The sequence below is a fragment of the Pongo abelii genome, chromosome 2 (assembly GCF_028885655.2).
Source record: "Pongo abelii isolate AG06213 chromosome 2, NHGRI_mPonAbe1-v2.0_pri, whole genome shotgun sequence".
NCBI classification, from domain to species: Eukaryota; Metazoa; Chordata; class Mammalia; order Primates; family Hominidae; genus Pongo; species Pongo abelii.
This window is the reverse complement of record NC_085928.1, coordinates 3,215,953-3,360,131: the sequence shown is the minus strand read 5'-3', so window position 1 is coordinate 3,360,131 and position 144,179 is coordinate 3,215,953. Positions and strand designations below refer to the sequence as shown.

Below are 144,179 nucleotides of genomic sequence, written 5' to 3'. Positions count from 1 at the left end.
CAAATTGTTTCATTTCTATTACAGTCTGTGCTTGCTGTGTCCTCTTTGATAGTATTTTATTAACTTAAGGTGGGCAAAATATTATCTTAGTTTTTTTCCCAGATAATTTATACTTTCAATTATTATGTTTAGAATTATGATCACGGCTCAACGTAATTTTGTGTAGGATAAGGCATGGATAAAAGCTTATTATTTCTATGTGGTTTTCCAATGTCTCAACATCTTAATAAAAAGTTTTATTTTTCAAAAAGTTTCTCAGGGAATTTGTAGAAATTCAGATAACCATGGACATATGGATACATTTCTAGTTTCTATTCTTGTTCATTAATCTATAAGCCTTAACCAATACAAAAAGGCAAGAAAAGAAAATGAGAGGCACACATATTGGAAAGAAAGAAGTAAAATTATCCTTATTTGAAGAGATTATGATTGCATACCTAAGGATCAACAAAAACTCCATGAGCTAATAAATAAGTTCTCAAGTTTGCAGAATGAAAGATCAGTACAAAAAAGCCAATCATATTTCTGTATACTAGCAACAAACATAGGGCAATTAAAATCTAGAATTCAATACAATTTGCAGTTGATTTTCACAAAGCAAAATAATTATAAGAAAAAAGGACATGTACATGTGAATGGGGTATTTCCAGGGACCTGTGAAGCAGGCCAAATAAAGACAATACTCTAGAGATAGCAATATATGAGGAACTCCCAATAGAATGCTTCCTCCTGAGGCTACAAGGCTACTGGATTTTACAGCTACAGCGTGGTGGCAAAGCTGCTCGTTTTCAAGGCTACCACAAAGCTGTATGCAGAGGGGAGGCGTAAGTCAAATTAACATACCATAAGTCCTGCTGTTCTTACTGAGGCTCAGTCATTTTCTTCTTGAATAAGTAGTTCTCAGATTATTGCAAGCTTTGATTAGTTTCCAGAGTTCTCTAAGAGTTGATTTTGTTTTAACTTTTGCCAGGTTTTTTTTTTTTTAATTGCTATTATAGACAAATGGATTTACAGACATTCTTACTCCCATCCTGGAAGCTCTGCATCTTTATACTATTTTCACAGCTTCCTATGTGTCTATAATTAAGGAAAAATAAAAAGTTACAAGAAAATACAAGATGATCCAAATCACAAAATCACTCTGGGAGCATGGAAGAGCTACTGAGATAAAGCAAGTTAGATAAATGGAAGTAAGGTAGAAAATCAGAGATAAGTGGAACACGGCTTTTGCCTGAGAATATTTCTCAAACTATTAGGAATGATCTACAGTTTTACTAGTTTAACAAAAAGTGAATATAAGCCCAGGGTATGACCAAAGGGAGAATCTAATAAGTGATCCCAAGGGGCTATACTCTCAGTGTAAATGTAAATAAGAATTAAACCCACCACAACTACTCACCACTTTTAAACCACTGCAAGAAAACCTGCCTTGGTACAGCACACAGCAAAAAAAAACAAGTGTGCCTGAGAAGTTAAATGACTAGCCAGCTCTCAACTGAATTCACAGCCTGGAGTAGTTTTAAATATGTCACCAAACTATGTGATATGTTTCCCTTTAAGGAGTGGAGACTAATTTCCTTTTTCTTGATGGTGGACTGAAATTAGTGCCTTGTAATCAATAGAAAACACGAGTGGAAATGATGGTTTGTGACTTTAAATTCTGTGTAATCAAAGATTCTTCCTCTGTCTCTTTCTTAGGTTGCTCGTTCTGGGGGACATTGGATCCTATCTTGAGATCAGGTCTATGCAGAGGTACATTTATCAAAGAAATGCAGTTTCCAGACAACAGTCAAGTGAGTGAGATATCTTGCAAGGCAATTCCCTAGCCCCAGTCAAGTCTTCAGATCATCGTTGCCCAGACAACATCTTGAGAGACTGTAAACTGGTACCACTCAGATAAACTGTCCCTAGATTCTTGACTTTCAAAAACGCTATGACGTGCTACACTTTATCGTTATATGTCACACAACAAAAATGTCTATTTCACAGCCCAAATTCCTGTTACATAAGTGTGGAGAAAACTCATAAATCTAGTATGTCTCTTCCCAATAGACACCTAATTTCCTAGTGGAAATAAGAGAAAGAAATTCTCTCTGGGAAAAAAATCTCATTTTCACAGGATTCTCAAAGAATTTTCATAAGTATTATTTTCAAAAGAAAATAATGAATGTAATACAAAATATTTCTAAGCCACAAGGAAATAATACACTGAATTAAAATGCATATAAAAATTATGCTAATAAAGCTGTAATAATCTTACATACTGGAATTAACAGAAACAGAATATAGAGGTAGGGAAAGAGGTTATTCTTCCTATTTAAAAAAAAAAAAACTTAAAGGGAGGGCAAGAAAAGTTTTATTAGTAAATAGCATGAAACCAAAATTGGATGTGCATAACAGGCAATCTTGCAGACATTACGAAGTCAGAAAGAGGTTTTACTCTTTTATATAGCCAACCAGGTATAACCCATCTCATACAGGCTCTGAAGATAAACAACAAAGAGTCTTTAATTAAGAGGACTTGACAGCACCATTTGTCATACATAGATCACCTTAAACTTGCATAGTAATTGTAGGAGCCACCTGTATTTGTTAATTGTCTTAATTCAAATAAAAAATGAACTACTCACGTCTTTGCAACTTGGAGCCAGGTGCCAGCTGAAGTTAGACTCACAGTCCCATGGAAACTGGGAGATACAGATTTTACCTTTCTTGATGATTACATCTCAAAAGGAAGACTCCCAGTTTCCTTAAGCTGACTTATAAATAGAACATTAAAAGCCACAAGCCAATGGTCACCATTAATATAAAGAAAAGTAAATGTTCACTTAGAATTTTATACCAGTTTTTAAACAAGGGGGTGAGGGTTGAATTGTATCCCCTGGAAAAATATTTGTTGGAGTCCCAACCCCCAGTAAATCAGAATGTGTTCTTATTTGGAGATAGAGTCTTTACAGAGAGAGATAAACAAATTAAAATGAGGTCATTAGGATGGGCCCTAATCCAATTTAAAAAAGGGGAAATTTGAAAACAGAATCAGACACACATAGAAGGAATACAATGTGAAGAGACTGAAAAAGAAGACAGTCATCTACAAACTAAGGAGAGAGGCCTGGAACAGATCCTTCTGTCAGAGCCCTCAGAAGGCAACAACATTGCAGACGCTTTGATTTCAGACTTCTAGCTCCCAGATCTGTGAGACAATGCATTTCTCTTGTTTAAGCTGCCCAGCTTGTGGTACTTTGTTACAGAAGATCTAAAAACCTAACAAAGAGTAAAATAAATATATTAACAGACAAATCTATGGTAGTTTCCTACCAGCAGATTTTCATTAGAGAAAATATGAATGATGTGGAAGGTAATCCAAGAAAGAAGACATGAGATGGAAAAAGGAAAAAGGTCAAAAAAGCAACCAGCAAAAAGCAACATTAGCTTTCTAAACCAATAATATAGACTTACAAAGAAATAATTAAATTAAATATCATATAATAAAATACAAAATGGGCTAAATATAGTTAATGTGCTTAAAATTTGTTATTAGGGAGAAGAAAAACTATAATAATTAACTTTAGACTTTAAAAAATTAAGAATGCAAATTTTAATTTCTAAATTAACCATGAAAAGAATAATAAAAAGTTTTGAGTATACCAAAAAAAGAGGGTTGACTACAACAAATTGATGAAAAGATGGAATGATAAACTTAATTAACAAACACAAAAGAAAACAAGAAAAGAAACAGAAATATTAGAAGTAAACCAAATGAACAGTAATGGATGATAGTTACACATTCAATAGAGATTGAGCTTCCAAAGTTCAAAAATTCAAAATCCAACATGTACTAAAATCTGAAACTTTTATGAGTGTCAACATGACACAGTTCAGATTTTGTATTTTCTTTTCTTTTTTTTTTTTGAGACGGAGTCTTGCTCTGTCACCCAGGCTGGAGTGCAGTGGTGCGATCTCAGCTTACTGCAACCTCTGCCTCCTGGGTTCAAGCAATTCTCCTGTCTCAACCTTCCAAGTAGCTGAAATTACAGGCATGCACCACCACACCTGGCTCATTTTTTTTGTATTTGTAGTAGAGACAGGGTTTCAGATTTAAGATGTGCAGCTGGTAAGTATAATGTAAATATTCTAAATTATAAAGAATCCCGAACCTGAAATACTACTGGTCCCAAGTATTTCAGATAAGGGATACCTAACCAGTATATCACTAATTACAGTAAATATAAATAGATAAAATGATTCAGTCAAAAGACAATTGTTTTATGATTAGATTTTTTTAAATCCAGCAATGTGTTTTGTGCATGAACTATATCTAAAACATGTAGTTACAGAAATGTTGAAAAGAAATTGGAAAAGATGCATTTTTTAGAAAAGATGATTGTCAAAAAGAAACATACATATATTAATACAAGGCTGCTTGGTCTTTTAGCCCAGACATTTTCAGATAAAAAGAAGGCAATTGAACAGTGATTTCAGTTTTCTAGAATGAAGTATTTATTTTATGTGTGTAGGCAGTTAATATAATAAACTCTCAAAATACATAAAAACAAGTTTACACAAAACAATTGAAAATATTGATGACAATGACTTTAGTTGATGAAAATTATTTTTCCTGTGAATATCATGTAATTGGAACATCCTCCATAACTACATTTTATAATTATTGCATACAAACTCTTTTAGTGCATGGGAACTAAATCTTTTATTGACAGTTAAATATATCAGTCTTTAATATATTTGGCTCAAGCACATCATTTTACAAATGAAGTAATTCAGGTTAACAGATATTAAAGGAGAACTGCTTGGATAACATTAGTGAAAGAGCTAGAGATTAGTCTTGACTTCTGATTCAAAGCTCTTGGCATTATTTTACAATGTCTGCAGTTATAGTCATTTTTGCACTGAAAAGAAAGAGGAACGATAAACATTCTATTCTCTCAGTTATAGTTTTATAGCAACTATTTAATTTAGACCCCAACTTTTAATCACTGAAGACCTGGTCTCATGAAACAGTTCACATTGCATTCTCCATACACCCCTGCCTTTGTAAGTGTATGCTTGTGTGTGACCCAGTAAACATGATGAGAAAGGCTCATAATGTGCTAACTGTACCAAAGATAATCCGTGACAAAAGAACAGCACTTTGGGCAACAGAAAATAATTACCACTAGAATCATGTTTGCAATGAAGACCTTACTAATGAATCCTAGATTTAATTAAGGGTGATGATACAAAAAAAAGTTTATTTTGATTCTCAGGATAGACGATAACGCTTCAATTCTAAAAATAGAATTAAAAGCTAAAAATTTAATTCCAGGAATTTTTTTATGTGCTTCTTCTGTTTTTGACACATACAGATCAAATGTTTGAAGATTCGGATTCAGGTTTGGCAATACATCTTTCTTCCAAGAAATAAGAAATGTTTAAAATCCTTCTACCTTCTTGTTCCACTACATATTGACTAAGTTCCATGGCTTAGCAATATCTTATATCTGCCAATTTATCTCACTTTTTATATTTACATATTGTCATCAACTTTTGCCTAGACTATCACAATAGTATTCTGCTTGCATTCCCTGTACCTGTTTTTGCTCCTTCTTAATATTGTCCTTAAAATCAGTTTGAGACTTTCTTTTCCAGACAAATATGTTCATTACTCTTCTTCTCTGCTGTCTGCAATCACTTTCTCTTACGTTTAGAGAAATTTCAAATTGTTCAACCCTACATGATAAACACTTGATTACTTCTATAGCATCATCTACCAGAAGTCCCCATTACCCTTCCTCATTCTTTCCACAGACCAGTCAGCCTGGATTACCTCAGTACTTTAGAGAAAATTTACCACTAGAACCATTTTTGCAATGAAGTCCTTACTAACAGATCCTAGATTTAATTAAGGTTGATAATATTTAAAAAATAAGTATATTTTTCTTCTCAGGGTTGATGTCAGGATAGATATCAATCCTTTCCAGTGTCAGGGTTTTGCCCATGCTATTTCTTCTGCCTGAAAGGTTCTATTACCCAGTCATTAGCTGGTTAACTCCCATTCACCCTTCAGTTATCAAAGTGAGTTATTTCTTGAGAAATGTTTTTCCTAATAAAATGCAATTTAAATTAGTACTTTTTATCAATTAGGCCTCCGTTACAAAGAGTAGGCACTCAGATAGACAACCTGTAATGGCTCCAAGAACAGGCACAAGTGACTGCCAACCGAGAGAGTGTCTGCCTTTGTCATAATCAGGAAGAGGGAGAATCAGGAGGCCATTACTGGAATGGCTAACATCAAGAACTTACAATTATGGCAACACTGGCCTGCACTTCCTAACTGCCATAGCCCCTGAACTTCCACAAAGCAAGTGACTAGGCTGAAATTATAATTAAGAAAAAAGAATCAACCCTACAACCATGTTTAAAAGCAGCAATAAGTTCAAAAAGTCTCACTTCTGCCTTTAATGTCTCATTTTGGATCTTCTAACAATTCAATTTGCATCTAAGTCCCTGACTGCAAGTTTTCTAGCCTCTGTAGAAGAAAAAGTACACCAGAGGAAGGCTGAAATAGATGCCAAATGCCAAATACAATACCCACAATAGCCTCCTTTTACATTATAAGACCATACTTTTCTTACCATGATTTTACTTCCTTGCCTCTATATACAATAGACCTCTTGCTGGTTTATTTTCTTTTGTATTATCTGTCTGCTCCATTAGATTATAAACTTCTGACAATATGAACCAGTTTTGTTTACTATTACTTTAGTGCGTGACCTGCAGAGATCCATAGTGTGTTTTCGTTGAGAAAATTAATCAGATGTATCAGACCTCATTTCTAAATAGGTTCAAATCTCAGCTCATTTACTAATTTGTAAAACAAATGTAAAAACTTCTCAATCTATGTTGCTTCATTGACTTATCTGAAAATCAGGCTAATAACTAGACAGGAATAGCACCCAGCCCTCTGTTTTTCTCCCACATCAGGCAGCTTGTGTTATGTAGAAGTCCTAAAATTCTTGGCATGGGGCAAGCAAGAGCTTCCTGAGTGTATAATGCCCACAACTAGCCTATGATGCCGAGGGCCTCTGTCCAAGATGAGGTTTGGCAAAACACATGTCAATTATGTCTTCTTTGTCACACTCAGATTGTCACTGCTCAGGTACTCCTGATCCTGAGACACCAGAGAGGGCTTATGGCTCCAGCCTCATTTGAAGCGTAACTTTTCCTAGGACACAACTTCCATAGCCCTAAGGATAGATGTGAGTGGGGGAAATTCTGAATCATTGATTTCCCCTGCCATTTCTAAGCCAATGACAAGTCAAATTCAGTATTAGAAGACAATTGCACCATAACCCGCTATCTAAGTTCTTCTGCTTAAGAAACTCCCTCCTCCCTCAAGCCCTGGTCTGTCCCTCAAGCCCTCAAAAGAATTGCCCACAGTGGAGTGTTTGTGTGGAGTGTTTGTGTGGGTAGTGGGCAGTAGGGGAATAGTCAGCAATTGGTAGCAACAGCTAGATGCATCTCCTTCCTTCTGTAGAAATGGGAACCCAATATACCATTAGTTACTTTCTGGGCCAAATGTTCTCAGGCTCAGCTCATACTGCTGTCTTAAGACTCCACTAAGGCAAGATTCCCAACTTCCAGGCTTCTGTCTTCTGCCTAGCATAGATTTCTAGCTTCTTACGTGTCTGCAAATGTTTCTGTAAGAAACAGGAAAAACTTAGTCACTACCAGAAAGGATGTTGAAGGGAAGGGAGGCCTTAGAGCAGTTTCTATGCTCCAAACAAACTGGGGTTTATGAATATGGAAAGCAGGTCTTTCCTCCTCTGTGAAGAAAATACTGAAAGAGCTACTGTCTGCTTATAGGGGAGACAGGACCAAGATTAGCTTAATTCCCCCTCCTCCTAGTAGGAAGCCTGACACTGTTGCCTGTAAAACTCTCTATTTATTTTTTTATTGTTCTCTTCTCCTAATTCAATCCCTGCTCCCTTTCATACCCCAGATGTACTACTACAGTTTCCTCTATTAACTCTATGATACTGGCATGAATGACCACTCTTGGCAACTTTCCTTTAAGATTTGGGCGAAGGACATGAACAGACACTTCTCAAAAGAAGACATTTATGCAGCCAAAAAACACATGAAAAAATGCTCACCATCACTGGCCATCAGAGAAATGCAAATCAAAACCACAATGAGATACCATCTCACACCAGTTAGAATGGCGATCATTAAAAAGTCAGGAAACAACAGGTGCTGGAGAGGATGTGGAGAAATAGGAACACTTTTACACTGTTGGTGGGACTGTAAACTAGTTCAACCCTTGTGGAAGTCAGTGTGGCGATTCCTCAGGGATCTAGAACTAGAAATTCCATTCGACCCAGCCATCCCATTACTGGGTATATACCCAAAGGACTATAAATCATGCTGCTATAAAGACACATGCACATGTATGTTTATTGCCGCATTATTCACAATAGCAAAGACTTGGAACCAACCCAAATGTCCAACAATGATAGACTGGATTAAGAAAATGTGGCACATATACACCATGGAATACTATGCAGCCATAAAAAATGATGAGTTCACGTCCTTTGTAGGGACATGGATGAAACTGGAAATCATCATTCTCAGTAAACTATCACAAGAACAAAAAACCAAACACCGCATATTCTCACTCATAGGTGGGAATTGAACAATGAGAACACATGGACACAGGAAGGGGAACATCACACTTCGGGGACTGTTGTGGGGTGGGGGGAGGGGGGAGGGATAGCATTGGGAGATATACCTAATGCTAGATGACGAATTGGTGGGTGCAGCGCACCAGCATGGCACATGTATACATATGTAACTTACCTGCACATTGCGCACATGTACCATAAAACCTAAAGTATAATAATGATAATAATAATAATAAAAGAAAAAAAAAAAAAAGATTTATCCAGCCAGGGCCAGGAACCGTGGCTCACGCCTGTAATCCCAGCACTTTGGGAAGCCGAGGCGGGTGGATCACAAGGTCAGGAGATCGTGAAACCACGTCTCTACTAAAAATACAAAAAAAATTAGCCGGGTGTGGGGGCAGGCGCCTGTAGTCCCAGTTACTCGGGAGATTGAGGCAGAAGAATGGCGTGAACCCGGGAGGCGGAGCTTGCAGTGAACCCAGATCACACCACTGCACTCCAGCTTGGGTGATAGAGAGAGACTCCATCTCAGGAAAAAAAAAAAAATGTATCCAGCCAGGGTTTGAGAACTTTGAGAAGGAATAGCCTACTCCCTTGTCCAGAAAAGCACTCTTCAGGCCCATTCTTTCAGGCCCCGTATCTTATGTGGGCAGAGGGAAGATGGGGGCAAGATAACTCTTGAGCCTGTGAAATAAATATCTGCCCAAGAAAGATGTCTCTACTGGAAGGCTAACTAGATGCAGCAGGGAGAGAACTATTTTCCCATTAGGGACTATAATCTGTCCCCTCTCATATGGGAGCAACTGTCTCTTCAGAATATCTCGGCTGCCATCTTAGAGCAAATTGTCTTGCACCTTGAAACTTTAAAGAAAAAAGGAAACAAACCAGAGAGTCATGTATGTGCCATTCTTGGGGGTTATTTGCATTTATATTAAACCTAAAGTTGGTTTAGAAAACTTGACATTATCATTTATTATAATTTATTTATTTTCCAATTTGTCTGGCATTATCATATTTACACACATTGTTTAAACAGTGTCTACATTTTGTTCTCAATTATACTCTGGACTATAGAACCCCATAGGTAGACTTGATCTATATTAAATTTACAGTCTAGCTTTATTCTGTCCTTTATCATTTTCTTAGTGGACTCCCCAGATAACCCTCTTAAACCTACTTCTATTTCACTGGATTCCAATTACTATAACTTTCCACCCCTCTACAGCCCACAGACTGCAGAGGAGAACGTCTCTCATTTCTGAGAAGTCCTCTATTATATAAGACACATTTTCGCTCTTTCTAGCTCCATACAATTTTTATTTATACCAATGATCTTATCTTCTTTATAGTCTTATATGAAAACCTTTATTAATGTCTATCTTCTAGAGTTAACTGCTCACTAAAATGAATCCATATGCTTATAGACTTCATCCCTCCCTAAAAGACCTTGCTCTTGTGTTTATGCCTTCCTTTCCAGCATCATTAATCTTAATATTCCTCTAGTCCAGCTCCTCTACTGTCTTATATATTACTGCCCATGTTATGCTTTAAACATCATTTTTATCATGTCACTCCCTTTTCCAAATCCTCCAAAGATGATTTCTTTCAATAGCTTCCACTTTTTAAAGGCATCCACTATTTTAATTCCCCCCTTTTAATTCAATAGTCTATTTAATATTTTCCCCAAACATAATCTTCACTGTATTCATGACAGTATCTACAGTGATTCAAGTCCATCATATTCTTGCTACTTGGCCTATGGTGGGCATTCAGGACATAGTGGAAAATTAGATGTATGCAAGTTCATTCTTAATGTCGTAAATTCAGGTTGTCTCTCCCATCTGAATTCTCATTTTCTTATCTCTTGGGCTATCAGAATCTTAGATGGTTTTAAATCTAACTTTAGCTCCATTTCCTTTATGAAATCTTTCAATATTCAAGTCTTCATTCGTACTCCATTTGTTTGAATATTTAGGAAACATAGCTTATAACAAACAAGTATACATTAGTCATGGTTCATTATAGGTTTTAAAAAACACATCATTTCAAGTAGAAAGAGAAAAAATGATTTAGTAAAGGAAAAGTGCTTACTACATTGAAAGAAGATAAGAAGAACAGACTTTCCATTGATTGGGCTTCTGGAAGTGATATAAAAAAAATACCACTAAATTGTGAGCCTGGAGAAACTGCTAAGTTTGCTACAGTCAAGGGGAATCCGGAAGCCATAGCACTGTTGCTAACCACAGGAATACTTTAGTTGTAAACTGGGCATGATAAAGAACCTACCACATCTATTCACTGCAAATTGTACTGTACCTGTTAGATTCACACAAAACTGAAGCCTGCATCCCAGTACCCACGGATAGATTCAAAGACATTGGCAATGGGACAGAAGAAAAATCAAATACTTCCATAATACTGCTTGCAAAAGTTCAGTATTTTCTTTACTTTCAAATTCCAAAACACAGGAGTTCATTTAGTGGGCTGAGCTTTTACAACATATGAAACAAGAGATGCTAAAGAGTCTGAGGAATTGAATTTCTTTAGTTTATGTAGTATAGCTAAAGGAGGGATGAATATCAGGTATGGACTCAATGTATTCTCAAGTGGATTATTATATTCTATTACTTTGTTTTTGCTTGATGCATAATGATTATGTCTTCCCAAATATATAATTACTTGATAAATAGCTAACTGAGATGCTGTCATATTGTAGAAGGAAAACAAAATACTAAATTACACAAGATTTAATACGTTTATACCCTAGTCCTCCAACAGGCTTTTGTTTGTTTGTTTGTTTAATCATGGAAACAGTCACTTAGTTTCTTTAGGTCACATTTCATTTGAGAAGATTTTACTAGGTAATGTCTTGGTCCCCTCCTGATAGTCTATTATTTCATGATTGATTGAACTATATCCTGTTCAAGTAGACAACTCATCTGCTTGCTGGGAGAAAATTGTGTTTTAGCATTAAATGCTCACTTGCGTGTTTCACTTCAAAAGATACTAGAGGAGAGATTTGGAAGTCACACAACATTGACGTTTTAGTTTTTCTCTGAGGGTGGTTAAATGGACATACTTTTATTCTTTTTAATGATAGGTACTGACTTGAAGTGCCTTGTCTAACTGCTGTTTGAGTGACTTTAACACGTTACATGGAGCACTCACAGTAAGAACTGTATCTCTAAATCCAATTCTACATGACTTAGAGAGAGTCAATATCATTCTGACTTTTCCCCAGTACAAAATCACACTCTCCTGACTTTCATTCTCACAGTATGCTCTCAGTCATTGATCCCCCATTTAGAATGATGGATCTTCCCTATCTTTTGCTATCACTGGCAGTCAGTCCTTAAACAGATGGGACTACAATCACTCCCTGTGGATGGTCTCCCTAAATAACTACCTGTCGGCTGAGTTGTAACTAGATTTGGAGACTGATGCCTATATTACTGCACAATAAGATAGTTTGGCTTGAGCTCCACAGTGATTCTAAGAATAAACTTGGCCTTGCTAAGAATCCACATTTAAAGTGGCAGTCTAGTATACATCATTTCTAATTTCATTTGGAATGGTGTAACTGGGAACGTTTTCCCCTTGTATCAGACCTTGATCAATTTCACTGCCAGATCCTCTAAGGAAGGAAGAGAAAATTCTCTACTAAAGATGATAATTTCTTCCTTAAACCCATAGAAAATAGCAAAACTTGTCAGCAAAAGATGCTTAAAATAAAATTTTCAAATGAAAACTTACAAAACTACCCCCAAATTTGTAGATTCCTGTCAACATTCTCATTATGTATATGCACCAACTTCCTTTTGTGAAACCCTTAATAGGTAAAGATATTTAACAAGTCTCATATAGAGTCCAAATTAGTTCAGTTGTGTTGGTTCATCAAATAATATTATAAGAGAAAGATACATTTATAAATTAGATAACTAAATACAGAAACCTTTGAAGAATCTTTGGGACAGGATTTCACCCAAAGCAGTTAACATTCCAATTTCCAAAGGAGAATATTGAATCTATGATTCATAGGAACCCCTTTGCAAGGTTTTAAGACAAAGGATTAAAAACATATAAATTTATCATGAAAATCAGGGGTCAGCAATAACTTAGTAAAATAAAGCAATGGCAGACTAACATTAATTTATTTTTGGATACTATGTCAGACTGGTATTTCAGATAAATGAATTCAAAAGACGTATTTATTCCAGTAACGTAGTTGGCAGATTTTTTTTTTTTTTTTTTTTTTTTTTTGAGATGGAGTCTTGCTCTGTCGCCCAGGCTGGAGTGCAGATTGCAATCTCGGCTCACTGAGAACTCTGCCTCCTGGGTTCACACCATTCTCCTCCCTCAGCCTCCCGAGTAGCTGGGACTACAGGTGCCCGCCACCACACCTGGCTAATTTTTTCTATTTTTAGTAGAGATGAGGTTTCACCGTGTTAGCCAGGATGGTCTCGGTCTCCTGACCTCGTGATCTGCCTGCCTCGACCTCCCAAAGTGCTGGGATTACAGGCGTGAGCCACTGTGCCCAGACAGTATATGCCAGTTTGTTATTTGGATTTATTTTAGTGTCCATGTGCAATATATTGAAGTCAAAATGTAGTAAGAACACACAATTATCCTTCATAAAAAGAAACTCATCAGTACAATTGGTTCATATTTCTGTTTCTCCATCCTCAGTTTTCATATTTCTAGATACTCATATAGATAAGACCACATTCTGCTAAAGAAGACTGGCATTTCTCTTGTCCATCTCTTTCTTTTTAAGAAAGATGCAGTCTTTCCAGGGTTTGTTATTCTAATTTCATATCTCAAGGCTCATTGATCAGAAATGTGCTAAAATCAAGGTATCTACCAGGCTACATTCGTTTCTGGAGGCACTAGGGATAAATACACTTTCTTGACTTTTGAGTTCCTATGGGATGCCCACATAGCTTGGATTGTGAAGCCTTTGCATCTTCAAAGTCATCAATAGCTGATAAATATTTTTCATATCACGTCACTGTGACTGACTCTTTTTCATCTCTCTTTCATTACAAGGACCCTTCTAATTATATTGGGGATCCCTAGATAATAAAAAAAGTCTCCTATCTCAAGGTAGTTAATTCCATCTGCAACCTCAATCCTCCTTTGCCTAGCATAACATATGCACAGGTTCTGGTAATTAGGATGAGAATGTGTTTGGCAGGCCATTATTCCACCTAACACAGTAAGTCACTAATATTTTATATTGGAGTTTCATAGTATTATGAGAGGCACAATGGTGGTAAATTTGGGGAATACATTTATTGAGCCTCCACTATGTGCCACTTCATGACTTCTGGTTATCTCACTGATTTTTTTTTTCGAATTTACTCATTAACTTATATATGGATATGTATTAGTCCATTTTCATGCTGCTGATAAAGTCATACCCAAGACTGGGCAATTTACAAAAGAAAGAGGTTTAATGGACTTACAGCTCCACATGGCTGGAGAGGCTTTACAATCATAGCGGAAGGCAGGGAAGACCAAGTCACATCTTACATGGATGACAGAAGTCAAAAAGAGAGAGAGCTTTGAAGGGAAATTCCCATTTTAAAAACCATCAGATCTCGTGAGACTTATTCACTATCATGAGAACAGCATGGGAAAGACCCTCCTGCATGATTCAGTTATCCCCCACTGGGTCCCTCCTACAACACATAGGAAATATGGGAGCTACAAGATGAAAATTGGGTGTGGACACAGAGCCAAACCATATCATTCCACCTCTGGCCCCTCCCAAATCCCATGGGATTCACATTTTGAAACCAATCATGCCTTCCCAACCGTTCCCCAAAGTCTTAACTCATTTCAGCATTAACTCAAAAGTCTACAGTCCAAACTCCCATCTAAGACAAGGCAAGTTCCTTCCACCTATGAGCCTGTAAAATCAAAAGCAATTTAGTTACGTCCTAGATACAATGAGGGGTACAGGCATTGGGTAAATTCAACCATTCCAAATGGGAGAAAATGGCCAAAACAAAGGGGCTGCAGGCCCCATGCAAGTCCGAAATCCAGTGAGGCCGTCAAATCTTAAAGCTCCAAAAGAATCTCCTTTAAATCCATGTCTCACATCCAGATCATGCTGATGCAAGAGGTGGGTTCCCATGGTCCTGGGCAGCTCTGCCCCTGTGGCTTTGCAGGGTACAGCCTCCCTCCTGGCTGCCTTCATGGGCTGGCATTCAGTGTCTGTGGCTTCTCCAGATGCACAGGGCAAGCTGTCAGTGGCTCTACCATTCTGAGGTCTGGAGGATGGTGGCTCTCTTCTCACAGTTCGCCAAGGAAGTGCCCCAGTAGGAACTCCGTGTGGGACCTCCGACCCCACATTTCCCTTCCACACTGTCCTGGCAGAGGTTCTCCATGAGGGCCCCGCCCCTGTAGCAAACTTTCACCTGGGTATCCAGGCATTTCCATACATCTTCTGAAATCAAGGCAGAGGTTCCCAAACCTCAATTCTTGACTACTGTGTACCTAAGGGCTCAACACCATGTGGAAGATGCCAAGGCTTTGGGCTTCCACCCTCTGAAGAAACAGACCAAGCAGTACATTGCCCCCTTTTAGTCATGGCTGCAATGGCTGGGACACAGGGCAACAGCAACGAGTCTCCAGATTGCACAGAGCAGAGGCACTCTGGGCTTGGCCCATGAAACCATTTTTTCCTAGGCAACTTGGCCTGTTATGGGAGGGGCTGTCATGAAGACCTCTGACGTGCCCTGGAGATATTTTCCCCATTGTCTTGGGGATTAACTTTCAGTTCTTTGTTATTTGCGCAAATTTCTGCAGCCAGCTTGAATTTCTCTTCAGAAAATGGGATTTTCTTTTCTTTCACATTTTCAGCCTGCAAATTTTCCAAACTTTTATGCTCTGCTTCCCTTATGAAACAGAATGCCTTTAACAGAACCAAGTCATTTTTTGAATCCTTTGCTGCTTGGAAATTTATTCTGTCAGGTACGCTAAATCATCTCTCTCAAGTTCAAACTTCCACAAATTTCCTGGGCAGGGGTAAAATGCCACCAGTCTATTTGCTAATACATAGCAAGAGTAACCTTTGCTCCAGTTCCCAATAAGTTCTTCATCTGCATCTGAGACCACCTCAGCCTTCATTTCATTCTCCATATCATTATCAGCATTTTAGTCAAAGCCATTCAACAAGTCTCCAGGGAATTCCAAACTTTCCCACATTTTTCTCTCTTCTTCTGAGCCCTCCAAACTCTTTCTGTTATCCAGTTCCAATGTCATTCCACATTTTCGGGTATCTACAGCAGCACCCATCTCTCCTGGTACCAATTTACTGTATTAGTCCATTTTCACACACTGATAAAGGCAAACGTGAGACTGGGCAATTGAGACTTGAAACATGGCCAGAAAAAAATGTCTTAATGTACTTATGGTTCCACATGGCTGCAGAGACCTCAAAATCATGGTGGAAACTAAGGAGGAGCAAGTCACATCTTACATGGATGACGGCAGGCAAAGAGAGAGTGCTTGTGCAGGGAAACTCCCATTTTAAAACCATCAGATCTTGTGAGACTTATTCACTAGAATGAGAACAGCATGAGAAAGACCCACCCCCATGAATCAATTATCTCCCACCAGGTTCCTTCCCCAACATGTCGGGATTCTAGGAGCTACAAGATGAAATATGGGTGGGGACACAATGCCAAACCATATCATTATATATTTACATAAGTTTGTATATATGTATGCTTGTTTGTTTGTATGCCTGCATACATTTAATTTGCACTCCAGTTACATTTTGGGGAGTTGCTTACGTAATCTTTGATTGGATTTGATTACAATCCTACTTCATTAATACAATCTGCAGAATTAGGCTGTGTCCCTAAAACCCCATTAATTCCCTACCTCATATGCTAGTCCTTCTCAAACATGGTTGTCTACCCAATAATTCACTTGTTGTCCTCAATTTTAAAATTTATTGATCTTGTCTTCCCTTCCAAGATGGCCGAATAGGAACAGCTCTGGTCTGCAGCTCCCAGTGTGATCAATGCAGAAGATGGGTGATTTCTGCATTTCAAACTGAGGTACCTGGTTCATCTCATTGGGACTGGTTGGACAGTGGGTGCAGCCCATGGAGGGCAAGCTGAAGCAGGGCAGGGCATTGCCTCACCCAGGAAGCACAAGGGGTTGGGGGATTTCCTTTTCCTAGCCAAGGGAAGTTGTGACAGACTGTACTGGGAAAATTGGGACACTCCCACCTTAATACTGTGCTTTTCCAATGGTCTTAGCAAACAGCACACCAGGAGATTGTATCCCGTGCCTAACTCAGTGGGTCTCACACCCATCGTCTTGCTCACTGCTAGCTCAGCAGTCCGAGATCAAACTGCAAAGCAGCAGCCTGGCTGGGGGAGGGACGTCTGACATTGCTGAGGCTTGAGCCAGCAAACAAAGAGGCCAGGAAGCTCAAACTCGGTGGAGCCCACCGGAGCTCAGTGAGGCCTGCTTGCCTCTGTAGACTCCACCTCTGGGGGCAGGGCATAGCTGGACAAAAGGCAGCAGAAACTGCAGACTTAAATGTCCCTGTCTGACAGCTCTGAAGAGAGCAGTGGTTCTCCCAGCATGGTGTTTGAGCTCTGAGAACGGACAGACTGCCTCCTCAAGTGGGTCACTGATGCCTGTGTAGCCTAACTGGGAGACTCCTTCCAGTAGGGGCTGACTGACACCTCATACAGCTGGTGTCCCTCTGAGATGAAGCTTCCAGAGGAAGGATCAGGCAGTTACCTTTGCTGTTCTGCAATATTTGCTGTTCTGCAGCCTCTACTGGTGATACCCAGGTAAACAGGCTCTGGAGTGGACCTCCAGCAAACTCCAACAGACCTTCAGCTGAGGGTCCTGACTGTTAGAAGGAAAACTAACAAACAGAAAGGAATAGCATCAACATCAACAAAAAGGACATCCACAAGAAAACCCCATCTGTAGGTCACCATTATCAAAGACCAAAGGTAGAGAAAACCACAAAAATTGGGAGAAACCAGAGCAGAAAAGCTGAAAATTCTAAAAACCAGGGGGCCTCTTCTCCTCCAAAGTATTGCAGCTCCTTGCCAGTAACACAGCAAAGCTAGATGGAGAATGACTTTGATGAGTTGACAGAAGTAGGCTTCAGAGGTCAGTAATAACAAATTTTTCCAAGCTAAAGGAGGATGTTCAAACCCATCTCAAGGAAACTAAAAGCCTTGAAAAAAGATTACACAAATGGCTAACTAGAATAAACAGTATAGAGAAGACCTTAAATGACCTGATGGAGCTGAAAAGCTTGGCACAGGAACTACACGATGCATGCACAAACTTCAGTAGCTGATTCGATAGGGTGGAAGAAAGACTATCAGTAACTGAAGATCAAATGAATGAAATGAAGTGAGAAGAGAAGTTTAGAGAAAAAAGAGTAAAAATAAATAAACAAAGCCTCCAACAAATATGGGACTATGTGAAAAGACCAAATCTACGTTTGATTGGTGTACCTGAAAGTGACAGGGAGAATGGAATGAAGCTGGAAAACACTCTTCAGGATATTATCCAGGAGAACTTCCCCAACCTAGCAAGGCAGGCCAACATTCAAATTCAGTAAATACAGAGAATGTCACAAAGATACTCCTCGAGAAGAGCAACCCCAGACACATAATTGTCAGATTCACCAAGGTTGAAATGAAGGAAAAAATGTTAAGGGCGACCAGAGACAAAGGTCGGGTTACCCACAAAGGGAAGCCCATCAGATTAACAGTGGATCTCTTGGCAGAAACTCTACAAGCCAGAAGAGAGTGGGGGCCAATATTCAACATTCTTAAAGAAAAGAATTTTCAACGCAGAATTTCATATCCAGCCAAACTAAGCTTCATAAGTGAAGGAGAAATAAAATCCTTTACAGACAAGCAAATGCTGAGAGATTTTGTCACTGCTAGGCCTGCTTTACAAGAGCTCCTGAAGGAAGCACTAAACATGGAAAGGGACAACTGGTACCAGCCACTGCAAAAACTTGCCAAACTGTAACGACCATTGATGCTAGGAAGAAACTGCATCAACTAACCAGCAAAATAACCAGCTAACATCATAATGACAGGATCAAATTCACACATAACAATATTAACCTTAAATATAAATGGGCTAAATGTGCCAATTAAAAGACACAGACTGGCAAATTGGATAAAGAGTCAAGACCCATTAGTGTGCTGTATTCAGGAGACCCATCTCAGGTGCAGAGACACACATGGGCTCAAAATAAAGGGATGGAGGAAGATCTACCAAGCAAAAAAAAAAAAAAAAAAAAAAAGCAGGGGTTACAATCCTAGTCTCTGATAAAACAGACTTTAAACCAACAAAGATCAAAAGAGACAAAGAAGGGATCAATTCAACAAGAAGAGCTAACTATCCTAAATATATATGCACCCAATACAGGAGCACCCAGATTTAAAGCAAGTCCTTGGAGACCTACAAAGAGACTTAGACTCCCACACATTAATAATGGGAGACTTTAACACCCCACTGTCAACATTACACAGATCAATGAGACAGAAGGTTAACAAGGATATCCACAACTTGAACTCAGCTCTGCACCAAGCAGACCTAATAGACATCTGCAGAACTCTCCACCCCAAATCAACAGAATATACATTCTTCTCAGCCCCACATCACACTTATTCCAAAATTGACCACATAATTGGAAGTAAAGCACTCCTCAGCAAATGTAAAAGAACAGAAATCACAACAAACTATCTCTCAGACCACAGTGCAATCAAATTAGAACTCAGGATTAAGAAACTCACTCAAAACTGCACAACTACAGGGAAACTGAACAACCTGCTCCTGAATGACTACTGGGTACATAACAAAATGAAGGCAGAAATAAAGATGTTCTTTGAAACCAATGAGAACAAAGACACAACATACCAGAATCTCTGGGAGACATTCAAAGCAGTGTGTAGAGGGAAATTTATAGCACTAAATTCACACAAGAGAAAGCAGGAAAGATCTAAAATGGACACCCTAAAATCACAATTAAAAGAACTAGAGAAGCAAGAGCAAATAAATTCAAAAGCTAGCAGAAGGCAAGAAATAACTAAGATCAGAGCAGAACTGAAGGAGATAGAGACACAAAAAAATCCTTCAAAAAATCAATGAATCCAGGAGCTGATTTTTTGAAAAGATGAACAAAATAGATAGACCACTAGCTAGCAAGACTAACAAAGAAGAAAAGAGAGAAGAATCAAATAGACACAATAAAAAATGATAAAGGGGATATCACCACTGATCCCACAGAAATACAAACTACCATCAAAGAATACTATAAACACCTCTATGTAATAAACTAGAAAATCTAGAAGAAATGGATAAATTCCTGGACACATACACCCTCCCAAGAGTAAACAAGGAAGAAGTTGAATCCCTGAACAGACCAATAAAAGGCTCTGAAATTGAGACAATAATTAATAGCCTACCAACCAAAAAAAAGTTCAAGACCAAATGGATTAACAGCTGAATTCTACCAGAGGTACAAAGAGGCGGTGGTCCCACTCCTTCTGAAACTATTCCAAACAATAGAACAAGAGAGAATCCTCCCTAACTTATTTTATGAGGCCAGAATCATCCTGATACCAAAGCCTGGCAGAGACACAACAAAAAAAGAAAATTTTGGACCAATATCCCTGATGAACATCAATGCAAAAATCCTCAATAAAATACTGGCAAACCGAATCCAGCAGCACATCTAAAAGCTTATCCACCAAGATCAAGTTGACTTCATCCCAGGGATGCAAAGGTGGTTCAACATACACAAATCAATAAACGTAATCCATCATATAAACAGAATCAAAGACAAAAACAAGATGACTATCTCAATAGATGTGGAAAAGGCCTTCAACAAAATTCAACAGCCCTTCATGCTAATAATTCTCAATAAACTAGGTATTGATGGAACATATCTCAGAATAATAAGAGCTATTTATGACAAACCCACAGCTAATATCATACTGAATGGGCAAAAACTGGAAGCATTCCCTTTGAAAACTGGCACATGACAGGGATGCCCTCTCTCACCACTCCTATTCAACATAGCGTTGGAAGGTCTGGCCAGGGCAATCGGGAAAGAGAAATAAAGGGTATTCAATTAGGAAAAGAGGAAGTCAAATTGTCCCTGTTTGCAGATGACATGATTGTATACTTAGAAAATCCCATCGTCTCAGCCCAAAATCTCATTAAGCTGATAAGCAACTTCAGCAAAGTCCCAGGATACAAAATCAATGTGCAATGATCACAAGCATTCTTATACACCAATAACAGACAGAGAGCCAAATCATGAGTGAACTCCCATTCACAATTGCTACAAAGAGAATAAAATGCCTAGGAATCCAACTTACAAGGGATGTGAAGGACCTCTTCAAGGAGAACTACAAACCACTGCTCAAGGAAACAAAAGAGGGCACAAACAAAAGGCAGAACATTCCATGCTCATGGATAGGGAGAATCAATATCATGAAAATGGCCATACTGCCCAAGATAATTTATAGATTCAATGTCATTCCCATCAAGCTACCACTGACTTTCTTCACAGAACTGGAAAAAGCTAATTTAAAGTTCATATGCAACCAAAAAAGAGCCCGCATTGTGAAGACAATCCTAAGCAAAAAGAACAAAGCTGGAGGCATCATGCTACCTGACTTCAAACTATACTACAAGGCTACAGTAACCAAAACAGCATGGTACTGGAACCAAAACAGCGATATAGACAAATGGAACAGAACAGAGGCCTCAAAAATAACACTACATATCTACAACTATCTGATCTTTGACAAATCTGATGAAAACAAGAAATGGGGAAAGGATTCCCTATTTAATAAATGGTGCTGGGAAAACTGGCTAGCCATATGTAGAAAGCTGAAACTGGATCCCTTCCTTACACCTTATACAAAAATCAATTCAAGATGGATTAAAGAGTTACTTGTTAGACCTAAAACCATAAAAACCCTAGAAGAAAACCTAGACAATACCATTCAGGACATAGGCATGGGCAAAGACTTCATGACTAAAACACCAAAAGCAATGGCAACAAAAGTCAAAATTGACAAATGGGATCTAATTAAACTCAAGAGCTTCTGCACAGCAAAAGAAACTACCATGAGAGTGAACAGGCAACCTACAGAATGGGAGAAAATTTCTGCAATCTACCCATCTGACAAAGGGCTAATATCCAGAATCTACAAGGAACTTAAACAAATTTACAACAAAACATCAAACAACCCCATCAAAAAGTGGACAAAGGATATGAACAGACACTTCTGAAAAGAAGACATTTATGCAGCCAATAGACACATGAGAAAATGCTCGTCATCACTGGTCATGAGAGAAATGCAAATTAAAACCACAATGAGATACCATCTCACACCAGTTAGAATAGGGATCATTAAAAAGTCAGGAAACAACAGGTGCTGGAGAGGATGTGGAGAAATAGGAACACTTTTGCACTGTTGGTGGGAATGTTAACTAGTTCAACCCTTGTGGAAGACAGTGTGGTGATTCCTCGGGGTCTAGAACTAGAAATACCATTTGACCCAGCTATCCCATTACTGGGTATACACCTAAAGGAATATAAATCATGCTGCTATAAAGACACATGAACACGTATGTTTATTGAGGCACTACTCACAATAGCAAAGACTTGGAACCAACCCAAATGTCCAACAATGATAGACTGCAGTAAGAAAACGTGGCACATATACACCATGGAATACTATGCAGCCATAAAAAATGATGAGTTCATGTCCTTTGTAGGGACGTGGATGAAGCTGGAAACCATCATCCTCAGCAAACTATCACAAGGACAAAAAACCAAACACTGCATAGGTGGGAATTGAACAATGAGAACACTTGGACAGAAGAAGTGGAACATCACACACCAGGGCCTGTCGTGGAGTGGGGGGATGGGGGAGGGATAACATTATGAGAACTACCTAATGCAAATGACAAATTAATGGGTGCAGCAAACCAACATCGGACATGTATACACATGTAACAAACCTGCACGTTTTGCACATGTACCCTAGAACTTCAAGTATAACAATAATAAAAATAAGAATTTGTTGATCTTTCTACAAATATTGAATTCTGTGTCTTATACCATTCATCTAAGTTTTTGGAGCATAATTTTGGCTCTTAGTTTAGCTTAAGGCAAGGGATATGTGTGATTCTAAGTCATTTGTGTTCCTAGTTCCATGTTGCTGAGATTCTGTATTTGTCAAATTATCATGTTCTGCCTACCAGTTTTTATATTACAAAGTGATATGGGGACATACATGTTCAACTATACATATGTGCTCACGAGCCTTGTGGGTGAAGGAGCGAGCACGTATCTCTCCTTGTACCTCAATTGATAAACCTATTTTCAAAAGCTCTTCTTATAGTTAATAAAGCAAATATTGACATTAATGTGTAACTAAAATTGATCATGGTCTATTTCCTTCCTATTACAAAAAATGTTAAATTATTATTATGAACAGAATGAAATGAATTACATCTAGTACAAAAATAACTTAACTCCATATTATTACTACTGAAACTACCCTGAAGAAGATATAATAAATAACTAAATTTAGAGTTGTTCATATTGTATTTCTTTTAGACTCCTTGAAATAGTCTTTCACATTCAGTAATACCACCAAGGAGTTATATGGCTTTTGAAGTCAAAATATTCATTTTCAGTCATTTAAAAATATCACCACAGATGAAAATAAGTACAGTTTAATGCTTTTGATAAGCAAAGTTTAAAAACGTTATAAAAATTTATATTCTTCCCTTTACAAAAATGTTAACAAAGTATGTAAGAAAACTTAAATTGATTCTCACTTTGAAGGTGTTAATCTAAACCGAAATCTTAAAACCCTTTTCAGCAATGCTTTGGGCTTCATCAATTTTAATGTTAATTTTTATGTCAAATTAATCTTCTGTCCTTTAAAAATTATCCAAGTACAATTCGTTGCATCCTAGGTTTAGACTTTTACATTTTATTTAATTATTATTTTGCTTTGATATAAAAAGATACTATTGTCTTAAAACTTATTTTATATATTACTTTTTTAAAAATCTAATTATTTGATGTAAGACCCATAGATTAAAATTTTAGAGAGACATTCAGACTGTTTTTAATGAGCATCTATATTCCCTAAATATGTGTTATGCCAACCATAGTGGGAGCATAGTGACTCCTAGAAATACTAGAAGTTAGAAGGAACAATTCTATCAAGCCTTGGTGAATTTCATTTAGGCAATAACATTTTCTATTAAGATTTCATGTAGAAATAGCAAATAAGTGAGCTACCTGATTTATTATTCTTACATAGGTTAAAGTTTATTGCTTTTTTCTCTGCAGCCCTAATTCCCTATTTCTTCTCACGTGTAGTAAACGAGATTTTTTTTCTTTTTCTTTTTTTGCCTGTTTCCATCTAGTAAACATTAAAAAAACAGAATAAAAATTAAAACATATAAATTGTTATGAAGAAATTTTTTTAGAAAACACATAATTTCAAAAGAACTAACAAAATGTTCTTCAAATAAAACAAAAAAGGGAAAAATGTGTGTACACTATTTGAATGGGATCATAACTGAAATTTACCAAGAAATGCTTTCAGTAATTAGCCTATGATCTATGGTCATTGTTAAGTTCTTCAAAAAGAAAAAAGACAAAGATTACTGTGCCAAACATTACTTCTTCTATTCTTGGTTTAGAAATATGGTTATGGTAACATATTGATAACCAATCTTCTTCATTAAAATAGTGAGGAAAATGAGTAAATGAGCATAACTCATCATTTGCCTTTCTTTTGACTAAGCTAGACAATTTCGTCTTTTATATTCATATAGATTTTTAGAGGCTTTTAGTTTAAATTCTATATAGTCTTCACATACACATGATTATGAAGCCAAGCAATTATAAAATAAAAACCAAACTCTGTGTCATAGCATATTTCTGGATTCCTAGTGTCCTGGGAATCATGTTCAAGTCAAAAAGTCTAAGAAAATCATTGGAATACTTCATGTAGGCATTGATCTCACCCTGATAATCATGCTTGATCAGAGTATTTTCCAATAGAAGTGTAACCTGAGCCATATATGTAATTTTTAAAATCAACTTTAATACTATTTTGTGTTTAGCCTAATATGTTATATTTTTATCTCAAGACATAAAACAAGATGACTTCTAAAATACTAATTCTTTGAAATCTACTTTATATTTTATATGTACAGCTTATTTTAATTCAGATACTAAATTTTCATTGAAAGTATTTTATGTGTATTTAGATTTTACGAATTTATGTTTGAAAAAGTAATTTCACATTACACCAGTTGTTGCAAACATACTTAAAAGTTTTCCAATAAGTGAATCAATATGAAGAAAAAATTTTTGCTTTAGTATTTGTATCCACATGAACAAAATGAGTTCCTGTTTTAAAATGAAATTTGTTTGTTCTTTTTTCTTTGTTTGATTAAAAAAGAAAAACATAACATTCAGAGAGTGTGATTAAATTTAATATTAACTCAGACTGTTAAAATTCTTCTGGGCTGGGTGCAGTGGCTCACGCCTGTAAGCCTGTAATCCCAGCACTTTGGGAGGCCAAGGCGGGCAGATCACGAGGTCAAGAGATCGAGACTATCCTGGCCAACATGGTGAAAACCCATCTCTACTAAAAATACAAAAATTAGCTGGGCATGGTGGTGCACGCCTGTAGTCCCAGCTACTCGGGAGGCTGAGGCAGGAGAATTGCTTGAACCCAGTAGGCAGAGGTTGCAGTGGGCCAAGATCACGCCACTGCACTCCAACCCGGCAACAGAGCAAGACTCCTTCTCAAAAAAGAAAACAAATTCTGAAAAAATCAACAGGATACATCTCAGAAAAGCTGGCAATTCTTTGGTGGAAAGTAAGTTGCATACTTATCCAAGTTGCCCAAATGATTATCAAGGCAAGTTTGTTTTTCAAAAATAGGTTTTAAGATATATTAAATAAACTATCAGATATTCCCTAACAGTACAAAATTTTAACAATGAAGTTAAAGTATATAGGAAAGCCAAATATGACAATACACATGACTAATTTATAAAGTAAGCCTTTCAATCCTAGAAATCTAAAATGGGGAGAAAGTACTGAAGGGTAGCATACATAAAATGAGGACAAATATCAAGGAACAATCTTAAACATTTTCCCAATGACTGACTAAGCCTCAAAAAGACAGCTTAGGAAAAGGATTAATATGTACTTTTTCTTTTCATCCTAGCCAATTCAGTTCTACTTAGATAAATCTGGTTACTAATCAATGCACATATAAATTAGAGGAATTTTTTTCTACTCAATTACTACCATACTTTCCTTTTTCACCTTTTCCCTAATTTTGTCTAGCAACACTTTTCCTTTGGTTTGATCAGTTGAACCCAAAAGTTTTGGTGCCTAAAATGAGTGTCAACTCTTATTGAAATAGCATTTGGGAAACGCAGTCCTATTGAAGGCAAATATTCAACCGAGGTGGTTTGACAGAGTTAAATATCCACCTCGATATGACAAATGCCTCCCAAGTTCATCACTGGGTTAATGGCTGCTCTTGGCTAGATACGCGCCCCTGCATACTGGAATGCTCCCTGGTGAGGTACTGCAGAGCTATTGTGCACAAACACCTTCCAATTTAAGCTTTCAATAAATACAAAGCATCATTTTAAACCATTTCATAGAATAAATAAAAAATATTGTCTTTCTATTGGCCTGCTTTGCTTCTTGAGCTGGCTTGGAGTGCTGTTTGTGACATAGAAGACACAATAGTTCATTAGTGGCTACTCCAAGCTCTTTAGACGTCAGCACTTACTGTTCTTCAAGCCTCAGCACTTGTTTGCAACAGTAATGGTGTTCTTCATTAGCATCGCCACCGTCATGAGGCCAACACTTCCATGAAGTGGCATGATGTAACCGGCTTTTTATCTGACTCCTTCAAAATCCACGTCTCCAACCAATTTGGGTTTAGCAGTTATGGGATCTTGAACTCTAGTTATTCCCACATCAATAACTCCTGTTCTTTCCTTGATTATATCTATTGTGCACAGGTTTGGAATTCCTGTAGCGAATGTTACAATATCTGCAAAAATTTTGTTTCTTCAACCGCTCTTTGGGAGTATATCCATGAGATATTGTAACAGTGGCATCATCTCTGGGACTTTCATGCACCCCATCTATGTGCAGTGACATTACAATGGGCATTCCAACAATTTTTGACCTTCCAGTCACGACCACATTCTTCCCTAGGGTTGGAATGTCATTTCGCTTAATTATTTCCCACACACCCCATGGGGTAGCCGGTAACACGGAATACTGGTCCAGACACTTTCGCCCTACATTCATTACAGGAAAGCCATCAACATCCTGGTCTGGAGAAAAAGCATTGCAGATCCTTCTCTCATCAGTGTGTTCTGGAAGAGGCAGCTGAACAAGGTGGCCATCTAATTATCAACATTACTCTATTTATTAACTTCAACAATTCTTCCTCAGAAATTGAAGCTGGTTTCACAATTGTCTCACTGGTGGTTCCAAAATGCCGCGCTGTGGAAGGTGCGAGAGTGCAGGCGGCAGCTCTGCGGGGGCCATAGCAGTTGGGCAGCCAACGCAGACATGAGGGAAGCCACAGCCATAGCCTACGCCTGGAAGGAGGAAATTTAACTTAGAGGCAAATGTGTAACAGTTCCAAAAATACCGCTTCCTAAGTTAAATCAATCTACTAACTGTGTCAACTCAGTAGCATTAACATTAAATTTAAATAAGCATTTGATAAATTAAAATCAACTGTTTATTAATATCAGCAAAGCATTCCTCAACATTTTCTTAGAAAAAAAGTAGTTTTGCAGCCAATTTACATGACACTGTCAATTACAATAAACACCTTCTGCATATTTATCCCGTTAGAGGAATATGTTATTATCATAGATTTGTATTGTGAAAAATTTCAATTTCTACTATATTTATCTTCATATTAGTTAACATATATTGTGATATTGGTGAGAAAGCATAAATCACTAGAATTTCGGGGGGTCTTAACTATCGAATATTGGCATGCATTTCTCTTGTTTCAAGAAAATATTTCATTGGAAATTACAGTACAGAAAATCTGTGTGAAACTTTTTGCCATTCAAACAACAATCATTGGTAGAGAACACAGTATCATTAAGTTAATTGGCTGGGCACGATGGTTCAGGCCTGTAATCCCAGCACTTTGAGAGGCCGAGAAGGGCGGATCACTTGGGGCCAGGAGTTCGAGACGAGCCTGGCCAATATGACGAAACCCCATATCTACCAAAAATACAAAAATTAGCCAGGCATGGTGGCACATGCCTGTAATCCTAACTACTAGGGTGGCTGAGGCAAGATAATCGCTTAAACTGGGAGGCAGAGTTTGCAGTGAACTGAGATCGCCCCACTGCACTCCAGCCTGGGTGACAGAGTGAGGCTCTGTCTCAAAAAGAACCCCAAAAATGTTAATTGACTGCCTTCTTTTTCTTTCAAAATTTGCATAACCTGTTGGTGATTTATACACTTGCATACACATATTAAATGGTTTTAACGACTAAACATCCATGAAACTTTTCATTAAGTTTGATCAGAAAATGTATAGATATTTTCAATGTGTTTCTAATAGTAGAACAAAATGTGAAGAGGAATACAGTCTGTTTTAGAATTCTAATTAATCCAAAATTTTGTCTAGTTGGAGCTGAGGACCACCCGTTGTGATAGAAAATAACATCTTTATATCTAGCAGATTATATTCTTTGACATATGTTAATGACATAATTTATGACAAAAATTCAGTAATTTAAGCCACAAATTGACAGCATTTCTTTGCAAAAATGGAAATAAAACATAACCAATGTATTAATTGAAGAGTGCTTTTTATTTCATGTTTCATTTTAGGCTAAAGAAAAACACATATTATTCCAATATTTGAATCAATTGATTTTTGATATTAGTAGAAAGATCTTGTATACTATAGACAATTGTTTGATAGCTTTTTGAGATCTTTTGCTTTGTAAAATATTCTCTTCTGGTCTTTTCCTGATAAGTTTTTGAAAAGTTTGAAAAGTTTTCCATATAAGTTTTTATTTCAGGTATAATTTCAGGTATTATTTCAGGTATGATAATTTATTTAACCACCACTTCACCTAAAACCTTACACACAGAGCCTGAATATAATTTTATTTAAACAGTATTTAAAAATAAATTAAAAATAATTTTGTGCATGAAACAAAGTTGCATACATTAAAACATCAGAAAGCAAAAGTGTCTATCTCGGCTACCAATCTGGATCACCTCTGGTTATTTGACATCCCCATCATTCCTGACTGAATTTTTATGCTATAGATAGGCAATTATTTTCTTATACATATTCAGACATAAGTACTTAATAGTAAGAAATATGACATGCCATTAATACAGTGAAAAAATAACATGTCAGGTGTGGAATTTTCCACTCATGGTGTTATGTTGGCATTCAAAAACTTCAGATTTTGGAGAATTTTAGATTTCACATTTTTAGATTAGGGATGCTCAATCCGTAATAGCTTCTGTATCCCCACTCAATTCTGTAGCAGAAGTAAAATTTGTTTTAAATTTATAAATATGACCATACTTTTTTACTTCAATGAGAAAAATAATTTAATCTGAAGGAAAATAAGTATAAGAAACACTTTAAAATAATTAGTACTTACAATTACATTATCAAAATCTGAGAATTTACATAGGTATCACTCTAATCTGCTATGTGAAATGTTCAAATAAGCACATTACAACATTAAATCATTGTGTTGAAAAGATTCATTTAAACTGAAACAATACAATGACATTTTCTAGAAGAGTGATGTATTTATGTGTAATACCAGAAACTACTTATGCATCTGCCACATGAACTACAACTATAAAATCTGGCAGAATGCAATGATCAAAGTGAAATGTAGCTATACCGAACCAATGAACTTGTGTTTAATCAAAAACTTATTTTACACAACTTGTTTTCAAATTTAAATAGTCAATTCAATAATATAAATTGAAAATTCCATTTTTCCATTGAACTGGCTATATTTCATGTGCTCAATATCAACTTACACCTAGTGACTAATGTATTGAACAACACAGCTTTAGAGTAATGGATACACATAAGTAGACATGCAAGATATCATTTTATAAATTAAATAGAGATGATTGCCAAGTTATGTTGCCCTACTCACTAGTCACGTTTTAAATTCTTTTTCATTTGTTTTATAATCAAATACAGTTATTTTCACATGTTTGATATCAGACTCAGTCTTCGCTTTGCTTAGTCACTTTCGGAGATGATAATGTATATATACTGGCATATGTTCTAAAAATCCATTGACACAAAGCACATCAAAATGCGTAGAAAAATTCTTTGGAGACCTATGCACCATAAGATGGGTTTATTATTTTGGAAAATCCAGTCAAAACTTGGATTTGGAATTGATTCAGAAAGTAAATCCAAGGCTAGGTGTGTGAGTCATGGAAGATGACACTATAGTCATTATACTGGCTGAAGGGATCACATTCATTTCTTTCCAAAATGTAATATTTTATATACAAAACCAACTGCAAATATTGAGACTTAGTATCTAGAAAATACAAATGTAGTTGCTAAAGTGAGGTGGCTCATTCTAGGAAATCAACTTAATAAGATGACAATTATATTATTACAACCTTAAGAGCTTTCCAAGAGAATAAGTCACTAACAAAGACTAAAAATGTAAAAACAGTTCCCTGATCATTTTTGTAGAAGTGAAATATTGAGAAACTTCATATTTCAATACAAATAATATGTGAACGTCTTAATTATTTTATATAGTCTACGTGTTCTCAATACTAAATATTTGTTCAAATTTTAAGACATAAACAGGATTTTAATGCAACAGTTAGGTGCCTTCCCATTGAATTGCTTCTCTGTATTTGCAGATTTTAAATAGTAGACTGATGGCAGAGAGATTGAAAAAAGTGTTCTGCTTGCCTAACTTTATGATAAAACCAGTCCATAAAATTCACTTGTTTAAACTAATAAAAGTCAAGTAGTTTGGATAGTTGCAATAAGCAAAGTCCTGTCTTAGTAAATACTTGAATGGTAGCCTTCAACTTCACCTAGTTTGTGTATTTTCACTTCTATTCACACAATGATTACCTGATAAGGCTATATTTAGGAAATATATTGCACTCTTTAAGGGAAAATTAACGTTTATGAAAAGTATCCATTTGACTAAAGATCTTATGTGCTGTGTATCGGGGGTAATTTTGCATTTACAACACAGAGTTTCCACTCTAACGATTTTCTAAAACTGTTCCACCACGGCCACCCTGCAACCATTCTCTCAGTCTACACTCCTTTCCATTCCTGGAGTTTCAGTCTTTTCTTTATAAAACAAATTGTTTAAAAATTGCTTGGAAAATTTGATATAAATGACTTTGTGGTAGTGTTAAGTTATATATATAAGAGTTCATGAAAGGACTTGGATATAAAAATATCCAAATGAGTATGAAAGTACAGCAGGACTACAGTGTCTCATACTTTTGTATAAAACACTTTTTAAAGGAGAGCTTAACTTTTATATGTCTCACAAACTGTGGATAGGTGTTAACAAGAATACATTATTTTCAAAATCTGCAATAGTATAAAAGAGATGAATTTAAAAAGTCAAGGATGGCACTAGGTAGATAAGCAACTCAGATACAATAGGAAGGAATGAGACAAAATGTAAAAAACAAGAACACTTACTAAGCTATTCAGTTATGTAAATGAAAAAATGAATGTGTAAGGCTTCAATTCAAGTTTCTAGAAATGAATTGCCTAAAAGGGACAATGCATTTAAAGACCATTACAAGAATATATAGCAAACTATATATGGCAACTAAACTTATTTTAATTATGAGGTATTATTTTTAAGAAGATTAAAAAGTCCATAGCTAGACTAGAAGATGTAAAGATAAAACTGGAAGAAAAATATTAGTGTTGGCAGATGTCAAATAACTGCATTTATTCAACCAGAACTGATCATCATTTAGAGTGAAATGATCAATTATTGGAGTAAAATGCACTTTGTTTGCAAGAGAAATAGAGATCATTCCACAAATTTGTCAAAATGTCAAAGTGTTTTTGAGAAAGTAACTGTAGCATTAAAAAACTTCATGGAATTTAGAAATTAATGTATTTGACATAATTTTTCTGCTTTCTATCCACTGACTGCTGCTTGGCATGAGTGATGGCTAACGGATTAATTATAACCATGAATTTAGGACAAAATCAAGTTTAATTGGCAAGATGACTTTCCTGGGTGTTTAAATCCCAAAACTGCATGCTTTGAAAAAAACAAAGTGGAACTTATTAACGAAAAAATTGTGTTGCACAATTTGAAGAGGTTGTATATTTGGTATCATTTTTCTATAGATTACAATAAGCAATATACCATTCCATAGGTAGACTAAAAAAGAAATATATTATATATAGGATACATATACACAAATGCACATATATACATACATACATATGGGGGAGCTTATAAAAAAAGATACACGTTTATGCTTTCTCTCTTTTTCACAGCAGATATCCCACTCTTACTATTTCTAATCCTTTTTCCACACTGTTAACTGAGAGGTGTGACTCATACAAGCCTGACCATATCTGTTCTACCAATGATATCACACTGTTTTTATGATAGAATCAAAATGCCTCTGTACCATTTGCTCAGTTTATCATTTTAGGCTAAATGGATTATTTTTCACTTTACACTTATTACTTCAGTTTGCTGTTTATATTTGTCATACTGTTTCAGTTTATCTGATATTTTCTCTTTATCATCGGCATTTACTAATTCTTTCTTCTTGAAAGAGAGAGAAGGTAAAGCCATTTTCTCTCCCATCCTTCAACATTCCTGATCAATACCTAAACTTGTTCTACTTCTTATTTCCCTGTAGGGAGGTTCCTGATCACCGCCCCAGATGTGGTTTCTCTTCCATATGGGATGGTAACAATGTTTACCTCTTCCATTAAATACATTTTTCTGCTTAATCCTCTAGATTTTATGCTTTATGGTTTTCTATGATTTGATCACCACTATATTTCCAAAAGAAACACACTGCTTATTTTCAATAAATGCTTATATAACAAATAATGAATTAAAAAAATCACAATCCTAGAAGTCTCAGAAATGTCTATTCAATTCTGGGGTTTTACTGTCAAACTATGGGTAAGTAAAATAAAGCACAGCTAGATATTTTGAGGGTTAAGGAAATGAATTTAGATAGATAAAACCACATTGTTTTAGTGACAACAGTAACATCTTTGTAGTCTATGAATCTTATGCTTTTCCAGTGATGATACTACTCGATTTTGAACACATGAACTTTACTATGTGTTTTTATTCTGCTGACCTCTTTTATTTCTTTTTATGTGCAATTGTAGCAGGAGGTATCTAAAGAAATACCAAAAATGGAGAAGATACATAAATTAGTAAATGCAGTATATCTGAAACAAAGCTAATAATATGAAAAGAGACCATTTGAGACAGAGCAGGCTAATATTTATTAATTCAAATTCTATGTTATCACCATTATTGAGTGTCTTTAAAAGTGAAAGTATGGATAGATTGCTAGATCAATTAATAGGTTTACATTTATGTGGATTGTAGGTCCACTGGCTCTTAAAAATTTCAATGTGTAAAAATAAAATTTTAGATGGTAATTTAACTATAGTTCAATTGGAAACTATTAATTCCAAAAATGTAAATTTTGAATAAAATTAAAAGAATAGTACAAGATCATGCTACATCTTTTTCTCAACTTTTATTTGTTATTGTATTAAATTATACAATTAAAATATAAAGTATTTCCATATGACTCTTAACTTTATGCACAATCTGTTCAAGTAGTTTTTCAGCCAATAAAATGAAGCTGACAAATCTATTTGCTTAAGAAAATCCAGAAAATCAGAACCAAAGATATAACATACACACAAAAGTCATTTTATTGTGAGGAGCAAATAAGACTTGCATAAAAATTTAAATATGTTAATAACTCATATTTAACAATGACTGATTAAATTAGTTAAAGATGTATACTTATGTTGCTAGCTAGAGATGTTGAATCCAGTGAAGAAAACTAATTGAAATTGTTAATTTTATTCTAGTAAGAACTTACGTTTTTCATCAGAGGCTGGAGTTACATTTCTTTCTTTTTTTGTTTTTTTTTGAGACGGAGTCTCGCTCGGTCGCCAGGCTGGAGTGCAATGGCGCGATCTCAGCTCACTGCAACCTCTGCCTCCCGGGTTCAAGTGATTCTCCCACCTCAGCCTCTCGAGTAGCTGGGACTACAGGCTCACACCACCAAGCCCAGCTAATTTTTGTATTTTTAGCAGGTACGTGGTTTCACCACGTTGGCCAGGATTGTTTCGATCTCTTGACCTCATGATCCACCTGCCCTGGCCTCCCAAAGTGCTGTGATTACAGGAGTGAGCCACTGCGCCAGGCCTAGGGTTGAATTTCTAAGGTAAATAATTTAAAGAGAAGTTAGATAAGTATGGATTTTTTGTAAGGGTTTAGTGGTTTAAGTTAGTTAGCTAATAGAAATGTTCACCACTGAAAAATTCTTAAGTTTAGGAAAAAATGTAAATACATTCATTGTAGAATATTCCTTATGTTCCAGGAGCTATAAAAATGTAATGCAATTATTACTACAATGCCATCATAGGATTGTTTGGGAAGTGAAACATGAAGTAGGATGAAATTATCTTAAATTTCATATGAATAAATGAATACTAGATAGATAAGGAATCTTTAGCAAAGATACATAATAATGGGTGACGAGATTTCCTAGTATCAGAAATATCTATAATGCCATACTAATTTAATCATATTGGTACAGATATAGAAAAAAATCCATGGAACCAAATAAAGAGTTTGTACTTAGATCCCAGTTTATATTTATATTTATGAGACTAGAGCTATGACTATAGTTACTAAAGAGTATTTTATATAAGAGACTATTTATCTGTAAGAAAATAAAGAAGTTTATATTATTTTATGTCTTATAAAACAAATAGACAAAAGACTTAATATTAAAATAATAAAATATACTGAAGAAAAATATGAACTCTATATGTAACATTTTCACTCAGTGTGCTTCAGAATTTATAATATTAACAAAACATTTACTTAGCAAAGAATAGCAAAGAAAATATATGACATGATAAACAAAGTAAATATATGATAGATCTGAAATATATAAAGCAGAAGAAAGATCAAAGAGTCAATTTCTATAGTAATACAGAGATCTCTTACAAATTGAGAAAAAATAAAACAACAGATAGGATTTTAATTGATAGATCACAAAACAGCAACCCAAATTATCAAAGAAATGAGATGATAAAATACATTATGAAAATCTAAATTAAATACAATAAGGTAGATTCTCTTCCTTTCAGATTCATTAAAAAATTATAATATTTAATTACAGAATATTTAGTTGCAGAATCTACTGGTGGTTGGGATGTAGAGAAAATGACACATTGGTCTTAAAAATATGAAGTATTATATCCTTTTGTTCATTTATTTGAGAAATACAAATTGAGCTTAATAAATTGTAGTCACACATCTAGGCATTTTGGATACATTGTTGAACAGTAAAAAATTCTAAGCACTCTTCTAGATACTTGGAACATATTATTGGATGGCAACAAAGCTCTTTGCAGAACTTGTATTCTAGTACAGTCTCTAAACTCAAATAAGCATGTGCATTTCAACACAGAAATTCCAAACCTGATATGATAACCCATAAAAATAAAGGCATAACTGATTGACATGTAAACATTTTGGTATATAATTTTGTAATAGGGAAATCACCTTAAAACCAAGCGAATGCTCAGCCTTCAATAAAGGACTAATTATGTATATTCTAGAAAATATTATGCAGTCATTAAAAAAGGTGTAAGAGCTACCTCAGAGGACTTGGAATAATTTATAGAAATTATCTTTGAAAAAATAGCATATTGCAAATAACAGTTTGTTTTTGTAAAACTTAAAAAAGTGATGTATATATGGGTGTACATGAATATAAAACTCTACAGATATATGTCAATAAGAGATTATGGTGGATTCTACTGTTATTCTATACTGCCTGGGGAAACAGGGAAGCAGAGTGGCCAGAAGGAAATACACAAAATAAAAGTAAAAATAATAAGCTAAACAAGTAAGTTTGTGCTTATGTAATATATACATGTTTTTTCCACATAAAATAAAAGAAGCCCTTTGTAACAGACACTCTTTATAAATTTTTATCATTTCCTGGTATCATGCTACCAAAGTCCATTCAATCTTCACCCATGTTCTACAAGAGTCATACCATTATTATCCTCATTTGGCAAATGAGGACATGAAGTTTAGAACACTCCCTTCCTTTGTCCAAGTTCACACAGCTAGTAAGTGGTGGGACTGAAAATTATACAAAAGCAGTCTCTTGTAGTCTACTGCCTTCCCAATGTATTAATATTTCAAAATATAGAATAATCTGGTAAATACTAAGGGTAAAATGACTTTACAACAATACTGAATAGGAGTTTTATTTTTTTCTTAAAGAAAATGCAATTCTGTCTTTGAAATAAGTTAAATATCTGCTTTGCAATTTTATCTCAATTTCATTAAAAGGTCATAGCTGAGTGATGCATTCTGTAGTAGGAGTATGCTGAAAAATTGCTTGCAATTATTTATGCAGAATCAGTGGACTTTGCATAATTGGTGAAAAGGCCAATTTTATTTCTTTTACTGTTGTCTCTGTATCATTAATTTTATTCTTATTGACGCCATTTTAGTGGAGCCGTATGTGTTCACAGTTATTATTGATTATGACAGCAAGTCTTTTACCTTTGAGAAACCTAAAGGTGTTGATCTTTACAACACTGTTACTGCCTTTTAACTACGATTTTTTTTTTCTAGTCCTACTTGTTACCGTGACACACTAGTGTATTTAACATTTCATTGGGCATTGCATTACCCAAGGGAGAACTAGTCACGCAATGACTTCAGATTGAATGTGTGCTTTTCTTAGAAGGTAAGTCTCCTTGAATTGTGATGACAGAAGATTTAAAGCTGCTTAATTTATTAAGAAATAATTTTTGTGACGTTTAACTTTTGACTGAGATATCGCATTAGATGTAATAAGTCCCGTCTTTATGTAAATTAAGATAAAATTAGTCAGAAATATGTATCTATTATTTAGAAGAGTAATATATGATTCTCATATCATGAAGACTTTTAAGAACAGAAGAGGTTTCTATTTGCTTTTTATAGGAGGCAGGTGCCTAACAATATGATTTCAAAAAGCCAATATCAACTATTTGCTAACATTGTACTAGAAAGCAAGATCTATCAGAATAAGTAAAATAAATTAATTAATCAGACTGTTTCCATGAGATACCAGAACATACAAAAGCATCATAGCCATAATGTTCAAGCACAACTAACAATAATTTTTGTACATGTCAGTAAGTTAATTACAAATTTAAAGTTATCAGAGTTATATTTGAAGAAAACTTGCACTAATAGTTTTCAATATATTTTTAATATCTTTGCATTTCATTTTGTTACCCTAATAGAATTTTGAGAACATATGTAATTCATTGAAGTTTTATCTCTAAAGTATGTTGGGCAACTTATAAAAATTATTGTAATTTGTATGTGCTTTCCCCATGGAGCATCTGGTTAATTACCTGTCACTAATTGACATTTAAGTGATATTTACTCTTACTTTAGTTGCTGCTCTTCTAAAAGTCATCTATCAAAAATAACCTTAAAAATTACTAACCATCTGAAAACCAACTTCAAGCTTTTCCATTTGTAAAGAATAATAATTGTATTCATTTCTCCATGTTACAAATATCCAGAGAAGATTAAATATAAAACACTTTCTGACCTATAGATAATAGATAACAAAATGCTTAGCAAAGTATTATTATGGGTCCATTTTTATATAAATTTATACATTTTAAGGCCATGCTATTAGGAGTCCAGAAAATACCTGGGTTAATGAGTTTGTTTTGTGAATACTTTTTGTGGTGTTTTTGAACAGAATACCACAGACTGGGTAATTTATTAAGAAAGGAAACTTATTTCTTATGGTTCTAAAAGACAGGCAGCCCAGTATCCAGGCGCCAGGATCTGGCAAGAATCTTTATGCCACATCATCCCATGTTAAGATGTTAAGAGGGTAAAAGAATGAGAGAAACAGACAAAAGGGGAAACAAACTGATTTTTAAAAATCAAGAGCACATTGACACAACAATGGCATTATTACATTCATGAAGGCAGAGCCTTCATGACCAAATTACTTCTTAAAAGGTCTCACCTGTTAACACTCCTGCACTGTAGATTAAGTTTCCACCACATAAACTTTGGGGGACATATTCAAACCACAGCATTTCACCCTTGGCCCTGAAAATTTATGTCCTTCTCACATGCAAAATACATTCATTCCAGTCCAATACCCCCAAATTCTTAATTTATTAAAGCATTAACTCAAAAAAGTCCAACTCCAGAGTCTCATCTAAATCAGATATGAGTGAGTCTCAAAGCACAATTCATCCTGAGGCAAATTTTCCTCCAGAGGTGAGCCTGTGAAATCAAAGCAAATTATCTACTCCCAAAATACAACGGTGTAACAAGCATAGGATAGACATTCGTATTCAAAAAAGGAGAAATAATTCAGAAGAAAGGAGTAACAGGTCCCAAGTAAGTACAAAACCCAACAATGCGCATGACATTAAATTGTAAAGTTCCAAAATAATATTTCTTGACTCTATGTTCCTCCTCCTGGACATATAGCTGGACATACTGGACTGGGGGTGGGCCTTCAAAGTCTCAGGCAGCCACACTTGTATGTCTTTGTTGGACATAGGCTACACCACAACTCTCACAGGTTGGAATCTCATGCTTGCAACTCTCCCAGGCTGGAGTTTTATGCTGATAGCTCTGTAGTTCTAGAGTTTATGTAATACCCCTGACCCCACAGTTCTGCTGGGCATTGCCCTAGTGAGGGCTCTCTGTGGTGGCTGTGTTCCTGCATCAAGTTTCTGCCCTGCCTGGGTCCCAAGGGTGTCCAATACATCCTTTGAAATCCAGGTGGAGGCCACCACAGCCTTACAGCTTCTGCACTCCGTGTGTCCGCAGAGTCAGCACCATATGGATGCTGCCAAGGCTTACTGTTTGTGCCCTCCAGTGTGGTGAGCCAAGCTGCAACTAGGCCCACTGAGCTATGGGTCGTGGCGTGGGCTGAGAAGTGCTCCACCACAATGCAGTGAGCCAATGTTTGAAGCAGCACAGGATGGTGAATACTGAGGTCCCACAGGCTCCTCTCTGAAAACTGCCTTCAAGGTTCTGCTCTGGACCAGCCTTGGAAGGGGCAGCCTAATATCTCTGAAATGCCTTGATAGTTTTACCTCATTGTCCTGATGAATACTACCTGGCACCCTTCTACCCAATCGTAATCTCTTTAGCAAAGGGTAGTCACTTGGTCACACCCTTGGTTTCCTCTCCTAAACATGCCTTTTCATTCTTTACATGACTAGCCTAAATATTTTCAAAATTTTTACTTTCTGCCTCCTTTTTAATTATAAATTCCATCTTTAGATCATTCCTCTGTTCTCTCCTTTTACGGTAAATGGCCTAAAGAAGCCATGTAGCACCTTCTACCCTTTGCTGCTTAGATATTTCTTCTTCTACAAGATAATTTAGCTCATCACTCTTAAGTTCTGCCTTGCATAAGGCCCTAAGTCAGAAACACAATTCCAACAAGTTCTTTGCAACTATGTAACAAGGGTGGCCTCTACTCTAGCTTCCGGTATCTTGTTTCTCAGTTTCATTTGAGACCTCATCAGACTGGCCTTTAGTGTCCGTATTTCTGCCAACATTCTCATTTCAACCATCTAAGTAACCTCTAGGAAATTTCAGTTTCCCTGCAGCTCTTCTTCTGGGCCCTCACCAGAAATGCCTTTAACACTCAATTCACAGCAATTTAAGTTTTTTAAGGCTGCTTATCCAAATTCTTCCAGTCTGTACCCAATACCCAGTTCCAAAGGTGCTTCCACATTTTTTGGGTATTTGTTATAGCAATAAACCCACTCCTGGTACTAATTTTCTGCTTTAGTCCATTTTGTGTTGCTAAAACAGAATACCATAGACTGAGTAATTTATAGAAAAAAAATTATTTCTCACAATTCTGGAGACTCGGCAGTCTAATATCACACTACTAGCATCTGCTGAGGCCTTCTTGCTGCTTTGTCCTATGGTGGAAGGTGAGAGTGTGAGAAAGGGAAAGAAAGCGAGGGACAAAAGGGGCTGAACTTATGCTTTTTATCAGGAATCCACTCTCACAATAGCTAAACTACACTTGCAGTAATGGTATTAATCCATTCATGAGGGCAGAGCTCTCATGACCTCATCATCCCTTAAACACGCATTGGGCATACATTTCTAACACCTGAGCTTTGAGGGACACATTTAAACCATAAAAATGTGTTGAGTCAAAAACATGCTCCTTTGTTTCTAAAAGGATCCATTTAGCTATGACTTAGCAACTAGCAGAAATACTGTGTAAGGGAATTCATTTCATTATGTGAACTCATGACCTCAATTTTCACAGGTAAATAGTAGAACAGTTTGACTAATCTTCTAAAGCCAATCCACTTATATTTGACATGGCAATGCTTGTTGGGAAATATTTCATAGGCAAAACAGGATAGCAGAACTATTTGTGTTTTCCCCTCCAGTGAAATGTGAAACGAGTGACATTAAATAGCCCAAGACTGATTTTAGATGGAGGAAAAAAAAAGTATGAATTTAATAACAGTATTATGAAAAATTAGTTTCGTAATTGTTAGAGAACAGGATATATTATTATGTGTACCTGAAAGATCATCAAGAACTACAGAAATAAATGCCATTTCTGTTTAAATACTCTCCTATTTGTAGCATTACAAGCAAATATTAAACCTGTATGAAATTATTATATGCAACTATAGTTAAAATTTTTTCAGGAATTATTACTTCCAAACACTTTCTAAGGTAGAATAATTTTAACTGAAAAACAGAATAATTTTGTACTTTGCCCTTTGTTTAGTGTATATCATAGCATACTTGGCAAAATCTCTGCTAATTCTGTCATGACATTGACATTACGTGAAGCAAATGGTTTGGATTAAAGAGAAAATTCTTCTTTCATGCTGTGCTTAAAATAACTCAATCGGCTTGAAAACCATGTGGATCCAAACCAGCATGACTGAATGATTCAACATGATATACCATAGTACTAAAAGCAGATTGAAACAAAAATGTGTAGCTTATAAAATGCAAACATTATTTTAAAGTATGCAAAAATGCCAGTTCTTGTAAACATCAGTTGGATACCAAAGATGTGTAAAAATTTACCTTTAATATTGGTGTCTAGTCTGCTTTTTATGCCTGTGCTTTTATAATGGTTAATAGATACTTTTAAAAATGGGTGATTCAATTCAGTTTTCCATTAAAAGAAATAAAAAATGTATACCAAATATATACCAAAATATTTTCGAATTTAATAATTTTATTAGAGTTCTGTAGTTCAAGCTACTTTTATAATGATTTATGTACAGAAGATTTTTTCAAAAAAAGCTTGTCAATGAAAAATCTTTTCACTTACTAAATCAAGAGGTACTCTATACTTTGCTAAATATACAAATGCAACTTGACATGTAGCCTAATCAAAAATTTAAAGAGGAAAGTATAGTACTTTATTTTCAGATTTTGTAGCATTTTCAATAACATTATTTGACAAACCATGCTACTCTTATAATATCTTTGTTTTTTTATAGCACTTTTTTAAGATTGACGTACTCAAATGTCTCCAGTTGGATCTATAAACAAAAAGGAGTTTCATGATCAGACAGTTTCTTTGAGAACATCAGTGTTTCTTGGTCTAAGCTAAATGCTAAACTAAAACAACATAAAGGGAATATTCACTCTTTTTTTATTATTACTATGACTGTTGTTACTTTTACCTAGAACAGTTGTGAAATTGAGAGACAGAACACAAATGTTGTTAGAAAGAAATGGCTATGATTATTTCACGTAAAATGAGGAATGGAAGAAATCGTTAGCTAGAAATATCAGGTATACAGTGGGGGCTGAGAAGTGCTGTGCCACAATGCAGTGAGCAGATGTTTGAAGCAGCACAGGATGGTGAATACTCACCATGGTTTTAAGGCAGAAGCAAGAGCTGAGAAATCAAAAAGGAGACAATCAAATGTTTAGTCAGATTGTCCCAAAGACAGAAATAAGTTATAGATAAATATAAACCCAGTTGCTCCTCATTAAAATAAATTATCGGGGAAAATGTTATTCCTAGTAATAGATTGCCTTGACAATTGAAGTTTACTTTTTCAGAAACTTTTTGCCATTATTACTTAAAACAAACAAATTTAAAACAACCATTGTTTCTAAAACATTGCATGCATCTAACAGAATTGAACATTTCTTACCTTATTAGCTTGGAGTGCTCTAATTTTTTTCTTTTTTTCAATTCCAAAGTACCTTCTCCCCAAATGCTGTATGTCTAAGGATCCTTTGCTTTTGTCATTGTTTTGAGAGTGAACACACGGACTTCAGATACTTCTGCGTAACTAGATGTTGGGGGTGGACAATGGCAGCTTCCATCCAAATAGTAACTTAGGTGAAATGATGAAGTCCTTGGTGAAATTTCCACTCACATGAAGTGGGGATATTTAGCAGACAAGGACTCTCAGCAACATAAACACTCATGGTTTACTGTCTCAGTTTGATCCTTCTCACCAGCCCTTAATATCTGAATATTGGAATAAATAACTCCACTTAATATAGCAAAGAAAAGGACAAAATCTTACCTGACTTTTAAGATACGAAGTATGTTGAGGGGTCATATTCTATTAGACATATTTTCTTTTCTTTGTTTTTAAATATACAATTAGTATATTTCAAAATGTTAAATATAATTTAACTTTTCCTTAATTCTAGTTCATATTATTGATGAGGTTTTATTTCCTTTCCCTTGCTTTATTTTGTCAAATTCCTTTTATTTTCTTTTTATTAAACCAGTATCTAGCATCACCCTTAACAAAAAAGCATTATAAGTAATATATTAGGTAATTAAAAAATTAAAAATATGAAGGGTGTATATTACTACACTTAGCAGTTTCCTGGAAGTATTAATTTGCTTAATAAAGCTGGACATAGTTATAAATATTTGGTAGCTTTTAGAAAGTGGTGAACATTAAAAAAAAGAAGAAATCACATTAAAATAAGTTAAAGTATAAAAATATTTTACAAACAGAATTTAGTTAATATTAATATGTTGTTTATATATTTAATTTAGAATATAAATTAAAAGAGTTCCAGTCAATTTTTTTCTTGTCCTAGAATCTCATATCTGACTAGAATAAGATATGCAATTACATGTACTGGTTATTGCCAATCTTTAAAAAATTATTGAAAAATTACTCTACGCATGGCAATGCTAGGTACTGTAAACAGAGGGTTTATTTATTAGTTGTTTACTTATAATATTTATTAAACTGTTCATAAATTTAATTAACATCATCATTGAAAGGATAATTGTGTCCTTACAAGTAATAGACCTGTATTCATTCTTGGAAAATGCCTCCAATGTTATTTCAGATACCTAACTTTAAAATTAGAGTCTGTCAATTTAAAGTATTTATTTCCCTCATCCAACAACATCTTATGAGAAAACTACATATAATGCAAACCTACTCTGGATAACCTTGGCAGATGTAGAATGAAACAGAATGGCACCATTTGGCTAACACGATTGCCAGGAAGCTCAGATGATCAAGTTAGACTAAAAGCAGGGTAGGTATTGAGGAAACCTACAAAGTCATGTCATTCCTAGCATGGCCATTCAGACGGCCACAGGATTTTACTGGGAGTAGGGTTAGCACTGCTTCGGTGTAATCCTTGCTGCTGCACAGCTGGACTCTCAATTTTGTTATTATCATCATGGATAATTTTTAACTGTTTCATGTCAGGATGACTTCCTTTCCTCTGGGCTCCACATCTTCATTCCTGGCATAAATGAGGACTGAAGATACATATTCTATTGCCTCCCAATGTTGAATCAGTGATGTAAGCTCTTTCCATCAAAACATGAAATCAATTTCTCTATCCTTGATTTTGGTCTGTTTTAGGAATACATCATGAGAAGGAGATGAGTCATCATAAATATCCCTAAGAATAAGTTATATAGGCTGATGTTCATTTAGTACATACCTTTCATGGATTGAAAACACGGGAAAAAAAATGAAACGGTACAATGGATAAAGGGAGAATAGATAAAGTAGAAGGAAGGCAGGAAGGAAACATCAATAATATGGCCAGGAGTGGTGGCTCATGCCTGTAATCCCAGCACTTTGGGAGGCCGAGGTGGGCAGATCACCTGAGGTCTGCAGTTTGAGACCAGCCTGGCCAACATGGAGAAACCCCATCTCTACTAAAATTCCAAAACTAGCCCGGCGTGGTGGTGCATGCCTGTAATCCCAGCTACTGAAGAGGCTGAGGAGGGAGAATCGCTTGAACCTGGGAGGCAGAGGTTGCAGTGAGCCAAGATCATACCATTGCACTCCAGCCTGGGCAACAAGAGTGAAACTCCATCAAAACAAGAAAAGAAAGAAAGAAAGAAAGAGAGAAAGAGAGGAAGAGAGGAAGGGAGAGATGGAGAAAGAGAGAAAGAGAGAGAGAGGGAGGGAGGGAGGGAGGAAGGAAGGAAGGAAGAGCGAGCCCTAATTTTTGCAGCTTGGTATAATTAAAATAGCGAAATAGTTTAGAGAATGGATCTTTTAGATTTGAAATTGGCTTTTTAACACTTTTTCAATTTTTTAAAATTTAAACTCCATTTTTCTTCTTAAAACCTGAGGGAAATTCAACCATAAATGTCATACACCTTTTGGATAAAAATGTACTAGACTATTGATTGAGAATAGTAAAATTATGTGACAAGAATCAAAGTGTCATAGGCAGAAGTTACTCATCAGCTTCATCAGAGAAAGGATATTGTGTCAACCTGTTTCTTAATCTGATTAATAGCTTTTCTATAGATTGTAATTTATTATCCTCACGCCTAATCATTGTGCTCCAGTTGAAGCCAGCTGGGAAACACTAAGAGAATTTTAATATTTGTTTTCTAATTAGGATGATCATTTTCAATTAGCCTCCACATAAAGCTCTTAAATAAAATATAGTTGCTGAAACCCTCAGACCTGTTGTTAAACAGAAACCTGTGGGCCTTTTATTGCATCCCCTATATTTAGCTTTCCAAATTACTCATAACGCTTTTTATCTTCTGCTGGACATTTTATAAATTATATCTACAGACCCAAAGCTGTAAGCTGGGAATAAAAAGAGGACTTTATCACTTGCTAGGGAGATTCCTTTCCAGTTAAACTTCCTTGTAGCCAATCAATTTGTCAGATCAGAGGACTATCTTTTGTGAGAGTTCTTCTGAGCTAAAGCTGACAGGGTTAGGCTAGGGTCAGCTGTCTGATAAATCAAAGTGAAAGACAACTTAAAGCACTACAGTAGAGAGGGTTAGGGATTAGCACAGATGGCATTATCTGGGAGTTGAAATTGATAAAAATTTTATTTGTAAGAGTTAGCCTGCAAGACTTTTTTTTCCCAACTCTTCTATTCCCTGCCCTCTCAAATGACATTCAGATTAATTAGGAAAGTTAGAAAAGAACGGGACTCATAAGCCATTTATCTACCAAGTGGTAAGATTTTTAAAAATTAAATCTTGATGGTCTTCAATAAAACAGCTTAATAAAGATTAAGGGTTATCAATCTTTGCTCTAAGCTATCAAAACTAAGTGACCTTAAATTATATTGAAGTGATATGCAGTAAAAAAGTGACAGATACTTTATTGAAGGTATATGTTCCAATTCTGAGAACATTCAGATATTTATTTACTAAAAGTTTATAAATTTTATGAAGAAAAAATAACTTTTTCAAAATATCTATATTTATCAGAAATAATCTTTTGCCTCTAAGGTAGAGTTCATAATTATATTCTTAACTTACAATTCAATTTCAGTAGAAAATCTTGCTATGTTTGAGTCTAAGAATTCCAAACGTTGAAGCCAATAAATTAAAACAACTTATGTTTCAAAGTTTTAAAATCAATCATAAAAAACTTCCTAATTTATAGGTGATTTATATGCATGAGATAATACCCAATGTATCTAATTGTTGTGCCAAGTTGTCTTAAAATAAAAGTGTGATGAGTGGGTAATACCAAGTCTTTTTTCTCCAGTACAATATCACAGTTATTCTGTGCGGCTCAAATGGAGAGGTAAAGGCATGCAGATCATCAATCATCTAAAACGTCACCACACACTTTACAAAAAAGAAGACTCATTACTAGCTGGGGATCTGAAAAATGTTAAAGTGAAGTGTTTTCCAAAAATATACCAAAAGACATTCTGTCTCTAACTCTTCTGCCTTCATAAGAAGTCACCAAACCAAACAGGGTTTTTGTTTTGGTTTTTGTTTGTTGTTGTTGTTGTTTTTTTCTCATACTGCAAAAAATGTTTCCAAGGAAGGGAACTAATTTAGCGAATTACAAAAATTTACCTCTGTCAGGCCGGGCGTGGTGGCTCACGCCTGTAATCCCAGCAATTTGGGAGGCCGAGGCAGTTGGATCATGAGGTCAGGAAATCAAGACCATCCTGGCTAACACAGTGAAACCCCGTCTCTACTAAAAATACAAAAAAAAACAAAAAATTAGCCCGGCATGGTGGCAGGCGCCTGTATTCCCAGCTACTTGGGAGGCTGAGGCAGGAGAATGGCCGGAACCCAGGAGGCAGAGCTTGCAGTGAGCTGAGATTACGCCACTGCACTCTAGCCTGGGGGACAGAGCGAGGCTCCGTCTCAAAAAAAAAAAAAAAACAAAAAAGAAAAAAATTTACCTCTATAAATAAAAATAAATAAAAATATTTATTACCATAGGCTCTTGGACTTTTAATTTAGTGACCCTTGATTTTTATGTAAAATTGCAATAAAATATTTCAATATAATATAAACTTATACTTACTCTATAAGAAGAAAAAGCAATTTACTGAAACAGGACAAAAAGAAAAAATAAAAAAAGTTGAGAGTATATAAGATATTTTACAGTATGCTGTGAATCACAAGAAGTTTTATCTATTAAATTATCTCCAGAATTAAACATAAGAATTTTATAAGTGCTATAGATTTATGAGATGATAAGTGCTATAGGGTTTATGAGATTCAATTTGTTACAAATGATTTTTGAAGAAATATTATTTCAGATAAATTTAAGAAAATGTGGTAATTAAACATTCATTGCATAAACTTTCTTATAATAGTTTTACAAAGTTACATTTTGAACAAAATTCCACATCTAAAGCAATATATTAAATAAAACATATTAAACACTTAAAGATTTAAAATAAAAATTAACCATGAATATTCATTCTTAAATAATTTATATTCTAAGATATTTGCTGTGTTCATATATTTCATATGTCCAGGGACTCTAGATGCAAAGTAATTTCTTGCTTTCACAGGGATTGAAAAAATAAATCTGATAACATAGAGGAGCTTCTTTAAGGTAATTATGAGAAATCAAAATTGAAATATAAAGTAGGAAAGACTGATATCAACATTTGGATACTTTTTGTAAATAATCCTGTTACTCAGTCTTTAGTTCCTCTTTCTCCTCCTCCTTTTTCTTCTTTACTTGGCATAACTTTTTAATTTATGTATTAGGAAAAAAATTTACACTTTTTATGACAATGTAAACAATTTAGTCTCCATAATTGGTAAATTAACTGAAAATAAAACGAAAAGATATTTGTAGATGCTACACTAAATACAGACATCTACTGTTTAAAAGGTATTCTGCATTGTAACCAAAAAATTTATTTTTGTTTTCTGAATTTTACAGTTTATTTGGCTCCAAAATGCACAATTTCGGGGGGAAAAGGAAAAGTAAGTTGAAAACAAATGACAGTGTCACTAATCAAAGTAAAATATATTTAAAATCTGGAAGGACACACAATTTTTTATAAAAATGAAATTCCTCAAAGAGCTAGATATTTATTCAGGATTTATGCATCAGCAGGTACCTGTAAGAAAAACTCTATTAGGGTAGTGATGACAAACAGGTATTCACTTATGTACTTACATAATATCCAGGAAATTGGAATTGTTCCACCACAATGAAGAAATGAAGTTTCAGAAGGTTTCTCAGATGAGAATGAAGAGAGCAAGCAATTCCATCCAAGTGAGCTTGCTTCATCCACGATTGGGTGAGGGGAGAGGGAAAAGCCTATTTGTAGTTTGAGACTAGATTAGAATAAATACTTTTCTTGAATGTCACAAAAAGCTAACTGATATGGTTTTCCAGTTTCCAAGACTATAAAACGTAGAGACCAATCCATGGTAAAACACGGCTATTGAACTCAGAGGAAATGAGAAACATGACACATCTGACCATAATTATCGAAAGGTGAGATACTCTAACAGTAACATCAGATGAGGTAAATAAAAGAGGACAGCAAGAGTGCTGTTCCTCAATGAAATATTTCCAAATGTTTCTTAAGACCCGATGAATATTTCAGAGATAGCATTTCTGGACACATGAGTCTCATTAAAAGCAGAAGACAGAAACATGATAGCTGTAACTTTTATCGCTGGATTAGTCTATGGGTTGAGCCAAAAGCATCATCATGAAAACTGTCATTAAAGATGTACTATCATGGCTTATATCAAAGACATATGTTTTTTCCAAACAAATGAAGTATCCCCACATGAATGGGAGGAGAGTTTTTACAAAATAACTCTTTCACTCCTTGGCATTTTTCTTAAATTATGAGTAAAATTGCACCTTACAGTCGATTGCATTAATGCTATGAAAGTGAATGTTTTAGGATATATAACAAAAAAATTACCAGTAATTGCTCATTGCTGAGGCTTCCCCAAATGTAGAAAAGTTGCGGAGCTCTTTTTCAAGATATTTTAAATCCCCTCCCACACTTAGAATAAAGGGAGGCACTTATCCAACATCCAGATCTCTTCTTGGCACACATATTGGAATAAGACATCAGGATTGAATTGGGCTTTGATGAATAATGGCATGGTTCTTCAAAGGGAGTGAAACAAAAAAGACATTTGACATCATTCATCAAAGAAGGCTCAAAATGGCACAGATCAAAAGCAACTGTGGTTCCAAACATCTCTAGATAGTTCTTCAGAAATGGGAGAAGCCTCCTGGATTTCCTTGATTAGTTTTTCATCTAGCATTCCAATTAAAATTAAAAGTGTCAAGTCACAATTATGTTCACTTCCGTATGTGTTCCCATTCAAGATTTAAATGATGAAAAAAAAAAAGTTGGAATCAAAGTTTTTGCAGGCACTTTAGACCACATTGAGTTAGGTGAAGCTCCTTTTTCTCAAAGAAGATCATGGAGATTTTTTCAACAGCAGGAGTGACAGAGACACTACTCTTAAAAATCTTCACCCTGTTCTTCAAGAGAAATGAAGATTTTTTGGGATTTCAGTGTCAGTTTTTTCATTATTCATAAATTATTCACTAAACACTTGCTTTTGAATGTTTCTTTCAGACAGAAATCTCTTATATGGTCTGGATGCTTTTTCATCTCCAGCAAGATTTTTTCTGATTTAATTGGAAACTTACTCTCTTAAAATAATTGTCACAATTAACTAGATGTCATTACTTATGGCATAATGATATTCCATACACTGTGCATGTCAACAATGTTTTTTAATCAAATATACATATTTCATTATTACATTAATAGAATTTTTTCATTCTGTTCTTATAACAGAATAGAACATTATACTTTTGAATGTATAGAACCATCGATTACTACATCTTCTGGTACTTCAAATTATCCAGTTCAGTAAGGCATGGTGGCACACACCTGTAGTTCCAGCTACTCCAGAGGCTGAGGTGGGGGGATTGCTTGAACCCAGCAGTTTGAGACCAATCTGGGAAATATAACAAGACCTAGTCTCTAAAGTAATAATGAAAAAGGAATAAGAAAAATGCTCAAATCACAGACCTTTGGTCTTCACACAATGTATAAAGAGATAGACTAGCATATTTCTTCATAGATTTTGGCTAAAAAAAAAATACCACTTGCTATGCCATTTGGTAAGACTTACTGGCTTTTATCAGCATTTTACAATATACCTTCTGAGTTTCCGGGCTCCTTTCTTCAAATGTATTCAAATGACCAGCCTCTCTGCCAACCATGAGGAATATTGAGCACACTAGTGTTTTGAAATTTTCCATTCTCCAGCAGACTTACTTCTTCCTCAGATGTAAAATGGTCTATATTCTCTTCAACTACTGCTACATTAAATTTCTGGCACCTTTTGTGTTTTGTTTGTTTTATGTCAATAAATACCACAGAGGTTCCATAAAGGCAATTGTCATTGAAAATAATTTTTTGCATCCATGACGGTAGCCTGTTGTCTACTTTATTTAGCCTCATAGGAATATAGCGTATTTTGCCCATAACAATTATTATTGTGATTTGAAGAGAACAACAAAAAGACCCACATTTTTCTCACATTATTGATCAGGCTGGCCTTTCACCCTAATCTAAGCTTTGAAGACTGGCATGCATCGTGGCAGCATCATGCTAAAAATGAGACACAGACTCACCTGCTCTGCATTCCATTCCTCATCAAAGAAGCTCTTCATGACTATCACCACCTGCACACGTCCAGGTCCGTGTGTGTGTGTGTATGTGTGTGTGTGTGTGTGTGTGTGTGTGTATCTTGGTTCATAAAGATGCTTCTAATATTTATTTATATTTAATTTGTATAAATATATATTCATATTTTCATTTTTATGTATTATATTTATAGAGAATAACCACTATTATGAAACAGTAAAACCATGGCTGGGGGCTGTGACTCAGGTCTGTAATCCCAGCACTTTGGGAGGCCGAGGTGGGCGAATCTCGAGGTCAGGAGTTTTAGACCAGACTGACCAACATAGTGAAACCCCGTCTTTACTAAAAATACAAAAAATTAGCTGGGACTGGTGGCGGGCACCTGTAATCCCAGTTATTTGGGAGACTGAGGCAGGAGAATCGCTTGAACCCGGGAGGCGGAGGTTGCAGTGAGCTGAGATCGCGCCACTGCACTCCAGCCCGGTTGACAGTGCGAGGCTCCGTCTCAAAAAACAAACAAACTAACAACAACAACAACAAAACCAGTAAAACCACATTGTCAGAGCATACAGCACTTACATATTCTCTCTTTATACATCTATCTATCTATCTCCTACTTTGCTTCAGTCTGCAAATGACTGTATCTTTAAGAGTTATCAGTGTTCTTAGGTCTCTAGTCACTTCGGTTTTGTGAAGCACATCCTCTAGTAGATTTCTGAAGACCTAAGGAAAACAATATTCTCTGTTTATTCTGCATTGATAATAACAGACTGTCTATGCACTTTATCATTTTAGGAATAGACACTGTGAATTACTGGAGAGAGGAGGAGGTGTTTGGTTAAAAAAAAAAAACAAACAAAAAAAACTACCTATCAGGTATTTTGCTTACTGCCTGGGTAACAAGATCTGGGGAATCCAGCTCACTGTCAGTTTAGGCAGACTGCCTAAAATATTCACTATCTGGCCCTCCACGAAGAAAGTTTGGCAACTCCTGGTCCAGATTCCCAAGAAACTTTATTTTCTTTGTGATTAAATACCAATAATTTTATGATAATATGTTATTAGCCATTATTTTCAGGAATATTATAAGCTACTTTAATAAGTAATTTCATATCTTTTTAATCCTGGAAAGTTTGCTTAAAATATAGTTTTTAGTATTTATTCTGTTCCCTAATATTTTCATCTTCAGTGTTTCTTTACGTTGAAATGTTGCATATTCTTTATTAATCTTCATTGTTCATTTTACTTAAATCCCTTTATGTTTTCTCTTATATTTTGAAAATTTAAAAAATGTTCCTGCTTTTTCTTCCATTTCTGTTACAAAATTATCTGTTGCATATAAACACTGTTGTGTTAGTTGCAGTTTAATCTTCAAATCTCACTTTATTTTGTTCTTTTATTTTCCAAAGATCTGTAATCCAATTTCTGAGTTATATAATTATGTTATATTTTTCATACAATTTGTTTTTTCAGCTCATTTGAATAGTAGATTATAGTTTCATAATCTGATCGCTTTTGTATGCTTATCTCACCGGTAAGTTTGTTTTTATTGTCTGTGGAAATGCCATTCTGCTATTGCTTATCTTGCAACTGTTATTTTGTTTCCTAATAAAAATACTGTATGGGCCGGGTGCGGTGGCTTACGTCTGTAATCCCAGCACTTTGGGAGCCTGAGGCGGGCAGGTCACGAGGTCAGGAGATCGAGACCATCCTGGCTAACATGGTGAAACCCTGTCTCCACTAAAAATACAAAAAATTAGCTGGGCTTGGTGGCGGGTGCCTGTAGGCCCAGCTACTCTGGAGGCTGAGGCAGGAGAATGGCATGAACCTGGGAGGCGGAGCTTGCAGTGAGCCGAGATCGCGCCACTGCGCTCCAGCCTGGGCGACCAAAAAAAAAAAAAAAATAGGGAATCCTTTCCCCATTTCTTGTTTTTGTCAGGTTTGTCAAAGATCAGATAGTTGTAGATATGTGGCATTATTTCTGACGGCTCTGTTCTGTTCCATTGGTCTATATCTCTGTTTTGGTACCAGTACCATGCTGTTTTGGTTACCGCAGCCTTGTAGTATAGTCTAAAGTCAGGTAGCGTGATGCCTCCAGCTTTGTTCTTTTGATTTAGGATTGACTTGGCGATGCGGGCTCTTTTTTGGTTCCATATGAACTTTAAAGTAGTTTTTTCCAATTCTGTGAAGAAAGTCATTGGTAACTTGATGGGGATGGCATTGAATCTGTAAATTATCTTGGGAAGGATGGCCATTTTCATGATATTGATTCTTCCTACCCATGAGCATGGAATGTTCTTCCATTTGTTTGTATCCTCTTTTATTTCCTTGAGCAGTGGTTTGTAGTTCTCCTTGCGATAGTTTACTGAGAATGATGATTTCCAATTTCATCCATGTCCCTACAAAGGACATGATTTTTTTGTTGTTTTCAAACATGATCTTGTTTGTCACACAGCCTGGAGTTCAGTGGTGTGATCGAGACTCACTTCAGCTTTATCTCCTGAGCTCATTTGATCCTTCAGGCTCAAGTGTCCCTCCCACCTCAGCTTCCTGAGTAGCTGGGACTACAGGTGTATGTCATCATGCCTAGCTAGTTTTAAAGTATTTCTGTATAAACAGGGTCTCACCGTGTTTCCCAGGCTTGTCTTGACCTCCTGAGCTTAAGCAGTGCTCTGACCTCAGAGGATTACAGGCACAAGACACAGTGCCTGGCCCTAGTATTCTTATAAATACCTTTTTTTCTTTTTTTTTTTAATCAGTATTTGTTCCCTGCCTTATTTTTCTGTGCCTACAGAATCCTAAACTAAAGGCAGTCTTTTAATGTCTATCCAACCTACACATTCACTAGACAAAATTAAAATCCTTTACTGTGTCTTTTATAGACATCATCAAAAACATCAATTGATCATTTTCAAAAACATTTAGGGAAATAAGATCATCATCTATTTTAATATAAATAAATAAATATACAAATCTAAATGAATACAGAATAATTATTTTTTAACAAATCTGAGGTACCTGGATACTGGTTTTTAACACAAAGAGGAACACAAAAATATCATAACATTTCTGTTACATATTTCATTTATCTTCTTTGGGCTTAATAGAAGACCTTGCACTGGGTAGTTATGCAATTACTAGTACTCTATTTTGATTTTGGAAGAGTTTTGGATCTTGTGATCATTTATTTATATTACATTAAGCTTATTTTTCATTCAATAGATACACGTGTGTATTTGCTTGTTTTGCAGTTTGTATGAAATATCTGCTTCTAAACAGGACAAATGTTTGTGACTTTTAATATAATTTCTGATGTGTTATGATGTTATTTTGCCATAAAAGGTGAAGTTTGTTTGTAAACAATTTACTTCATTCAAAACAAGTTTTAAGTTTCTTCAAAAATAATCAAATTAATGAATATTCAAATATATACATCTATTATGCTCATCATGGACATATTTGCTTCCTAATTTTATGAGAATTTACAGAGGTGGACTGTTTTTTTAAATAATGCTTCTTTTATCCTTTATCTCCAAAATGATACCTATTTCTTACCCATATAAACATTGTACAAATAACCAATTCCAATTTTATAGATTATATTATAAAGACAGAGACATAATTTTCACTTATTCATGAAGTATTCATAATCTCATTTTTGTAACATTTTCTAGTTGTATCTGAGCACCATTCTTATAAAAAAGGAGGATTAATAAGAATGTATAAACATGATGACCCTGCTTAAATTTACAAATATTGTCAGTGATGGAATTGATAAAATACCTACAACTTGCATAAATGTGCTCATACTTCACATTTGATCTTTTTTAGACAGCAAATCAGTCTTCCAAAGGCTTACTAATTGCATTACAAATGTTTCTTATTTTAAATTATTTTTGACAAATAATAAAGCAACAATTGTTAATATTGAGCAATTGTCCCTTTTAATAATGTTTTTGTTTGTCTCCTTCTTTATGCTATTCTTTAATTTATGGGTCAGCAAACTATGACCTATGGGCCAAAGCCTGTCAACTACATGCTGTTGTATAGCTCACAAGCTAAAAATAGTCTTTACATTGTATTAATAATTTAAAAATCAAAAGAAAGATAATATTTTACTACATATGAAGATAAAATTCAAATTTCAGTGTACATAAAATATTTCATGGGATAAAGTTTTATCGGAAGAGAGTCACAGTTAATTATTTACACATTGGCCATGTTTTCTGTTCCGTAACACTAGAGTGTAGTAGGTGTGAAAGAAACTGTGCGGTCCTCCAAGCCAAAAAATATTTACTTTCTGACCCTTTACAGAGAGAGTTTCCTGAGTCCTGTTTTAAATTATTCTGCCTTGTTCAGATAAAGATTGTATAGGGCTGACTATTCTCATAAATAGCAACGACAAAAGGACTCATGGCTGTTAAATTGGAGCAATAAAAAGCCAATCAAATGAAACGTTTCCAATAGATTAATTGGTTAATGTTATTGAACACAAATTGTTCTGCTATGTTGAATTACTATGAGGTGATTTTGGCTTTGCTCATGGTTAATAGAATAACCCAGACCATTGAGTTGGAACCGGACAAAACGAGTATCAACTTCTTTTTAACTTGTAGATTTTTGTCACTTCTTAGTATGAAAAGAAGTCAGAAAAATTAGCATTTTATATATAATGCTTAACGTAGCATTATAATAAACCATGATGTCAGAAAATAAACTGTATTTCTCAATCAGAGCCACGTCTATTGTCATGGCTCTTCTTGAGATCAAACTCTATGTACTCCCTTTGGCTCATGGCCATAAGATTTGAAAACACGCTGAGGAATATCAAGGAGAATTTTGAAAAGGAAAATGGAGCAGAATAAGATGTACCATAGCTAGAGGTTATAGGTTTGTGATAGGGTAGAATGACTCTCCTAATATGGATTTGGTATTGCAACTTGGTAGCACCTCCTTCATGCTCACTGTTCTGCTGGATGGTTGCCCATCTCGCCTGTGCTGTCATTCCACTCCTCAAAGCATGGAGGCAAAAGATAGTGCATGGAATAGCTACACCTAGTGTAGAATCTCCTCATATTGCCAGAGTGATAAAAGATAAGGCATATGGGACTCTTTTCTTTTCTATTGTAATTCTGGGCAATTTACTTTCTGAGTTTTGTGTTCCATATCTTTAAAAGGTGGAAAATACTCATCATGATAGAGAAAAGAGAGTTATATCTAATATGCTTAGCACATAATATTGAGGCTACTTCCATTACATAACTGATGTGCTGGAAATGTAACATAATAAAAACCTATACTTTATACAAAAATGTTTGATCACATTGCAGTAAAAAATATTTAATTGGTTTTGCCACAAATATGTATCTATGCAACATATAGGTGAGCACCAACCTTAGGTCATATTTCTTGTGCTGACATCCACCTGTAATATCTCCTAGCTGTTGGAATTTGGAGAGATCCCTTCACAGAGCTGAGCTTCCTTCTTTTTTAATATAAAGCTGGGAAAATATTACCAACACTTGCATTTGTTAAGAGAATTAAATAAAATACTATATGAAAAGTATATTAAGTGCTCTATAAATGTGAAATGCATTAATACAAATGTAATAAATCATTTAACAACTTTTTTTAAGTATGATATAAATATTTGCTAAGTGTGTTGGCTACTTGCTGTACTAACATAACAAATTATTCTGAAAATTTCTGCTATACTGAAAGCATACAGGCATTCATCAAGTACCTGATCATTCAATCTAGCATTAATACTATGGGTGTCTGCAAGCCTCAACAGAGAACACCACGATCCTTTTCAGAATCTGAAAGGTAACTTCCAAGAAGCATTGCCTTTACAGTTCTGAGATTCACTATTTAAAATGTGACAGGCCCATCGTGGTAGTTCATGCCTGTATTCCTGGCATTTTGGGGGGCAAAGGTGGGCTGATCGCTTGAGCCCAGGAGTTCAAGACCACTCTGGAAAACATAGCAAAACCTCATTTATACAAAATAATTAAAGAAAAAAAATAGCTGGATGTAGTGCATGCACCTGTGGTCCCAGCTACTTGGGAGGCTGAGATGGCAGGATCACTTGAGCCAGGAGGTCAAAGCTCCATTGAGCTGTGATCACACCATTGCACTCCAGCCTGGGTGAAAGAGTGAGATGCTGCCTCAAAAAACAAAAACAAAAACAAAACCCAAAACACCAAATGTGACACTTCTTCCCTTTCCACATTTGTATCCCCCAGTGTCTATTGTTCACATTATATACATTTGTAACAAACCTTCACATGTACACCCTGATTCTAAAATAAAAGTTGAAAAAAATTAAAAAACTTTTTTAAAAGGAAGAACGGTGATTTCAAAAATTGACACATCCAAATGCTTTGTCCACAGAACTGCTCTATTAATCCAGCTGTAACATCCAGTTTGTGATTTATCTCCATACTCTAGCATTCCATTAGATTTGTATGTGTATTTGGCAATGTTTTTGTAAGTAAATTTCTTGTTATAAAATCAATAAAGTTTCAACAAAAAAGGCCAGATATCATACCACATACATACAGACATACAAATAAATTAAAATAAGAGATCATTTTAAAAATTAGCAATTAAAATTATCCTTATTAAGAAGACACTTTTATATATTATATATATTTATATAATATATATATATAATCGTTGGAACAGAGAAAGTATAATGATTTCAAAATATAATTACACCTATGATTTAAAAGTAACAAATTTGAAAAAAATGCAGCTAAAATAATAATTCAGGTAATATTGACTAGATTTTATACACTAAAAGTAAATATAATTTGTTCCACTGGTTCTCTGAATTACATCTCCATAGAGTTTATTGATATCCCCACAGTGAAGACCTGGTGATGGATTTAATTGGATTGGGGTAGGTGGTGATGGTAGATTCGGGGTAGGAGCAGACCTGAGCAGTATTGCAAAGAAGTGGACTCTAATGGACATGCACCTCTTCCTAATGTGACATGCACCTCTTCTAATGTGACATGCACCTCTTCCTTCTATCCTTAGAGATTTTATGATCCCAAAAGTGTGGATGTCTGCTGGAGCCCACTCAGTCGCACCACACCTAACACAGAACTAAGGTGGATTAATATCTTTCCACCCCTGCCACCCCAAGACCATACTTAACCAATAGAAGTTAAGACAAATACACTAAAGCTTCTTTCTTGCATTACTCAGATAAACAATTGTAAAATATATTTTATAAGTCTACTTAGACATTACCAGTAGGCTTGATCACCCATTACCCACAGTGATAGCCAAGTTTATTTTAATCCTTTATTGGCTTTTCCTAATTCCCTTTTCCTCCTTTCCCATTTCACACACTTCCTAGTTATTCATGTATGCTAATAAATGAACTGTCATTTATTTCCAAATAAATTCCCTTTAGGTGAACCCTTTCCTCATGCTCTGATTTTGTGGAATCCAGACATGGCACATGGTACATGACTATTTGATCCAGTGCTGTGCTAGCACTGGGGATGAAATTTCACATAGAAACACTTCTGTCTTTATCTTTATAATATGTATTATCCAGTTTTCATAGCTTTTTGACTTTATTCAAGTTGTATAAAGTACAAAAAGCCACAATAATTATTTTAGTTAACACATGATCCAGCTGTGTTTCATATATAATCTATTTATTTCTTCTAAGTAAAAGTAATTCTCCTTTTTAAGAAATGCTTTATATCCTGCTTCATAGTTACACATTGTTTGGTTTTTAATTTTTGTCTTCTTTGACTATATAGTACCTCCTGTACTTCAAATCAGAGGGAAAAATAATAATTAATATTAATCTGTTCTTTAGGTTTTTTTGGTTGTTGTTCCCCACACACAACATTCTCCTAATCTCCTTACTTTTTCTTCTTTTTTGAGTCTTTAAAATTTTCCTTGATGTGTTTTCTCATAAGCAAGACTCCACACTAATAAGATTGGCCATATACATGGGAAATAAAATATTAGGAAAGTTGAACTGTATTTTCTTTTGGGAAATGTCAAGCTAAACTTTACATTTACAAATATTTTTTACTTATAGATATAAAACAAATTAAAATTGATTTTCTCTTTCAGGCAATAGTTGGAAATGTTTCGCAGTTACAGTTCCAATGCAGAATATTTCTTCATACATATTTTGCCAAGACTTATAACAGTAAGGATATATTTAAAAAATCAGTCTTTCAAATATTCAGAAAAGTAAAATGGCACTTTTTAAAATGCAGATGTTAATATCATATTCACATAGCCTCCTAAGAATGTGACAAATTCAGTAAAACAAACCGGAGACATATATTTCAACATAAATGTTTACTTGTTTAACAATGCAGGTAAGCTACATTAACATATAGTTGTCATTCACGTATGGAACTCCATACACAGTCTTAGTGTATCAGAGTTTAGTATTGTTGGACAGACATTGAAGATGTTTTCTGTGTAGAATGATATCACTCTACTCACTCACTTGTTAAATACCCATGCATCACTCTGTCTTAAACACGGACTGAAAAATATTCTTTAACATTCTAAGAAGTCTTGGCGTATTGTTCTGCTTTTCTTTTTCATATATTTCCATTGAAATTTGTAAATAGTTCCATTATAGCAATTCTTATAGATTGTGTATCATAAAATATCAGTGTCTTCTCATTGCCCTATATGCTGTCCAGCCTTGGTTCTCATGATCAGCATCTCTTGCTTGAAATATCTCAAGTTCTTTTCTTTTTCCATATGGCCAGATCAATTTATATAACACAAATGTATTTATATCAGTACCTGAACCATATGCTAGTTTAAAGTTCTTAATTTGGAGGTAAGAAGACCTCTAAAACAACCAGAATTAGATTAAATTATTTTGTCTGAATTTAGTAGTTTCAAAGCTGTTTTTCCCCTAAACATTCTTTTTTGAACAACTCTCCAAATGGAGATATTTACCTTGCATGATCTTTGTAAAGATTAAATGTTGAGCTTTTATTTCATATGCTTGGTGGATGCATATATCTTCTTTTGAAAAGTGTCTGTTCAAGTCCTTTTTCACTTTTTAATGGGGCTGTTTGTTTTTTTCTTTTAAATTTGTTTTTCAGTTTCTTATAACTGCTGGATATTAGACCTTTGTCAGATGAATTGTTTCCAAAAATTTTCTACCATTCTTTAGGTCGTCTGTTTATTCATAGTTTCTTTGGCTGTGCAGAAGCTTTTTAGTTTAATTAGATATCATTTGTCATTTTTTTTCTTTTGTTGCAATTGCTTTTGGCATCTTTGTCATGGACTCTTTGCCCATTCCTATGTCCAGAATGGTATTGCCTATTTCGTAGTTTTTGGTTTTACATTTAAGTATTTAATTCATCTTGAGTTGACCTTTGTAAACTGTTCTATCATAAAGGCACATGCACGCACATATATGTTCATTACAGCACTATTCACAATAACAAAGATATGGAATCAACAAATGCTCATTACTGGTAGAATGGATAAAAAGTGTGGTACATATATATCATGGAATACTATGTAGGAAAAAAAAATAATGAGATCAAGTCCTTTTCAGGGACATTGATGGAGCTGGGGGCCATTATCCTTAGCAAACTAATGTAGGAAAAGAAATCCCAATACTGCATGTTTTCACTTATAAGTGGGAGCGAAATGATGAGAACACATGGAAACAAAGGGGAACAACAGATATTGGGGCCTGGCTGAAGGTGGAAGGGGGAAAGAGGGAGAGAATCAGAAAAAATAACTAATGGATACTAGGCTTAAGACCTGAGTGATGAAATAATCTGTAAAACAAACCCTCGTGACACAAATTTACCAATATAACAAACCTATACATGTGCCCATAAACTTAAAATAAAAGTTAAAATTTCATTACATGAAATTTTTTGAGGGTAATGAAATTATTAAGCGGATAGCATACTGTTTCACACATTTTAGGCAATAAAACATATGTTTTGTTATTTAGTATCCTCTTCCGTTTATGAAGTCCAAACTCCTTATCATGCATAGTGGACCCAGGCAGTTTTGTCATTACCTCCCTGCTCAGGTTCATTTCCACCACTAATCTTTTACTTCCTATAGACCAGCAATTGTGTGGTCTATATAGCTTCCTAACAAGTCATGCTGTTAGATGTTTCCTTTTTTTTTTTTTTGTCTAAATATATTCACATGCATTAAAGGACATGGGCTCACTGAGCTCAATTTAAATATGAATTCTTTACTTTAGCCTTCCTTTGAACATTTCCAGTATTCTCACATTATGTTATATATCACTTTTTTTTTTGCTATCACTACATTCTCTGAAACCTTTTACACATACATTTATAACCATTTATTGAAATTATTTTTCATAAATATTTCTTCTCCTACTATGAGAACTCCTTTATGGTTTAGGCAGTTCTGTAAGCTTCTTTTAATCCATAAGGCCTAGCACAATTCTTAGGATATTAGGGATAACTATTAAACTGATTCTTGGCAAGTAGATTTACATGCATGAGATTGAGAATATATTTCCCATCAGGCAGCTCTCAGGTTTCTCTAATATGTTAATTCTCAAAATTGGTAGGACCAGCTATGAATGTCAGAGATGGCATCAAAGTCAATGTTACAAAAAAGGGCTTCCTTGTTTGATGGAGATACGAACTAAAACAAGTCAACTACAAAAAACGGTAGCATGTGTTCATTTGATAGGAGGCAGGTTGGGTGACAAAGATGAAGAGTCATGGAGTTGTATGCCATAATGATAGTTAGGAACACAAAAGTCAACTTTGTGTCTATTCTTAATGAGCCTATGGGTCATAGGAAGAAAATATTTGTGGCATGAGGGATAGCTGAGGTTGGAGATACCTACTGACACAATATGCTTATTTGATAAGGAAACATCTATTATATCTATTGATGGACTCTTTGGAACTGCAGGTTAGAAAAAGAGACTACTTGAAAAAAATGTTCAGCACACTTATTACTAATAATAGAGAACAGAGAAGATTTTTGTAAACCTTACTTTCAGGAAAAGAAAAACAAAGGAACTGTTATAGTGACATTTAAGTATCAAAATGAAAAAAAATCTAGAACTTTTTATCACTTATGTCAGAAAGATGAAATTTCCCATGAAACTCTCATGGCTTCATACTTTCATTACCCTTTTCAGTATTTTTAGGTAGTTTTATGTTTGTTTTATTTAAGTTGACTTCTCAATTATATAACCTCTAGGCCCCACAAATATAGAATCTACCCCTGTACCTATATAAAATGTACTGAGACACTAGAGATTAGTGTTATTTAAGGAGTCAAAGAAGGTCATCTAAACAAGTGTTTATCTGAGATACATTTTTACACATAGAACTATGGGGAAGGCACATTGTAGGTATATGGATTTCATCCATATAATGAATATGCAGAGCTCTTACTATGTAATAGGTGCAAAGCTTGACCTTGGAGACATAAACATGAATAAGACAAAATGCCATATCCCACAAAATCTTACAGTAGGAATAAAGAATGACATAGTTCAATGTTACAATTCTGATGAAGATATACATGCCTGTTATGAGAGCTAGGCATCTAAAATCACACTTTGTTTTAAGCAAAAGCATCAAAGTGGCTGAGCAACTTTGTCCAAGCCCTGAAGGACAAATAGAATTAACCAGACAAAATGGTGGAAGGATGACTTCTTAGCAGAGTAAACAGAATAAAAATTCTAGATAAAATAAAAAATTCTACATAGAAGGGTTTAATATGTGGCCTACCAAATTAGTTGATTATGTGAATTATTTAACATTTCTTTAACATCAATCATGAGGCATTAATTTTGCTACAGGTTTGAAGCAAAAGGATTAGAAACATAGTCATTTTCTAAGAGTTTGGATACTTTATGGGGAGGGAATTATATCAAGTTAAGTTACACAATAAGTAACAAAAAGCATATTCAAAACTCTTGAATGGTACTAAAGAAAAAATAGGATACTGCTCTAAAGGAAAAAATACAGTTTCACAGTGTAATAAAATTTAACACAAATTTAAACAAAAAGAGCTGTATGTCTCTCTCTGAAATAAGAAAACATTAGAAATAGAAAGTATAATACCATGAAGGTCTGAAACAGGTAAAATGCTTCAGGAAACCAACTAAGATGAAAGCAATGTGAGATGAGTACTGGAGAAGTACGGAGACTGAGCTGGATGTTTATATGGGATCCAGACTGTTGGCTATAAGGAAGTATTAATGGATTCTGCATACAGAATCACATTGCCAAATATACCTTTTAGAAAAATAACTATGGGAATCCGGTATGAATTGAAATTAATCATTTTACAAAATTATTCAACACACTATTATTAGATTAGAAAAACTTTAGAGAAAAAGTAATGTTTGGCACTTAGTTACTTATGAGGCTTTTTACTGTGTTTTAGGAAGATGATTAAAAGTGACAAGGAGCCAGGGCGCGGTGGCTCACGCCTGTAATCCCAGAACTTTGGGAGGCCAAGGCAGGTGAATCACTTGAAGTCAGGAGTTGGAGACCAGCCTGGCCAACATGGCAAAACCCTGTCACCACTAAAAATACAAAAAATTAGCTAGGCATGGTGGCAGGCACCCATAAACCCAGCTACTCAGGAGGCTGAGGCAGGAGAATAGCTTGAACCTGAGAGGCAGAAGCTGCAGTGAGCTGAGATCAAGCCCTTGCATTCCAGCCTGGGCTACAAGAGTGAAACGCTATCTCAAAAAAGAAAAAAAAGTGACAGGGTGAATGATATTTTGAGACACAAAGAAACAAAAAGAAAGGAAATAAAGTAGATAATAGTAATGGTTCAAACAACACTACTATTTGATTTAAGGGTGTGGTGAAAATATTAATATGTAAAACAGTCAAGCTTTTGTAAATTATTACATGTTTATGTTAAGGTTATACTGGAGTTGAAGACTATTTCATAATTTTAACTTGTATAATTATAGTTCACTATACTGTTACTCAGTTTAGAAGGCAAATTTGTGGAGTGTCACATGAGTAAGACATTGTGTTGAAGAAAAAGTTCAATGACTTCGTTGCTCTCAAAACAAAAGTAGCTCCTCTTGCTAGTCAAAAACAAGATATATACGTATTTTTACTCTCAGAGTCAATTGCTTCCAAATTTTGGCTGTAATTTACTTTCTATTAGTCGTTCTCCCACTATGGAGATGGCCCTATCCATACAGGTGACCTGAACTATATTTGCCAATATCCTTGCTTTTCATTCTGCTTGTGTTCTTTTCCTAGCTGATTTGCTCTCATTCTGCTAGCGCTGAATCCAGAAATTACACTTCAAAACCATCTCAACTGTCTCATCCTCTTGGGTTTCCTTTTTTGTTATTCTAATTCTATTTCCAAGAATAAATACCAAATATGATCTTCTCTCTCCTTTAGGTCCCATCTTGACTATAAACAATTATTGGTGACTTTTCTTATCTGTGTATGCAAATTTTTACTGCCCTCCCACAATCTCCGTAAATTTAAATGTGAACTTTGTAAAGCCAAATATAATTTTATGCACCATTTTATTGTATTAATTTCTTAATGCCTTCCAAACAGTATTACTTAGTATTAATACGAGAATAAGAATTGCTACTTTATTAAAGTTATTTAACGATAACATGCTGGACCCTCAAGGTCAAATTTTCAAAGAAACGTCTAAAAACTTTTTTTGTTACATATCAGCTATTTTTTATTTTTCAATAGCTTTAGGGGTTCAAGTAGTTTTTGGTTACATGGATGAATTGTATAGTGGGATACAATATATCCCACTGGGATGTCTATTAGTGTAGCCATTACCACAGTAGTGTACACATTGTTCCCCAGTAGGTAGTTTCTTATCCCTCACTCCCATCCCAACCTCCTACTCCAATGTCCGTTATATCACTCTGTATTTCTTTATGTACCCATAGGTTAGCTCTTACTTACAACTGAGAGCATGCAGCATTTGGTTTTCCATTCCTGAATTATTCACTTAGATAATGGCCTCCAGTTCTATAAAAATTGCTGCAAATGACATTATTTTATTCCTTTTTATGGCTGAGTATTATTCCATGGTGTATATACACCACATTTTCTTTATGCACACATCAGTCGATGGGCACTTAGATATATCCCATATCTTGGCGATTGTGAATTGCTCTGTGATGAACATCTGTATGCAGATGTCCTTTTAATATAATGATTTCTTTTCTTTTGAATAGATAGCAAGTAATGGAATTGCTAGAACAAATAGTAGATCTACTTTTAGCTCTTCAAGAAATCTCCATACTATTTTCCATATGGAAAATATTAGGTCTTACTGATTTACATGCCCACCAGCAGTCACATTACCTGACTTCAAATTATACTACAGAGCTACAGTAACCAAAACAGCATGGTAGTGGCATAAAAACAGACACAAAGACCAATGGAACAGAATAGAGAACACAGAAACAAATACACACACCTAGCATGAACTCATTTTTGCCAAAGGAGCCAAGAACATACACTGGGTAAAAGAAAGTCTCTTCAATAAGCGGTGCTGGGAAAACTGTATATCCAAATGCAGAAGAATAAAACTAGACCCCTATCTCTTACCATATACGAAAATCAAATCAAAATGGATTAAAGACTTAAATTTAAGACCTCACACCATGAAACTACTACCAGAAAACTTTGGGGGTAGTCTGCACATTGATCTGGGCAAATTTTTTTGAGTAATACCCAACAAGCACAGGCAGTCCAAAAAAAAAAAACAATATGGAGAAATAGGACCACATCAAGTTAAAAAGTTTCTTCACATGGCCGGGCACAGTGCTCACACTTGTAATCCCAACACTTTGGGGGGCCCAGATGGGTGGATCACATGAGGTCAAAAGTTTGAGATCAGCCCAGCCAACATGGCATAACCCTGTCTCTACTAAAAATACAAAAATTAACCAAGCACACACCTGTAACTCCAGCTACTTCAGAGGCTGAGGCACAAGAATAGCTTGAACCTGAGAGGCAGAGGTTGCAGTGAGCCTAGATTGCATCACTGAATTCCAGCCTGGATGATGGAGTGAAGCTCCATCTCAGGAAAAACAAACAAACAACAAAAAAAAAAAAAACAAAAAAAACTCGTTCACAGCAAAGGAAACAATGGAAACAATCAATAATGTAAAGAGAGAGACAACCCACAGAATGGGAGAAAATATTTGTAGACTACTCATCTGACAAGGAATTAATGCAAGAATATATAAGGGGCTCAAATAACTCTATAGAAAAATATTTAATAACTTGATTAAAAAATGGGCAAAATATTTGAATAGACACTTCTCAAAAAGGAGACACACAGGTGACAAACAGCATGTGAAATAGTGCTTGACATCATTGATCATCAGAGAAATGCAAATCAAAACTACAATGTGATAACTCACTCCAGTTAAAATGGCTTATACTCAAAAGACAGGCAATAACAAATACTAAAGACAATGTGTAGAAAGGGAATATTCATACACTGTTAGAATGTACATTAGTAAAACCACTATAGAGAATGGTTTGCAAGTTCCTCCGAAAACTAAAAATTGAACTACCATATGATCCAGCCATCCCACTGCTGGATATATACTCCAAAGAAAGGAAATTAAACTAAAGAGATATCTGCACTTCCATGTTTGTTGTAGCACGGTTCATAATCGTGAAGATTTGGAAGCATCCTAAGTGTCCATCAGCAGATGAATAGATTTTAAAAAGCGATACTTACACCCAATGGAGTACTATTTAGCTGTTGAAAAAAAAGCAGATATCTTGTCATTCGCAACAACATGGATGGAACTGGAGGTCATTACATTAAGTAAAATAAGCCAGGCACAGAAAGACAAACATCACATGTTCTCACTTATTTGAGGGAGCTAAAAATCAAAACAATTAAACTCATGGACACAGAGAGCAGAGGGATGGTTACCAGAGGCTTGGAGGGGGGGCGGTTGGGGATGGTTAATGCATTAAAAAAAATCAGAAAAGATTAATAAGACCTAGTATTTGCTAGCACAACAGAGTGACTACAGTCAAAATAACCAAATTGCACACTTAAAATAACTAAAAGAGTGTAATTGGATTGTTTGTAATACAATGGATAAATGCTTAAGAGGATGAATACCTCATTTTCCATGATGTAATTATTATGTATTGCATGCCTGTATCAAAATATCTCATATACTCTATAAATATATACACCCATCCTGCACCCACAAAAACTAAAAATTAAAAAAAAATAGTTGATGGCTCACTCTTCTCACTGACAATAGCCAATTAGCCATAACTAAGCAAGCCCCAGTGAAGGACTCCTCTAAACAGGCAACCTTTTCTTAGAGTGCTGCATTAGTTGTTAGAGACTTTTGTCATATCTACAATGAAGCAAGATTGCTCCCCTACACAATCTTGATTTGCTTCATATTCTTCCCCAATAATGATTTTGAACTCCTAATTACATCTCAGCATTGAATATTAGACAACTTAAACTGTCATATGTTTGAGTTGTCCAATAACGGTCTAATAGTTGTCTAGGAATGGTCTGAAAAGCAGGTGGTAAATCAATTTTGGGGTTATGGGTCACTAACTGCCTTATCAGTACGAAAGACCCATTCCTAAAGTAGAGGAAAAAGCACTGGCACCTTTGATAATGTAGGGATTTGGAATGTACAGAGGAAATGATAAATAAGGACAATGAAAATCAATGTTTGTACTAAGTTGTACTGATGCCTTACAGGAAGATAACGAAGACCCTGATTCTAATTCTTTGGGATAAATACTTAGAATTTAGATTGCTGGATCATATGATAGTCTCATTTTTACCTTTTGAGAAGGTTCCATATTGTTTTCCATAGTGTCTGCACTGTTTCTCATTTTCAACAGCAGTATACAAGTCTTCCAATTTTTCTACGTATTTGCCAACACTTCTCTGTCCCCTTCTCTCTCTCCTTCTTGCACTCTCCCTCTCTCTGTCTCCCTCTTGTGATTCCCCCCACCCCTCCCTCTCTCTCTCTTTTATAATAGCCTTCTTAACTGGTATGAGGTTATATCTCATTGTGGTTTTGACTTGCATTTCCTGGTACAGCATCTTTGAATTGCTCTATTTTGGTAAGTTACCAAATCCAGTCAACAATTACATTTGGTAATATCTCTTTATTAATTTGATTCTAGACCACCATAATTTGCCAGTATCCATCTGTCTTTATTTGGAGCCAGAATGATGAATTAAATGACATTAAGATTAAGACAACCAATTCTACATGATTTAAGTCTCATGGATAGCATCACTTATCTCCAGCCTTCCACCTGAGATACCATATTGCTTCTGATCTGCAATTGGCATGGGGTAGAGAATACACTTGACTTTCCAACTATTATGACTTTTCTTCCACAGGTTAGCAAAGTAATGTGATGTTTATATTAGCAGCTAAATTATCCTTACACAATAGCTACTCAGAGACTAGAGAAATAAATACTGTATAATTCTGTGGGAACACTTTGTACCTACTGTTAGACTGACTTCGGCTAGGATTCCTTTTACTAGCTGGTTTTGGCATACTCTCATTTTAACTAAGAAACATGGAGGCACAGGGTGACCTTAATCTCATGCTGAAGGTAATTCTCAATGTTGGAGGTGGGGCCTGGTGGGAAATGACTAGATCATGGGGGGAGAATTTTCATGAATGGTTTAGCACCATCCTCTTGGTGCTATCCCGTGATAGTGAGTAAATTCTCAAGAGATCTAATCATTAAAAAATGTGTGGCACCTCCCCTCTGACTCTCTCTGTCTTTTGCATCTGCTTTTGCTATGTGATATGCCAACTCCTGCTTTGCCTTCCACCATGATTATAAAGTTTCCTGAGGCTACCCCAGAAATGGATGCTGAAGCTATGCTTCCTGTAAATCCTGCAGAGCCTTCAGCCAATTAAACCCCCTTTCTTTATAAATTGCCCTGTCTCAGATATTTCTTTATAGCAGAAATGTAAGAAAAGCCTAATACAGAAAATTGGTACCGGGAGTTGGGTATTGTTATAAAGATAAATGAAAAAGTGGAGGCAACTTTGGAACTGAATAACAGGCTGTATTAGTTTATTTTCACACTGCTATAAAAAACTAACTGAGACTGGGTAGTTTATAAAGAAAAGAGGTTTAATGACCCACAGTTCCACATGGTTGGGGAACTCTCAGGAGACTTATAATCATGGCAGAAGGCAAAGAAGAAGCAAGGTACATCTTACATGGCAGAGAAAGAGAGAGTAACAATGAGTGAGGGTGGAAGTGCCACATTTTTAAACCATCAGATCTCAAGAGAACTCACTGACTATCATGAGAAAAACATGGGGAAAATCTGCCTCCATGATCCAATTGCCTCCCACCAGGTCCCTCCCCTGACACTGGGGATTACGATTTGACATGAGACTTGGGTGGGGACACAGAGTCAAACCATATTACAGACAGAGGTTGGAAAAGTTTAGAGGACTTGGAAGAAGGCAGGAAGCAGAGGGAAGTTAGGAACTATTTAGAGACTGGTTACGTTGTTGTGACCAAAATGCTGATAGTAATATGGACAGTGAAGTCCAGGCTGAGGAGGTCTCAGATGAAAATGAAGAACTTATTGGGAACTAGAATACAGCTCATGTATGCCTTAGCAAAGAACTTGGTTACATTCTGTTCATGCCCTAGGGATATGTGGAAGTTTGAACTTGAGAGTGATCACCTACGGTATCTGGCAGAATAAACTTCTAAGCAGCAAAGTGTTCAAGATTTAGCAAAACTGCTTCTCACAGCCTACGCTTAGATGTGTGAGCAAAGAAATGACCTAAAGTTGGAACTTATATTTAAAGGGGAAGTGGGATATAAAAGGTTGGAAAATTTGCAGCCTGGTCATGTGATAGGAAAGAAAAGCCCATTTTCAGGAGAAGAATTCAACCAATTTGATGAGCAACCACTTGCTAGAAAATTTGCATAACTAAAAATGGAGACAAGTGCAGAGAGCCAAGACAATGGGAAAAAGGACTTGAAGAAATTTCAGAGAATTTTTTGTAGCCTCTTCTATCACATATCCAAAGCCTAATAAAGAAAAATGATTTGGGGCCAGTCCCAGGGCCTTACTGCCCTGCACAGCCTTGGAACACTGCTCCCTATATCCTGGCTGCTCTGGTTTCAGCCTTGACTCAAAAGCAGCTAGGTACAGGTTGGGCCACAGCTCTAGCGGGTGCAAGCCATAGGTATTGCTGGCTTCCATGTGATGTTAAGTCTACAAGTGCACACAGTGCAAGAGTTGAGTCTTGTAAGCCTCCTAGATTGCAGAAGATCTACTGAAAAGCCTCAGTGCCCAGAGAGAGCCTGTTACAGCAGTGCGGCCCCCAGAGAGAACCTCTACTAGGGCAATGTAAAGGCAAAATGGGTTGGAGCCTCCACAGAGAGTCCCCACTGGGGCACTGCCTAGTAGAGCTGTGAGAAGGGGACCACTGTCCTCTAGACCCCAGAATGGCAGAGCCACCAGTAACTTAAAAGCTTACAACCTCAGCTTGAAATGCCACAGAGGCAAAGCTGCCCAAGGCTTTGGGATCCCCCTTCTTGCACCAGTTCGATCTGGATTCAGGATATGGAGTCAAACGAGACTATTTTGGAGCCTTAAGATTTAATGACTGCCTTGTTTGGTTTCAAACTGGCATGGGGCATGTAGCCCCTTTCTTTTGATGAATTTCTCCCTTCTAGAATGGAAATGTTTACCCAATGGCAGTATCCCCATTGTATCTTGGGTGTAATTAACTTGTGTTTGATTGTACAGACCCAAAGTGGAAAGGACATGCCTTGTCTTAGAAGAAACTTTGAACTTTGGACTTTTGAGTTAATGTTGAATGAGTTAAGACTTTGGAGGACTATTGGAAAGGTATGATTGTTTTTTGCAATGTAAAAAGAACATGAGGTTGGGGATCCAGGGCAAAATGATATAGTTTGGATATTTGTCCCCATCCAAATCTAATGGTGAAATGTATTCCTCATTGTTGGAGGTGGGTCCTGGAGGGAGGTGATCGGATCATAGGGACAGATTTATTTTGAATTGTTTAGACCATCCCCTTGGTGCTGTCCTTGAAATAGTGAGTGAATTCTCACAAGATCTAGTCATTTAAAAGAGAATGACACCTCCGAGTCTCTCTCTTTCTTTCTCCTGCTTTTGCCTTGTGAAGTACCTACTTCCTCTTTGCGTTCTGCCATTATTGTAAGCTTCCTAATGTCTCCCTAGAAGCTGATGCCAGAGCAGGTATTTTTTCTATAGCAATGACAAAACAGTCTAATACAGAGCTCAAACATAATTAGCTATTTGGTACTTTACATTTTTTTTGCCCTTTAAACCTAACAAGAAACTTAGGAGAAAGATACCTCTATGATCTTTATTTAGAAGAGGAGAAAATTAAAATAGGCTAAATTGAGGGACTAAGTGGCTAAGTTGGCTGGACTTCCTGGGTTAATAGGGACTTCCCTAAGGGGACTTTCCTCTAAGCCAAAATGAGTGGTAGCTACAAGCTAAGGGATTGAAACTTCAACCAATCATATAGGGAGTTTAAGCTCTAGCTGCAGTCTGATGTTTTTAACCAATCAGGCCGGCCAACCCACAAGCGGATAGAAAATAAGCTAATTCTATAGGGCAGAAAAAGGAAAAGGGGCGGAGCCATAAGGGGATATAAGCATAAGACGCCCAAGCCAGAAACAACAACTCTTCTGGGTCCCCATCCACCGCGTGGAAGCTTTACTTTCGCTTTTGCTTTACTTTCGCTTTCACTTAAGTAAATTTTGCTGCCTACACTCTTTGGGTCTGCAGGTTTCTCTAATCGAGTTGTGACACTCACTGCTGAGGTCCACAGCTTCATGCTTTGAAGCCTGTGAGACCACGAACCCTTTGATTGAGAAAAACCTTTGATTGGAAGAAGACTTCTCATCTCAAAATAACTCTCTCAAAATTAATTAATAAATTTTGAGAGGCGGGATTAATAGTGAGAAACTTCAGGACGTATTACTGCATTTAAACTCTGTAGCTCATGTGATTTCTATAGATTCTCATGATGGAAAATTTCATGTCCCCAATTTTTTTTTTTTTTTTTTTTAAGAGAGCCAAAAGTAAATGTTGAAGTGTACTCTTACTAATGTGATCAGAGTTAGCTTTTGAATAATGTATTAATTTAATACTTAAGACCAATATTAATGGTATCATTTGCTTCCTTTAGTGTTATTTGAGAATTCTTCAAAAAATAATAGGCAACCAAGATATACAATGCATGCATTGCTGTGAAACAGAGACTATTCTCTTTATTTGCAGATAAATCTCTATGGCAATATTGGAGTATTTAAAATATTTTACCCACAGAAATTGCTTTATTTTCACAATAATCTTTATGGAAAGATAGTTTTGAAGGAAACATTTCATATCTCATTAAAACTACATTTGAAAGAAAATCAGTAATTCTGCCACAACTTAGGCATTCTCAGTCATGAATTAGCAATATTTTTAGGCATCAGAAATGGATGAATTGAATAAGAATTATTTTTCTCTGATTCTGATGATCTTGATCTTAAGAACTGTCTATGTTATATCTTTATTTAGAACTTCACTTACTATTGGTCATTAATTCAATATTAATTTATTCACTAAAAAGAGTTTTAAAAATGACAAATGCATAATATAAATATTTTAGCAATAATTTTACTTCATAACATAAAATAATTTTAACCTAAGATATTTTTAAGCATTCATTGTTAGTAGCCTTACTTCTTCATGTCATAGTGACTTTGTTCAAATAATAGATTTAATTTTAATTAACTGTTCTCGTTTTCTAAATATCTTGCTCTCCTCAGCATCCAGAATCAGATGTCTGCATCAGCACTTCCCCATAGCATGCCTCCAGTCTATGCTCTACTTAATATGAGAAATAAACCTTTCACATTCAACCTCTAAACCCATATAGACAAACACTTGCATATTTTTTACTGTTTTCACCGAAATGCTTATTAGACAAAAATGGCTGTTATTTTAAAAATCATGCTAAGGTGTCACTTTGATTCAAATGAAAGAAATTGCCCTTTATTTTCCATTTCTCAGCTATCTTTCTTTTAACTGATACCCAGTGTATAATTTTACACCTTATTTTTATATACTCTTTTGTATTGCTTCTAAGAGCAATGAGGATCAGTTGATTGGTCTGAAATAGTTAAACACTGTAGTTACATGGTTTTTTCTTTATTAATCTATGTAAAATAGGTTCGTTTTAAAATGCAGAATTTATTATTATTCAGGTATGGTGATGTAAACAGAGCAGGAGATAATTGCCACTGACAAGTTTATTATTCATAGTTTCTAAAAAGAGGGCATCATGCCACATCACACCATCCAGGGCCACACAACGGAACACTGAGGTTAGTCCCAGGCAGAGAAAGAGTGGGGAGATGTGAGAGTGCCTTCATTATATCCTCCTGTGGGAAAAAATAGCTGAGGCACAGTAAGCCGTCTAAGCAGGCTTACAGTTGGTTAGTTCAAATAAATTCAGCAGGTTTTGAAGTAGAGGGACTGTCCCTAGTCATCTGACATGGAATTCAGTAGGGGAAAAATTAGGGCAAGAGAATATGATTGAGGGTGTAAGATCTCAATACACGAGGAGGTTGGAAGGTATGAACTCTTGATTCATTCATTTCCATATGAAGACATGCTCACAGGAGTGTCATATGCTGTAGCTAACCAGGATCCCTCCCAGATCATAAAAGCTCCACTAAAAAATACAAAAAATATTAGTTGGGCATGGTGGCGGGCACCTGTAGTCCCAGCTACTCTGGAGGCTGAGACAGGAGAAGGGCGTGAACCCAGGAGGTGGAGCTTGCAGTGAGCTGAGATCTCGCCACTGCACTCCAGCCTGGGCAACAGAGCGAGACTCTGTCTCAAATCAATCAATCAATCAATCAATAAGGTACTGGCAGTGAGCTGAACTTTTTGTTTCAAAACAAGAAAAGGGTTAATCCCTTTTCCCAGTTTCTTTGATACGTTAGTGGAGACAGCATTTCACCATGCTAGCCAGGATAGTCTCGATTTCCTGACCTTGTGATCTGCCCGTCTCGGCCTCCCAAAGTGTTGGGATTAATGTCGTGAACCACTGCGCCCAGCCAGCACTTTTAAAATTTTACATAAACACACTCTTTGAGGCTGAAAAATATCTAACTGATTTTCAGTTTGAAAATAAAATATTAAAATTATTCTTGAAGTTATTTCTTAACAGAAATGTTTTGTCTTTTTAATAATAACCATTATAACTGGGGAAGATGATGTCTCGTTGTGGTTCTGATTTTAATTTTTCTGATGATTAGTGATGTTGACCATTTTTCATATATCTGTTGGCTACTTGTATATCCTCTTTTGGGAAATGTCTATTCGTGTTCTTTGCTCACTTATAAAACTTTTAAATGGGATTATTAGAGGTTTTTGTTTATGTTTTTGTCTTCTGTTCGGTGTTTTGTATATTCTGGATATATGTCCCTTGTCAGAGGAATACTTTGCAGATATTTTCCACCATTCAATTGGTTGTCTCTTCACTCTGTTGATAATTTCCTTTACTACATAGAAGCTTTTCATTTCATATAGTTCCATTTGTCTATTTTTGTTTTTGTTGTCTGTGCCTTTGAGATCTTAGTCATAAAATCTTTGTCCAGACCAATATCCCATATTATTTATCCTATGGTTTCTTCTACTAGTTTTATAGTTTTGGGTCTTATCTTTAGGTCTTTAATCTATTTGGAGGTGATTTTTGTACATGGTGAGAGATAAGGGGTCTAGATTCATTCTTCTCCATATCAATATACAGTTTTTTCACCACTACTTATTGGAGAAGGTGTCTTTTTCCCAATATATATTTTCAGAGCCTTTGTTGAAAAGCATTTGCTTGTACATATGTGGATTTATTTCTCAGTTTTCTATTTTATTTCATGGGTCTATGTGTCTGTTTTTATACCAACAGCATGCTATTTTTGTTATGCTAGCTTTGTAATATATTTTGAAGTGAGACAATATGATGTCTGTCTCTAGCTTTGTTCTTTCTGCTTATGATGGCTTTGGTTATTTAGTCTCATGTGAAGCAACATGGATGGAACTAGAAATTATTACATTAAGTGAAATCTACTAGACACAGAAAGACAAATATGGCATGCTCTTACTCACATGCAGGATCTAATAAATGTTGATCTCATGAAAGTACAGTATAGAATGATAGTTACTAGAAACTGAGATGGGAGTGTGGAGGTGAAGGGGGAAGTGGGGAAAAAGGGAAGTTGGTTAATGGACACAAACCTACAGTTAAATAGAAAAGGTAAGTTCTAATGTTCAATAGCAGAGTAGAGTGAATTTAACAATGAACTGTATATTTCAAAATAATTAGAAGAAAGGAGTTGAAATGTTCCCAAAACATAGAAATGATAAGTACTTGATGTGATAAATACCCTGAATACACTGATGTGATCATTATACATTCTTTGCATGTAACAAAATATCACATGCACACCATGAAAATGTACAAATGGTATGTATAATTTATTTATAAAAAGACATCAAAGAATAACCAGATATTCTTTAATAATGGATGGATGACTACACTGTAGTTATATCTAGACGATGGTATATTAATCAGCACTAAAAGAAAGTGAGCTATTGAAATGGCTCCATTGTCTGGGGTATATACCCTGGCTCTTGGTCTTGATTGAGAAGAAATTCAGGACACAGACACACATGAGGAGTAGGTTTTGTAGTGGGAAGTTTAATAGAAAAACAAGAAAAGAGAGGGAAAAAGCTTTCTCATGTTGAGAAAGCCCAAAAGAGGGTCTCCGAGAGGAATAAAGGACCAGCTGGCGCGAATGTGCCGAGTTTTATAGTCCAGTTTGAAGAGGTGGTGTCTGATTTACATAGGGCTCATGATTAGTTACAGCATCTACGTAGTGCCTGGGGAAGGCTGGTCACCCCACCCTAACCTTATTATGCTCATGGACATTAGAGTTGATTGGCACCATCTTGTTTGCTTCTTACTGTAAACATGGCTGACAAAGAGAAGGGAAGATGGAGCCACCATCTTGAACATGATTGGCACAACTGCTGGTATCTATGTCTGCAGCTCGATTTTACAGGCTGCTCTTCGTTAGAAAGAAAAATAATTTTATTAAAAAGAACAGCCTTACCGAGGTCTCCCATGCCCTTACTATCTGCCTAAGTAATTTCTTCTTAACTACCATATCAGTATGAAATCATGTAAAGACATGAAGAAAATGTACGTGCATACTACTGAGTAAACGAAGCTAATTTGAAAAGGCTACATACTGTTTGATTTCAACTGTATAACATTCTGGAAAAGGCAAAACTATGGCAACAATAAAGAGTTCAGTGGTTGCTAGGGACTGTGAGGAGAGACGGATGAATAGACAAAGCACAGAGAATTTATAGAGTGTTGAAACTACTCTGTATAAAACTGTAATGGTGAATACATGTCATCATACATTTATCCAAGCCTATACAATGCACAGGAGAAAACCCTACTGTAAACTATGGACTCTGGGTGATAATAATATATCATTGTAGGTTCATCAATTGTAACAAATGTAGCACTCTACTAAGAAATGCTGATAAGTGGGGAAGCTGTGCATATGGGGGCTAGGGGTTATACGGGAAATCTCTGCACTTTGTTCCACATTACTATGAAATTAAAATTGCTCTAAAAACTAAAGCCTATTAAAAAGTCAAAAGGAAGTCTTCTCATGTTTTCTTAATTTTACAAGTTTTTTTTGAGAAAATCTGTGTTGTGTATGTGTGTGTGAATGTGTGTGTGTGAGAGAGAGAGAGAGAGAATACTTCTGCCTCATTGGACAATGCAGTTTGTTTTGGTCCTTAACACAAATATGTACCTCACATGATGACTTATATATGATATTATGCTCATTCAATAAATGTTTTCATATTAAAAATTATTTTCAGCACAAGTAAATGCTTTTAAAGTCACTTACGTCTCAAACATCTCCATGTGCTCAAATCTTCCATGGCTATCTTGACCTCTAATATCTTAATAAATGATTTGAGAACCCATTCTCATTTCTTCACTTCATAATGTTCCTGAGACTTTGAAGGTGGGTAGAAGGGAGTTACATTGCTCTAGTCACTTTGCTCACCACAATCCCACCTCTACTAGTTTGATCCTTGGTCACTATTTCATCTCTTATGGTTGTGGCTGACCTGTACTCTACCCTGAGTGGCATACTGTTTCCTTTTAATTAACCCGAACAAGAGTCACAGAACATTCATCATAGTCTTCATAGAAGGTTTGGTGAGACTTAGGGATAAGTACCACACATAATCTGAAATAACTTTGGGCTATAAAGCAGATATCACCGCTTTTCAAAATTGACTGCTCATCTCTCACCACAACGCACCCCCAGAATTTCTCCTTTTCACTTCCATGAAGTGTTAGCTCCCTTATTGTCCATTTCTTCAAATTCTAGTCCTTCAACTCCTCTTCCCTAGTTAGCCTGTCTTGGAAACACAATGTTTTTTTCACTTTATTTTTGTCTAAAAGCTTTCCTCAAAGAACTTAGCCATGTAAACTCACTACCAACGATACGACTACTGACAGCATGGCAAAACAAGGACAGAAACAAAAATCAAGGTGTTTTCATAAAGATTTATCTATCCAATCTTGGGATCATAAACAGCTAACAGAAACAGTCAATTTGTAAAATAACACCCCCAATACAGTATGTATTGTATAAAACTTGTTCTTGAATATAATATATATTACTGGGAGCATAGCTAATCTAAAAATGACTTACAAAAATGTATTTATAAAAGCTCAGAGGTTTTAACAACAACAAAATATCTTAATTATCAGTAAGTTCAAATGAAATGAATTTGGTCTTGGAGGTTCTGAAGCTTTTTCCAAGTTGATCCCTCTCTTCCCTCAGAGTTTTCTCATAAGACGTTTTTTAGTTATAGAAATATGATTTTGTGTTAGTATTTTTTAAAATGTCTCTCTTTTGTTAATTCTAAATTCGTAGAGCAGAGGTAACCTGTCTTATACACTGCTGCATCTCCAATGCCTAATGAGTATGTGACACTTGGAAGGTCTCTCTTGATGAATGAATGAAAGTTTGTGGGCTGAAGGGTGAATGTGTTAATCAAACTAGTATTTTAGTAACCGAAGCTGCTATTTGCTGAAGACCTAATACACGCCAGCAAACATGGTAAGTCTTATACACTCATAATATATTTTAATATTGAAAATTTTATAATTTAATCCCTACTTGCACATAGAACACAGATTTATTATGACCTTGTCCAGACAGAGACCAAGCTGACATCAGAACATCAGATCCTGTATTTTCTCTTGTTTTTATGTATATGTGTTAAACAGTTACATGTATATTGTTACATATACTTGAGTTTTAAAGCTCCTTTTTACCCTCTACAAATGAAGAGTGTGAATAATACTTTGTATTTCCTACTGTCTTTTTTACTTCATGTAAAGTTCCCCAACATAAACTGATTTCCCAATGTTCAAAGCATCCATACAAATCTCTAAGTTATTGGTTACATAAACTTTTCACTTTATCTAAAATCCTCTGTGTAATTAGTTGGTAGATTAAGCAGACAATGGAGCCACCCACAGGTCCTTTCACTCTCTTGTTACTTAGAAGAATGTAACTCTTATCCTTACACTTGTGATCTCATGGCTTTGGGGAAATAATTCAAAGAAATTTCCCCAGAAAGGTCGAGATTCAACTGACAGACATGAACCATATTGAATAACTGTGACCAAAGTTTCAGTAAGGGTATTCCCCAAACAATTGTGTTGTCAAGAATATTGCCGTGTTGTAAAATTGATTTCAGACTTATGGAGCCTTGGATATCATCTGGGAAATGCTAAAGTGAGGGATTTATCTACCTAGCTCCAAAGGAGGAGCTGGTCTTTCCCATTGTACTTTTTTCTTGAATAATTTATATTGATCATATTTAAATTATCTTTCTGTGACTAATAATGTGGTGTTACCAGTAATGGTGAATTTGAAGACTTTGTTTATATTATTACTAAATCAGTATATTATATATGAAGATACAATATGATTTTAATTTTTTATCATTAAACAGCATTCTAATTTCAACCAATTAATAATTGTTGGATAGTAGAAACACACGTCTCTTGGAAAACTCCCTGCAGTCTGTTAAATGCAAGTAAAGACCCTGAATAAACAGTATCAATTTATTAATTTTTAAATGAATTATATTTATATTTAAATTAATTTATTAATATGAAATTTATTTAAATTTGTTAGTATGGTCATGCTATTATATTTGCATTACAGATGGCACAGTGCCATTTGATTTCTCAGAAGTAATAGCCTATGTAGTTTTGGAAGAAAATATTGTAAGCACGAGACACTGTTATTATTTAAAGTGAATTTACAAAATCAGTAAAAATAATAATAAAACATGTGCTTTTCATGAAAATTGGCTAGTCAGATATACTAAAGTTTCCTGGGCAGCCACATGGCTTGAATCATTTATATCACTTGGCAAAGCACATTTTTCACGAATAATTAACTTGAATGGCCACATGATACCAAAAACTCTATTGTTGCTCATTTTTAATATCAATGACTTCATTAAAAATTGTTATTTTTTTAAACTATCATATATTCAGATTTGAGAGGCCAGATTGTTTGACAATGCCATAGTGAAGCTTACCATTTCAGAAATAGATTACCAAAATACCTGGTTGCTAAGAATATATTATATTGATTAAAATGTATATTATTATCCCCTGCTTTCCTTTCAGTCTCTGAAATCATTTTTCAACTATTCTGTTTTTCACTATAAAAACAATCAAATACATTCGAGTCAAAGTGTTTGAGAACTATAGAAAAATTTGGTCAATCCCATCAATTCAATATTTAGGTATGACCTTAGTATTATGACATTTACATGACAAAAATCTGGCATCTACATATTCTGGCATAACAGAGGCATTAACCATATTCTTTGGTTAGGTCACTCCTCCTGTTCTAGATATGGGCTCATACAAGGTGAGGACAAAATTTTGTCACATAAATTGTAAATATGTGTTTTTCATATGTTATGGATAAACAATGCCATGATAACAGATAGAAACCTTTTGTCAAAACTCCAAAAGAACTTCATAACCAGGAGACAGTCATATTCTTATAACCCTATAATACCACCACTATAAGAATCCCCCTTCCTGGAGGGAAAATTGGTAAATCTCTCATGTGTACGTACACCATCTTGCTCATTTTCTCCTCATCTTATTTTAAATACTTTCATTTCTTGTGTTTCAATCAATTTCATCTGAATCAGTCCTGAAAACTGAATGTACATTCTGTCACCTAAGAAAATCCTAAGCAAATTTTACAATTATAAACATTAAAAATAACATTATCTGATCACAAGGCCATAAACTCTATATTAGTAGCGAAAGAAAAACAATTCTTTCTCTTTGAAATTTGTGATATCTTTACTAAGTTACTCCTAGAAGAAATGTAAATATAAACTGAAATTGCAGAATTTCTAACAAAAGATAAAAATCAAAATCTACATATCAGAATTTATTAGAAGCATTTAAGGGAGGGGTGTGAGGAAAACTTATAATGTTAATATTTTTAAGGATGAAAATTTACAAATGGAATAAAAAGTTAATTTAAGCAGCTCTATGCAAATAAATGTGAAAACTTAGATAAAATGACTCAATAATATCACCATCTATAAATCACATATTAATTATAAGAGTAAAATGATATCTTCAAATTGACAGATCAGTGGATATCACCTTTAAAAAGTGATCAAAATTAGCATGCCAATACTAGGAACTTTCTGATATTCATGTCCCCTCTGATGTGATGCAATGAAAAATCCACACTTTGTATAGGGTATTATTTTAAAAAACGTGTGTGTGTGTGTGTGTGTCTGTGTGTCTGTGTGTCTATGTGTATCCTGACTCTAATGCAAAAACAATAAAAGAAGGTTACATGTATCACCAATAAGGTAATTGTCCCAGACTCTAAAATAAGGTCATTGTCATAAATAACTTTAAAAAAGAAAAATATCCATGGCACACGTTTCCCTATGTAACAAACCTACACATGCCGCACATGTACCGTGGAACTTAAAAATTAAAATAAATAAATATATGTGCGTATGTATAAATACATACTTTTTTTACTATATAGCGAACAATTATATATATTTATAGTGGTACATTTCTTGGGAATGATCATAGTAGTAGGGTAATGGAGGAATGTATTCTAAAGAATTTAACAGTGAAGTATAATAAAGTATGAAACTTACTCTCAAATTTTTCAGCAAGAAGAATAAATAATATGTGGATAGAGACAAAATGTAGAAAAATCTGGTAAATTGTTAACAATTTGTGAATCTGTGTGAAAGATATACAAGTGTTTAATATTTTTGTAGGTGTAAAAATTCTCAAAACAAAAAAACTCTAAAATAAAAACTTCAACTATTGATATCATGTTTTCATATTATATTAAAATATGTTTCTCAAACACACAATAATTCTTAGAACCAAAGTCGTGGTATAAATTATAGATTTAATTGGCCATATTTCCTCTCTCTCTCTCTCTCCCTCTATACACACACACACACACACCCCATAATACAGCTTGAAACATGCAGTACTGTGATATCATTTCACTCTCTCAATTTTAAGGAATATTGACTGATCCTGATTAGAGAAGTAAAACCTGAATGAATTTTTCACCTTAATAAAGAATGCCTATCTAGTAAAAAAAACAGTTTTTTTAAATATACTGTTAGGAAGCCAAGGAGCCCTTCTAAAGGCAATCAACAGTATTTGAACTAACAAAAGCCTTGAAAATAACTAACGGTATAATCAACAACTTCTCTGAAAATGCGGTTCATTATGGTGTGTTTGGATTGAGGTCAATGACTACAGGGCAGCATTTGTGTTATCGTGACAATGTGCAATCCGGTCACTCAATCATGCCATTAAAGACAAAAGGTATGCAGGGTTCCCTCCTCTTACTTTTTTTCAGCTATATTCATTATCAGTCAATACTGAGGCTAAGTGTTTACTCACTTGATTTGTTCATTTAAATTCCCAAATGCCCACACGAACTTGCATTTAGCAGCCTGACTTGACATTTAAATGCAAAAGCCTCAGAAGTCTTCTGAGAGTTGACTTCTCTATTAAAATTGGTTTAAAGCAAATAATTTTTAATGAATTTTAATACATAGCACTCATTGTTGCACCTCTAATCCACTTTGCCCTTTTTGGAGTTTATGTGATGGCATCATTATGGAAAAACACACCATTTTAGATATCTCATTGTGTTAACATATGTCACAATACCTAAAATCTAAAAACATATGACATTTAATTGCAAAGCAAGCAAAGGACGTTACAAATATTTTAAGTGCTTTCATATTCCCTACTACATGTAATTTCTCTTTATTATGAGATACACATTCTGACTAGATGATATCTATCAATAAATAAACAGGAACTACCAAAGAAAATCACAAAATTAGAGAGGAGGTCAGTGTAAAAGATGGAAAACTTTTAAAAATTGTAATGTCTTAAATTATACCAAGAAATGTTCTACTGAAATATCATAAAGTGTACAGTTTCTAATTATGTCATGGAGTACTTTGAAGGTATTAAATCCTAGCAAATATGCATTGTTATAATAATCATCATTATTATTACTATTTTTGGCTGAGAACTTTATGTAATTTTAAAGCATATCTAATATCCAAGAAAACAACTTTGAATGATCCTATTATTAGCATTTTAAAAATAAATAAGCCAAAGTTTAAAACAAAAGAATAGCTGGAATTACTACATTTGATGATATCTGATCAGAGGTATAAAATAAGAACTGCCCAAATCATGAAGAGAAATTAAATGTCACTAAAAGATTTAATAGTTCTGATTTAATGTGTTCCATTTTGATAGGTCTGAGAACTTTGGGGATCCAGAAATACTGTTGCCAGTCTTCATGAAATACATCTAAGATTAATTAATTATTTGAAACCTTAACTTTCAGGTTTCAAATAATTTGACCTGGTTCATGCAACTTGTTCTAAAAGGGATTGTATTCATGTTTAATTAAATCACTGAAAATTATAGGATTTACTTACCACACTGGTGTCTTCCTAACTATTGATCCCAGTTTTGCTTTATATCCAGCTACCTCTTTTTCTTTCAAATTTTAACTTTGTTAGAGGAGATATAAATGAGCCAATCCTGCTGTGAAATTCACTAGAGAGGGCTCTTTTTCTTACCTTTAGTTTCTGCAGGTTTATGTGATTAGTGATGGTAAAATATCTAAGATCCTTATTACTCTTTATTTTGAAAAACAAATAACAAACAACAACAAATTTATCTTCTCTGCAGTCCCTTGACTCTTTGAAAATGCTAGCAGGTCTTTTGACTTATAAGTTAAAAAGTCATCTTAGTGCTTTGGCTGTAGTTCAAAAATTAGATGCTGAATTTCTTATCTTGATAAATTATAAAGTTACTCATTGTCCCTTTCTTATTCCTGTGTCTCTGCTCTGCCCTGTCCCTTTCTCTTTAACTTGTCAAATGAGTGATTTCTGTTAAATGAATCATAAAAATATATTTAAATATATGCATGTGCATCCTGCAACAAAGTTGCCAGTTTGTGACACACATAAAAGAGCAAAATGATTTTATTATATATCATCTTTTTATTCACACCTCCTTTGTGCCTGACTCATATGAAATATTAAACAAATGTTGAATAAAGTAATGAATTAATATTTTCCCTGATTTTCTGGACACTCCATTCAGAAGTTTCCTCTTCTTTTATAAATACTTAAAATATTGTTTACCACTTACAACACTTTAATGTGTTGCTTTGTGCTCATGTTAGCTGAATATTTTACTATTATTATTATTACATTATCCCCATCTCAGAATGCAAGATTTATAAGGAATCATCACTCAGAATCACTTTATAAATCATAATTTATAAGCTATGATTCTCATGTAGAAAAATAGAATGTAGGTTTAATGGAATGCTCATATTTTCTTACAGAATAATAAAGTGTTATATCTTTACTTATATCAAATTCCTGAATCAAAGAATTTATTTGAATGGAGACTTCAGGAAGCACTAAACGGACTTTGGGAAGGCGCCAGGGAAGGGAACAAAGCCAATGAAAGATATGTTATTAACAGATCACCGCTGTATGAAACTGAAGCTTCACCTTAATGTGAACATTTGGCAGACATATATAAGATGCTTCAACATTATTCTACCTAAAAAAGGAAAAAGCTGGGATATATATCCCCCAAATACAGGCAGGCACCGGAATAGTGAATTCTAAAGAGATACGAATTGGGCACCAAGAGTGTCTGCAATTATGGCATCAAAAGTATAGGGGGACACTACTTGTTTTCTTGGAGTCAACAGAAGCTATACTAATTAAAAAAAAAAATAAGGAAAGAAAAGCTGTGGCTCTGATGATCTTGAGAGTCCATAGCAGAGGAGCCAATCTGGCTGATTTGCAAAAATAAACATTCAATTTAAGGGGTTAATAGTAAAATAGAAGCTTAAATGTATAAAATGCACTTCTGTCCTGTGCAGTTTCATATTTGCCTATTCCTGTTTCAAGTCAAATTTTAACAGAATTTAATTAATTTAATATTAATTATTAATATCATTAATTTAATTTAATGTTTAAATTAAAGTCATTAACTTATCCTCATAAGTTTCCCCTGATAAAGGATGAAGATAGACAAGGAAGCTAACCACATCATTGATTTTAGTTGTTTTAAAACCCTTACTTTGCATAATAATAAAATTGAAATATGTCCATATTGTTCAATTTGAGTTGTTTATGGTTAATATTATTTGCTTAAGTGATTTATTAAGAGGAATTTATTTTTCACAAAATCTTGCTGATTTTCAAAATGGTTTTATTTCAGAATTTATCTCCAAATCATTCTGTATATTTTTTGTCTGACCTCTGAATGACCTTCTTACAACTAATAACGGTACGTGCATTTGAACAAATAAACAAAAATTAATGAACGAATGAGCTAGTTTTTACCCAATTCTTATCATTTTGGGAATATTTCCACTATTATCATATAATATCACATAATACAATTCTCTCTATTCATCACTTTTACTTGATAACGGGAGCCTTAAGGCCAAAAATATTTATCATTATTCTTTGTAACCTCAGAATCTGATGTAGTTTCAGGTTCCAAAGAGATAATGGATAATTTTTAAATGTTAGAAGAAAAAGTGGATAACCAACAGCCACTTTATTCATTTGTTTTTAGAAACAGGGTCTTGCTCTGTCACTGAGGCTGGCATGCAGTGGCATCACCATAGCTTACTGCAGCTTCAAATTCCTGAGCTAGGGCAATCTTCCCACCTCCGCCTCCTGAGTAGCTAGGATTACAGGCTCACACCACCATGCTCTACTATTTTTCAAATTATTTTTAGAGACAGGGTCTCATTATGCTTGTTTCCCAGGCTGGTCTCAAATTCCTGGCCTCAAGCAATCATCTCTATCAGCTACTTTAAATCATCTGCCAGATAAGCATCTTAATTTTCTTTGAAGTGGAGTAGAATAATAGTGGGGTTGGTTTAAGAATTTTTGCCTGTCTGTGACCAAAACACAGCCGAGTATGTAAAAAAGAGTCCTTGTCCTGGTACCAAGTTTAAAACACAAGTTAAATATATTGAACGTGCAGGTGAGCCAACTCAGACAATAAGGAAGGTCGACGTTTTCTGCTGATGCATCCAGTGGTGGAACATGAAATGATTTGGTCCCCTGTAGACAAAATTATTTAGGGGTTGCAAAACAGCAGCTGATATGCCCAAACCTATCTTTTCTTTTGCTTGTCAAATGTTTACAACTCTTCTAATTTAAATGCCTGCAGCTGTAACAAAGTGTTTATATTCACCTTTAACACAACCGACCACAGCTAATTTCTCTTTTTGGAAATTCTAAAGTTGCTTCATAGACTTCCTTTTCCTGTTTGGTCATCGACACCATTGGAGTTTATAAGTTTGTGACCTCTGAATGTTACGTAATGCTAAACAACTATTTGTTATGTTTTTTCACTGTTTCCTTTTAACTAACTTAACCTGTGGTTTTCATACTACATAAAAAAGTCTTACTCTACAGTATTTCCAATATCAATCTTTGCAAGTTTTATTTAAAGTTTATTTCATGTCATTTCTTGAAAAGCATTTTCATAAATAAAAATGAAATAAATGCACTGCAACTCCTATACAGAAAGTATGTAAAACACAAGTAAATAATAAAAACATGATGGTGAATTTCCACACTTTAAATTTGTCTCACTTAAATGCTTTAGAATAGTGGTTCTCAACCTGACTAATTTTGCCAGCAGAGGATATTTGGCAGTGTCTGGAGACATTGTGATTGTTACAACTGGGAGGGGAATGCTACTGGCACATGGTGAGTAAATACCAAGAACGCTCCTAAGAAGATTCTACAATGCACAGGACAGCTCCTCTACCTCATCTTAACAAAGACTTCTCCACCAACAAATGTTAATAATGCTGAGATGAAGAAACCCTGCCACAGAGTAACTAATATGAAGCTGTTTACTACATTTGCCAAACGTCTAATCCTGTACATGGCTCTTTAGAAAAACCAAAGGAAACTACAATTCTTTTCTCAAACGACCATTTATGCAAGAAAAATAAATATTCAGGAAAAAATGAGACAATAATTCTTTATAAACCAAACAGTTACGTTGAATTAGTAAAGCCGATTTAGCTTTCAAGTGAGGAGCATCAAGTATTGAGAAGCTGAAATTGCACGTTGTTTCCCTTGTTAAGAAGAAATTACCGTTGATATTGGGTTAGCTGCGCGGCACTGCCAGCATTACGGCAGCCCCTGTGTCTCTGCCTCAGGGACTCAAGACCCTTGCTGTATCTTCATGCAAGAAGATTGGCCGGTCGCGATGGCTCACACTTGTAATCCCAGCACTTTGGGAGGCGGAGGCGGGCGGATCACCATGTCAGGAGATCGAGACCACGGTGAAGCCCCGTCTCTACCAAAAATACAAAAAATTAGCCGGGCGCGGTGGAGGAGCCTGTGGTCCCAGCTATTCGGAGAGGATGAGGCAGGAGAATGGCGTGAACCCGGGAGGGGGAGCTTGCAGTGAGCAGAGATCGCGCCACTGCACTCCAGCCTGGACGACAGAGCGAGACTGTCTCAAAAAATAAAAAGAACGATAGCAGAGGGTAAAAAGGCAGTGTGGTGGTGTTTGTGCCAGTAGTAACCATTCTCTTTTATCAAGAAAAACATAAACTTTTAGCAGAAGCATCCACTCTACCTCTGGTTACATTTTAGTGGTCAGAAGTGCAATGCATAGGGAGCATGGGGAAACAATTAGATTTTCAACCACAGTAGTGCAGTAACGGTGAGGAAAATAGTTGAAACTCTATTGAATTGGTCACCAAGAAGTTTCTACTACAAATAGCTATATTCGTTCCATAGTTTACAAAAGAAACTGAGAATGTTGCTTTCAACTGAAAAAGAATGTGGATCTGAATTATATTTAAATATTTATCTAAAAGGGGTGGCATAATTGATAAAAGTTAACTAATTTCCCACATAAGAATTGCAGACCCAAAGCTTGGCAAATTTGCAATCATGGAGAATACTTATGGCTTTGTTCTTAATGTAAAGCAAAAAGGAAAGTGTGAAAATATATGTTGAAATGCCACATATTTACTGTAAAATGAGTTTGGGAATTAACTTAGTCAACTCATCTCTCAAGTAATGTTTGTATTTTTCCCTTATAAGCTATTCAAAATCAATTATTTTTAAATTAAACTTAATCAAATAATTGTTATTAATAATTAATTGGTAGTTACCAATGTGAATGTATTACCTAGTTTATTTTCTTGGTTTAAAACCAACAAACAGAAAATTCAGAAAGTCCCTGGGAAGCAAGTATGTATATAGTCCCAAATCAAGCCCTTTGCTTATAAGAACTAACAAAGCCTTATTTCTGCATTTTGCTGTACATTTTTTTTTCTGTTTTCTGTATCTCAGGGCAAACATCTCATCTCAAGATCCCACTGATATAGGTTTCCTCTCCGTGGAAAAGCAGCTGTAATGACTCAAAGAAAAATCAAGAGAGAAGATGATAAAGGTCATAGCCACTGTTAGGAGTCTTATTCCCACAGGCAATACAGATTCTGTAATATCAATCAAAGTTCCCTGAGAAGGCTCACCTTACTGATGTCTTCTTTGGTGTTTCTATGAACTTTGTTGCTAGGGAACTACCCAGTCCAAATGATTTTCTGAAGAAATGGCCTGCTATTGGTACTGAATCATGACCTGAGACTGGTAGTAATATTATATAATACTTCCCAGAGGCTACCAACCAATGGTCTTCTTTCAGTTTCAGTTAGATGAAAAAAAAAAAAAAAAAGTTCAGAACAGGGAAAGTCCATTTGAGATGGCCTCAAGTAAGGGATTTTTGTGCCATGATTTTAAAATATTTTACACTGTCGATCCTTGTAAATCTTAAGAAACAATGCCATAGTCAAAGATTCTTTGAAATAGTACTTATGTCAAGAAGGTAAGATATCTCTTCTCATAACATTACCTAAAGGATGCTTTAATTAAAACAAAGAAGTGAAAAGTAAAGGTATATCTGTAATTATTTACTTTATAAATAACTTAAGTAACACTTGTTGATTATAGATCCACTTTATATTATAAGAATGATTCCATTTATATTACATAATGTAAATTATTTACTTTATAAATAAGTAACACTTGTTGATTATAGATCCACTTTATATTACAAGAATGATTTCATTTATACTACACAATGTAAACCTTTAAAATAGAATATTATTTTTGCAAAAATTTTGCCTTCTAATTTTACTGATTTTTCAAAAGGAATATGGTTTTATCTCATGATGACTATTTCACTGTGAAATTATCCATTGTGTGTTTTTTCTTCAGCATGAAAATGATCATAACCATCATAGGTCATTAGCACCTGATCACCTGATAAGCAATATTTAAAATAATATAACAAATCTGGCAGTACTGAAATTCATGAACTTTTTTATATATGCCATGAATCTCAATTAAGAATTCTTCGAAATTTGACTACGCTTAATGGTTTTGAAATTCCGTTTTACATAATACTTACTAAAGAAATTGATAGACCAAGACACTCTGACTTAAAAGCATCTTCCTTGAGAGCCCCTTAGTTTTATTTGGGTTTCTACGAAAAGGACACTTTTAATAAACAAGACCATAAATGGACAATAGGAAAAAGCAGGTTTTGCTATTGTACAGTTTTCACTGTTGCAAAAATAAGCAACCTAATGCTGGAAATCATGGGTATTTAATAAATTTTCAATAACGTAGTTGAAAAACTAAGGAAAGATCAGGGAGAAATATCAGAGTAGCTCTTATAACTGCTAAAATTTTAGCACAGGAATAAAATTTTACAATAATAAATATGCTAAGTATTGTAAAATTGTTGAAATTCTGTGCTCCAAAAACAGATTAAAGTTGTTCAATAGGATGAAATAGTTCCTTTGTTTTGTTTACATAGTTTTTAATGTATTTATTTTGTTTTGTTCTTTCAGATACAATTTTCTTTCCAAATATTCTAAAATGATTAAAAAGGTTTCTGTTTTCCCAAAAAAATGTGAATTGGATAATGAAAATAAATATATAAATTCAATAATTTAAAAGAAATTTATATTTATGAAAAATAATGACACTAAAACCTGGGGAAGTAAAAATACTTTCAAGTACAGTTAAATATGAATGTGTTGCTGACATAAATACTTTATTTTGTTAATATTCATTCGTGAATAATATAAATATTATGGTGTAAATAAGTCAGAGGAAGGCTAAATAAAATGTTTTGACTAACAATAGTTCTTGAATCACAAGAATGTTTTTTAAATCCATAGTGTTTTTACAGACATGTATTTATTATTTTTAGCCTCACTGACTTTTGTATTAATAACAATGTTACCACCATATATACTGTACAAATTATTATATAATATCAGAGTTTTAAAATACTATTATTAAACATGAATTAGCTAACAATTCTTCTGACATATTAGCTTAGAAAAGTGGACACTAAGTGTATTATTTAAGGTAATCTTGAAATTGATCCCAGAAATTTAAGTTCAATTGTGAAGTGGTTTTTAATTTTTTAATTTTCTCCTACTCTTCCCTTGCTTTGTTAATGTTCATCCAAATTTAATTTCTCTAGTGATGCTAATCAAATTCTCAAGTTAGATAACATTAATAAAAATGTGCTAATATAGCAGGCAGGTTTTCCCAATTTGTCACTGCAGTGCTCTTAATGTAACAAACCTCATTCTTTTTTTATACAAATTACTTGGGTGGAAAAATACCACCAAAAATGCTTTATATGGTAGAAATACTAAATATGCATATTCTTGTGAAATAAATTATTTTAACAGCCATCATTTTTTTATTTTAATTTTTATCACTGTGGGGTTTTTTTGGTATTCTAAAACCCTAATTCATAAAATGGATAAAATAATGTTTTTGGTCAATTTTGCACAACTTTTTTTGTGTAAAGTGGGTGTCACCTCAAAATAATTTTATATTAATATTATGACACAAATATCCCTTCTGCTATTTACCATAGAAGTATCATTTTAAGAGATATTAAATGCCAACAAGTAGTTCTTTTGAACATTTCTGGTTATTTGGGTGATGTCAGAAGAGAATAATCAGGCAAAAAAAGGAATTTTTTTCTTTTTCAAATCATTCACTATAGAAAAATAATAGCATTCATCTTTAGATTAATTAAAGTATATTGACCCTTAAAAGAAATTCTATTGATATTCCAACTGCTAATGGAGCCCACATCTCTCCCATTTTCTTTGGGAATCATGAAAGAAGGGTCACATTTTTCCCATTTATGTTACAGTACGGGATGAATTTCAGTTTAAATCTTTACTTGGCACTTAGCATAGGTTATCTTGATTTCTTCATTCTCGTCTTTATGAACCCAGAGTGTCGTTTCAATCCCTGTCTCTGTTTCTCTCTGTCTCTCTCTCTCTGTCTGTCACACACACACACACACACACACGCGCGCGCACACACACACACACACACACACGCATCCCTGAAACTAAAACTAAAACATACATATGGCATTTGCATGTTCAGGCCCAGTTAGAGGTTGTGAAGATGGAAGAAATTTAAATTACAGCAAACTGCCCTTATTGGTTTGTTTAAGCAATTTGAGATTTGATTATTAGAAAAAATATACATCATATATAGATAGATAGGCATCTGTAGATATACATAAATACATTAGAAATATTAGAAAAGACACTTGTATTAAAATTTTTGTGACAGAAAAATTTTAAAAAGGAATCACGAAGTGACTATACAAATAACAATTTTTTAAATTTATAAAATTGTCTTTTTCTTATTGCCAGGCATTTTTTTTAATGCTTGCTTCATGGTACATATGCATGCACTGCCTCATAGAGATATATTTCATGTGATTATTTTCCTAAAAAAGTAAATTGTGTCAGCAGGGATGAATATGATGATTTGCTAATTTTTTACACTAAAAATCATCTTATGATACGTGTTTTATAGAATATTAAAATGTGTATTGACCATGTATTTTCATGTCCTTGTTTTTCAGTTACTTTAGTGTCATGTATATTAACTACATTAATTTATGATAAACTTAATATTTTGCATATATTTTTGGTATTTACATAATATGTATGCATACACCCACATTTTATATGTAAATATATATATATGTAGGTGGGTTTAATACATAAATGCCTCATGTGTGCTAATAACTTTATGTGCATATTGGATTTTAAAAATTCAATGAAGTATTATTATTCCTATCTTACAAAGAAGGACACCAGCCAACCTTTCTTACAGAAGAAATATTTCACTTAACTTATTAGGTGTGACTGCAAAGCACATCCCCTTCCTATGCTGCCTCATTCGCCTCAATAGAAAATAATAGTTGCTAGAAAACACACATAATAGGAATTCTTTCTATATATAAATTCCTATTCTGCATATTATTTTATTCTCTATCTTGCCTATATTTACTACCCTAAATTTATAATATTTAATATACTTTGAGGAGAGATTCTTCCCCATAAAAATATGTCAAATTCACTGTAAAATTGCTGCGTAAGCATTCCATTGTATGACTACAGTATAACCCATTTAAGTATCTAAAACTGATGCATATTTGCAGTATTTCCAATCTTGCTATCATAAGCAAGGCCTTAATAAATACTCTTATACACAGTTATTTTGGCATATGGGCAAGTACACTTGTAAGATGAAGTCCTGAATGGGTAATTTCTTGTATAAATTATTTATGCATATATATGTTGATATATAGGACCAAACTATCATCCATCAATGCTATAACAATTAAATTTTCCAAAAAGCTATTTGAGCATGATAGCTTACTTACATTCTGGCAACAGTGTACTTGCAAACTTTTTGAGAATCTTAGTCAACCTGAAATTTTAAAAAGAAGGAAATACCTTCCCATTTTCGATTTAATAATAGCTATCACACATAACAAATAAAGAAGAATCTAAGTGAAACTTCTTTATGAATTTCAAATGATGTAGCTATTGCCGTGAAACCTCCAAGCTACATGGCATGGATGAAATCATGAAGTTATCTTAACAGCATTCAAAAATTTAGTAAATATGATGTAATACATAAAGATTTGGTACTTAAGCTTTATAGAGGTAATTTTTATGATTTTAAAATTTTACATAGCATAAATTCATGTTAAAAATATATTTTCAAAAATGCTATTAGTAAGTAACAGAATAGTCTTCTGATTGAATTAGAAAACATTAACAGCTGATATATTTAGGATATCTCTTTGTTCTTTTCTATCAAAGTTTACAGAAACTTAGTGAATTTGTTATACTAAAAAAAAAAAATCAACACTTTCCTGCTATTCTCTTGACAATAAAACTGTCCATAATTATTGAAATAATGGATTATAGTTCCCCAAGATGTTTGATCCTACTTACTTATTACGAAGGGTTGACAGGAATTGTGACTCTAGTTTTAGAATGAGCTTCCCAGGAGATGAGGTCTCAGTGCAGTGAAGGGAAAAGAAGTAACTTAAGGTTTATATCAAGGAGGAATTTCTTCAGTGAGATATTTACTCTTATTTTCAAATCCTTAGATATAACATTGAATATAGAGTTTTAAAAAAAAACTATTTACTGTGTCAGTTTATACTTTAAAATGTGTTGTAGCCAACTTTGATTTATGGTAATTTGCACACAGTACTCATGGCTTTTAACTTACAGGCATGTTAGAAAGTGAAATTAACTCCATATCTCTACTTTGAAGACAGTATTTTAGGAAGCTTTAGGGAATTATTTTACAGAGTTTCAAGTAGGGTCTTTTAGTTCAATGATCAAATGACACTCTTAAATGTATGTATATATTAATAATCAAATGCTGACAAACCCTCTCCCCAAACAAAAACAAAAATGCTATTTATTTACTATTAAAAAATTAGCGTCAGAAATTGTGGTAGATACTACCTCTTGTTCTCTTATCCTATATTTAGTATGTAAAAATAATATTTTTAACTAAATATTATAAAATAATGCAAGATGTTAAAACAGAGTCTACTGATTTCATTATTTTCACCTATTTCATTTTATTATGAACAGTTTTAGTAAAAATTATATTTTATTTGTTTTGTTAGAGCCAAAAAAGTTTTCCAAATTTATTAAGCAACCATTGAGCAACTTAAAACAACTACAAATAGACTATTTGGAGACTTTGGTTATCTAAAAATGTGTACTCATGAAAACACAGTTAACAAATACATGTAGAAAATATGATTGAGAAATACTGGCCTATATCACGTCTACAAAAGTATACGTTACACAAATGTGTCTAAAACCTATAGATTTACATTACATATCCAAACAGACAGAATTGAAAATATGCTATTGAATACATAGTTGCACAAAAACTATATTTGCAACTTACATTTCTAACAAATGCTGAATTTTTTTCTCTATTGAAATAAAAAAAAATAAAGCTACTTTCTGATGCTACTGTACAGTTTCAAAGGTTTTCAAATGAAAAGATGTTTCTGTAATTAGGTAAGTATTAAATTATGTTTTATGAATAATTATAAGTAAAAACAAAAGATCCTGTCAAATTGTGAAACAAAATTTGGGATTTAAACAGAATATGCAGAAGTATAGTGGACCTTAATATTATTGCATGTATATATTAAATAATTTCAACTTTTATCCTAAATTCAGGGGTATAAGTGCAGGTTTATTACATAGGTATATTGTGTGATGCTGCGTATTGGGGTACAGATAATCCCATCACCCAGGTAGTGAGCAGAGTAGCTGATACGGTTTGGCTTGTCCCCACCCAAATCTCATCTTGAATTGTAACTCCCACAATTCCCACATGTCATGGGAGGAACCCAATGGGAGGTGATTGAATTATGAGGGGGGGTCTTTCCCATGCTGTTCTCATGATAGTGAATGATTCTCACAAGATCTGATGGCTTTAAAAATGGGAGTTTCCCTGCACAAGCTCGCTCTTTGCCTGGTGCCATCCATGTAAGAGGCGACTTGCTCCTCCTTGCCTTCTGCCATGATTGTGAGGGCTCCCCAGCCATGTGGAACTATAAGTCCGTTAAACCTCTTTCTTTTGTAATTGCCCAGTCTCGAGTATGTCTTTATCAGCAGCATAAAAATGGACTAATACAGTACTCAATAGGTAGTTTTTCAGCCAACATCTCCCTCTCTCCCTCCTTCATTTAATAGTCCCCAGTGACTACTGTTCCTATCTTTATATCACTGTGTACTCAATGTTTATCTCCCACTTCTAAGTGACAACTTGCAGTATTCAGTTTTCCGTTTCTGTATTCATCCACTTAGGATAATAACCTCCACCTTCATCCATGTTGCTGCAAAGGACATGATTTTATTCTTTTTTAAGGCTGCATATATTCTGTGATGTATATGTATCACTATTTTTAATCCAATCCAATGTAGATGGGCACATAAATTGATTTCACGTCTTTAGTATTGTGAATAGTGCAGTGATGAACATATAAGTGCATGCATCTTTTTTGTAGAACAATTTATTTTCCATAATAAATACAATGGAATTGCTGGGTTGAATGGTAGTTTTGTTTTAGTTCTCTGTGAAATCTCCAAACAGCTTTCCACAGTGGCTGAATTAATTTACATTTTCACCAAAAGTATGTAAGCATTCCCTTCTCTCAGCATCCTTGCCAGCATCTGTTATTTTTTTTGTTTGAGTTTTTAATAAGAGCCGTTCTGACTGGTTGAACTTATTCCTTTAATCTAACTAAAATTTTGTATTCTTTGACCATCATTTCCTCAAACCTCCTACCCCTTAGCCTCTGATAACCACGATTCTACTCTGGTTCTGTGAGTTCTACTTTTTGATGCCACATATAAGTGAACTCATGTTTTACTTTTCTTTCTGTGCCTGGCTGTTTTACTTAACATCTTTCTGGTTCATCCATTCTGATTCAAATGACAGAATCGTTTTCTTTGGTAAGGCTGAATAGAATTCCATTGTGCATATATATGTATATATCACATTGTGCATATATATATGTATATATCACATTGTGCATATAGATGTATATATCACATTGTGCATATATATATGTATATATCACATTGTGCATATATATGTATATATCACATTGTGCATATATATGTATATATCACATTGTGCATATATATGTATATATCACATTGTGTGTATATATATATATCACTTTTTCTTTATAAATCCATCTGCTGCTAGACATAGCTTGATTACCTGTCTTTATTATCATGAATAATGCTGAAATGAAAATGAAGGTGCAGATATCTCTTTGACATACTGACTTCATTCTCTTTGTATATATACCCAGAAGTGGGATTATTGGATCATATAATAATTCTATTTTTAGTTTTGAGGAGCCTCCATAATGTTTTCTGTAATGGTTGTAGTAATTTACATCCAACCAACAGTGTATCAAGATTCTCTTTTTTCCACGTGCTCATCAAAACTTATTATTATTTGTCTTTTTATAACAGCCATTTTAACAGATATGAGATGATACTTCATTATAGTTTTAATCTGCATTTCCCTGATGATTGGTGATGTTGAGCATTTAAAAAATATATGTCCGTTGGGAGGCCCAAGTGGGCGGATCACGAGGTCAGGAGATCGAGACCATCCTGGCTAACATGGTGAAACCCCGTCTCTACTAAAAATACAAAAAAAATTAGCCGGGCATGGTGGCGGGGGCCTGTAGTCCCAGCTACTCAGGAGGCTGAGGCAGGAGAATGGCGTGAACCTGGGAGGTGGAGCTTGCAGTGAACCCAGATCGTGCCACTGCACTCCAGCCCGGGTGACAGAGCAAGACTCTGTCTCAAAAAAAAAAAAAAAAAAAAAAAAAAAAAAAAAATATATATATATATATATATATATATATATATATATGTCCATTGGCCATTTATATGCCTTCTTTGGAAAAATGTTTACTCAGGTCCTTTGCCCATTTTTCAATTGGGTTTTTATTTTCTTAATTTAAAGTTATTTGAGTTTCTTATACATTTTGGATATTAACCCTTCATCATATATATGGTTTGCAAATAGTTTCTCCCATTTTTTAGGTTGTTTCTTCATGCTGTTGTTGATTGTTTCCCTGGTAGTGCAGAATCTTTGTAGTTTGATGTAATCCTGCTTGTTTATTTTTGCTGTTGTTGTCATTGCTTGTAGAGTCATATTTAAAAAAAAAAAATCATTGCCCAGATCAATGTTATGGAAATTTTCTCCTTTGTTTTCTTCTCGTAGTTTTACTTTTTCAGGTTGTATGTATAAGTCTTTAACCGATTTTGAGTGTTTTTTTTGTGTATAGCATGAGGTAAGGGTTTGATTTCATTCTCTTACTTGTGGCTATGCAGTTTTCCCAACACCTTTTATTGACGAGATTGTCCTTTTCCCATTGTGTCCTTTTCCCATTTGGAACCCTTGTCCCTAATCAATTGACCTTTAGTATGGGTGTATTTTTGGACTCTCTATTCTGTCCGATTTTTCTGTGTCTGTTTTAATGCCAGTGCCATGCTGTTTCGATTATGATAGTCAGTGTAATACATCCAGCTTTATTCTTTTTGCTCCAGATTGCTTTGGTTATTTCAGGATCTTTTGTAGTATCATAAATTTGAGAATTGTTTTTAACCACTTCTGTGAAAAATGTCATTGAAATTTTGATAGGGATTGCCCTGAATCTTAGATCACTTTGGGCAGTATTGATACTTTAGTAATATTCATTCTGCCAGTTCATGAACATGAGATGTTTGCATTTATTTGTGTCTTTTTAAATTTTTTCATAAATGTTTTATAGTTTTCAGCATATGGATCTATCACCTCCATTGTTAAATTTATTCGTATGTATTCTTTTTTGTAGCTATGATAAACATGATTAGTTTCTTGAGTTCTTTTTTTTTTTTTGCATAGGTCCTTGTTAGTGAATAAAATAATACAGAGCTCTGTATGCTATAAGATTTTGTATACTGTAACTTTACTGAATTCATTTATAACTGCATTTATTTACTGAATTCATGTTCCTTATTCTACCACCACATTTTCTTAGTGCTTTGGTTTACATTTCTATTTTGTCTGGGTGTTTTATTTTGTTCCAATTAAATTTTGTTTGGGTTTGTTATTTTGTGCTTAATTTCTAGGAAGAGAAAAAGACATGTTAAATTTAGAACCCCCCATATCCAAAGCAGACATAAAACTAACTTTACATGTTTGAACTAGGAGAAGATAAAACATATAATTTTAAAATTTTGCTGAGATGATTACATTTCAAAATTAATATTGTAATGAGTACTTTACCTTCATATCAAATGCCATCATCTAAATATCTAAAATATTTTTTATATCTGAGTTTCTCATTCTAAGAGAAGCCATAAAATCTGGGTAAGCATTTTGACATCTAGCACTGCAAAAGTAAAAATCTTTCCTTTACAACATGTCCTTGTTAGATTATATATAGGGTAATCACATCATAGATTTTGAAATTAATCTCATCATGTTCAGAGTAGATCTTGCATACCCCTCCTGAATTTCAACAGTGTGCCTCACATAGCTTATCAGACAGAATTGTTCTTGTATAAGTTTTCATGAGACACCACAAATTCGGGATACTTCTACATTTCTCTAGAATGAAATCATCTGAAACTCATTCTTCTACTGAAAATAGAATTTCAGTCTGACTTACCCAGTTTTCTGATGATTCACAGTTTCATAAATTTGTTGATTAAATTCAATAGGTTTATAAACAGTGTAAAAGTAGTTGGCCCCAAAAGAGACTCAAAGTTTGACCATGGTCTCTGTAACAAAGCAGCTAGCATTTTCCAGAGTTGGGATAGTGACAAAAGAAAATAAACACAAAAATAATGGCCTATGTCTTACATGTGTAAACAAACTAAATGATATTTAAAGTAGTTTAAACAAAATATAATAGTCTCTTAATCACGTGTGGCAGATACCATCACTCAAAAATTCTAAGAATACATTAACAGCCTGATTAAATAATTTAGTGGTCACTTATTGGACTGAAAGGCCCTAAGATTTATTTCTTTCCATCTCTATGTGCTATATTACTAGGGAAGACAACCCAGTTTCAGTGGAATCATGAAGCAAGGAATCAATTTCCTTTCCCTAAGAAAAGAAGCCCACAAAATATTTGTAGTCACTTACAAACTTAGCCAAAAGGAAAACAGTATAAATTACTAAGACTAAACAAAACAATGGATCCTTTCTTCAGTAGCACAATGGAGAAGAAAATTTCGTTCTATAGAACTAGTCAGGTCTAGAAAAAATATAATAAATCAAAGGAATAAGAAAAAGTAAAAATAAAGAAATTTAAACACATAATTTTTTATGTAAGTATTTCATTATCAAAAATCCCTTGTTTCTAATAACTACATAATGTTGGGAATGAAAGACAAGGAATGTTAGAATTGCAGAAGTAAACCTTAGATATTAAGCTATACCTGATACCTATTACAGCATAACGAATCCAGAGTAATTCTGAAAATAGTTTCTATATCAAATATAATTACTTGTTTTATATAAGACACTATATTTTTAAAAAACAAATTTGAATTGAGTTTAATTTTAATTTTTAATTACATTTATGAAATTGAATTTTCATTTTCACTAAGCCTTGTTCTTGAAAAGAAATTCATTATATGCTTATTGCATAAAAGATACAATTAGAGCTAAATGCTTAATGTTTAGCTATTTAAGTAAATAACACTTCACTAATTACTTTTAATCTGTTAGTAAAAGACAATAGATAATAGGTGTGATTGGAACCACGATATTTATAGAATTCTCTAAAATATTATTTGCTTACATTGAGCTTACTTTAAACATGAGATTTTAAAACATAGAAAGTTATTTTGAAATATACACAAGAAGATAAATGTCAAGGTAAAGGAGTGAACTTATGAGCTGACAATGTAGTATGTTAAACACACTTCTGAATGTTTTAATTACTTTTCCTGATTCAATAAATCAAGTGGGAAATAAATATTTTAAATCAAGATTAAAAATAAAACCCCCAAGTAGTGAGTGTTAAGCACAATTTAGAAAATATATGTATATTTATATATGATTATTTATAATACTCTCCATTTAATCTCCTTCAGATTTCTAAGGACATAAAAATAACACTTCAAAGAACACTGGACTCTGGATATTAACTAGTTTGCATTTTAATTTTGCCAGTAAACAGAATGAAACATAAAGCAGATAAATCATTAGTGAAATCTGTCCACATTATAAGTGACCAATTAAATACAATTCCTTTTTGCTTCTATGGTTTACTGCCTTATTACAGTTACCCTCCTGACATTAACTATTTTTATTTTCACCTTATAAATAAATATGCTCATTTCTAGTTTCAGCTTTAACATGTAAAGAGCTTACAATTTCCTCTTCTTAGAAGAAAAAGCTCACTGTTTCTGGATCCATTCAAGAACCAAGGTCATAGAGCAAATCACCATTCCCAAAATCTGAAAAGATAGGAGCATCCTGGCATATACAACCATATATATAATATATATAATATATTATAGAAATATATAAAAAAGTAAATTGATAATCTTTATGAAGTTTGGTAGTATCTATTAAATTTTAAAACACTTTGACCTAGAAATTTTAATTCTATGAATTTATCAAAGAAATGTAGTACTAATAATAAGTTGCAGTTTCTAGTAGGATTACTGAAGTAAGTTTTATATCAAAGAGAAAAATATAATTAAAAGATGCTTAATATTCCAAAATCATTTTGTTCTATGGTGATTAATCTGGAAAATAGTTATATTTTAAGCTAAAAAATCCAATTGCAAAAATAAAATGTATAGCTGATCCCATTTTTTATAGAAATACAGCATGAAAATGAATGAACAGAGCACATACATTTATTTTATTAATTGACCTATTATGATTATACATATTTATGGGTTACAATTTGATATATGGATACATATATATATTTTCTAATAATCAAATGTTAAAACTCACACATCTATCACTTAAAATATTTATCATTTCTTTTTTGTAGAAACATACAAAATCTACTCTTTTACCTGTTTGAGACATAAAATACCTTATTTTAACTATAATCACCCTACTATGCACTAATAATGAACACTTATCCTTTCTTTTTAATTGTAATTTTGTACCCATTAACCATCCTCTTGCATCTCCCCTACCTGCTCCTCCCCAGTCTCTGGTAGTTACTTTTCTATTTATTACTTCTATGAGAGTAATTTTTTTAGATTTCGCATATGAATGAGAATATGAGGCATTGGTCATTCCATGTCTGGCTTATTCCACTTAACTCTATGTCCACCAGTTTCATCTATGTTGTTGCAAATGACAAAATTTCATTTTTTAATGGCTGAATAGTACTTTAATGTTTATATGTCACATTTTCTTTATTCGTTCATTGGATGAACACAGGTTAATTTCATGTGTTGACTACTGTGAATAGTGTAACAATAAATATGGGACTTCAGGTATTTCTTCAACATACTGATTTCATTTCCTTTCAATATATACCCAGTAACGAGATTTCTGAATCATATATAGTCCTGTTTTTTTTTTTTTTTTTGGAACTTCTCCACTGTTTCTTATAATGGCTACAATAATTTACATTTTCACCAACACCGTGCTGTGGCTCCCTTTTCTTCACATCCTCACCAACACTCGTTATGTTTTCTCTCTTGAATAATAGCCACAAATTACTAATATTTTAACTCAAATTATATTTTAACTCAAATTCTATACTGTGATTATTGTGAATTTATATAATTAATTTGAGGCAGAGGGATACTTTCAAATGTAAATATAAAGAATTACACATGGAAAGATATGCTCCAACGTGAACATTATTTTGGTGTATACACTAACGATTAACATGTCAAATGACTGTATTCTTGGGCAAGGATTTGCCTTGTCAGCCAGCCAAAATGATCTGAGAATGGATTGTAGGCCAGATACTATGTAACATAATATTTTCTTTAGAATATACATTTTATTCTTTAGAATTAAATAGTTTAGTAAATTATGTTACCTTGCAGCTTCCTTTTTGCTCAGTAGTAGTGCAAAGAAAGAAAACAAAGCAACATTTCAACTAATGTGAATGGAATCTATGTGCAAATTTTTATGCTAAGCAGTAGTTGATTCAAAAATAAAATAGACTCAACTTCTAACATTGGAGAAATTAATAGACCACTAAGAGCAGTTAAATAAGCATGTTCCAATGTATATCATGAATAAAACTTGCCATCAGCAAAGCAAAGTCTGAAAAGAAATGAGAGGAAACAATTCCATTCAGCAGGTTAGGAGATTCACCTCCATGATAAAATGGTAAGGCTGTGACTGGTCACAGACCCTCAAAAGACCTCTCCATTCTTTTAATTAGCTGTCCAGCTCTTCTCAGTGTGAAAGGATGCAGTGTCTCACATTGGCTGCTTGCTTATTCTCTTGCCTATATAAAATACTGGCAAATGACATTGATTAAATTGTTATTCTAACCAAACATGCTGCCTGTGTGCATTATATGAAAGGATATTTTTTAATTTAACTATTTTTCCGTGGGATGGGGCTATATTTTTTACATATAAGAATTGACTCAAAGATATAATAAACTAAGAATACAAGAGGTTTGGTTTATATAAGCTATTTTTAACTTACTTTTTAGATTTTCTGAGTTTCCCGTCTCCCTAAAAAAAATATATCTATTAATAAAAAAGCCATCCAGCTTTGAGATTCTGCCTCCTTTGCAGTTTGCACTCACAGTTCCAATCCTAGGTTTTCACAATTATATTGATTTAAATGGCAGGTGTTTAATCTGCTGTAATGCCACATTTTAGAGCACATGATTTTATTTCACTTGTACACCAAAGCTTCAAAAACAATCGCTGGATATTAACTCATTCATAAGCACGACAATTCTTATAAGTGGGATTCTAACATCAGCCTATTTTGTTGATCTACTTCTCATGTTCTTTTTCTTCATTTTTCTTATTTTCTGTTGAATCAGTTTGGCAGTTAAGATTCTGGTGTCTATCTATGGATAGCATTTTGACTACAGTGTCAAATGGCTGGTTGCCTTTTCTTCCAAATATCATTAGTCCAGGTCCTCTCTCTTTGCAATAATCAGCATAGTAACATTTGGTTGAAAGAACATCTGAATTAGCGTGAGTCAGATCTAAGTCTAATTCTTCACTCTGGTCTCTAGTTGTGAGAACAAGCTCTGGGATGATGGGTGTATCACTTAGCATTCAGTAAAGAAAAAAAGAAACCATACCAATTCTTCTAAAAGACAGAAGTCAATATTTTAAAATGTGTCAATTAGATAAAATTATTAACTAGATGACTTCAAAGATAAGAAGATAACCTTCAGGTATTACAGAGGTGGCAAATGCAGGGAGTAGGTACCCTCCTAGATCTGAAGAAAGTTGGTAAGAGGGTGGAAAATTTAGGAATGAAGAGCGGTAACTTATGGAGCTCAAACTCTGTCCTTCGAGGAGAAGGTATTACTTTTTCCATGAGGTATCTCAACTCCGAGGAGCCTCGTTGGCTTGGGACATAGACCTTAGAAGAAGAGGTACAAGCTGGCTAGTGCTAACATCTTGGATATAAGTGTCTGTGAGAGTTATAAAACCTGCAATTGGATTCATCTCCCGCCACAGAAAAGAACTGCTAAGAAGGATGAATAAGCATTGGTGGAGTGATACTCTGAAGAATGAAGTCAGAAAGCCCACAGAAAATGCATACAAAGTGGAAAGGGAATGGAAAGAAACTTTTTTCTTCTGTAGCTTTCCAGTCTTCCTTTGAGGATCCCCTATTTTCACATACTAACAAGGAGCCATCTGGAAAAACAAAACTATGGTTTGCAGCAAACAAGTATGAAACACTCTAAAACTGATGTTATTTTCATCATACACTACTACACTGATTATTACAAAGACAGGGAACATAGAATAATATTAAGAAGAAAGATATCCAGCCATTTGACATTGTAGTAGTTTATCCAGAATTTAGCTGCAAAACTCTATGCAGCATCACAGAGCAGAGTATAGAAGGGTGAAGGTTGGAAGCTGAGAGATTAATAACTTAAAACTTGTCACAATAGGGATAATATGATGTGTTTAGAAATAAAGAATAGATAACTTATGACATGTAATATATAATATACATAATGGCAGAAACTCAGTGTATGAAAATCGTACTACTGATAATAATGATGATGATGTTGGTGGTAATAAACAGAACATCGTGATTCTTTGCCTGGAGATTATTATAACCTTTAAAAATATTCAACCCTGACATTAGATTGTTCCCTCCTTCAGCACCAGCATTAATTTTCTTGAACTTTTTTATACGTTATCTTGCTGTAAGTAACCATCTGTGTTCTAACATATTTAAATAAGAAAACTAGGGAGAATTAAGAATATATAAAACATATAATAATAAAATACTACATAATAAACTCAGAGAGAATTTGTGTCTTGCAGTTCTTTCGGCTGAAATCCATTTGTTATTATCCATAATATAGCTAGTCACATTGCGTGGTGATAAGTTGTAGTATGGGAGCATTCTGTAATCTGCCAATGAAGTCTATTAAATCTCAGTCTTATAGTGGGTATCTGTGCCAGGGCTGTGACACTCACAAATGTATCTTTATTTATGTAGATTTCTTCCCTCTGCCTGCTTCTTTTTCTGACTAAAGCATTCTCAATCTATATCCTTGCAGTCCCACACTTGTTGATCATTGCCAACCCCACCAGATGAGACAGAAAGTTTGAAGGTGACTGGAATGGGGAAGAATGTCCTTCCTCAGTTATGAGTAAGTTTCACAATTGTCCTCCGTCAAGGTGCTTTAACCTGGAGAGTAGACTTTTTTATGTAGAAGACTCTATGTGTATTTTATATTGGTTAATTTCCCCCTGTGCCAGCCATAGACTATAGGGGATCTTTCGTTCTTCTCCAACATTATAAACCTGATATGGTTTCAGGAGAGAAAACCCATGAAAGCATGGAGACTCCCATAAGACTGTGATCTCAGGAATTCCTTACTCTAAAGCTGTTCCATCCTTACCCTCCAGCAATTAATAGTTATCATTTAAGGGTCCCTACCAGTTGTTGCTTCAGTGGCTTCTGTTCCAGGTAAGCAGGTCTTAGTGTGTATATGAAAATGTTTTAATCCTTTTTTTCCACAATCATTATTATAGGATTATGAATTATGTAGCCGTAAAATAGCTTGGAAACCATAGAGCCTAACACCTCACTTAATCAGAAATTTTGTTTAACTTCTACAAGTCAACTATTACTTAATGCAGTTGTTCTATTTATACAGTTGTTAGCAAAAGATAACTAAGCAAATTGATTTTTATCTGATCATTTAAAATCACTAACTCTATTTACACATGTGAGTATTTATTTGTGTGTGCATATTTTAAGTAGCTTGTCTCCACAGTACCTGAATATATAAATCATATTTTAAATAATAACTAATCTGGAAGTCATTTATGATATGCAAATAAATATAGCTTAATGGAGGAATGCAAAACCATAGTAAAAATTTTCAAATATTTGCCCTATGGAAGTTAGTTTTTAAATATAAATGAGTAGAGAAATATTGTACATATACACTATTTGAAGGTTTTCTTTGTTTTTTTCTTGATATGATGTTATAAAAGGATTATTGAGAATTATTAATTTGTCATTTATATATAATAGTAATAGAGTTAACTAGCATTGTATTTGTTCAACAAATATATATACTTATTGGACACTACGAATCACATTAATTCAGACATTTGATAAAAATTACACACCTAGTATATATAAAATCTTTGGATTTGAAAGTAAGTATAGAATTACATGCCAGTACAAAAGTATGAATATTGCCTTTATACATTTATGTACATTATTTAAATTACAAAAAAAAGAATTTAAAATTTCAGTTAATATGTGAATTATAAACCATTGCTTTTTTGCTTATATTTTCCTGTTGAGTACATCTTTATATATATACCAGTTGTCTTTTTGGAAACTATCTTTTGAGATGTGCCTATTTATGTCTTTGGCCCAGTGGTCTTTAGTGTCTTTGGTCTTTTTTAAATTAATTTATAAGACTTTCACATACATATACTGAAAAGAAACTTTTGTTGGTTATATATGTTTGTCTCACTATTCATGTTTTCCATAAAATAAGTGTTTAATACACCATAATTAAATAAATTTTAAAGATATTTAATTATTCCAGCAACATTAATTTAGTAGAATATTATTTTCTTAATACGCTGTAATAACATCTCTGAAATATAACAAACATAGCACTTTTAGATTCTCAATTTTTCACAAATGATGTACCTTGTACCAATACAAAATTTTAAAATTATGTCTTTACTTCCTATACTTTTATCCTCTGCCATATCTCCTTCTTCTTAATTTCTATTTCCCTTCTTTTTCTTATTTTTGTTCTTCTTTTTCTTATCATCTACATTCTAATTTTCTTTCTTCCCTTCTATTCCCTATATTCTCCTGGCTATCCTTAACCCTTATACTTCTTTCTGAATTTTAAAGTCAGCATATATTTTATTTAAAAAACCCTGTAGAAATTATATAGAAATTTTATTAAAAATCACCCTTAATTTGTAGATTAATTTAGGGACAATTTCCATCTACATTAAATTTAGTCATGTATCTGTGTCCGTGATATATCTCTATTTATTTAAGTCTTGTTATTTCCTCCAATATTTTTTTCTAATTTTTTTCTGTAATATTTTGACAAATCAGTCCCAGCTTATTTGTTTTCAATTTTAATTTACAGAAGGTAAACAATTTAAAATCAAAAGTGTGTTTTAGTATGATACTCTCAAAACTAAATATAAAATTTTTAATTTAAAACAGTTTTGAGAACTTCTAATCTGGACAATGACATAGACTTGTTTCTTTTTCTTACCCAATAAGTGTAAATCCTAGAAATAATGCAAAAGAAAACCAAAGGAGAACTCTAGGTGGTAAGATGGTTGAAAGAGGCATGCAAACTGAAGTGAGACCCCAGAACTTGAGGAATAACATCAAAGCAAGGGTTTTTTTGTTGGTTTGGTTTGATTTGATTTTGTTTTTGTCCCTGTACCCAATGGAAGAAGGCAATCCAGGCCTGACATTTTCTGATCCAAAATTTAACAATGGAAGGCATCCTAAGTAGGTTCATTCCTTTCTAGGATGGAACTGGAGCCCCTCAGAAACACCAGAGAAGCCTTACCTCACCACCAACCATGTAAGACCTTAGCAAATAAATAGAAGTTGTGATCAAAAAGAAACAAAAGTAAATTATAGAACTTCAAAATTATGATAACAGAAATTTTAAAAGAAACATGTGGCATGGACTCAATAGTAGACACAGAATGACAGACAATGAAATTAGTGAAGATGAGGAAAAATCAATACAGTTTACCCAATCTAATAACAGAGAAAATAGATTTACAAAAAGTGAAGAGACTCAAGCACCTGTGAAGACCTAACAAAAGATCCTATATTTTATCACAAAAATCTCAGAAAGGGAAATGGAAAAGAATTGGGCTGAAAGAGTGTTTGAAGAAAATGACCAATAATTTCCAAATTTGGTAAAATACAGAAGAGATTTTTAAGAAACTAAGCAAATGTCAACAGGAACAATTCAAAGAATTCTATGCCAAGACACATCACAATTCAAACTTCTGAAAACAGAAGACATAAAAAATGCTGAAAGCAGGAGAGAAATCAATCATTAACTATGGGGGACACCAATTTTATAACAAAGGATTTTTTATTTGAATCCAACGAAGCCAGAAGAAAAGAAAAAACTTTCAAGCCAGAATTCTTATCTAGTAAAGTAATATTTTCGGGATGAAGTTGAAATAAAGACACTCTTAGATAAAGAAAATATAAAAGAATTTGTCATTAATAGACTTACCCTGAAAAACTGGCTAAAGTTTTCTTCAAACAAAAATGACATGATAAAAAGAAAACTTAGATTATCAGGAAAAAAATACCAATGAAAAGAAATACGAATACATGTAATTATGTATCTTATGATATTCAGCACATCATAATATGTGGGATGCAGCAAAAACAGTGTTGAAAATGTATGGCAATAAATGCTTATATTAGAAACATGAAAGGGCCTCAAATCAGTAGGTTAAGTTGCAATCTCAATAAACTAGAAGAAAATAAAGCAAAAAAGTAAAAGGGAATAGCAAACATAAAAGCAGATATCAATATAATTAAAATAGGAAAACGAAGAAAATCACTAAAAATAAAGCTAGTTATTTAAAAAAAATAAATGAAATTGATAAACTTCTAGAAACACTGTTGAAAAGAAAAAGAGAGAAGATACAAATCACCCATATGTAGATTAAAATAGGAAATACTGTGACAAATTCTGAAGTCAATAAGAATAATGGAATACTGTAAAAAATGGTTTATGATTCAACATCTTAGGAGAAATGAATCAATTTCTTGAAAGCCGCTGTGTTAATCCATTCTCACATTGTTATAATGAACTACCTGAGACTGGATAATTAATAAAGAAAAGAGGTTTAATTGACTCACAGCTCCTCAGGCTGTACAGAAGCATGGCTGGGAGACCTCAGGAAACTTACAATCATAGCAGAAGGCAAAGTGGAAGAAAGCATGTCCTACATGACTTCAACAGGCAGAAGAGAGCAAACGGGGAGGTGCTACACAAACTTAAACAACCAAATCTCATGATTACTCACTCATGATCATGAGAACAGCAAGGGGGAAATTCACCCCCATGATCCAATCACTCCCACCTGGCCCCTCTTCCAACATTGGGGATTACAATTTGACAGGAGATTTAAGCAGGGACACAAATCCAAATCATACCGTTCTGCCCTGGCCCCTCCCAAATCTCATCTCCTTTTCACAGTGCAAAATACAACCATCCTTTCTCAACAGTCCCCAAGTCTTAACTCATTTCAACATCAACTTGAAAGTCCACAGTCCAGAGTTTCATCTGATACAAGTCATGTCCCTTCTGTCTATGAGCCTGTAAAACCAAAAACAAGTTAGTTACTTCCAGGATACAATGCAGGCACAGGCATTGGGTAAATACACCTATTACAAAAGGGAGAAGTAAACCAAAACAAAGTGGTTATAGGCCCCATGTGAGTCCAAAACCCAGCAGGGCAGTCATTCAATCTGCAAGCTCCAAAATCATCTCCTTTGACTTTGTGTCTCACATCCAGGCTGCACTGATGCAAAGGGTGTGCTCTCAAGGCCTTTGGCATATCCTCCTTTGTGGGTCTGCAGGGTATGGGCTCCACAGCTGCTTTTGTGGACTGGATTTTAGTGCAGAAGTTTTTCTAGGCACATGGTGCAAGCTGTTAGTGGGTCTACTATTCTGGGGTCTGGAGGATAGCAGCCCTCTTCTCACAGCTCCTCTAGGCAGTGCTCCAGTGAAGACTCTGTGTGTGGGCATCAACCCCACATTTCCCCTCTGCACTACCCTAGTAGAGGTACACAGTGAAGACCCGGCCCCTGTAGCAGACTTCTGCCTGGACATCCATGCTTTTCCATACATCCTTTGAAACTGAGTCAGTGGTTCCCCAGACTCAACTCTTGTCCTCTTGTCTTCTGTGCACCCACATGAAAGCTCCCAAGGCTTACAGCTTGACCCATTGGAGCATTGGAATAAGACATATCTAGGAACCTTTTCGCCATGACTGAAGCTGGAGTGACTGGGATGCAGGGAGTAGTGTCCTCAGGTTGAGCAGAGTGGCAGGGTCCTGGGCTGGCCTGGACTACAAAACCATTCTTCCCTTCTAGGCCTCAAGGCCTGTGATGGGAGGGGTTGCTGTGAAGGTCTCTGAAATGTCTTCAAGGCATTTTCTCCATTGTCTTAGCTATTAACATTCAGGCCCCTCTTTACTTATGCAAATATCTGCAGCTGGCTTGAATTCCTCTGCAGAAAATGGGTTTTCTTTCTTTCTTTCTTTTTTTTTTTTTTGAGATGGAGTTTTGCTCTTGTTGTCCAAGCTGGAGGGCAATGGCACAATCTTGGCTCACCACAACCTCCACCTCCTGGGTTCAAGTGATTCTCCTGCCTCAGCCTCCCGAGTAGCTGGGATCATGGCCAGACTGCAAATTTTCCAACACTTTATGCTCTGTTTCCCTTTCAAACATTAGTTCAAATTTCAAACCATCTCTTTGTGAACACTTATAACCGAACACTTTCAGAGTAAGCCTCTTGAATGCTTTGCTGCTTAGAAATCTCTTCCACCAGATACCTTAAGTCATTTCTCTCAAGTTCAAAGTTCCACAGATCTCTAGGGTAAGGGCACAATGCCACCAGTCTCTTTGCTAAAACACAACAAGAGACATCTTTATTCCAGCTCCCAATAAGTTCCTCATCTCCATCTGAGACCACCTCAGCCTGAACTTTATCGTCCATATCACTATCAGCATTTTGGTCACAACAATTTTACAAGCCTCTAGGAAGTTGCAAAATTTCTCTCATCTTCCTGTTTTTTTCTGAGCCTTTCAAACTGTTCTAACCTCTGCCCATTACCCGCTTCCAAAGCTGCTTCCAAATTTCAGGTATCTTTATAGCAATGCTCTATTCCTAGGTACCAATTTTCGGTGTTAGGCTGTTCTCACATGGCTATAAAGAACTACCTGAGACTAGGCCATAAAGAAAATAGGTTTAGTTAACTCTCAGTTCCTCAGTCTGTACAGGAAACATGGCTGGGGAGACCTCAGGAAATGTACAATCATGGTAGAAGGCAAAGAGGAAAGAGGCACAGCCTACATGGCTGGAGCAAGAAGAAGAGAGCAAATGGGGTGGTGCTACACACTTTTACACTGCCAGATATCATGAGAACTCACTCAGTATCATGAGAACAGCAAGGGGGAAATCCTTCCTTATGATCTGATCAACTCCCTCTAGGCCCCATCTCCAGCACTGGGGTTTACAATTTTACATGAGATTTGGGTGGGGACAAATTTTAAACCATATCAGCCACAAATAACTGAGACTCAACATATTTTGTAGATAATGTGAATAGTCCAATAACCATTTAAAGGAATTAAATTTATATTAGAAAGGTTCCAAGAAAAATAATCAGATTCAGATGGTGTCACTCAAGAATTCTACTAAACATATAAAGAAGAATTACACAAATTGTCTACAATTATTTCCAGGAGATCAGAGATGAGGAAGAACTTCCTACCTCATTTTATGCAACCAGTATATTCCAGATGTCAAAATCACACAAAGAGTGTACAAAAAACGAAACAGACAAACTAAAATTGTCATGAACTTAGATGCAAAATTCTAAATGAAATATCAACTATTTCTAAGAAATATGCAACAATATAAAAATAACTATATGCCTTGACCAAATGTTATTTATTCCAGGTGTGCCAGGTTAGCTGAACATTCAAAATTCACTTGCTTCATTTATCATATAAATAAATCATATATTTATGTATTTATCATATAAACAAGCTAAAGAAGAAAAATTATTATATGTAAATTAACACAAAAGTACATTTAACAAAATTTAACCATCATTCATTATTAAGAAAAAAACTATCAGAAGCCTAGGGAAAAAATTTAAACTTCTTCAACTTAATAATAAACAGCTATAAAAAGTCTATAGTTAACATTGTCTTAATGGTGAAAGACAGAATATTTTCTCCCTAAGATTAAGGACAAGATATTCATGGCATGTCTATTTCACAATTCTTATTCTACATTGTACTGGAAATCTAGGTAGTGCAATAGGAAAGTAAAGGAAATAAAAGGTGTACATATCAGAAAGGAAGAAAGGAAATTATAGTATGTTTAGATGACATGATTGTTTATGTAGAAAAAGCCAGGAATTTTAAAAGAAAAGGTTTTCCTGGAACTAACAAGTTTATCATAGTCACAGACTGCAAATTCAACAAAAAACATAAATTCTGTTTCCACATACAATAATTATGTGGACGCTGAAAAAAATACAATAATATTCACAAACAGGCTGGGCACGGTGGCTCACACCTGTAATCCCAGGGCTTTTGGAGGCCAAGGCAGGCGGATCACGAGGTCAGGAGATCGAGACTATCCTGGCTAACACGGTGAAACCCCGTGTCTACTAAAAATACAAAACATTGGCTGGGAGTGGTGGCGGGCGCCTATAGTCCCAGCTACTCGGGAGGCTGAGGCAGGAGAATGGCGTGAACCCGGGAGGCGGAGCTTGCAGTGAGCCGAGATCACACCACTGCACTCCAGCCTGGGCGACAGAGCAAGACTCTGTCTCAAAAAATAATAAAAAAATAATAATATTCACAAACAAATATTTAAAAATAAATTATTTGAATATACATTTAACAAAACAAAACAACTACAGAATCTGCATCTTGAAAATTTTAGAAGGCATGAAAGAAATCAAAGACCTTGAGTGGGCACAGTGGCTCATGCCTGTAATCCCAGCATTTTGGGAGAGAGATATATATATATGTTTATTTTTACAAAGTATCTCAAAATCATTCCCCAGAGTGGCTCTATATATTCTTTCATTGCCATCATCAATATATAATCAATTTTTATGTATAACATATATAATATGGACACATATACATATATATATAGAGAGAAGTATATCTGTATAGATCTTAGATGTAAATAAAAAGACATAAGTTTTTTTAAACTTAGGAGGATGTCGTCTGCCTAGTTCTGTTTTTTTTTTGGGTGGGGGGACAGGGTCTCACTCTGTCACCCAGACTGGAGTGCAGTGGCACGATCTCAGCTCACCGCAACATCCGCCTCCCAGGCTCAAGCGATTCTTCTGCCTCAGTCTCCCAAATAGCTGGGATTACAGGCATGCACCACTAATTTTTGTATTTTTATTAGAGACGGGGTTTCACTATTTTGGCCAGGCTAGTCTCGAACTCCTGACCTCAAATGATCTACCCGCCTCGGCTTAATAAAGTGCTGTGATTACAGGTATGAGCCACCATGCCCGTTGAAGTTCTTGGACTGCAAAACAAAATCACAATGCATAAGAGCCTAGATAGATAAATAGACACAATTTAAAACATTGCTCCATAAAAGACCATATAATGTCAATGAAAAAGGCAAAGACTGGAAAAAACATATTTTCAAACCATGTATTTAAAAAGGACTAGTAACTAAAACATAAAGAAATCTTGAAACAGAAAAGTTAAAAAACAGAGTAAAAGATATGTAGACACATTTCAATAAAGAAGATAGATGGATGGCAAATAAGAAAATAAAAAGATTTTCAACATCATTAGACTTCAGCAAAATGCAAATTAAAACTACAATGAAATATTACTAAACGTGTATCAGAAAGGCTAAAACATAAAATAGTGATGCCACAAAACGATGGTAAGGATGTAGAGAAATTAATTATGTATTGATGGTGGCAATGAAAAATTATATAATCACTCTTGGGAATAATTTTGTGATATTTTCCAAAACTAAACATGTAGTTATCATGTAACCCAGCAGTTACACTGTCGGGCATTTATCACAGAAAAGTGAAACCTGTACATGAATATTCACACTAGCTTTATTCAGGACAGTCAAACACTGGAAACAACCTAAGTGTACTTCAACAGATGAATGACTCCACTACAGTATGTAGCACACAGATAAACTATGGTACAACAAACTATAGAATACTACTTACCAATAAAAAGGCCCAAACTATTGATACATGCAACCATCTAAATCAATCTCCAAATAATTATTCTCAGTGAAAAATGCTAATCCCAAGTGTTATATAATCTATGATTACATTGTATAATATTCGGTATTATGTTTTTATAAATGAAGAGCATATCAGTAGTTGCAAAAGGAGGAGAATGTGATAGTAAAAGGGCAAGAAAAAAGGATTCTTGTGATAATCAAACTGTTTGGTATATTGAGTATGTCATTGGATACACAAATAAGTTACATGGAATTGTATATATAAAACACACACATAGATACACATTTCATAAGTATAAATGTGAAGATTAGAATAAAATTGGTAGATTATCTCAATGTCCAAAAATATTGAGCCATTAATAGTAATGAAAAAATAGAAAACATACATACTTTTTGTTTTTGCACTATGCATATAATTTTATCTCAGTTCAGAATCTTATAAATGCTAGAAATTAAACATTTGCTCAATATATTAGTCAGAGAATTAGAACTAATGGGATGTGGACACACAGACAGGGAAACAGAGAGACAGAGACAAAGAGAGAGAGAAAAAGACTGATTTTAAGCAATTGACTTAATTGATTGGCAAGTCTTAAATTTGAAGAGCATGCCAGCAGGCTGGAGACCCAGGGAAGTGTGATCTTGAAGTTTGAAACCAAAATCAATCAGAAGGCAGAATTCCCTCTTCATCTAGAAAACTAGCTTTTTTTCTCTTAAAGTCTTCAATTAATTAGACAATGCTTCACACATTATGGAATGAAACCTGCTTAACTGAAAGTCTATTGATTTAAATGGTCTTCTCTAAAAGATATTACAATGACATCTAGAATAGTATTCGATCAACTATTTGAGTGGCCACAGACTAGCCAAGATGATGTGTAACATTAACCATCATGTTCAGTATTACTGTATTTTAATTGGGATTATAGTTTATACTTAGAATATAGACTGAAAACCAAATTCCCACACCTATAGACTTGTTTTTAATTATGATAAAGAGGAAGGTATCACTAGATTAAGAGTAATTTCAGAGACATCTGTGAAAATTTTCTACCAATTAAATACTGCCAACGGACAGTCAAGACACCCATAGCCATCTGTTATTTTGCCTGAACAGTGTGTAAGACAATATGAAGACTTTTAGATAAAACACATATTCCTTAATTTGGCAAAGACCTCCATCTCCTGTCTCTTATGTTTTACACCAATCTCAATTCACCCAATCCCAGGAAGAAATCTTATTTAAAGTGAGGCTTGCAGGATTGTTAGAATTTGCAGGAGTAGTTCAGAAAGAAATGTGATTTCAAAGGAACTAATTTAGAAATAGCATATGGGTTTTTAGGGCAATAATTTATTTATTATCCTTCTTGTGAAGAAATAATCAAGTATCTGTAATATTTTTCTTGTGTTCTAAGAACTGGAATATTTTAGAAAAGATAAAAATGTACTGTATCACATGCAAAATGTAATAAAATTAATGGTTTATTGTATGTCAAGTTAAAAGGAAAAACATTTATAGGAAAGTTAATATTTTACTTTATTCCTCCTTTTGGGGCCATAACAAAAATGTACCATTGTGTTTTTATGTAATATAGAAGTGCAGACATAAATATTTTTGTAAAGTACTCAAAGAAAAAACTTTTATTTTGTCCTGATTTTATAAATAGCTACAAAACAGAAGGAAAAAAATTCCTTTCTTACCATAGCTTTTTGCCCATTCACAACAGATGTTGTTTCTACAAATTAGTTCATAATTTCTTTCATAACTCAGATAGAACAACCCTTCAATTTATAGTCAGGAATAGATAGAGTGCTGCATATAATTCTGGTAATTATGTAACAAAACTGCACTTTGCTATTTGAAAACCTTGGCCATCAATCATTCAGTTTAGTGTTGGGTTATCTTAATCTTCCGTTGCACCAGCTGTGCAAGGCTCAGCCACAAACACAGCGGATTTGCCAGACTTCTACTGAGTAAAGTGTAAATTATCAACATGTAAGATAATAGGTAGCTAGACACCTAGCCATCTAGTTAAATAGAATTGATCTGCAGTATATGCAACGACTGCAAAACTTTTTGGGGATTTGGGGGGTGGGAAGGCATAATCAATTTTTTACCACATATCACATCAATATAGTTGTTGCTTAATTTTTTAAAACTGTGTTTTCTTTTCTAAACATGACTCATGGCTCAAAATATTTTCATTTATGCCATAACTTAGAGTCTTGGGTTAAGAGAACTTTATTTTAGATACCATTGTTCAGAACAAAAGAGTTGTAATTTATAAACAGTATGTAATTTATAAACAGTGTGTGGGAGAGGTTAGAAATTAGAATACTTTGCCCAGAAAAGCCACAACTCCTAAATTAAGAGCCTATGGTCACTAGGTTTTTTTAGTTTGTGTAGTATTGTGCTCATTTTATATCTTATAGACATGAAATAAAATTTCATTAAATAATTAAGCTAAATGTACTAGAGAACCATTGCTCATCTTAAAATTAATGTTGGTTAATAATTTACATTTTTCATAGAATTTTCTATTCATTAATTTATTTGAAACTTGAAATATTTTTATAAAATAATTTATGCAAGGTTACTTATTCATATTACAGAAGATATTAAATTTCAGAGTAGTAAAATGACAGTTCAAATCTCACAGTATGTAGGAGGGAAAGGCCAAAATACAAGTCAATTCTACAATCTTGGCAATTTCCATTCGATGACCACATAAAAATATATATCTTTGTTATTTATAATACACATAAATTTATTACATTTAAAACATAAAAAGTATTTTATTTTTATAAAGTATAAAAATACACTTTTTAAAAAGCATAAAAATATACTTTTTATGTTTTAAGTATATTTTTAAGTGGAACCCGCCGTATTGGGGGTTTCATGTTCTATGTCCTAATTTAATTAATCGATTTGTGTAAAGTCAGGATTCAGAAATGCATCTGGATAATGAGAAGGAAACAAGACTTTTTGAGATATATAAAATATTGATTTAAGCTTGGCATGCTGAATGCTAACATTTTAAAATTAAATTGTAAATTATTAAAATCATTAACATGTTAGACATTAGCTGGAGAAAGCAAAGAAATGCCAGAACTTGCAGTCAGGAATGATGTCTCCACTTAGAAAGTGAAGACAGAAGCTCAAGTGTTACAAACTCTAGGTTTTAGATTTTGGTGGTACTAATAGTTGGTATTGAAAAAGAGATATAAAAAGGAGGCTCTACATTCAGTCATGATAATAGGATACATCTGTTCACATTTCCTTGTACTTTTACATAATTCTCATATGGATCAGTGCCACCAATAGGGAAATGACTCCCACAGCAGGACAGAGACTTTGCTACAGTAGATACTATTCCAGGTTTAAGGCAGAAAAAAAGGCACAGACACAAGATAATTAAGATATGACTTAAGATTTTGAGGGGACTCTCCCGTGATTATCTTCCCACAGAAATATCAATTTGAACAACTATCCACACCCTAAATTACCTTCACAAGCATTCAGAAAACCAAGTGATAGATCACAAAACCTAGCTGCAGCACAATAATAGAAAAAGATACATGGAAAGGAGTAGGAAAGACAGATTTATATTACCTGCATTACCTCTTCCTCAAGCACATTCAATACAGAGTGGTGAGTAATAGCTTCCACTTGAGGGAAAGAGGAAAATGAACACAGTACTTTGCCTTAGACCCCAACACTGGATCAACACAGTAAAATCCAGTATTGGAAAGATCCCTCTTCCCACATATTTCAGGACAGTATCTATGGAGAAAACCTCTAAACCTGCCCTAGTACCAGACAGAACCACACAGCCCAAGGCTTCAGTCTTGTATGATAGTCTCAACATCCAGGCTGCATTCCTGGTGGGCTGATTTCAGTGGTCCTGGGCCCCAGAGAACACTCAGTCGTAGGCAGCTCTCAGTAGCCCTAGGCTTCTGGCACAAGTGCTCTATTAGCTGCATCTGCACCAGGTTTCTGGCCCACCCTAGTGGCATGACTAGGTAATGGATAATTACCTAGTAATATCCATTACTAGGATAAGTACCTAGTCATGCCATTACCTGGTAATGGCATGACTAGGTAATGGTAATGGATACCAGGCTTCTTGCAGCATCAGGCCATACACAGCTGCCCCACATTTCTGGCACTTCTTAGTGCCATACCAGCTCCAGGGCTTTCCCAGACAAAGCCCGTCTGTGAAGACTGGAATAGCACCTGCTTCATTATGTGTGTAGACATCTGCATATAATCACAAGGACCAAGAATAATCAGATAAACACAACATCACCAAATGGACAAAATAAGGTGACAGTGTCTATCTCTAAAAAATGGAGATCTATGAGTTGACTGACAAATAATTCAAAATAACTGTTTTAAGGAAGCTCGGTGAACTTCAACAAAATATAGAGAAATAATTCAATAAAATGAGAAAAACTAGTTAACAGAACAAAAAAATTAATAGAGAGATTGAAATAATAATTATAAAAAAATCAAACAGAAATCTTGGAGCTGAGAAATACAGTGAACAAAATGAGAAATGCAACAGAATGCATCAACAACAGCAACATGGACCGAGCAGAAAAATCTGTCAATTTAAAAAGGGGATTTTAAAATATACCTTCAGAGGGAAAAAAAAGAAGAGAATAAAAAGGATTGAAGAAAGATTATGGAATTAATGGTATAACATCAAAAGAGCAAATCTTTGAGTAACAGCAGTTAAAGAAGTGGAAGACAAAGATAAAGATATAAAAGCTTATTAAAGTAAATAGCAGCAGAAAACTTTTCAAACTTAGGGAAGGATATACATATCCATGTACAGGAAGGTTAGATGTTTCTAATCAGATTCCATTCAAATAATACTATCCCAAGACGTTTTGTAATAAAACTGTTAAAAATCAGGGACAAAGAGAGGATTCTGAAAGCAGCAAGAAAATAAGATGCAAATAATATATAAGGGAATTCAAATATGACTAGCAGGAGACTTCTCAGCAGAAATCTTAGAGGATAGGGGAAAGTGATATTTGCTGAAGAAAAATAAAAAGCATATGACAACCAATAATATTATATTCTGCAAATCTGTCCTTCAGAAATAAAAGACAAAAAAAAAAGATTTTCCCAGGGAAATAAGCTCAGGGGGGAACATTACCTGTCTTATAAGAAATGCTGAAAGGAGTTCTTCAAGCTGAAAGAAAAACATGCTAATGCATAATAAAAAAATCTGAAAGTATAAAACTCACTGGTAAAAGTAAGTACACAGTTAAATTCAGAATACTTTAACACTATAATGCTGTTATATAAATCACTTATATCTTTAACCTGAAGGTTAAATACAAAACTATTCAAAAATTGCTACAATAATCTGTTAAGGGATGTGCAATGTAAAAAGATACAAATTGTGACCTCAAAACTTCAACATGATGGTGAGAGGGAAGTAAAAGTGTCATTTTTTTATGTGATCAAAATTAAGTTGTTATGAGTTTAACAACTTGTATAACAAGGAAATTTTTTGTAAGCCTCAGTTTATCCACAAGGCAAAAGCCTATGATAGATACACAACAAAGTAAAAAAAGAAAGAATCGAAACATATCACTAAAGAAAAATCACCTACCCACAAGGAAGATAGTAAGAAAAAAAAGCAAATAAATAATGTATAAAACAACTAGAAAACAGTTAACAAAATAACAGTTGTAAGTCCTTATCTATCAATAATTGCTTTGAATGTAAATGGGATAAATTATCCAATCAAAAAACAGTGGCTGAATGGATAAAAAATTAGCTGCAAACTATGTGCTGCTTACATGAGATTCACTTAACCTGTAAGGATACATATAGACTAAAAGTGAAGGGATGGAACAAGAGACTTCATGCTAATGGAAGACAAAAGTGAGCAGTAATAGCTATACTTGAATAAAATAAACTTTAAGTCAAAACTCTGAAAAGAGATAAAGTTATTTTATAATAACAATGGATGTGCAAGGACTTCATGTCTAAAACACCAAAAGCAATGGCAACAAAAGCCAAAATTGACAAATGGGATCTAATTAAACTAAAGAGCTTCTGCACAGTAAAAGAAACTACCATCAGAGTGAACAGGCAACCTACAAAATGGGAGAAAATTTTCGCAACCTACTCATCTGACAAAGGGCTAATATCCAGAATCTACAATGAACTCCAACAAATTTACAAGAAAAAAACAAACAACCCCATCAAAAAGTGGGTGAAGGATATGAACAGACACTTCTCAAAAGAAGACATTTATGCAGCCAAAAGACACATGAAAAAATGCTCACCATCACTGGCCATCAGAGAAATGCAAATCAAAACCACAATGAGATACCATCTCACACCAGTTAGAATGGCAATCATTAAAAAGTCAGGAAACAACAGGTGCTGGAGAGGATGTGGAGAAATAGGAACACTTTTACACTGTTGGTGGGACTGTAAACTAGTTCAACCCTTGTGGAAGACAGTGTGGCGATTCCTCAGGGATCTAGAACTAGAAATACCATTTGACCCAGACATCCCATTACTGGGTATATACCCAAAGGACTATAAATCATGCTGCTATAAAGACACACGCACACGTATGTTTATTGCGGCACTATTCACAATAGCAAAGACTTGGAACCAACCCAAATATCCAACAATGATAGACTGGATTAAGAAAATGTGGCTTATATACACCATGGAATACTATGCAGCCATAAAAAAATAATAAGTTCATGTCCATTGTAGGGACATGGATGAAATTGGAAATCATCATTCTCAGTAAACTATCGCAAGGACAAAAAACCAAACACCGCATGTTCTCACTCATAGGTGGGAATTGAACAACGAGAACACATGGACACAGGAAGGGGAACATCACACTCTGGGGACTGTTGTGGGGTGGGAGGAGGGGGGGAGGGATAGCATTAGGAGATATACCTAATGCTAGATGACAAGTTAACGGGTGCAGCACACCAGCATGGCACATGTATACATACGTAACTAACCTGCACATTGTGCACATGTACCCTAAAACTTAAAGTATAATAATAATAAAAAAATGGAGTCAATTTAGAAAAAGGATGTAATTGTAAATATATACACCCAACATAAGTGTATCTAAATATGTAAAGCATGTATTAATAGATCTGAAGGGAGAGGTCAATTGAAATACAATAATAGTGAGGGACTTCAATATTCCACTTTTCAGCAGTGGACAAAACATCCAGACAGAAAATCAATATAGAAACATGGAATTTAATCTACATTCTAGAGCAAAAGGAACTAACAGACCTGTACAGAACATCGCATATACCACATGCAGAATACACACTCTACTCAAAAATCAATAGAGGTAAGTGACACTGGTAAACTAAGAACAATATAGGACACCGAGGAGAGGAAGTCATGCATTTCAAGTAAATAATGCCCCTTTGAGTTTTGGAGAGGTGACATGTGTCCACTCTCAACTAATATCAACCAAACTAAACTGGCAGCTTGTGCAGGTTTAGGTATCTAATTTCAAACTTAAAACACTAAAGACTTGAGAAATACATGGAACAATATCCTTTGAAATTTGGCATTTGGTCAGTTGACTATATGCACAAAGTAAAAATCAATGAAATTAATTATGTTCACAGTGGTCTTCCATTAAAATGGTGCCACCGGAAAGATGACCTGAAATTTAGAGAATTTTTAACAATTTGTTTTAAGTATGAAGTAAAGTTTGTATTTTCTAAATGTATAAGTTTGATATATCTGGTAAGGTTTTTTTTTCCCTGATTTATAATGTAATGTTTAGGAGACTCCATGAAACACAATTCAGGGTCATATACATAGTAAAAAATATAGTGCTATATTTTTTTCACCTAATGATTGTAAAATAAAATTTTTAAATAATCACATTGTTTTATAATAATAATATCTTTCATGACACATTAAAGAGAAATGAGAATTGACTAAGCCTATGCATTTCCCCAAATAAACATAATTATGTGGATTCATTTTATTGGTTAAAAGTTGAAAAATATAATCGAAGAACACAAATATAATAAATATTAGGGCTTTAGAAAATCTGAAACAATACATGGTTAATTTCAGAAGCTCCCAGGACTTAAGTAAATTAAGATTGTGAAATAATTCATGCCCTCTTCCTCCCTTAGAATGCACATAAACTACTTCAGTCCTACCAAACATTTTTGCATATGATAAATGTAGTTAAATATCTGTGAAGACAGTTTGTTTTTCAAACTAAGCTGAGCTGCTTATACTCCTGGAGCAAAAGAATTACAGGTTCTTGAGCTCTTCTTTGTATTCACTAAAAATCAGGCCAGCCTAAGGACATCTTACTTGAGAGTTTCAAAAGTATGTAATTTATGTCTCACTGAAAGAAAAAAGAAATATAAGAGATATGCTTGATTTGGGAACTTAATTTTAAACCAAGTAAAACAAGAAAAAGTTTTGTGACGTAATATTATTTTCTGATTGGAAATTATATAAATTTCATTCTTTTTTTATTTTTATTTTTATTATACTTTAAGTTCTAGGGTACATGTGCACAACGTGCAGGTTTGTTACACATGTGTACATGTGCCATGTTGGCGTGCTGCACCCATTATCTCGTCATTTACATTAGGTATATCTTCTTATGCTATCCCTCCCCACTCCCCATACCCCACAACAGGCCCCAGTGTGTGATGTTCCCGTTCCTGTGTCCAAGTGTTCTCATTGTTCAATTCCCACCCATGAGTGAGAACATGCGGTATTTGGTTTTTTTCCTTGCGATAGTTTGCTGAGAATGATGGTTTCCAGTTTCATCCACGTCCCTACAAAGGACATGAACTCATCCTTTCTTATGGCTGCATAGTATTCCATGGTGTATATGTGCCACATTTTCTTAACCCAGTCTATCACTGATGGACATTTGGGTTGGTTCCAAGTCTTTGCTATTGTGAATAGTGCCGCAATAAACATACGTGTGCATGTGTCTTTATAGCAACATGATTTATAATCCTTTGAATATATACCCAGTAATGGGATGGCTGGGTCAAATGGTATTTCCAGTTCTAGATCCTTGAGGAATCGCCACACTGTCTTCCATAATGGTTGAACTAGTTTACAGTCCCACCAACAGTGTAAAAGCGTTCCTCTTTCTTCACATCCTCTCCAGCACCTGTTGTTTCCTGACTTTTTAATGATCACCATTCTAACTGGTGTGAGATGGTATCTCAATTTGGTTTCGATTTGCATTTCTCTGATGGCCAGTGATGATGAGCATTTTTTCATGTGTCCGTTGGCTGCATAAATGTCTTCTTTTGAGAAGTGTCTGTTCATATCCTTTGCCCACTTTTTGATGGGGTTGTTTGTTTTTTTCTTGTAAATTTGTGTGAGTTCTTTGTAGATTCTGGATATTAGCCCTTTGTCAGATGGGTAGATTGCAAAAATTTTCTCCCATTCTGTTGGTTGTCTGCTCACTCTGACGGTAGTTTCTTTTGCTGTGCAGAAGCTCTTTAGTTTAATTAGATCCCATTTGTCAATTTTGGCTTTTGTTGCCATTGCTTTTGGTGTTTTAGACATGAAGTCCTTGCCCATGCCTGTGTCCTGAATGGTATTGCCTAAGCTTTCTTCTAGGGTTTTTATGGTTTTAGGTCTAACATTTAAGTCTTTAATCCATCTTGAATTAATTTTTCTATAAAGTGTAAGGAAGGGATCCAGTTTCAGCTTTCTACATATTGCTAGCCAGTTTTCCCAGCAGTATTTATCAGATAGGGAATCCCTTTCCCATTTCTTGTTTTTGTCAGGTTTGTCAAAGATCAGATGGTTGAAATGGCAAACCGAATCCAGCAGCACATCAGAAAGCTTATCTCCCATGATCAAGTGGGCTTCATCCCTGGGATGCAAGGCTGGTTCAACATACACAAATCAATAAACATAATCCAGCATATAAACAGAACCAGACAAAAACCACATGATTATCTCAATAGATGCAGAAAAGTTCTTTGAAAGAATTGAACAGCCCTTCATGCTAAGAACTCTCAGTAAATTAGGTATTGATGGGATGTATCTCAAAATAATGAGAGCTATTTATGAAAACCCCACAGCCAATATCATACTGAATGCACAAAAACTGGAAGCATTCCCTTTGAAAACTGGCACAAGACAGAGATGCCCTCTTTCACCATTCCTATTCAACATACTGTTGGAAGGTCTGGCCAGGGCAATCAGGCAGGAGAAAGAAATAAAGGGTTTTCAATTAGGAAAAGAGGAAGTCAAATTGTCCCTGTTTGCAGATGACATGATGGTATATTTAGAAAACCCCATTGTCTCAGCCCAAAATCTCCTTAAGCTGGTAAGCAACTTCAGCAAAGTCTCAGGATACAAAATCAATGTGCAAAAATCACAAGCACTCTTATACAGCAATAACAGACAAACAGAGGGCCAAATCATGAGTGAACTCCCATTCACAATTTATTCAAAGAGAATGAAATACCTAGGAAACAAACTTACAAGGGATGTGAAGGACCTCTTCAAGGACAGCTACAAACCACTGCTCAATGAGATAAAAGAGGACACAAACAAATGGAAGAACATTCATGCTCATGGATAGGAAGAATCAATATTGTGAAAATGGCCATATTGCCCAAGGTGATTTATAGATTTAACGCCATCCCCATCAAGCTACCAATGACTTTCTCCACAGAACTGGAAAAAACTACTTTAAAGTTCACATGGAACCAAAAAAGAACCCGCATTGCCAAGACAATCCTAAGCCAAAAGAACAAAGCTGGAGGCATCACGCTACCTGACTTCAAACTATACTACAAGGCTACAGTAACCAAACAGCATGGTACTGGTGCCAAAACAGAGATATAGACCAATGGAACAGAATGGAGCCCTCGGAAATAATACCACACATCTACAACATCATACTTTTTAAAATTTCAACTTTTATATTAGATAAAAGGGGTATATGTGCAGATTTGTTACATGGGAATGTAGCATGATGCTGAGGTTTCAGGTACAGACCTCATAACCTAGGTAGTGAGAATAGGACCCAATAGGTAGTTTTCCTTCCAAGCCCTGTTCCCATCCTTCTCCCTCTAGTAGTCTGAAATGTCCATTGTTCCCATGTTTATGTCCATGTGTGCTCAATGTTTACCTCCCACTTATAAGTGAGAATAGGCAGTATTTGGTTTTTTTGTTCATTTCTTAGTTTGCCTAGGATTATAGCCTTTAACTGTATCTATGTTGCTGCAAAGGATATGATTTCATTCGTTTTTATGGCTGCATAGTATTGTGTGGTATATGTATACTACATTTTCTTTATCCAGTTCATCATTGATAGGCACCTGGGTTAATTTTATGTCTTTGCTACTGTAAGTAGTGCAGTGATTAACATACAAGTACATGTGTCTTTTTGTAGGATAATTTCTTTTGCCTTGGGTATACAACCAGTAGTGAAATTGCTGGGTCAAATGGTAACTCTCTTTTAAGTTCTTTACTCGGGCCTGCTGGGCTCATGCTGCCCACTCACCCTAGCAGGCTTCGCTTGGCTCGTGCTACCAGTTCAGATCCCATGCCTGTCAAGGGTTAGCCATGCAAAGAGTGGCAAGGGTTACGTGAATGAGTGAGTGCAGGGTCTGGCCACTGTGCACAGCCAGGTATGCCAGCTGCTGTAGAGAAGCAGGCAAATCCAGGTGCTGGCACAGGCCCTGGCTCTGTGGAAGCCTGTGGCTGGATCAGATGCACTGCAAGCAGCTTTCACTGTGGGCACCTGCATCTGGATGAGCAGAAAGCACTGGTTCCTGGAAGCTTGAAGACACCAGAAACTGTAGATCCCCAAAGCGGGTGTCACAGCCTTGCCTCTGGAAGTCCCTAGGTCTGGGATCCTGGAAGGGGCGCAGCTCTTCTCTCTTTCTTCTTGCCTGCAACATGGTTAGTGTATTGGAGGGTGTTTCAGGCCTGTTTGTGTTACAGCTCTTTCAGTCCCACCAATTGGTGGTGCCTGAGTTCTCGTACCACATCCAGGAAGAATGAGGTATGCAGACAACTAGAGGGTTGACAAAGCAAAGAGGTGCTTTACTGAGCCACAGTACAGCTCTCAGGAGATCCAAAGCAGGTAGCTCCTTTCCACAGGCAGGTCATCCCGACGAGAGTGCAGCCCTCAGCAGAGAGGAGGCCTGGCAAGCAGGTTGTCCTCATGTCTCTGTGAGTCTGTCTGAGACTGGGGATTTTATGGGCTTCAGAAAGGAGAAAATGCATGCTAATTGGTCCATGAGTGACCATGGATGGGCCCAGAAAAAGCACCGTAAGTATTCCCTCTGGGCAGTGGATTCCTCCCAGAACTGACAACCTAGCTCCTAGGCTTCAGGCCTTCCCTAGCTTTAAAGTGGGGCTTCACTGGGAGCTTGCCCCTTTTCACCCAGGACCCTGTCTGCCTCCCGCCACCATCTATATGTCATTCATGGTACCCACACTACTTGTGCAAAGAGGTACCTGCAGGCCTGTGCTGAGCCACCCTTAGCCCCTCATTGGGCCTCCCCCCCATGCTCGTCAGTGCCCAAAGCCTGGAGGGAGCTGAGGTGGCAGGGTGCTGGCACGTCAGCACCACCCCACCCTGAGCACATGCACACCTGGCTGGGTTGCCACAGCACCCAGGCTCAGCCACAACTTTGCTCTGCCCCAGAGCAGAAGCCAGTAGTCGGGAGAGGCCAGGCAGTGAGGATAGGCACTTCCAAGCTTGTGGGGGTAGGGGGGCTTCCCAGGTTCCTGAGAGCACAAGGATGCCCAGGTCCGCAGCTGCCTAGGTGGCTTTAGCTGTGCCCAGGAGGGCAGGGCTCCCACCCTGCCAAGTCAGAAGTGCAGGGTCGGGGGGAGCTCTGCCTGTCCCCAGCTCCCACTGGCTTCCAGGAGCACGCAGCCCTGGCTGCGCCTTTCCTGCTGCAGCCTGCTTTTCTTTGTGGTGGCTGCCACTGCCATCAGTATAATGTTGGCTGTGAGTTTGTCATAGATGGCTGTTATTATTTTGAGGTATATTCCTTTTACGCCAGGAAGAGCTCCTTCCTAACTCATTCTGTAAAGTCAGCATAAGCCTGATAGCAAAACCTGGCAAAAAAACACACACACAAAATAAAATTACAGGCCAATATCCCTGATGAACATAGACACAAAAATCCTCAATAAAATATTAGCATACCAAATCCAGCAGCACATCAAAAAGTTAACACAACACAATTAAGCAGGCATTATCCTTGGGATGCAAGGCTGTTTCGACATATTCAAATCAATAAATGTGATTCGACATATGAACAGAATTAAAATCAGAAATCCTATGATCATCTCAATAGACAAAGAAAAGGTTTCCAATGAAATCCAACATCTCTTCATGATTTTTTTTTGAATTTCAATTTTGTATAATAATAAAGATCATCTCAAATGAAAGTTTTAGCTTTTTTCTTAAGCTAGTCTCAGATTATACAGGATACATGACTATTTCTAAATGTCTCTGTGGTAACTTTGTCTTGTAATAATGTGCTTGGCATTTTCTTGTACTTTTACTATATAACAATTTTCCAAATACATGTTTTTATTCAGGGACTATGATTATGACATACTATGTTTGTATTTTTATATTTTTGCCATATTTCTAAAAGTATTAATGAAATTAATCAAGATTCTGACATTGTAAGTAAATAAGAACATAAACAATGCAAAGAAGTATGTATTTTAATATCATATGTATTATACTTAAAGAGTATTAGTGGTTTTTTTTGTTGTTGTTTGTTTGTTTTTGGAAAGAGTCTCACTCTGTTGCCCAGACTGGAGTGCAGTGGTACAATCTTGGATCACTGCAACCTCCACCACCCAGGTTCAAGCAATTCTCCTGCCTCAGCCTCCCTAGTAGCTGGGACTACAGGCATGCACAACTGCACCTGGCTAATTTTTGTATTTTTAGGAGAGACAGGTTTCACCATATTGTCCAGGCTGGTCTCAAACTCCTGACCTCATGATCCACCTGCCTCGGCTTCTCAAAAGGCTGGGATTACAGGCATGAGCCACTGTGCCCGGACAAGAGTATTAGTGTTTTTTAGGATGCATTTAAATGAATTATTTAATTGAAACTACTGACATTGAAAATTGAAGTTAAAATGAAGCTACTTTTATCATTGGCTTTAATAGTTGTTCTCTGGCTCTATAGTTAGCCAGTACTAACTTGAACCTTAGTTCCTCAGCAAATTACTTAAATCTTCTAAACAACAATTTTCTTATTGAAATGGTTTGGCTGTGTCCCCACTAAAATCTCATCTTGAATTGTAGTTCCCATAATAACCATGTGTTGTGGAAGGGATCAAGTGGAGATAATTGAATCATGGGAAGGGTATCCCCCATCCTGTTCTTATGATAGTGAGTTAGTTGTCACAAGATCTGCTAGTTTTATAAGGGGCTTTCCCCTTTGCTGGGTACTCCATTCTTTTCCTTCCTGCTGACATGCGAATAAGGACATGTTTGCTTCCCATTCTGCCATGATTGTAAGTTTCCTGAGGCCTCCCCAACCCTGCAGAATTGTGAGTCAATTAAACCTCTCTCCTTTATAAATTACCCAGTCTTGGGCAGTTCTTTATAGTAGCATGAGAACGGATTAATACACTTATTGAAAGAAAACAATAATAGTTCCCACCTCATTAGCATTATGCATAGGTAGATATATAGATACTCTTATTGACCTATAGCAATTTTTCAGAGATACTTCTATTATCAACATCATTCTAGTTGTTAGCAGTTATTTTTCAGATTTTGCTCTCAGTCTAATTTGGTCAGTAGATTTAATTTAAATTTCTCCAACTTTAAATTCAAACTGAATTCAAGATACATATTTGCAGTTTATGTATTATGTTACTTTATTTTTTGGTTTGTCTGGATTTAGATTCTACATTTGCTCAAAAATTACAATAATACCTTACCAACCTTCTCTACTGAGGTGCTGTGAAAAGCAACCAAAAGGTGAGAGACAAAAATGTTCCTAAGCGGTAAACCTGTAAATTTTATTAAGGTGATAATTTTACAGAGAATTCAGAAGTACTACAAATATAAAATATAAAAAAAAGTACTACCCTATCTTAATGCATTCTTTACTTTTAATATTCATACTTATAATTTTGAGCAGCAACTAATTTTAAAGCTATGAACATATAATGTCTTAAATGTTCAATAATACTCAAAATTATATACTACTTTGTTGAATAATAGTTCATAGAACTTTATCTGATGAGAGAACAATTATTTTTCTAGTATGCTACTAGCTTTATAAGTCACATTATACTTACAAACATAATAAGAAATAAACTATTCTCTATATTTCACTGAAAATATGCACAATGAAATATCCTTGAATGTGATTTTTTTATCATTGTCCCTTTGTAAGACAGTGTACTTTTTCTAAGTCTCTCATCTTTCAAAAAACAGGATAGAAAACTTAACTTTATCTTACAAAAGAAAAAGTCTTATAAAGCAGCCTCTTTTTCATAAGCTATCTATCTCAATAGCTTCTGCAGGGATGTTATAAAGTAGTCTATAGGAAAATGTAAAATAATGCTTGACTTTACTTCTATTTTACAAGTATATCGTCCACTAATATTTCAACTCCACAAAAACAAGTGTCACTACCATTTTCCATTTAAGAAACTGACATAAGTAAGGTCACAAAGGTAAAGCCAGTAGTAAAATTCTGGGCTTGTGACTTCAAAAGCTCTGTCCAATCAATATAACTATCATTAACATGCGCAGTAACTGTTTCAGTTATACTAAGAATAGTATCAGAACTATAACAGTACACAGTGCAACTCAATGTAAATGTACCTAATCAGTTTAAAACTCTGCAATATTTCTTATCTCCTAACCAAATTAATGACTAAAAGAGATGTTACTTTTGATCTAGCCCATAATTTGGGACTAAAGTTTCCCAATCATTAACACTACATTTCATTTATAAAAATATGTGATTAAAATTTTGATTTGGAGATCAGAGGAACATGCATAGATCAGAGTAAAAAAAAAAACATATATTTTGCAACAGTGGGTTGAAAAGCTACATTTAGATGAAAAGGTACCATGATTTTAGCAAAGTTTATAAATCTCCACTTGAGTAATAGTTGTAGCTTCCAAGTGGCAGCAAAGGCCGCTAATAAGAACCACTGGGACAAGCTGAAAAGGGAAGGTGCAAGTTCTTCTGTGTCCTATAATGAAGGCAAGATTTTAATCCAGATTTTAAAGTATTAAATCCACAGTTCAGAAACTGTATAGTGTCTTCCTTTTTCACTGATTCATCCATAGAGATTTCTACTGATGATTTTCTGTAGGAAGGCAACCATGTATGCTGTCTAGATACCCTGCTGTATGCATGTATTAGAAATTCTGATAAAGATAATCTAAGACTTCATTAAATAAGATGCTAATGCTAAGTAATTGTACTATAGTATTATAATTAAATATGATGAGTCTTGATAAATGTCACTTATTAGTCCATCATGACATTTAATTGATCTAATACTGGGCAGAATTTTAGAAGATTAAAAATTGAAGTCAGTGAAGGGCAAACATGTTGAATCGTGACTTATGTTTAAAAGCATACTTATTAGAAAAACCATTAACATTCTCATCAAAGTTAAAGAGACAGGCATATTTGAAGTCAAACACACAGAACTGTTGTTTAGGGGAGTAGATACGGAATTATTCTGTTGAGAAATAGGACACTTCTGCTACTGAACTCACTTGGCAGCCATGTCTAAAGTGCTGGTTTTACTTTTGTAGGTGCCATAATTTCATAGAGAATTGACTTATTTCCAAAAATAGACAATAAAGGAAATAGCATGTCATAACAGAATGAAATCATAGCCTATAACACAATTTGAAAAGATAAAGATGATTTAAAATATGGAAGATACATCTTGGAGGATGCATATCATTTATCTTCAAATCATTGATTTGTTAGCATGTAGAACTAAGTGCAAACATTTTGTATTGTTCTGGATGTCCCATGTTCAAATATCAGTACTCCCAGTCAACACAGACTTGAGCATAAATTGTCCTGTGTTCGTGCTGAAGTCATACCTGTGGTGTGTTTTTTAAAAAAATTTCTCCTTCATAGCCAATTCCCATTTCAATAACTTATTTAATTCTCATTTTTTCTTGATGTATTATGGAAATGAAAGGTTGTTTTCTGACACCTGGAGTCCTCTAATAACCCTAAAATTAATAACTGGGTTCGATATTAACCATGAACAGACACTGAAAACAGTAACTTTAAGACTGTCCAAATATTATCTGTCTGGATTATCCATTTCTGTGGGACACTCCCTTTTTGAGATCTACTTTTCAATTTTATGTCTCTATTATGTAATGTGTTAGAGATTCCTGTACACGAGAACACTGCGGGCATACTAAAAATATCCCCAGCAATGGTGTTAAACTTTTACATTTATGTTGCCTGTTTGTGGACTTCTGGATCCCAGTCCTAATGTGGTCTAGGCCTTAGTCTATTGCTACATGGTTAAGTTGGGCTGATGAATCTCCAGATATTATAAACATTCTAATTTCTCACTTTGAGTCAAATATATTTTTCCTCCACTGGCTTTCTTATCTTTTTTTTTTCTATCATTCTAATTTTTGGTATCTCTAGGACCATGCAGTGGTGCAATCTTGGCTCACTGCAATCTCTGCCTCCCGGGTTCAAGTGATTCTCCTGCCTCAGCCTCCCAAGTAGCTGGGACTACACGCGTGCACCACCACGCCCAGCTAATTTTTTGTAATTTTAGTATAGACGGGGTTTCACCATGTTGGCCAGGATGGTCTGGATCTCTTGACCTCATGATCTGCCCACCCTGGCCTCCCAAACTGCTGGGATTACAGGCGTGACCACCATGCCTGGCCCACAGTTATTACTCTTATTCCAGTGTCACCTCATGCTTCTTTGCAAATTGGAAAATTCTCAGTAAATTTTTCATTAGAAAATAGAAATTGATAGCTTTAATCAAGGTTGGTGCTATGAGTTTTTAAAGTACAAATTCCAGTGCTTATTAATATCTTAAGTCCCTACTTGTCAAGAACATGAGCTTAGAAAAAAAAAATCTAAAAACAGTGATGCTGAAAATAAAGCACAGATATTGTGACACATGTCTTCTAGTTCATTTTTGAATTTTCAAAATGACCTTTTAAAAATATTCAGTAATATTTTCACAGGTAATTTTATGTTTTGGAAAATAAAAAATAGGTTTTTGGTGCCTTAAAATGGAAAAGTAGGCCAGGTGTTGTGCTCCATGCCTTAATCCCAGCACTTCTGGAGGCCGAAGTGAGTGGACTTAATGAGTACAGGAGTTCCAGGCCAGCCTGGGAAACATGGCAAAACCCTATCTCTACAAAAAATTTAAAAATTAGTGAGTCATGGTGGTACACACCTGTAGCCCCAGCTACTTGGGAGGCTGAGGTGGGAGAATCACCTGAGCCTGGGAAATCGAGGCTGCAGTAAGCTGTTATCTCACCACTGTACTCTAGCCTGGGTGACAGAGTGAGACCTTATCTCTAAAATAAAATAAAGTAAAATAAAATGGAAGAATATTTGGAAAGCAAATATACTATTAATGTTTTATATATTTTTAGGTTCAAGATTTTTCCTAATGAGCTAAACACTGAACAAGATTGGTAAAACAGACTCACACAAATCAGTATCAAGTATTTATAATAAATTCAAGAATATAAAAAATGAAGAAACCCAAAGTGAAGAGATGCCAGGCATCCTGAGCGCAGCTGCTAACATCTTCTTTCCCACGTCAGATTCACATTTTAGACAAGAATACTAGGTTTCTAAAACAAGTGGGCAGATTACAACACACAAGAGTTTTAGGGTATGAAATATCTCCAGGTTCCAGTAGTTTCGTATGTTGCCTAATATTTCTTAGGGTTCCATATATTCTCGGTTTGTTCATAAAAAGTAATTATATACCAAGACTATCATATCAAAACATTTCTTATTTAAGGAATCTTAACAAATATATTCTATACACTAGCCCATTATCATTATGCTTACAAGGAGCTTGATCTGATCTTCTATCTTCTTTCATTCCTAGGATGTCCCTGATAATGAAGAGAAATGAAACTCCGGCCAGTTCATTTAATTTCTCTGTCTCACCCTACAAAATTTAACTTGATCCTAAAAATCATAAGTAAAGTACAGATAATGTTACCAATTTAATAACCCAGATCACTCACCTCATGTTGATGTAGCTAGAACAATAACATGGTTGCTACCAATAAGGTTCTTTTTTTAAATTGTCTGTCTCAGTACACTTTTTGAAAATTGTCTCCAACAAAATGAGTTTTAAGGACAAATGACAGTTCTTCTAAAATGATTTTATGAGATTCTGTGATTGTCTATAACTTCTTACAAAAATATAATTTATAAATTTAAAATGGCTGGGTGCAGTGGCTCACGCCTGTAATCCCAGCACTTTGGGAAGCCGAGGCGGGCGGATCACGAGGTCAGGAAATTGAGATCATCCTGGCTAACACGGTGAAACCCCGTCTCTACTAAAAATACAAAAAATTAGCTGGACGTGGTGGCGGGTGCCTGTAGTCCCAGCTACTCGGGAGGCTGAGGCAGGAGAATGGCTTAAGTAAACCCGGGAGGCAGAGCTTGCAGTGAGCGGAGAAGGCGCCACTGCACTCCAGCCTGAGCGACAGAGCGAGAGTCCAACTCAAAAAAATAAATAAATAAATAAATAAATTTTAAATCTCTTAATTTTAGACTCCTGTAGCAAAGGTAGATTTCTCAATTACTAAACCAGAAAAAGTATTGGTAAAGTCTCAAGTTTATGAAACTTACAATACTAAAAGTTGAAAATAAATTCAAAGAATCAACTTTTAAAACAGAAGTGTACTTATCTCACTTGTTGCTTTAAAATATAGATAGCTCCTGTAAAGACCTGTTTCTTTCTCTTGTTTTCCCTTCTACTTCCATGCTTTCATTTTTCAAAAATCATCACACATCTCCATAGGGTTTAAGGATCTGTTTCTTTCATCTGATTAGTACCCAATAAGACATTTTATGAGGACCTACTGTTTAATTAACTAATGGCATAAAAGTAAAAATAGAAAAAGGAAAGTGTGATGAAAAATTTTAAATTAATCTACAAATAAACTTATTTTCAATTTAATAACACATAATATATCAAATGCAATGCAAATGTGTTTTAGGTAATACTTATAAACCCTAAAATTCATATGGTCTCAGAGTGGTAAAATGGATTGAACACAGTTTTCAAGAGGTAATAAAATTATTCAAATCTTATATTTCTCTGAGAACATTAAAAATACATAATTTATACAGTGGAGTAATATTTAAAATTAACTCCCTTTAAAGTACCAGTTTCTTTGCAGCTCTTCTTTATCAAAATCCCAAATTCTAACCCTAACCTTAGCCATGAATAATTTCCTCTTCTTCTGAATTCTTTTTCTTGCAATGAAGGTAGACTTGGCCTCTTAATTCTAGGAAGCAAGAATCTTTATCTTGAAAAGCTGAGATGTGGAGAAATCCCCTGAATAAACACAGAGCACTACTTAGCTGATAAAGAGATAGGAAGAGACAATGTATTATGAATTTCTGAAGTCTTGTTTCTATCTCACTTTAAATATGTCATACTCAAAAACTAATACAAAAATGAGAAAATTCTAGGTTGTCAGATAATTGAATTACTTCCTGTAAAATTTTCACTCTTTTAAACGAGATATTGCAGAGAAACATTAAAAGTATTGAACTCAACTTGAAAGTTTTATCTAAGAGTTATTTCAATTTTTAATTAAAACCAAAATGATCTTCAGTTGATACTTATTTTGTATAAACAGGTTAATTTTGTGTTATTAGAATGTTTATATGAAATTAATTTTAACAACCTTCACTATAATCTGAAGCAAAAAGCTCAAAATATTCATACTTTAAATAAAATATATTTCTGTCTTACAAAGAAAAATGGAATTTTAGGTTTAAGAAAATTATATTGTTCTATATTATATTTAGCTATTAATAAAATGTTAAATCAGTAAAAGTAACATTTAGCAGCTGAGTATTGTGGCTCACACTTGTAATCCCAGCACTTTGGGAGGCCAAGGCAGGCAGATTGCTTGAGGTCGGGTGTTCAAGACCAGCCTGGCCAACATGGTGAAACCCTATCTCTACTAAAAATTCGTGGGGCATGGTGTCACATCCCTGTAGTACTGTAGCTGGTAAGCTACAGGGTGGCTGAGTCACAAGAATCACTTGAACCAGAGAGGTGAAGGTTGCAGTGAGCTGAGATAGTACCATAGCACTCCAACCTGGGTGACAGAGGAAGAATGTCTAAAAAAAAATAGTTAATTAATTAATTTTTAAAAGTTAGCTTCATTTATAAGTGTGGAACAAATTATATAGTCATAAAAAATTTTGGAAATTTTAAAAACTTTCATAACCTGACAGTGAAGATTATGATTAAAAATATAGTAAATATTTTTAACTTTTTTTTCTGTAAAACATTTTGTAAAAAATAACTCTAAAACTTTTAAGTAATTCTGTGTTCTTTGACATACAAAGAGGGGCATAAGCTACAGAACATTCATAATAGCATTTGTGTACTTTCCTATCTAATAATAGTGGGATAATAATGAATTATTTCTAACCTGGCTGTATGTATGGCTTCCAATAAGGTATTTATATATGTATAATAGTACATATTACAATGTTTTAATTAATTTCTAAAAACGCTTTATGAAAATGTTCTTATTTAGCTTATGGAATCGCTCCTTGGTTAATTAGATTTTATGGAGTAAGCCCAAGACAGGAAATAGCAAAATATTATTATTGGCCATGTATTTTACACTAAACATATATTTGATATAACATCATTGAATTTCTCTTCCTCTCAGTTACCTATATTATTAAAAAATGTTAGAGATAAATTTATATTTAATAGTCCTTTGTAGATCATGTTGTAACTTGACTTTACTTTGTTTTATTTTAAAGTTACCTGACTTCAAAACATACTACAAGGCTACAGTAACCAAACAGCATGGTACTGGTACCAAAACAGATATATAGACCAATGGAACAGAACAGGGGACTCAGAAATAAGACCACACACCTACAACCATCTGATCTTTCACAAACCTGACAAAAACAAGAAATGGGGAAAGGATTACCCTTGAATTTAAAAGGATTTATTAAAGGATTTAATAAATGGGTGGGAAAACAGGCCAGCCATATGTAGAAAACTGAAACTGGACCCCTTCCTTACACCTTACAAGAAAATTAACTCAAGATGGATGAAAGATTTAAAAGTAAGACCTAAAACCATAAAAACCGTAGAGGAAAACCTAGGCAATACTATTCAGTACATGGGCATGGGCAAAGACTTCATGACTAAAACACCAAATGCAATGGCAACAAAACCAAAATTGACAAATGGCATCTAATTAAAACTAAAGAGCTTCTACACAGCAAAAGAAACTATCATCAGAGTGAACAGGCAACCTACAGAATGGGAGAAAATTTTTGCAATCTATCCCTTTGACAAAGGGCTAATATCCAGAATCTACAAAGAAATTAAACAAATTTACAAGAAAAAAGAAACAACCCCATCAAAAAGTGGGCGAAGGATATGAACAGAAACTTTTGAAAAGAAGACATTTTTGAAGCCAACAAACATATGAAAAAAAGCTCATCATCACTGGTCATTAGAGAAATGTACATCAAAACCACAGTGAGATACCATCTCATGCCAGTTAGAATGGCAATCATCAGAAAGTCAGGAAACAACAGATGCTGGAGAGGATGTGGAGAAATAGGAACGCTTGTACACTGTTGGTGGGAGTGTAAATTAGTCCAACCATTGTGGAAGACAGTGTGGAGATTCCTTAAGGATCTAGAACCAGAAATAGCATTTGACCAAGCAATCCCATAACTAGGTATATACCCAAAGGATTATAAATCATTCTACTATAAAGACACATGCACACATATGTTTATTGCAGCACTAATTCACAATAGCAAAGACTTGGAACCAACCCAAATGTCCATCAATAATAGACTGGATAAAGAAAATGTGGCATATATACATGATGGAATATCATGCTGCCATAAAAAGGGATGAGTTCATGTTGGAGGGACATGGATGAAGCTGGAAACCATCATTCTCAGCAAACTAACACAGGAACAGAAAACCAAATATCACATGTTCTCACTCATAAGTGGGAGTTGAGCAATGACAACAGATGTGCACAAGGAGGGGAACATCACACACAGGGGCCTGTCGGGAGTTGGGGGAAGTGAGGGGGATAGCATTAGGAGAAATACCTAATGTAGATGACAGGCTGATGGGTGCAGCAAACCACCATGGCACATGTATACCTATGTAACAAACCTGCACGTTCTGCACATGTTTCCCAGAACTTAAAGTATAATACAAAATACCTTAAGAAAAGTTTTAGATTCTGACTTGTATTTGGTGAGTCATTATTTATTTATAAACAATAAGTATCTGAAAATGTTTGGCAGTTTAAACTCAGTTTTCTCGGTGGAACTCAAATATTGACTAGGTAGAGCCTTCTGGTCATTAATATTGAAGACAACTAAATACTGTTCTGTTTTGCCAGTTTTGAGGGAGACCTCAATGCATGCTTTTCCCTATTGTCTATATATTTTCTTAAATGCTACTATAGTGTTTCTGCTTCTGAGCATATTCTAGTCTAACTTCATACTGTTTTTACAGGTACACCTCTTGCATAAGTGTGAAAACAATGGCTTAGAATCAATGTGGTCTCATCTGTGCATTAGAAATATTTCCTTTTATCAACAGTTGAGTTCTGAAAATTGCAAATTCAATAGTAAATTTAGAATGTTTTGAGCAATTATAATTTAGAAAGAGAGCACACTTTAAAAACACACATAGACAAAACAGATCTTAAATATATTTGTAAGGTGATCTTACCTCTATGGTGTTGAATGCATGGAAACACTAAATAAAAGTCATGTATGGTTTTTAAAAATCTATATGAAGTATACATATGGTTACTAATTTTCTGTCTAGAGCTAGTCTGAGAAATAGTGTCTGACTCTATAAGGGTCATCGATAGGTATCTACCAAATAATATATACATTTGTCATTCCCTTGTTACTAGACTATATTCTTAATTCCTTTTGTGTCTTTTACTTATTAAGAAGAAAGTCAATCCAAAAGAATGTGGTGAGAAAATGCGTAAACAATGTTGTAGTCTTTTGTCCATCTTTTTTTTTAATTTTTTGGTTTTTTTTAAATTTTACTTTAAGTTCTGGGATACATGTGCAGAATATGCAGGTTTGTTATTTAGATATACATGTGCCATAATGGTTTGCTGCACCTGTCAATATTGCATTTTTAAAAAGCAAGAAAATAGTTCTTTTATAAAAATGCCTTTGAGAAAAAAATTGAAAAATACTTTTTCCAAAGAAAGAAGATTGAATCTCCAAACAGAATTTACAATATGGCCTTGTTGTAAGGGCAGTATGAAAGTTTGAGCCCCTCTCCCTCTGTAATTTCCTAAATGGGTCCTACACATGCCCTGTTAAATACTAAGTGTTCCAAATTAGTTATGGTCAATCCCTGTGAGTATAATGCTTATTTCCTGCCCCATTTAATACAAGAGTTCTATTACATATAAGAGGGCATCTTCTTAGTTCTAACTTTGTGTGTGTGTGCGTGTGTGTGTGCACATGGGTGCACATGTGTGGGAATATGTATGTACCAGTGTGTCTGGATTTTAGAGAAGCCTGAGAAAGTTGTACATCAGTTGTATACAGATTTCAATTTATTGTTGTTTTGTAAAAAAAATCTGATGTTTCTTAAGACTCCCTAGTTTAAGAAACTATGCAGTAAAATTTTTCTGTTCATTGCTTTATTCTCAGAGAACAGTAAAGGAAACCTAATTATCTCAAATTGTTTACAAGGTTTTATAGAAATAAAACACATCATAGAGTTTTGATTTGTCATGTTGACAGTTGAGAAACAGTCGATCTGATTATTCTTGGAATAAACCTGTAAGGCAATTTTCAAAAGAAAAAACTTAAAAACAATAAACGTAATTATTAGCAAAGAATTCAATTATTCTGATTTTAAATCCCCAGTTCTGACTAAAACACAAATCTTATTGAAAACATAAAAGAAGGAAACACATTTTTCTACATAATGAATAGAAACATAAGTGACAGTCTTGTTCAGTGTGCCAGTTCTGTACTAAACATATGTTCCAATTCATAGAATTTTACTTTCTCTGGTTTTATTCACTGTTTACTCAGATAGTGAGCAGCAATGCATTTTTGTTCTGACAATAATTCCCTTGACTGTTGCATGTTATTTGTGTTAAAAAAAAAAAAAAATAAAAGCCAAAATCAAAAAAGTCAAGCATTAAGAAGTTGCAGGTGCACTACTCATCAAGAGAGGAGACATACTAGGAGTCCTTATTAGCAGTCTGGGCTTACCGTTCTTCAGAATTTTTTTTTACTTCTTTTAAAAAAATGTTTTAGTTTAGATTCATGTGGCGCATGTGCAGAGTTGTAACATGGGTATGTGTGTGATACTGAAGTTTGGGCTTCTGATGATCCCATAGTCCAAGAAGTAAACATAATGCCTAATAGATAGGTTTTCAACCCTTGCCCCTGTGCCTCCCCTCTTTTGGGATTCCAAGAGTTTATTGTTCCTATCTTTGTGTCTGTGTGTACCCAATGTTTAGCTCCATTTATAAAGGAGAACATGCAGTATTTGGTTTTCTGTTTCTGCATTAATTCACTTCAGATAATGGCTTCCAGCTGCATTCACGTTGCTGAAAAGGAAATGATTACATCGTTTTTATGGGTGCATAGTATTCCACAGTGTATACATACTACATTTTCTTTATCCAATCCAACATTGATTGGCATCTGTGTTAACTCCATGTCTTTACTATTGCGAATAGTGCTGCGATAAATATGTAAGTGCTGTTGTCTTTTCAGTAGAATGATTTCCTTTTCTTTTAATATGTACCCAATAATGGGATTGCTGGGTCAAATGGTAACAGTATTTTTAGTAATTTGATAAATCTCCAGATTGCTTTGCACAGGTGCTGAACTAATTTGCATTCCCACCGACAGTGTATAAGTGTTCCATTTTCTCTGCAACCTTGCTAACATCTGTTATGTTTTGACTTTTTACTAATAGCCATTCTGACTGATGTGACACAGTACCTTATTGTGGTTTTGACTTGCATTTATCTGGTTATTTTTTCATAAGTTTGCTGGCTGTTTACATCTCTTCTTCAAAAGAAGAAGAAGAGATTTTCTTCTTCTTCTTTTGCCCATTTTAAATGGGGTTATTTATTATTTGATTGGTGATTTAAGTTCCCTGTAGATTATGGATATTAGTCCTTGTTGGATGCATAATTTGCAAAAATGTTCTCCCATTCTGTAGGTTATTTACTATCTTGATAGTTTCTTTTGCTATGCAGAAGATCTTTAGTTTAATTAGGTCTCCATTGTCAATTTTTTTTTTGTATTTGCTTTTGAGGACTTAGTCATACGTTACTTGCCTAGGCCAGTGTTGAGAGGGGTATTTCCTAGGTTGTCTTCCAGGATTTTTATAGTTTGAGGTCTATACAGTTAAGTCTTTAATCCATCTTGAGTTAATTTTTGTGTATGGTGTGATGTAGAAGTCCAGTTTCATTCATCTGCATGGGGCAACCCAGCTTCTCCAGCACCATTTATTGAAAAGGGTATCCTTTCCCTATTGTTTACTTTTGTCACCTTTGTCAAAGATCAATTGTTTGCAGGTGTGTGGTTTTATTTTGGGGCTCTCTATTCTGTTCCATTGTTCTAGGTGTCTGTTTTTGCACCAGTATCATACTGTTTTGGTTACACTAGCCTTATTGTATAGCCTGAAGTCAGGTAATGTGATACTTCTGCCTTTAATTTTGCTTAGGATTGCCTTAGCTATTGGGGGTCTTTTTGGCTCTACATGAATTCTGTAGGAATTTCAGAATAGGTTTTCATCACAAACACAAAAAGGTGCTATTCTGATGAAATCCTTAGACTACAAATGAAAGTGAATTTTTGGAAAAGTTAAACTGATAAAATGGTTACTTTATGACTGCATATTTTGTATACTTTGGACAGAGGACTCAACTTGTTAAGCAATTTTTTTTAAGTTCCTCTAGTATTCAACCTTCTTTAAATGACTTTATGGAAATAAACAAAACCAAAATGTATTTCTCAATACTGTTTAATATTGTTTGTGGGCTGGTTGAGGCTCTGTTTCCCATTTTATGTAATTTTAGGGCCCAAGGTGAAGAAGCAGATAATATTGAGGATATTCTACACTCATGGCACACACAAAAAATAAAACATTATTGGACTGAAGAAATAGTTTAAAAGCTTCAAAAGTGTCATAATTCATTTCTACTTCCATTTCATTGGTCAAATCAATTTTCATAAAATACTACATTACATGCAGCAATAAAGTATGTTTATGCTTGAACAGAGATTTCTATAAATAATTTAAAACAATAATAGAATCTACCAAATGTCCCCCAATATGCAAATATTCACATTTACTTGCTAAATACACTAACTCCCTAGCAGGTATATCACTGTAAGAATCAAAGACTGCAAATAATTCTTTTTGAAAATAAGTAAAGTAAGAATGCACAATATTGACTCATCCATAGTGATTTTAAAATTCTTCTAAGGCCCTTGTTGACATTGAAAAGTTTCCTGCTTTGAAGATTAAGAATGGTCTTTGATGAGGCCATCTTCTGCTCCCTGAGAGCAGCTCCTCAATCTTCTTTCTTGCATGGCTCTTGTGCTGCCATCTTGGTGGTGCATCTTCTATCATTAATTTCGGTGGCCTCATCTGAAAATGTCATTGGAAGAGAGAAAGATTTCTCAGATTTCTCATTTTGCTTCATGCTCATGGTAGATGGGTGTCCATATTTCATTTTAAGTATTAAAGAATCACAGTATTTTTATTAAATTTAGTAAGACTTCTAGTGGTGCAGTGCTGAAATATATCTGATTTTAAATATTTCAGTCAAGCAATCTTTATGTGCTAATAGTTATACCAACAATTATTTTTGAGCTGTGCCTTCTCTCCCCATATGTATATAAAAAACTTGTTTTTTAAGAATAGTATAGAGATTTTAAATTCAACAACTACCATGTATTCTACACCCAGGCCAAAAATAGAACACTACCACACCTCCAGATTCTCCCATTATACTCCATTCCAGTTGTAAATTTCAAAGTATAGCCAATATTCAATTTCAATATTCATCACTATGTTTATATGAGACATCCATATTGTGTGTAATTGTAGTTTATTAATATTCACTGCTATTGTTGCAGGAATCAGGAGACTGGAGAGACTAATAGGTGGAACCGAAGGATTTCATTGAGTGCACTCAGGCCCAGCAGATTAACATCCGAAGGCTGGGCCCTGAACAAAGACAGGGCTCGACTTTTGTACACACTTCTGAAAGACAGTTGGCTAGTTTGAAATAAGCTTACAGTGGCAAGAAGCATAGTTGTGTGAAAGCAAGTGTACAGAAGCAGAACAAAGGCAGTTAATCAAACTGTGACAGGTTTATAACTCAGGCTTTCATGTGACTCTTGCTATGCGGCCCAGATGGCTGTTATCTTAGCTTGATTAAGAGCCTTTCACAAGCTTATCTTATATCCTTCGCTATGGTGCCCAGATGGCTGCAATCTAGGCCTGCTCAGGCATGTCTTATGATCTTCACTGTGCTACTCACATAAAAAACAGAAACTTACAATCACTAGTTACAGAAAATAGGAATCTATACACTCATAAAACTTGCAGAGGGGGGTACAACCACACAAAGTGGGGAGGGATTCCAGTGGGAAGTTTACTCATACCAAAGGAGAAGGGAAAATTTGTTTTCCTTTTTCACATTTCCTGCTTCACTATACAGTATGCATTTGTAAATATGCAAAAATTTATTTATTCATTGTACCATAGATAGGCATTTAAGTAGTTTCCAGTTTTGGTCTAATATATAAAACATGCTATCAGCATGACTGTGAATGTACCTTGGTGACCATGTGTGATGTACATGCATTTCTATAGAAGTGAATGACTGGGTCACATGTTATACACATGTTTAGCTTTAATAGATACTAACTGAGATGGTTTGGCTTTGTGACCCACCCAAATCTCACCTTGAATTGTAATAATCCCCAAATGTCTTGGGAGGGACCCAGTGGGATGCAATTGATTGATGGGGGTGGGTTTCTCCTGTGCTGTTCTCAAGACAGTGAATAAGTCTCATGAAATCTGATGGTTTCATAAAGGAGAATTCTCCTGCACATGCTCTCTTGCCTGTCGCCATGTAAGATGTCTCTCTGCTCTTCCTTCATCTTCAGCCATGATTGTGAGGCCTCCACAGCCAGGTGGAGCTGTGAATTCATTAAACCTCTTTCCTTTGTAAATTACCCAGTCTCAGGTATGCCTTTATTAGCAGCATGAGAATAGACTAATATAGTAAATTGGTACCAGGAGTGGGGCACTGCTGCAAAAATACCTGCAAAAGACTGGCAAATTGGATAAAGAATCAAGACCCATCAGTGTGCTGTATTCAGGAAACCCATCTCACATGCAGAGAGATATATAGGCTCAAAATAAAGGGATGGAGGAAGATCAACCAAGCAAATGGAAAAGAAAAAAAGGCAGGGGTTGCAATCCTAGCCTCTGATAAAACAGACATTAAACCAATAAAGATCAAAAGAGACAAAGAAGGCCATTACATAATGGTAAAGGGATCAATTCAACAAGAAGAGCTAACTATCCTAAATATATATGCACCCAATACAGGAGCACCCAGATTCATAAAGCAAGTCCATAGAGACCTACAGAGATCCTTAGACTCCCACACAATAATAATGGGAGACTTTTAACACCCCACTGTCAACATTAGACAGATCAACGACACAGAAGGTTAACAAGGATACCCAGGAATTGCACTCAGCTCTGCACCAAGCAGACCTAATAGACATCTACAGAACTCTCCTCCCCAAATCAACAGAATATACATTCTTCTCAGCACCACATCGCACTTATTCCAAAATTGACCACTGAGTTGGAAGTAAAGCACTCCTCAGCAAATGTAAAAGAACAGAAATTATAACAAACTGTCTCTCAGACCACAGTGCAATCAAACTAGAACTCAGGATCAAGAAACTCACTCAAAACCACTCAACTACATGGAAACTGAACAACCTGCTCCTGAATGACTACTGGGTACATAATGAAATGAAGGCAGAAATAAAGATGTTCCTTGAAACCAATGAGAACAAAGACACAACATACCAGAATTTCTGGGACACATTTAAAGCAGTGTGTAGAGGGAAATTTATAGCACTAAATGCACACAAGAGAAAGCAGGAAAGATCTAAAATGGACACCCTAACATCACAATTAAAAGAACTAGAGAAGCAAGAGCAAACACATTCACAAGCTAGCAGAAGGCAAGAAAAAACTAAGATCAGAGCAGAACTGAAGGAGATAGAGACACAAAAACCCTTCAAAAAATCAATGAATCCAGGAGCTGGTTTTTTGAAAAGATCAACAAAATTGATAGACTGCTAGCAAGACTAATAAAGAAGAAAAGAGAGAAGAATCAAATAGTCACAATAAAAAAAGATAAAAGGGATATCACCACTGATACCACAGGAATACAAACTACCATCAGAGAATACTATAAACACCTCTATGCAAATGAACTAGAAAATCTAGAAGAAATGGATAAATTCCTGGACACACACACCCTCCCAAGACTAAACCAGGAAGAAGTTGAATCTCTGAATAGACCAATAACAGGCTCTGAAATTGAGGCAATAATTAGTAGCTTACCAACCAAAAAAAGTCCAGGACCAGATGGATTCACAGCCAAATTCTACCAGAGGTACAAGGAAGAGCTGGTATCGTTCCTTCTGAAACTATTCCAATCAGTAGAAAAAGAGGGAATCCTCCCTAACTCATTTTATGAGGCCAGCATCATCCTGATAACAAAGCCCGGTAGAGACACAACAAAAGAAGAGAATTTTAAACCAATATCCTTGATG

The 144,179-nt window shown here is 34.8% G+C and overlaps 1 pseudogene; it reads right to left on the bottom strand.

The window, feature by feature from the left end:
• Positions 1-26,391: 26,391 nt before the first annotated feature.
• Positions 26,392-124,953, bottom strand: LOC100454504 (bifunctional methylenetetrahydrofolate dehydrogenase/cyclohydrolase, mitochondrial-like; annotated as a pseudogene).
• Between the last annotated feature and the right edge of the window lie 19,226 nt (positions 124,954-144,179).